The 144,179-nt window shown below is 38.6% G+C and overlaps 1 protein-coding gene and 2 long non-coding RNA genes across 3 annotated transcripts; 2 read left to right on the forward strand and 1 right to left on the reverse strand.

Moving 5' to 3' along the window:
- The first annotated feature begins 848 nt into the window (after nt 1–848).
- Nucleotides 849–48,100, forward strand: antxr2a (ANTXR cell adhesion molecule 2a). Its single transcript, XM_082168772.1, has 17 exons — nt 849–1,340; nt 3,209–3,280; nt 5,268–5,339; nt 5,566–5,647; nt 6,039–6,143; nt 6,231–6,299; nt 6,571–6,651; nt 10,299–10,359; nt 10,499–10,594; nt 11,764–11,833; nt 15,687–15,765; nt 15,922–16,017; nt 18,824–18,874; nt 20,154–20,249; nt 21,636–21,809; nt 21,992–22,072; nt 44,907–48,100. The coding sequence occupies exons 1-17, from the start codon at nt 1,213–1,215 to the stop codon at nt 44,964–44,966; spliced, it is 1,473 nt and encodes a 490-aa protein (XP_082024898.1). The 5' UTR covers nt 849–1,212; the 3' UTR covers nt 44,967–48,100.
- Nucleotides 24,592–35,261, forward strand: LOC309498234. The gene is made up of 2 exons (XR_014205885.1): nt 24,592–30,469; nt 31,155–35,261. It is a non-coding gene; the product is annotated as an uncharacterized lncRNA (long non-coding RNA).
- Nucleotides 48,101–60,897: 12,797 nt separating the features above from the next.
- LOC309498157 lies at nt 60,898–64,102 on the reverse strand. The gene is made up of 3 exons (XR_014205864.1): nt 63,398–64,102; nt 62,049–63,168; nt 60,898–61,099 (listed from the first exon to the last, which is right to left on the reverse strand). It is a non-coding gene; the product is annotated as an uncharacterized lncRNA (long non-coding RNA).
- Nucleotides 64,103–144,179: the final 80,077 nt, after the last annotated feature.

Below are 144,179 nucleotides of genomic sequence, written 5' to 3' on the forward strand. Positions count from 1 at the left end.
GTGGAAAAGCAGACTTGTAAAACAGTTCTTTACCCCACTAACAGACCTCCAAATAAATGTTCTCAGAAGCCTAAATTATTATTATTATTATTATTACATTTATTGATTTAGCAGACACTTTCATTCAAAGCAGTTTGCAAATGAGGAATTCATAAATAGATAATCCAAAGAATTATTATTATTTATAATAATAATAATAATTAGAAGGGAAAAAAAGAAGCTTTTATGACCTGGAGACTTTTCTTAGCAAAGCTATGTTAATAATAGATAATAATTAGTTAATTATAGAGAAACGATGAATACATTTAATTTTTTCTTCATGCAAGGCTAATTTTATGCAAAGCCACAGATCATGTTGTGAAGCAAAAAAAAAAAAAAAAAAAAACCTGCTAGAGTTAAAATTGTGCTACCAACAAATGTGCCAGGAAGTGGTTTTTATGGAAGTGGTTTTCTATTTCAGTATGGTATCAAATCTATTAGCTTATATCTGCTTGGTTTCTTCAAGCACAACCTCTTTTGATAATTTACGAAATTTGGTGTGAATACATTATCTTCAGGGCTTATTTTATTCACATCAAAATTTCCCCACGCAGATCACACAAAACATGACTCAAGGACATATCTTGCCACATACAGGAATAAACAGGGCTCGTCTGCTTACTGCCTGCAATCAACATGCAATCACTGCTAAATAGAGTAGGCCTATCCCTACTAAATACAATCAGTATCCCACAGAAAAGAAAGCAATGTGTCTTTTATAGTCCTATTCAAATACACATCCTGTTTGAGGATCACAGCTGCCAAACAGCATTTTGACCTCAAAACACTGTTGAACATCTGGGCGGACGCGCATGCGCATCTAAAATTAGGTGAAGAACTCGAACTCGCAAGCAACTTTTCAAACAATTACGTTGCTCTGCCTTTTTCCTGTTATAAAAAGGTGACAGCAGCCAGTCAGTTTAGGGGTGGCGTAAAACGGATAAGTGAAGAAATCAGATGTAGTGACGTTGACGTTGCATATGCCATTTCACAGGAAGAAGTTGAACTTTTCTGCAACGCTATAAAGTGGAGTATGTTGCTCCAGACCGGCGGACACAGCGCTTTTGTTTTGAACCTGACATTGCTTGTATGCCTCTTTATCTAAGAAAACGTCATTCAAGTCGGGTTTAGGACCATTCTTATGATTTTTATCCCGCGGATGTATAACTCACCATGACAAAGGCAACTCTCAGGACCGTGGCAACCACGGCGACGCTTTTCTTCTGTTTATGTTTTTCATCTTTTAAAGCCGAGATCCCTTCTTGCCACGGCGCCTACGACCTTTACTTTGTTTTAGACCGGTAAGTAACGTTACTCGGAAATTGAAATGTATTTCAAGACAAAATATATCTACTTATGGTGCTTAGAGTTACTGTTTATAGGGTTGTATTGTTTGCACAATACATAGACTCGTGTTTGTAGGTAAAGGTGTGAATAATGTCCAATAACTGTCCGTGTCAGCTATTTCACAGTTTGACCTAATTTTACATGTGTGTCAGTCACTACTGGCGACCAGCACCATCCAGGGGCCACACAGCAAGACACTTGGCTTACACAGTTATGATTGATACAGGGGAATTGATGATTGTAAAAGCTGTGTGCATAGGAGAAACGCTGTCATCTTCTGTTTCTGAAGTCTTGATTGTGACTATTCATGTCTTTCTGTAAGAGATGTACACTAGTTCAAGAAGTCTATCTATCTATCTATCTATCTATCTATCTATCTATCTATCTATCTATCTATCTATCTATCCATCTGTCTGTCTGTCTCTCTGTCTGTCTATATATCTGTCTATCTATCTGTCTGTATGTTTAATAGATGTACACTAGTTCAAGAAGTCTATCTATCTATCTATCTATCTATCTATCTATCTATCTATCTATCTATCTATCTATCTATCTATCTATCTATCCGTCTGTCTGTCTGTCTATCTATCTGTCTATCTATCTGTCTGTATGTTTAATAGATGTACACAAGTTCAAAAAGACTAACTGGCTATCTGCTTGTCTGTCTGCCTGTCATCTTTATCTGTAATGTTTCATATTAAATTACAGTTACACCCTTTTGAGAATAGTTGTTGGCCTCTGTGCAGTCCACAGGATGATGGCATTGATGTGCTCTTTGCTCTTTTTAAAGAACTGAGAGCAGCACAGAAATAGCCAGGCATTATATGACCAGTCAAAGACCAGCAGATCCGGCCTTTAGTGTCTGTGTCCGGAATGAAACTTGCCCTCACACCTCCAGATCATTCCTAAATATTAAATGTGGTTTGATGTTCTCTGGTGGTCCCATTAAAAGCGTATCTAGATTCTCTGACCTTGGCTTGATACAAGTAAGAAGACAATGCATAAAAAATTATTTTCTAATTACCTATCGCTTGTGTTTTATGTTCTCAGCACTGGACTATAATTATTAGTTCATTACCTTGTAGCTATTACATCAAGGGCACATTTTACATACTTTTTTTCATTAAAGACACTGCATTGCGTTGAGGTTAATGTCGCAGAAGTCCACTTTCATGGATTTTATGTTGTGAAATGTACAGATTTCTCAATAATTATTGAGAAATTATTATGAAAGCATCTCCCTATATCTACAGTTGCATTTTGGCTATGCGTTCATTAATAGCTCTGCTTGATTTTATGTTGATTTGTGTGGTGCTCACTGCTCTGGCTTTTGAGTAGTAGCTTGGCAAAAGTTGTGTGTAAATATTTTTTTAAATATTGAAAATATTTCACAATATTACTGTATTTTTCATAAAATAAATGTAACCTTGGTGAGCATAATAGACTTGTATAATAGCAAATATGTATATTAGCATGGACATCGGCCACTGACTGGTAGCTTGATGTTTGGTGTTGGAATGATGCAGTGGTTTTAGGACTGAGTGCTGCTGGGAACTGAAGTGGTCAGCAGTTGTAATAAAGTGCCGTGACTGAGTTTGTGTTGTGTGTTGGATGTACACAGACTCCATAATTTCTCTGAGATACACAAGGATTAACACTGAAGTGTAGCTGACTCAGCCTCTTTGCCACAGTGTAATCAACAGCACAACTCTTACAGTAACCACATGAAGACATTTGCCTTAAAGATTTAAGTATAATTGCCTCAAAGCTTTTTTTTTGTTCTTTTTTTTGTGCTGACATTGTTTGTCATGCTTCGTTACAGATCTTCGAGCGTGGGGGAACACTGGGGTCAGATCTATGACTTCGTCAAAAATCTTACTGAGAGATTTGTGAGGTAAATATTATTGCTTTATTTTCTTTTATTGTTTTATGTCAGGTCAGTTGTACAATAATGATTCTGAATGTAACTCCCAATCCACCACATCAGAGGAAGTCAGCCATAACAACTTGAATCAAAGCTAAATGCTAACTTGGCTACACAGCAGCTACACATCTGGTTCTGAGATGGCCCTACAGTGGGGGGACTAAATGTATTGGGGAAAAAAATCGCCAGATGAATGTGAACTTATGTAACGTTGACTCAATGTATGTGCCAGTACAGACGGTAGCGACCTAGCCAGAAGAAAGCAGTCTGCTTGAGAAAATAGCAAAGGGAGCAGGTGGGAGTGGGTGGCAAGGAGGCTCAGTCTTCTGGGCTGTGAGAATGGCCATTTGCACTGCAACCATCCAACAGCACACTTATCCCTCACACATGAAAGGAGAAGACGCAGCCAATGTACTTTAAGTCATGAGTGCAGGAAGACCAGTGCAGTCTGCCATAGACTTTGATGGTCTTCTGTTGTGCCATGTGGTCTGTTTTTAAGCGTTGAATGGACCTGGTGAATAATATCTTTAAGAAATTATCTCGAAAAGCTGTGCAAAGGGTTCCCGTGTTGTTTAATGGTGTAATAAGGGACCAACCCGAAAGATGACACAAGTAGTTTACAACACGTCTTTATATCTTCAGGAACATTCAAGGTCAGTTCCTTTTCAGGGCAATTATTTGTTCACGCAGGGCATCGTAATACCATTTGGCGATTCATTGTTATATTTATCACTCAGTCAGCCTGTAAAATGTTCAGTCCTCCTGCCTGTTCTTCATTTGTTTTTTGTTACCAAAATGTGGCTGCTTGAACACATTTGGATGTTCTCCCTGAGTATCTCATGTGGGGGATGGTTGTGGATTGGATGTCATTCTGAGTGAGAAAAAGCAGAACCTCTCCTTATGCTTAGTCCTGAGACCTGACTTCAAATGTAGAGAAACCCAACATGTTCCTATGCTGTATCAGATTTCATGACAGAATGTTGTGAAAAAGACCAACTGCTTCATTGAAATGTACTTGTCATTATCAGCTATACATTTTTTTGTCAGATTATGTATCAGTTCCCTCTGAGAAAAAAAAAATGTTATTCCAATATCATTAAGAAATAAAATCCCTGTTTTTTGTAAACCTGCAGTTTTGTAAATGCATGATAACATCAGTGTTGTTATTGTTAACTAAAACTAAAACTATTGAAATAACTGAAATAAAATAAAATGTTGCTTTGGCAACTAACTGAAATGAAATGCTTAAGTTGAATTGTTAAAATGACTAAAGCTAAAGCTGAAAAAATAAATAAATAGAAAAACAAACAAATACAAAAATGTAAAATAAAAGCAATTTAAAAAATGGAATACATTTTGAATCGCATGAACAAAGAAACATACCATAATTAATGTCATTGTTGTACTTTTTGAAAATTGACAGAGGTCCAAAAAATGCACATCTTTATTGCATCACTGTTTTCAGAAATATTGTGTGGCTACATGTTTGTCCTATTCGTATTGCGAAAGGTAGGAGGAATAAATATAGGACGTGACAGGTATAAATATAATCACCAACAGGATGTATGCATGAATCACACATGACAACCTGTTTCCTGTCTATATATCAATTAATCACTTCCTTGGTCCAAGCAGAAGAGGGGTTTTTTTCCCAGTCACAAGCTTTTATTAGCTTGTCACATTGGCTATCTTACTCATAAACCAACTCTGATGATTGTGAAGGAACATGAGGACAGCAAGACTTTCAACATCACAGGATTTCTCTGATAGCATCATTTGCACCAATGCTTGTATTTAGCTTTATTATTAAAGTATACATATATAAGTCACTTCTGAAGAGCTTTTTTACTGTGGTAAAAAAGAGATGTGTCTAACTAGAATGTGCAGCTGTACTTGATTTTCCATTTGTCACTCATCTACAGCGTTTTTCCATTTTTCTCATATTTTTTCATTCCAGTCCAAATATGCGAGTGTCCTTCATAGTGTTTTCATCAAGAGCAGAGTTTGTGTTACAGCTCACTGGAGACAGGTATGGAATCAGGCTTACATGAATTATTTGCAGTCCCTAGTGTAAGAAAGCTAGTAACACGCCATGTGTTTGTGTTGTATAGTACATTAAAGACGAGTACATATTTATAGTGTAAAGGTTTCCTTCATGTAGATGGGGTTCAATGACTCTTTAACATGACCATGACATCATATTGCATGCACATACACTCACACTCATCAGAATATTTCTTGCTTTTCATTATCAGGGGAAAAATTAATGAAGGCCTGAAGATTTTAAGTGAGGTCAATCCAGCAGGAGAAACCTATATGCATGAAGGAATGAAATTGGTAAATATATGAACAGACTCAAATATATGAACAGTGGAATGAAATGTGCATTTTTACATGTTTTGAGGAGTGAATGAAACACTCAAATCAGATGGCTGACTGTATTTCCTGTACTTCAGTCTTTTACTAGAATAAACAAAATAAAACTGTAAACTGATTGGTTCCCCTCGTGACCATGATAAGGCATAATTACATCTATCTAAATAAACACACCACATTCAGTGTCCTGAATCTGGGCTCAAGTTGAGTTCTGTGTAAGTCTTTATTACAATGATAGATACTTTATATATTTGTATATATTTATATAAATTACTGTGCATTTATATCCCTGCAGTTTTTGAGTAAATTAGGTTTCCACCAATACAACTTTATAACCCCTTCTTCTTTCCAGGCATCTGAACAAATGAAAGAACAACTTAAAAAGTCCTCTAGTATCATTGTGGCCTTAACTGATGGAAAGCTTGAGCCATATATCTATCAACTCACTAAGGAAGAGGTGAGCTGTTATCTAACACTTTACATATTTCTATACTTTTATAGCAACAAATGATTTCGTTATTATGACTGTATGTTGTGTTTATAGGCTGATACAGCAAGGAATCAAGGAGCTCGTGTGTACTGTGTTGGCGTAAAGGACTTTGATGAAGAACAGGTAATGTTGGCATTCCAGCAGATTTTAAAATAATGTGCATACTACATGCATGCACAGAATCTATTTGCAAATAACACTTCAAATGCTCTCTAAAGCTCCACCAAGTGCAGGGGTTTTACAGATTTGCCTGTAATTTCAGGACTGCTGCTCTTTTCCTGTTTCTGTAGCAATGACAAACTGAGTTAAAGGAGAGGAAATGTCAGCACATTTTTTTTTTTCTTGCTTGGCTATCAGCCCTGTTATTATTATCTTTCTATTTGCCTGCCAACAGCTCGCCGATGTGGCTGATAATAAGGAGCAAGTGTTCCCAGTCAAAGGAGGCTTTCATGCTCTCAAAGGCATTGTTAATTCGGTAAGTTCTCCATGCCAGGTGCTCCCATCCCAAAAGGTGTGATAAATGCCTCTGTGGTTTTAGTCCAGGTGTTCTCAAAGTGGGCAAAATGTTTTAGGTCCCTATGATTTCCACAATGCAGAAATGTATAATGCGGAATGTCACATAATTTGGCAAATTTTGGATTAATACATCAAATGTACACTTAAAGGGTTAGTTCACCCAAAAAGGAAAATTCTGTCATTAATTACTCACCCTCATGTCATTCCAAACCCGTAAGATTTAAAAAATCTGTTCTGCGTATAAAGCAATTTTGTCTCATCAGAAAGTTTTGACTAAACAGCTCAATTCATATAAATTAGTTTTACAATCTCTTTATGAACTTTTTGAAGCGTCAAAGTGGTAGTTGCATAGCTGTCAATGGAGGGACAGAAAGCTCTCAGATTTCATCAAAAAGATCTTCATTTGTGTGACAAAGATAAACAAAAGTATTACGGGTTTGGAACAACATGAGGGTAATCAAATGATGACAGAATTTTCATTTTTGTTGAACTAACTCTTTAATTAAATTGTGATATGCATTAGCGTCTGTGAATATTAAAGCTAAAGACTGCTATTTAAATATGAAGTCTGCATGTTCTGTTCTGCTCTGTTCTGCACGTCTTGTTCATGTTCTCTGTGAATGAGCGCCACAGGCAAACATTTTCACATACTCAAGCACGCAAGATGCTCTTGGTGTTTTTAGCGTCTGCCGTCTCACTATATAAGGACATGAACACATGCACTTCATTTCCAGAGCTGTTCTGAGAGTCACTTCAGCATTTCAACATTTCATTTGATAAAACTATCGTCATATCATATGCACACAGAAACTCAGAGGTATTCACGACAACCCGTCAAAATAAAGGTTCGGTTTAACTTGAAGAAATTATATCAGAAATATATTGTTATTGCACCGTATAATGTACTTCTCACAGTAATAATAAATACAAATTAAGGAATAATCAAAATTTCTCGTCCATGTTTTAATTTAATTTAAGAAATGCGGCACTTTGCCACAATATAAAATGAAGTATTACTTTTTCATTTGATTACATTTTTAAAAGATAAAATCTTTGAAATATTAGCCTTCATTTCATTATTGCCTTTTTGACAATAAATTTGTATTAAAATCGCTGTTATAATTATGAGGGGGTCTTTGGAAAATGTTCGCCCGTCTAAGGGGTCCCTGGCCCCAAAAAGTTTGAGAGCCCCTGTTTTAGTCGACTAAGACAGATCCATTCTTAAGCAATCATTTAGCCGACAATTTCTTTAAAGAGACTTGCACTAGACTTATCATGTGAACAGCCCCCTGGAGCAAAAAGGGGTTAAGTGCCTTACTCAAGGGAAAAATGCTGAGAGAAACTACAACAAGCCCATGTTTTAACCCTTAAGCCACCCCAGGTACTGAACTAAAGTAGACCATTTTATCTATATCTTGTGTTCTTTGATATGGACATATTTGCAGTTAAAGTTTTTAAAAATGCTGTTTTGCAAAGCAACTTTATAAAATATAGCTTTTGAAAGCTCTAGCACTAGGTTGTATATTGTTGGTTATAAAGGACTCTGTGAAATAATGTGTTTGTAAAGCGGATTCATCTTACACAAGTCTGTTGACAATTGATTTGTGATACTTTCCATTTGCTTCATGATGCTTTGAAATGTTCCTTGTCATGGCATTTACCGATGATGTGGTTTAACATTGTAAACAGGGTTCGAAGACTGAACATCATCTGCCATCAGTAAACCATCAACAGCTGTGGTCAGTGTTGTTGAACATGGGTGTGTTGTTTTGTGACCACAGGAATCAGTTTCTGGGATATTTTTCAGGTTTAGTCTTGCAAGACAAAAGACAGGACCCCCTTGTAATGTATTGTTTTGTTCAGAAAAGAGAAATGAAAAAAGACCTATCATCTCGTTACTTAGTTAGCTTGTTTGGCCAAATGGAGTTTCAGGCCCAGCAAAACATAGGCATTCTCTAGTGATTAGTAATCTTGGAGGCTGGGCTAGTTGGCCTCATGTTGCTCTCTGCTCAGATTTCCAGGATTTGAGATCATCTGTGCAGCTTTGCAGTCCGGGGCTAAAGTAGACTTAACAGAGATTTTGCAAAAAGCAAAAGCCTAAAGAATAGATTTATTCAGGCCTATTTTAATATTCCAAGAATGTTTTGATTGATGGCAGTTTTTTTTTTATATTTTGTGGCCATATCATAATATTTGCATGATATGGGTGACTGGTGCATATCTACTCTACTGTTCAAACGTTTGGGGTCAGTAAGAATTATTTTATTTTTTTTAAGAAATGTACTATTGCTCAAACAGACAGAAAGAACTAAGCATGTTTTTCTCAGTAAAATAGATAATGTTGACCCAATGGTGATGTGAAAGGGAAAGATTTTGCGGTCAGATGAGGTCAAGAATATTTTCAGCCAAATTTGTAGTGCTAATTCTCACACCGCTGACACCTCGGCTCCTATAACATCATACAGTGAAGTCATGGCAGTATCATGCTGTGGAGCCGTTAGAGAAGAATGTCAAAGCAAAACACTGGAGAATACTGAAGCTTGGAGAAAAAAAAAAAACTCGTTCAGCAGGAGGGTGATACAAACACAAGTCCAAGTGAAAAAAGGTCAATCCATTTGAGAATTTGTGGCACTGCAAGAATGTGATGGATGGATGGATGGATGGATGGATGGATGGATGGATGGATGGATTGGTGCTCTAATGCTTTAAATCTATCTATCTATCTATCTATCGATAGATAGATAGATAGATAGATAGATAGGCATATAGATAGATATATAGATTTGTGTATCTAGATAGATGGATGGATGGATGGATGGATGGATGGATGGATGGATGGATAAATACTCTGATGCTTTAAGTCTATATAGATGGATGGATAGATAGATAGATGGATGCTCTAATGCTTTAAATCTAAATGTCTATCCAAATAGATAGATAGATGGTTGGTTGGATGGATGCTCTGATGCTTTAAGTCTATTCCTGTGTATAGATACCTGTCAGAGAAAATAAGTTGAAACGTCTTGCGATGAACCTCCCTTGTATCGTGCCGTCTCATAACTCATTAAAGAGCCATAAAGACCATCCTGAGTATTTTTCAGCCTTGACGTTTATTCAGTGTTCCTTCTCCCCTTTAATGATAGCAGAGTTTATCAGGTGTCATATTCAATCAGCCTGTTTTATACGTGTCCTCCACTTCAGTCTGAAGCCTCATCTCCGCTGCAGGTGATTCGGAGGACCATATCTTTCTGTTAATGTTGTCTTTTTGCCCATTGTGTACTGAGATTTGCATAGTTTGTCCTCTGTTGATTTATGTGGATGATGGGAGAGGCGATGGTGGCCTCTCACAGGCCTGTTTATATGATAATGTCAGCCTGCAATCTCTAATAGAGCTGAAGAGGGAAAATGGCACCGCATAATTTCCCCATAACGGCTGACACGGGTCTATCCCACACCGCACTGTATGTGATGCTCGTCTCATTGAGCTTGATTTGGCATAGCAAACATCTCCGGCGTGAATGCTAAAGACCCGGACACTGTGATAGCTGATATAGTGATTCAGCAGTGACAAGTACTGATTTGAATAAATATTTTTTTATCGTTCAGATCCTCAAGCAATCATGCACAGAGATCCTAACAGTGGAGCCATCCAGCGTCTGCGTGAACCGTAAGCATTTCAAGGGCTTTTACAGCTATCAGGGTGGATGAAATTGCCTTTGTGTGTGTGTGTGTGTACGTGGTCGTTGATTTGGGTGAACGCCCAGGAGTGCTTCTCATTATGTCCTCATCTGGTTTACATACCACAGAGTCCTTTGACATTGTTTTAAGAGGGAACGGGTTCACACTGGGGAGACAACCAGGAGGAGTTGTCTGCACTTTCATAGTGGATGGGGTTACTTACAGTAAGTATGATTATGCCACATATATTTCCCTTAGTCTTACCCTCAAGCTTGATATGATATTGCATAGATAAAGCCAAATGATGAAAGAGAGATGTTGTGTCTGTGAGAGTCAGTTGTATCATACAGGAACTGACACGCTGGTCACACCTAGGATGCAATCCACCTAAGTTGCAAGACTTTTTGTGGCTTAACTGTCACTTTAGGTTACTAAAGACAGAATAAGATACTCAACTAGACCAACAAATATTTAAAGCAGTGGTTCTTAACCAGGGGTCCACTGGGGACCTTAGCAAACTTCCAAAAGAGCTGCAGGATGACATAAAATTATTTAAATTAATATTAATATAATTGCTATTATTAATACATTCAAACAATCTAACTTAACTAAAATGCTCTGTTTATGATGGAAAGACGAAATCATTGACACTCCCAGTTTCAGTTAAAATATTATAATTTTTATATTATATATAAAAAATGTTGAGAACCTCTCATCTAAAGCAACAATATTTTCGTGCTAAATTTTCTCAAAGGGATTGAAAAATTTTCCCCAAAATTGAAAAATTCTGTCATTTACTCTTTTAACGTTGTTCCAAACCTGTATGACTTTCTTTATTCTATGAAACACAAATGAAGATGTTTTGAAAAATGTTTCTTTGCTTTATTTGTTGTCCATACAGTGAAAGCCAAGGGGGTCCAAAACTATTTTTGACACCACTGACTTTCATTGTATCAAGACATTTTTCAATACATCTTCATTTGTGTTTCACAGAATAAAGAAAGTCATACAGGTTTGGAACGACACAAGGGTGAGTAAATTATCTTCATTTTTGTGTGTGTGAATTGTTCCTTTAAATGTGTATAACAGTCATATATATGGTTTTTCATGAGCAGTCATATGCTATAAGTTCACTATACTCAGCTCTTTAGTGCTGTCCCTATCAGACACGGAATGGTGTTTCCTTTAAGAGTGCAAAACCATTAGAGGACAGATCCCCATATGGGATCCACATGTTTGCTCACTGCTATTGTAACCAGACAGGAAATACATAAACGTTGAATTCTGGGTGCCTTCAGCAGTGATGCGGCAAAGGAATCATTTTCATGTGGGATGAAAAAAACCTAGTTTGGCAACGGATCATAACAAAATCAACTTTCTATTCATTTTGCAGAGGAAAAGCCAAGCAAGGTGAAGGATAACTATGTCCTGTGTCCTGCTCCAGTGCTGTATTCAGTGGAACAGTGAGTATTTATGTTTCATAAAGCAGCAAGTGTCATTAAGATCTCCAAATGTACAGAAAGCATGCATTGAAATCAATTAAATGTATCTTGCATAATTTCAACCCCACTTGAACAGACTGTTACAGCCTATCGTGCATACTTTGAGCTGCAACATTATGACCCATTAAATTATCATGTGATATGCCAGCCTAAAATGTCATGTTACAGCATTATGTTATTGAATTGACTGAGACGAAGCACCCTGTGTAGATCTGGGATTAACTGTGAGCAGCTTGTGTGAAATTATGGTCCGACTTACCCGGGACGTTTGATCCCCTATACGTGGTTGCCGTTCAAAAGGCTTGCTTAATTAACTCTTGGCTGGCAATTGTGACCCATTAAGTAGTTTGCTGCTATGAACGGCTAGTAAACACATCTGGTGGAGGGCTTTAAAAGGATGTGCGACAGATGCACTGATTCCCTTTTCCATGCTCCCATTTAAATAATTCACGATGCATTGACAATAGGCAACCACATAACACCTGCATCATGTCTGAGCACTAGAAATTTCTCACTCTGTCTTTTTCTTCCACTCTCTTTCTACCTATCTGTCCAGTTTGCATTGAGAAAACTGCCAATTTCTAGCATTTCAAGGAATGCCACCTAGAAAACCAGTTGTTAATGCCATTTATATCATATTTGCAGACATACTGTATATGAGCTGTCCTGAACAATCCTTCCTGGAACAGACCACTAGGGAATATCAGATAGTGTCTTTTCTGAGGCATTTTGGGATTCAAAGGGTCTTTGTGATTCAGTGACGTATCGCCAGATATCAGGGTCTCATCTGCAGCGACAGCTGTTGGTTCGTCAAACCAGGATCAAGGGCATCTGTCAGCCTGCCCATTAGCGCTGGCCGGCCCCGTCCCTTCGAGTCATTGGCTGGAGGGGGTGAGGAACTTTTGTCTGGCAGCAGCATGTCCTCACCTGCGTTTTCACAACAACAGCGGAGTGAGAAAAATAACTGAGGGACAGACCTGACACCTGCCTGCAGCGCGAGTGGTGGAACGTGCCTCATCAATAATCAATCTGATCTGTCAGGCCGCCATTTTAGTTCCATCTGTGTAGGGGGTGGGAGATGCAGCCAGTTAACATGGCAGCGCTGCCTCCACAGGAGCTCCTACTCTCACTCTGCTAGTTGATTAAAAGATGGTTACTCTTTCCAAAATGAAAGGCAATGTTGTACTGAATTGGTTTATTTATTTTTGAATCAAAGTGTGATGTTTTCATATCTGGATATGTCACATTGGATTTTTCACTAGTGCTTGGAAGCTACTTGCCAAGCTACAAACCAATCATAATTCGAATGAGCTAATCTAGATTCAGTCCATTCTTTTGGAAAAGTAGTTCTACTACCATTCAAAGTTTGGGGTCGGTAAGACTTTGGAATGTTTTTCACTGAAGTCTCTTATGCTCTTCAAGGCTGCATTTATTTGATCAAAAATACAGTAAAACGGTAATAATGTGAAAAATTGCTGTTTAAAATTTGTATATAATATAAAATTAAAAGCTGCATTTTCAGCAGCCATTACTCCAGTCTTCAGTGCCAAATGATCCTTCAGAAATGCTGATTTAGTGCTCAAGTAACATTTCTTTCTATTATAAAAGTTCAAATCATTTGTGCTGCTTAATATTTTTTTTTATATTTAGTCTGAAATGGAAAATATTCGAACATTATAAATGTATTTACTGTCATTTTTGATCAACTTAATGCATTATTTCTAAATAAAAGTATTAATTTATTTTTGAAAGTCTTACTGAGCCCAATCCTTTGATTGGTAGTGCATGCTACAAGCTACTAACAAATGGCTTACCAAATTGAAGCTAGTTTAGGTGGCAAAATGTTTTTAATTATTGTAACTGATATCAGTTAATATAATTTATTTTTCTAATCAGAGCAGTTTTAATCTGACACAAAAACAATTAGAAAATGAAATGAAAAGTACTAGTAGAAATTGTAGTACAGTATATCGCACACAGACGAATTTAAAACTATGTGAATCTAACAGATTTAACTTCGGAAAGTTAAGTCAGACATGCGTGTTGTCGGTGCTGATGCATGTTAGGCCTTCAATAATGCAGGTTGTTCGCTTTTATTTGAAAGGGAAGTTAGAAAGCTCTTAGTGACACCCGTGTCATCCCATTCAGCTAGCTACGTCACGTTCACTTTCCATCAGCATGTGCTTTGTGACAAGGAATCGAACTCGCACACCACTCTCAGTCTCTTGTGGTGCCATGAGGGGCCTTCTGTGATGGCAAGAGCACTTGTGTCCATGTGCTTTAGTTATTCTGCTGAACTTCTGTCACATTTTCTTCTTCTCTGCATTTCTAGACAAAAGAAAACCATTCAATGAGGCAATCAATTTCAGGAACAGCTTTGTATGTTTAGCACAGGATTCACCTGTTTTCAGTATAAATGTAATCTGGAGGCTTTTGGGAATGCCTTTTAGAGTGTACCACCAAGTTTCCTCCTTTGATATGCGATGTTCTGTCACGCATAGTGGTTTCAGAGTACCTCTGAAGTTAAATAAATCAGCCTTCATTGTTTGTGATGTTTGTTGCCAATTGCGATGTCCAAGAATACCGATTGAATGTTGTCAAGTCTCACAAAGCATCACATAATTATTCCTCCAGAAATGCTTTGTGTCCACTACAAACTGCACAAACGTGATCTGAGGAATTTTAGACCATCCAGTCAAGTGCAAGGAAATAAAATAATTTAGTCTTAGATCACTTTTCATCCTTCACCAAACATACATATATCCAGCTTGATTAACAACCTGCCTGCCATTTGCATGTATTGAGTATGTCAGCTGAATTAGCCTCTCTTTTCATCCATTCAGCACACGGACCTAGTTAACATGCAAAAAACCTTTTACAAGCTTCCTCCTGCCTCAAGACTAGATATTTCTAAAGGTAATGACAGTTCAAGCTAATATAATCTAAAAGTCCTCAAGAGACCAAAAAAGCTACATTACAGTGCAGTAAGAGATTGTGGTTTGCGCTGTAACAGGAAACACCTTTTAGAAAGTTAGTTCTTCAGTTGGTGGTGTTTGTGAAGGAACCTTGCTGGTCTCATTGGTGGGATTACTTTGCGCAAGACCCAAACATTAGTGGAATCTTCGTTGTTTGCTGTTGGTAACTCTTTCTCTCCTGTGTCTCTACTGCATCATCATCGGCTCTGCAGACAGTAGCCTGTCTTTTTTACATATTCTCTCATTTTGGGGGGGATCTCAGGCGTTCAGTCAGTCGATTTCCTGCTTGAGGATTCTCATTAGCCCCATGGTAATTGTCTCCTGCATAATAGACATATGGAAATTACAATGCCGTTCATCATTAGTGCTTTAATTGCGAGCCACCTTCAACTCCCTCCACAGTAAATAAGAGAGAATTTCCAACAAATTTTGTAGGAATTAAACTTCAAATAATTCTCATGACACCAGTGAGCATCACTAGTATGTGTTTTTTTTTTCTTTTTTTTTAGTTTAGCTTCTGTTAGTTTTAATTTTGCATGAATTTTATTGAATTTCTGTTTTTTGAAAATAAGTATTTTTGTTTAGTTTCGATCCAAAACGAGCCATCCTATTTTGACACTTGTTTTATCAGAAATTATACTCCAAATAATCCCTAACTTCCCTATTTTAGCTTCCCAATTTCTGCTGTAACTATCATCACGCTTCCGTATTCATGGACAGATCTCTTCATATATAGCTGAATTTACTGTTGTTTTGTTTTCACCATTTATTCAAAGCCAGTGTGACTCAATATGACCCTAAACACACCATCCCATTCTGTTTATGTTCTCTTCCTACAGACAAATGGAGGTCCTGATCAGTTTGAACAGTGGCACATCGTACCTCGCCACGCCTTACACCATAACTGCCGCCTCATGTGTAAGTCAAACATGAGATCGGAAAGAAAACATCCATAAATGTCTCTTCATCCTATAAAATAATTTAGAACTAAAAAATGTGGAGTATAAGTAAAGTCTTTTGGACTATAATTTATTTTACATGCAGTAATTGTAAATATTCCCTCTCTCTCATTAGTCGGACGGCACAGTGGTGGCCATTGTGTTCTTGGTGCTCTTTCTCCTGTTGGCTTTGGCTCTGATGTGGTGGTTCTGGCCTCTCTGCTGCACTGTCGTAAGTGTCACATGTCTTCCTTCTCTCAGTGCCAAATCTCAAGATTTTGTCCCTTTTCTCACACAGAATCTGGATTGATTGGGTGGATACTGGAATTGAGATTAACATGTTTATCTTCCATATTTATAATTTCCTATATAACATTTTCACTGTAAATCATCTTTTGGTTTACATAATCTGTTTACAGGAAAATAAGAAATCAGTAGTAGGAGCTCTATTGCTGTAATATCCTTGTCTGATCAGTATTTTTTAAAGACAGCCTTCTAAGGAAGCACAGTGCATAGAAACAGACTATACCACATCCTGACTATACAAATATAGTATTTCAAATGTGAAAAAAAATTAAAGAAAAAAAACAGAAGTTATTTTCCTACTTTGTGAAAAAAAAATTTTTTTACCCAAGTTTGGCTGCAGACTAAAAATGAAAAGTTCGCTCTCCTATACTAACAATTAAAAAGCAGCAACACTTCTCAGGCTCTCATGCACTTGAACTGTATATATAGATGCACTAGAAGCTCTAGAGATAAGATCTAGAATTTGTGAAGCTGGCGAGTATCACAATGGCAGTCAGCATCACTCTGCACAACCAAATGATATGCGCCACCTCTCTTTGAGAACCTGGTGGGAGCCATTCCAGGATGAGATGGAAGCATATTTTGGAAAACCAACAAAGGCATTAAAATGTAAACCCCCCGCAGCATGTCTGGACTCGGCCCTGTTTGTCTTGGTGGAGGAGCTGCTGTTCCTCTCCATCAGGGACCCCGGCACAAGAGAAGGGCCATGTGTGCTTTGTTAATATTTAAACTCAGCCTTGCCAGTTTTCAGCAATCAGAGAAATACAGAAGCACCTCACCCCCCCACCCCCCGAAACACACACATTAGTATCCACAGTCACACCAGCATATCCTCCGCAAATATACCAAATATGAGTCAAATTAAAATATACCAAATATGAGTCATATTAAATGCAGACATTTGGAATTCATTTTAGGCCATAAGAAAGTCGAGGGTCAAGTATGAAATTATGTGTTTTTGCGCCTGTATATCACACAACTCTTTATATATATATATATAATTTATAATTTAAGTGCCGTAATATATATATATATAGATACAGTATGTACAGTACATAATATATAATATAAAAAAATCATTACTGTTGGATAAAGGCATCTGTTTAATTATGTTTTGGTAATACATTCTTAGGTCATTAATTTGTTGTTTTACTGCAAACAGGTTAATTTTATGTTAATGAAAATGCACCATTTTAATTTGCAAATATGCTACCTGCTACTTGTCCATGATCATGTTAAGCCTGGAAAACAGCTTGACACAACAGTGTGTTCAGAGGGGTGAAATGGACAGATTATAAACTCCAATTGGACAATTATCCCAAAAGCCATATGGGGATGTTGCACCGCTGGACTGTGATTGGTTGATTCCACAGCTGTGCCACTAGTTCTTAGCCCCTCGTGCGAGTGTCAGATGGCTAAGCACACTGACATTTTGGATTTAATTATCAGCTCTTCATCGCCTGAACCACATTTAAAGGGTTGTCCCGGCTTCACATCTGTCCGTCAGGTAGTTTGAGAACCTAACAGCGCAGCATGTCATTTGTGTAATGCCTTATTTATCCCACAATATGGCTGGCAAATATAAATCTGCTCTTTAATTACTCTGTAAAAAAAGAAGAAGCTAATCCTTTAGCACAAGGTTCTGTCCAAAGTTATGTTAATCATAACAAACTGGGGCCCCACGGACGGATAGGACTGGATTTTCCAACAGTCAGTTATGAGTCAAAGAGCAATTAATTAACTCTAATTGATCATTTTCCATCATTATAATGGTAACAATGGTGAAATGGTATCAGTGCACTTTAATGTGAATGAAACAGCTGTTCTGCCCATGATATGTGATGATTAAAAGGCATTTTTCCCTGAAAACTAATTTAGTAAATGCTTAACCTGCAATGGCACTGTATGCATCTTTCATGTTTAATGAGACAAGGCTTGCTTCCATTTTGGAAAGCAGCTGCAATGGAAGGTGTTACATGGTTGACAAGTGAAACATGGTCACATCCAAGGCGTTTTATCTAGATTGTTGGAGTCTATTCTGTTACAGAGGCTCAAGTTTTCAAATTGCATATGTAGCCATTACATTGCAGTATTTTAACACGACGCCCTTTTAACATGACCCAAACTCACTTTTGTCTATTAACACATTTACCCATCACATCCAAGAGTGGTTAGACGTGTCAGGTCAGTTGATAAGCAGTTTGCTGAGCAGTCACTACTCTGACAACACCAGAGTCAGAGGATGCCAAAGACATTCCCAGTGAGGAAGACATCTTGTCTGTGAGAGAAGTCACCTGCTGAATCCAGCATAGTGTTTCTCATGACAGATAAGCTGTCACAGAAAGTGCTACAGGAAGACATTTCATCCTGTTAATGCTCCTCTCCTTTGCACTGGGGATTGACCTGGAGTGAAGCCCAAGTTTCCCTTCTGCATTTCATTGCAGCTAATTAATTCCTCAGGACTTTATGATTGGGGGAATGCAGGGGATTGAACCTCATCCAATTAATTAAGAGATAAACGGACCACCATGCTCACCCCAAAGACTCCCATGTCAACAAGTTGATTTTTGGGCCTTCTTTATTTTGCACCAGGGGCCTAGAGCGTTAGTTTACAAGCAGACCCTGTAATCAATTGTGGTGGTCTCAGGCTTGTTCTATTGTGAATCACATCCTTAGACAGCGATAACTAACTTTGCTTAATTAACTTTGCATTTTTTCCTCTCTCTTCTCAGGTTATTAAAGACCCACCCCGTCAAATTACTCGTCGATCTCCACCTCCACCTGTAAGATTCTTTTTTGTATAAAATATAAATATTTTTTATTAAAAAAATGTAATCAGTGTTTTTTGAATGTATATACTTTTGATATAAAATGCATATAATTATTTTATAGAATACATACAATGTTTATTTACTGTTCATTTGAAGGTATTATTTAAAAAATATTTTAAATATACATGAAAGTTCAAAAGTTTTGGGTCAGTACTTTTTTAATTCATCAAGGAATCCTGAAAAAATCTGCATATTAGAATGATTTCTGGAAGATCATGTGACACTGAAGACTGGAGTAATGATGCTGAAAATTCAGCTTGGTCATCACTGGAAAAAATGACCATTTTTAAATATATTAATTTGAATTCATATTTGACAGGATTACTGTTTTTAATGTATTTTTTTATCAATAGAGTGGTGCAGGTGTGACGTAACTTAGTAGGCTAACCGGCAGTTAGAATCACATTGTTTCCCTTGACAAAAACCCAATATGATTTTCCCATAGGCTTTTGGATTATCGCTTAAAACAAGCTCTGTGATCAACAAAAGTTTATGATACTTGCGCGTTTTGTCCATCAAGATAATTATCACAGATGAACACAACTTTTATGAATTTTGAAGCCTAAATGTAATCGCCTGAAGTAAAAAGCTAAAGGTAGGCTACAAACGAACTACACCACGGTCCCACAAATTCAACGTCACCATCACTAACCTTCCGACTACTCTTTTTATCTAGATTTTTTTTTCCAGAACGTTTGAGTTAGATAGTTTATAAGATCACAATTATAAACATAATAAGGCTGTAAAAGCGGACTGAGCCAGTTCGGCGTGATGACGTTTAATCTCCTCGACAGCCTCTGTAGTCACATTTAGCAAACAGCTTAAAAAAAATCACGAATTGGGTAATACTGATGTATATTATGTTGCAGAATAAAACATGAAAATGTATTGAGCTTGTGTTCACCACAGACCTTATTCAGCCATTTAACCAAAACCCCATTCAAAAACCCATTGACTCCGGGGTGATGGAACCGGAAGTGCTAAAATGCTAACTCGCTTCCACGTTTTGGCCTACAAAGTAATGTCATAACTGCACCACTCTATTGCAGCCTTGGTGAGCAAAAGTTACTTATTTTAATAACATAAAAAATCTTACCGACCCCAAACTTTTGAAAGGAAGTGTACATAAAGATTGCAATTACGTATCTGCTCTTGTATTTGCAATGCACATATTTCTTTGAGGCTTTAAGTCTCAGTTTTATTTATTTTCTGTCCATATTTATTTTTTCAGAAACCAGAGCCAGACCCACTACCCAAGAAGAAGTGGCCAACTGTGGATGCATCTTACTATGGAGGAAGAGGAGCTGGTGGAATCAGACGCATGGAGGTGAACGTTACATTTTAATGATGCCTGTAATGATGTGCAGCCCCCTGATGACAGAAAAGGTTTTAAGCATTTTCCAGTTGTCTACCACCACCACTTTCTCTCTCTCAGAGTGTTCATGACTCTTCAAGCAAGTGGGTTTTAGGAAACTTGGACCATTCTTGTTTTCTTTGGCTTTCTCTTACCAGTGACTGTGGACTGAGAGTTGAGCAGGAAATTGAAAATCTGGAGTGGACTTTGAGCGGAGTAATTTTAAAGTGCTTTGATTGGGGTCACATGCACAATATATTGAAACCATATCAGTTATCGGCTGACATTAAAGATTTCTGTCATTTTAATATAAGCCATTCATGGGTTATCGGATATAACATGAAATTAAATATCGGTACATCCCTAGTCACCTGCTCTGTTCCATTCTTTGCATTACTTGGATATATTGTTGTAGAAACAAAAATTGAACTAACTAAGAAAGCATATTGTTGTCTTTTGATCCACACAAAGAGCACTTGTTCTTCTGTCCTGTATGAAAGCCATTGTGTCTGTGATGTCAAGCTCAGCACACCTCAAAGTTTCTGATAGAATGTAGCACAGCCCCTGACTGATGGTTTTGACGTGACAGGGCCCTGCCAGTTCGGCCTCAATGATGTCCCGCTGTCTTAAGTCATGTTGACGCTAAAGGATTGAGAACTGCTGTGACGAGATTAATTCCTCTTGCTTACTTCCATTCTGTCATTCAACTTTTGTTCAGCTGAAATGTGCTACTTGGCACTGTATGCATCTCAAAGCTGGTTTTAAAAGGGATATTAGATTCATGCTCAGCCACCCCTCCTCCAGTCTCCCATGTAAAGAAGACATCACTGAAGTTCCTTCTGAAAGCTTTGGAAACCGTTTCTACTAACCTTTCCCATGAGTGTGCAAGGGAATGAGAGGGCTCAGGGCTTACTGAGGCACAACTATCTTTTAATGTTTCGAAAGCTTTCATTCATCCAGACAACCTATCTCCATTTCTGAAGCTATCTCTGGACCTGGGGAGGAGGTTTACCTAAGTATGCCTACTTCCTCTTTACTTAAAACACATGCTGACGTCTGAAGAGGGAAACATGGGATGCAAAGAATGTTTTATTAATTAAGAGTTGTTGCAGATTGGAATGTCCAGGGATTCTATTGAAAAGCTGTTCTATATTGATGTGACTTAATCTACAGCTTGAGAAGTGCACTTTTAATTAAGCCCTTTTCAGTGAGGGCAAACTAAGAAAAAGTACTTTATTGTATATATATATATATATATATATATATATATATATATATATATATATATTATGTATACTTTTTAGTTATACAATGTAATATAATATAATATAATACCTTTTTTTTTATATACCTATGTAGGTCCGTTGGGGAGAGAAAGGGTCCACAGAGGAGGGCGCACGACTAGAGAAAGCCAAGAATGCAGTGATATCAATACAAGAGGAGACCGATGAACCCATGATCAAAAAGCCAACTGCACCCACATACCCACCCACATACCATCAACCTGAATCCAAGTGGTATACTCCAATCAGGGTGAGTCACTTCCTGTTGCAGTTGAGGCCATAACCATCTTTCTGTCTCCTCCCTTTCCTTATTTTGAGTTTGTCTAAGTCCTCCTGAAAGTTCCACTCTATCATTTTTGAAGACTTTGCTTGAGATGAGTGGAAAAAGAAACCAAGCTAAGCCACATATTGGTATTTCTTGTTTCATCATAGGGCCGCCTTGAGGCACTTTGGGCTCTTCTGCGGCGGCAGTATGACCGAGTTTCACTCATGCGCCCAACGACCGCAGATAAGGTAAGCCACAGATGGTTTACCCCAATACAAAATGGAAAAATTACATATTACCAAAGTAGAGCCAATCAATTGTTGTACATAAAGCATGGGTGTCAGTGTGTGGCGTAACCGTTCAGGGGATATTTATGAGTGTGTGAGTTTGTGTGTGTATTAAATGTGTGCAAGTTTCACAAACCTCAGCTGCAAAGACTCATAACAGGATGTGACTGTCATGAGCTGCAGACACTTCCTCTTTTGTAACTTTTGTAGTGCAATAATAAATGTGCACAAAAAGTCCTATGAATGTGCAAAAACAACATTCAGAGGCATTCAATTTTAGAACAGAATGTGCTGTTTTGTTTTCATTGTTGTATAGATTACTCCACCATAGAAAAGTTTCTTATGCTTACCAAGGCTGCATTTATTTCATCAAAAATATAGTAAAATAGTAATATTGTGAAGTTTTATTACAATTACAAATAACTTCTCTATTTAATCATTTATAATGTATTTCTGTGATAGCAAAGCTGAATTTTCAGCTTTTTTCAGCTGATGTAGTAGGAGTAGTAGCACCGTTTAATATTTTTTTAGGAATATTGCTCACGATATTTTGATAAATAAAACTTTCAAATGACTAGAATTTATTGGAAATAGAAATCTTATGCGACATTATAAATGTCTTTACTGTTTACTTTTAATCAATTTAATGCATCCTTGGTGAATAAAAGTATGAATTGACTCCAATATTTTGAACGGTAGTGTATATTAAATATGAAGTGAATTTCAAGTGTATCATCCTCTTGTGAGACAAGAGAAAATTAGCACTGAAGTAAACAGGCTTCAGAAGTCTGTGCACTACAATTGAAAAAAAAAAAATGTCCAAAGTAGTGCACAGTTTGAAGCATTTGTTTGGGTTTGTTTCATCTTGAAAAAGTCCTCACGGCATCCGCGGTGCTAGTGCTCCCATTAGCTGAAATATCCCAGTCACGCTTGAGCCACTTGTTCTGTTTTACTTTCTTCAAAAGAACTGTTAAAACCTTTGTAACTCAATACATCTGAGATGAGGGTCTGGAGCCTCCGAGCGGGACCCTGGCACACTTCAGTGAGGCCACAGCTCGATCGTGCAGACTTTCAAGCCCTTGATCAAGTGCACTGGGTGCAGGCATGAGCTATCAAAGCCCGAGGAGTCCCTCGTCAGAGCCAAGGTGGGCCGCGTACTCTCAGCTAGAGAGAGGGGGGCTTTGATGCCCGACAGGAACCCTCGGGGGTCATGAATTTTTCAGCGTTGGATCCGTGGGGTTACGAGGACTCATACAGGTGTAAGGAAGCAGGTTGTCGCAGACATCTGTTCAGCTCGGAGACCCCTCCCGGCCCCTCCCCCCACTCCGCCCACAGACAGACTGCTGGATTGTCAGCAGATGTAGTTTTTTCAAGACAGCCTGAACACTTTCTGCTCTCCCATTTACCGCCTGAGGGGCTCCAACACCAAAGGTAGAGCGGAGGGTGGACACAGCTGCACTGCCGAACTTGCCTGGGGCACAAATAAAGAGATCTAATGTGGTTTGACTGTGTTGTTAGGGAGACCGGGGAGCCAGAGAGGCACTTCAGAGCCAGCTTAGCGCTGCAACATCTGCCGTCAAGTTTCCGGAAAGAGCGGCAGGGGACAGCAGGTAGAGAAGGTGGCAGCGCGTCAAGGGCTGGCCTATTACTGGCGGGGGCTCTTTTGAACGCACGCCCGCCCGCCCGCCCCTGTGTTTCTCTCTCTTTCTCGCTACCACCTCTAACTAACTGTCTCGGCAGGGCTCGGTATTGTTTTACAAAGCAGCAGTCTGCAAAACACACTAATAAGCACCTTTATAAATGATACATTAACATACATTAACCCCAGAGAGCTGCCACACAAAGGCAAATTCGAGATGGGACCCGCAGAAAAGGCTTTTGTTTCTCCTGCTGCTGTGGGTCTTAAAAGGATTGTTCACTCAAAAATGACAATATTGTCATCATTTACTCTACCATTCAAACGTTTGGGGACAGTAAGATTTTTTAATGTGTTTGAAAGCAGTCTCTTATGTCCACCAAGGCTGCATTTTTTGTTTGATCAAAAATACAATAAAAATACATTCCTATGTAATGTATTAATGTGATGGCAAAACTAAATTTTCAGCAGTCATTTATAATTTTTTCCCCCAGGATTATTTGTTGAATAGAAAGTTAAAAAGAACCGTATTTATTTGAAATACAATCTTATTTTTATCATTTTGGTCAATTAATTGCATCCTTGTTGAAGTATTAATTTATTTTAAAAAAAAAGTATTGACTCCAAACTTTTAAACTGTATGGGTAAATATGAAGTGAACTTTAGTCAAGTGTATCATCCTACAAAATTAGCCCTGAAGTAAACAGACTTCACATGTCCATGCTGTTTACGTGCACACTATGATTGAACTTTTTATCTCCAAAATAGGCCACCATTTTGTTTGGGGTTGTTTTAAAATGAATTGATAGTTCACCCAAAAGTGACAGTTCTATCATAATTACAGTGAAAGTCAGGTGGGGTACAGTGTTGATTTGTACTTCATTGACTTACATTATATGGACAAAAACAGTTAAAATTGTGTTTCTCAAAAGAACGCCATGAGAGAGTAAATGATGACAGAATTTCTTTTTTATTGCATTTTTTGGGGGTGGTATGGGAGTAATGATGATAACTGATGGTGATTATAGATGGGGTGATTTTACAATATTCATTTTCAAGACGTCGTTCCGCAGGATTTTTTATTTTTTGAGGAAATCAATCCTCATTTTCTCTCTGGTTTCAACTCCCACACTCTTTTACTCAGGCTGAGCCGATATTGTCAGATGTTTTGAAGCCAAGGCAAGCTCAATGTGTAATACAGACATGGTGCACACACAAGATTTGCAGATTGCAGCCCCCACACCCCCAGAAAGCATTGTTCAAGACGTATAATGTCACTTTAGCGTTGCCTCTGCATACATTAAACCCTATTAAAATCATCCTCTGTATAACACATACCTTATTAGCCCATGCCGACTGCTTGCCTCCTTAGGGCAGTGCTGTAATGAGGTGGAGTGTATTTTTAAATGGTGTAAATTCCGACCTCAGACAAAGAAAACATGTCAGCTCGCAGTCCCGAGGCATGGTGCTCGTGGCGGAACTTTCCCTGGCAAAAATAAATAAATAAAAATGTACTGTTGCGGCCCAGTGTGACAGCATCTTAATTTAACAGTCATCGGTCACATAAACAGAGCGGTGGGAGCATTTTAATTAAGAGACTGCAAGCGGGCGGCACGGCGGGGCCAGCTCTTGAAGAATGCCATTATAGAAGCAGGAGAGAGGAAGAGAGGGAGGCAACGCTGGCATGGAGAAACAGCGACGGGGTAGAGGACGAAGGAGAGAGTGAGAACAAGAGAGAGAGCTGGGGAAAATTAAGGCTCTAGGCTGGCGGGCCGGGTCCCTCAGGTCGGAGGCACACATGGCCAGGCTTAGCCGCAATAGTGTTTAAGAGCCCAGTCTCATGACTGGATTAGGGCGCAGAGCGGCAGACCGCGAACTGTTTGTGTTTTACCCCGGGAGCCAAGAGAGTGAACAGTGTCCTAATGAACTAGCAAGGCCAGTATGAAGTGGGTCTGGCTGCTGTAGTGAGGGACAACTGCCTAATGAGCAGAACTGAGCTGCGCTGAACAAATCAGCGATGCAACAACTGTCAGAAAATGTGGTTTGCTTGGCACTAGGTAGAAGCAGCCTCATTTAGATATGCAATATGTGTTGCCTTTCATGTTCCTTTATGAGATTTTTTGCAATGTTAAAATACTTTCTCCAATTCTAGAGACTAAGCCATTTCTAGGCTGATTCCCCTAAAATGCGTAAACACTGTTGCTCTTTGGTTATCAAAATATCATTGCAAAAAAAACATTTTGTTATTTTTTTTGCCGTCTATAAAAAAAAATTATATCTAAATGTTCTTCAAGATGTTTTCAAAGAATATATCTTGAATTATTACCCCATTTCCAAATGGTTGTTTTTGTGTTTTAAGCATACATCGAACAACATTTAGCGAGGTCTATGCTTAAAAAAGAAAGACAAGAATGAGGGGAGAAAAACTTCATTCAAAATGAAACATTTTTACATCTTAGAAACAAATTTTACATCTCATATTTTTACTTGATAACAAGACTAAGATACTGAAAATACTGATTTTTATTTGTTATTTTTGCAGTGATTGCACTCATTTTTATTTTCCAGTGATTATTATGTTTTTTAAGCATCCCGACAGGCTCACACAACAACATTGACTCAACCAGTGGTGTTAGTTTGAGGCAGGGGAATCTGTTTATTTTGATTTAACAATTATTACTGCAATTCCAGTTAGTGATGCTGTGTGCAGACATGAATCACTTCAGCTTTAAGGCACTATTGTTTTTGGTTGCATTTAAATGACTTAATTTCTCGCCCAAAAAAATCCTTTTGTCATGAATCCCATTGATATGCAGATTTCGTATAATCAATGTGCTGATTAAACAAGAACACAAATTGTGTACTCACATCTCAAGAAAAATTACAGGAGATAAGAGTGCTTAATAGTATTTAATGATTTAATCTCTCTCTGATTGTGTTATCACATGATGTTATGTGACAAATACAGATTTTTTATTTATTTATTTTTTTGGCTCTAGGAAAAAAACAACAACACTCTCTGTTCTGTGAACAGATACAAGCAAGCGCCGGTTTCCATGAACAAATAAAACCTGGCAAATGTTATTAAGTTGAAACATACCCTAGATCAGAGGGCACAAGATTTCTAATTAATGGTGTAATTGGAATTAAATCAAAGCGTCACAAATAATAAAGCAGAGGAAAGCACTTGTTTATGGAAGCGGAGAGCTGACCGTGTAACAAAACATTATCATATTTATAGAAGTATGAGTCTTTCACCATCTGCTGTAAATCTTCACATCTTCATCATTTTCCTTGAGTAGCTGATTTTTGTAGCCATTACGACACCATTGTGTTTGTTATGACAATCGGTGTGCATCCTTTAAACATGCTTGTGTCTTTTTTCTGGTCCTCATTAGTGCTATCAGCAGACTGGCCTGTTACCCTTAACAAGCATTAAGTAGAAGGCTGACAGTTCAGTTAAAGCGCACCGGCCCCAGAGGAGAAATGACAGCTTTAACAATGACTGGCTTGCCGATTTCATGAAATGGCCCCTTGCTCTTTGAACCAGGTCTCTCTCTTTTTTTTTTTTTTTTTTTTTTTTGGTGGGGGGGTATGTGTAATGCAGAAAGTAGGGCAGATGTCCACGTGGCTGGTTGTAAATTCGACAATGTCTGCCGTGTTAATCTATGAGCCTCCTCAAACAGCCAGTCCTCCTGGTAACAGGATTAGATTGGGGACCCCAATGAGCTGGTTTGGAGGGTGGCACTGGGAACTAGAAAGTGGGGGTGGGGAGTGCCAAAAATCATGACAGAGCTTTTGGGTTGGAGTAGTGTATGCACTAGATGGGTTTGGAGAGGAACTAACATGTCCACAAATGTAGATAAATAGCGTTTTCCTTTTTTGATGAGGCTCTAGCCATTGTCTCCAGTACATTAAGCACTATTAAATTGCCATTAGTGTAATCTTTCAATCCTCAGCAGTGCAAATAAATTTCCATTCACTTCAAAATATATATAAAAAATAAATAAAAATAAAAAACGGTTTGAACTGGAAAATGTAAATTTATGCTAAAATAAAATGTTTTTTAACATGGTTTAAATTGGGAAAAAAACAAACATTTAACAAAAAATTAAACCTTTTTTTTTTGTCATTGTTATGATTTCTCTATATGCTTTCAATCCTTTTTTTATAATCTTATCAGCATGGCTTAATTTGACTTAAAACTTTCTTTCTGGATTGAAGGCTTGATCCGAGTAAAACAAAATGCAATCCATTAACAATTTGATTTTTTTTCCATCCTTTTTGTTTGCATTGTAATTTATTTCCATATTGAGGTCAAGCGTTTTAGCCTACAGAGGTTTTTATATTAGTGATGTATGTGACAGAGGCATGTGCTCAGAAATCCCTTTCCTCCTGTATCGGAGCACATTCTGCTGATTAGCTGGGTGGGCTGGTACCTGCCCCCTTTAGCAGACTGTTTAACACAGGCGCATGCTTCTGTGTACTTCCCCTTAACCCCGATTCTATCCGAGCTGATGTCCTGCCGCGTTTGTCTGTGTGTGTGTGTGTGTGTGTGTGTGTGTGTGTTCTTTTTCCCTTGGCCAGACTGGCTACAAATGTGCTCGCGTCAATGTGCAGGGCCATTTCTTCATCGTCTATTAAAATCAAAGCCTCGTTGCAATGAGAGCTGGAATCTTGGCTTTAATTAAGCAGCATTACTGTTAGTGTCAGACATTCCCTGGGCTGCTTTGTCGCATTGATTTTTCTCCTTAAGTGTGACAGACCTATGGAAATCATACAGGGAATCGGTAATGTATTGTAATTCACTCCTTCCCTCGTCTGATCAATTTGAATATTTAAAGTGATGAATACAGTGCATGACTGTTTGAAAGGCCATTTGTAGACATTTGTTTTAGTGGTTTGTTTTTAAATATGCACATTTTGCAACTATGGTCATATTAAAATACGGTATGATAATAGAAGAGTAATTGAGAACGGTGGCATTCAAATGTGTAATTCAATATATCCACTTATTAAAATGAAAAAGAGACGCTTATAAAATGTTTACACAAATTTAGATTAAATTAATTTAATTTAATATTGAAATAAATTTAATATTTCGATTTTAAAGGTACACCAGCAGTACCAATCCTGTATATTTTATAAACTGTATATTTAAGGCGTATAATACATAATGGACCATTTAAGCTTGTGCTGCACATTTTTAGCTCTCTGAATACCATGCATGGGATTTCAGCGGCTTGATTATGCTAATTAGTTTTAATATGCAAATGTGGGAGCCCTCTTTATTTTAAACCGTTGGCCCAAGCAATATTAAATGCAGTTCTAATCTTTATTAGACAGTAATTAATTGTGCTCATAAAAGCATGACTTTAATAGTGTTAAAACGCAGGACTTTGACGCTATGGCTTGATTTTTGTTACCACTGAAACTCAGTGTTTGGCTAGACACTGTGAAACAGCACCCCGGGATCTCCCCCTAGATCTTGTATCACATCATATTATAGATAAGACTCATGGTCCCTCAATTTGGGCAAAAAGTCACTTTCTTACAGGTCTAATGCAATGCAGCATGTAATTTTGAGCAGATGTATTTTTAAGATGGCAAGTTTGGCATCCCTATATCACTTTGTGTTTGGAGTGTCTTTAACATTTCATCACTAGAGCCTGAATTGCCCATAAATAAATTACAACTTGTGGTTCATTATTGATTGGAAGAAAGGACACAGATGTGACAATTATAGTGCAGCTGTTGAAAAAATTGGTTTATTCATTTATGTATTTGTTCCGTCTTGTCAGTCAAACATTCTCTCAGAGGAGGAAAGCTAGTGCCCTCAAAAAAGGAAATCAAAAAGTCATACTTCTGTTCTCTAGAGTCACTCCAAAACTTCTGTTCGCTGATCTCACGGTTTATCAAAATTAAAGAAATGTGAATCACAATCCATATGACATTCATCATCATAATAGATCATCATAATAGTTTATAATCTAACATAGTAACTTTAATGATGATGTCAACCTTAATGAGTTATAGGTCATTCTGTCCCATACATCATATATCATCAAATCAAGTAGAAACGAAGGTCTCTGGGTTTGTTGCAGCAGAGAGATTTTGACATAAAGAGAGCAGATCTATGAGAAATGGCTTGTTTACTTTGTTTTGATCACAATAATCTGGATATGTATCTGTGGGTCTCAAAACAAATGCATTTAAGTAGTTCTGAATCCTGATTTTTGTGTGCACAGATGCAGAACTGCTCTTGTGGTCTTAATAGTTTTAACCCATCAGATGGCCCAAACCCTTCCGAAGTGGCAGTCGCATAAATTTCCTACCCCAAGAAGTTTTGCATATTTTACCCATCTATCTGTCCAACACGAATGCTTTACACAGTATAAATTTCAGAATGCTGCTCATTTTGTTCCAATGCATACAATTTGATATACTTATATAAATTCTTAATTCTATATATTTATATTATTCTATAGTCTAGAATCACTATGAAGAAGGAATTCGCAGTCACAAGCTGTCTTTTTTATTTTTATTTTTAGTAGCGACATTAGGACTTAAAAGACATAAACTGTGGTCAGCAGGATAGTTAGGAAAGTGAGGAACTATCAAGCCACTGATGACATGTGATGATCTCTAGAGGTCTGATGTGAAGATCTAATGAAAGGCAGGGATTCAGGATGAAGTGTGTGTGTGTGTGTGTGTGTGTGTGTGTGTGTGTGTGTGGGGGGGGGGGGGGGGTGGGGGGTGGGGGGGGGGGGGGGGGGGGGGGGGGGGGGGGGGTGGGGGGGGGGGGTGTGGGTGGGTGTGTGGGTGGGTGTGTGTGTGTGTGTGTGTGTGTGTGGGTGTGGGTGTGGGTGTGGGTGTGGGTGTGGGTGGGTGGGTGTGTGTGTGTGTGTGTGTGTGTGTGTGTGTGTGTGTGTGTGTGTGTGTGTGTGTGTGTGTGTGTGTGTGTGTGTGTGTATTTGGCTATACTTGTGAGGGTCTAATTTCCTTACTTGTATAGTTAAATATTATGACAACCAGCTAGTGAGGACATTTTATTGATCCTCATTCCTCACTAGTTAAAAAGGCTTATAAATCAGCCAAAACATGTTTGGCTACACATGGGGGGGTTGCAATATCCTAGATCCTTGTCAATGTGGGTACATTTTTTGGCCCCCATGAGGAAAACAGCTTATGATTATGAATGTTTTTTCACTTATGACTAAGTGATGTTTTTTGAAAATGTAAAAAGGCAGAACGTTTTCTGTGATGGGTAGGTTTAGGGGTAGATTTAGGATTAGGTGATAGAATATACATTTTGTACTGTATAAAAATCATTGTCTATGAAAAATTCTCATAAAACATGAAATCCCAACATATGCGTGTTTGGCCTCCACTGGTCGTCCTGATTAGAAGCAGAAAGTCTTGTGTGTTTCTAGTTTTGGACCCATTGGAATCATGGGTCATTCATGGAGCATTTTTTTGGTATAATGGATGTTCACTTTGGCATGCATGCGAGTAAAAACGTCATTGTCTCATATTGACACATTTGTCTTACGACATTTAAGGACTGAGGGATTTTCCCGTAATGTTTAATAATACATTGTGAAACAACTCTGATTCATGCAGGAAGTCTGACTTTAGGTTTGATCTAGGTATTATTTGTTGGTGAATTTATGTGAAGTGGTTCTCAACTGGTTTTGCTTCAGTATTCAGATCTTTTGAACAAAACAAGTGGTGACCCAACAAAGAAGCAGACTTGTGTAATGTATGTTACCACATACATGTAGCGTTAAGCAAAAATATCCTTAAAATAAAGCATTTGCATTTCATTTAATCTATTCTTGTTGGGACCTGTAGAGATTGATTGGCGTTACAGGATTTGACGTCAACAAAAAAAACAAAAACAATGTCAACAATGAATCTACACTCCTGATAGGCCAATATTTTGATATTCTAACTTTGCACGATATTATGGTTATATAATATTGTATGCATTTCATTATTTGCTTTTAGCATTGTTTTTCCCTGCTACAATTCTGTCAGAGCAGGCCTATGACCCTTTTTTTGGGTCACGACCCACCAGCTGAGAAGACCTGCGTCTGACTCTGAAAACTGAAAACAGAACAGAAATTCAGGATTTAAGTGAAAGATTTTTTAGGATTTTTCTAACACAAAATGGTTTGAAAATAAAATCATGCAAAAATATTCTACCCAGATCCTTCTTTCATAAACATGTTGCTTTACATTGATAAGCTCAAATTTAAAGAATATGGAGAAGAGCAGAAGCATTAACATTTTCTGTGAACATTTCATTTTCTGTTTTCATCTCTGTCTGTGGGATGTTGCGGTCTCATTTTGGTTAGTTTAACACTGTTTTGCCTTCGTAGGTCTTCTCTGTGAACTTTGCTCTAAGGTACATATGCACAGATTCATGACTTTTCATAAGTAAGGCCATCGGGTATGGGTTGATATGATCCTCTGTAACATAAGGATATGGAAAGTTCTGCTCTTTGTTATGGTTGCATATATTAGCACTAATTCTGTCTTTGCCATCCAAGGCTTGGCTCGGGGGCACTGACTCTCCAGAATCAGAACATATGCAAATAAATCATATTCATATATATGTATACTGTACACAGTTACGTGTGTTGTCACAGACTGGATCTTTATTTTGTCTAATACCTAGGTTGTTGCTTACATTTAAAAAAAAAAAAAAGAAAAAAAGAAGAGTATGGATTTTTTCATTGTTAACATTGTTTCAGATGAGACAACAATAGATTTAATCTTTTCTTACTGTAAGATAGTTGACATGAAATACTTTTGGAAAATTGACTTCCTGTGGTATGAGATTCTATGCTACGTCTAAAACAATTTTAAACAGCATTTTGATTAAATGTTTTTAAATGATTATGCTGGCAGCTTTTATTACCTCATTTACAGCAATAACAAAACAAAAAAAAAAGCATTTTATTGCCTTTTTGAAATGGCATTTTTACAAATTATAATATATTATAATAAAATCATATTATATTATAATATAATTACATTATATTATATTATATTATTCCAGCAAAACATTAAACATAACTTTAAACATAACTTTTAATGACAAAATAAACAACAAAATGAAAGTAAAACGACAGCCCCTTACGGAAGACTGCTGCATATAAACACAACATAAAGTCCAGGCCTGGTCCTCTCTCGTCCTTCACTGTCGTCACTCCTCCTTTTATCCTTACTAAACTCCTCCGTGGGACTCGAGACCGGTGTGGCGAGCAGGCAACGCTCATTATATTATATTATATTATATTAAACAAGTGCTAAATGCACTGAAATAGCACTGCATTTTAATTATTTATATTAAGTCAAAATAATCATAATCTATATCAATTAGGCTTATTACAGACTGCAGAATGTAGAATGTAAATTGAAGAAAATTACATGTTTGTGTACATTTTTTGGCAGTAATGGCAGAGCAATGATGGATATGATCCAATGACAGAGAAGAGAGTTATAATCAGACTTCTATCCAGATATGCAGTGGAGTCCTTACTCCTTAACCTAGTACTTGGTCTGCAAACTGGGGAAATGCACTGTGCAAATTGCTTTTTTGGGTGTATTTGTACCGCTACTGGATTTGAATAATTGACTGAAACAGCCGTAAAAGACAGCGTGTGCAAATGAACGCTGCTATCATTTTTGATGAATTTCCTTATTAGTTTTCTTTGACTTACATTTTGGGGGGTTTCAATGTAGCGTAAAACTGTTTTGTTCTGCTCTGGGATATGGGATGACTTATTCCAGGTTCGTTTGGCAAAACAACAAAAATGAATAATAATTTTATTTTACTGACTTTTCTCTTTATCTTTTTGACCTGCTAGGAATTGAAATTCTTTCTACTAATGTTTTCCCCCTCTGAAGAGACAGAAAGTTAACGAGTGTTAGGGCAGTACAATTGAAGAGGTTGTGTTCATTAGCCAGGGTACAACATGGCTGCTACCAGGACTGGACTAACCGGTTCTAGAGGCGCCCTGATGTTGGCCGGTTAGCGCGGTGGCAGCGGTGTGGGTCAGCCCACCTGGGAGGGAGACAGCTGTCTCGTCGCTATCCAGCGCATGTCAGGCCTAATGACTCGCAGCTGACACCTTAACCCAGCCACACTGCAAAGTAGCGCATTAGAATAATTACTCCCTGTCATCCTCCATTTAATAGCCAGTCCCACCCCCCGTCCAAATATACCCACACTCATCCACAGGGCCTAACACACATACTCAGCCTTAAATGCTGTCACTGGTTGGACCATCAAAGTGAAGAGCGCACACACTCCCCCCCAACCCCTTGTCTTTTGCTTCTAGGCAATTCAATAGTATTTGCAAACTTCATTTAAAGACAATGACTGGGAAACCGGCTGACGCCACTGCCCAAGACATGTTTGGTTTTAGTGGGAGAAAAACATGCTCTCGCACACAGATAGAGACATACAGTCACAATACGTCCAGCCTGAGCATGCAGCTCATTATCATGACATCTGCATAGTTGAAAAGAGACTCCTCCTCCTAAAACAGTGGGAACAGAGCTGTGGTACAGCCTCTTTCTCTCAGGGCACAAGACCTTTTCTTCCTGAATCTCACTTGTTGGTTATGATTTGATAAGATATTGATATGATTTGTCATGATACCTGATCCATTTTGGATCTGTACAGACAACAATCTTGCAGTTGTTTTTGAAATTATAGATAATCTATACTGTTGTATATTGATTTGAGCAGATAATTAAGGCTATTCACATCCTTGAGGTAGTTTATTCTGAAGCTTATCTCAGCTTCTGCACTTAAAATATATATAATACTTTTCAAAAGTTTGGGGTCAGTACAATTTTTAAATGTAAAAAAAAAATAAAAAAAATCTCATATACATGTATGATTTTGATACGATACCCGACTAAAATATCTCTGAACCGGTACCACGATAAATATCAATCCAGATACCAATACCACAGCAAAAACCTGAAACAACAGGAAAAGTAATTGAATAATAGATGACAGAACATGGGGAATTTTGTTTATTAATTTAAACAAGATGAGCTAGAGATGTTTGCAACATTGATAAAAGGATAGTATTCTTTGATGAATAGAAACTTCAAAAGAACAGCATTTATTTGAAATAGAAATCTTTTGTTACATAATTGTCTTTACTGTCACTTTTGATCAATTGAATGCATCCTTGCTAAATAAAAGTATTGATCTCTTTAAATAAGTCGTACTAGAATCAATTAATTATTAATTACTAACTCTCATTGTGAGAATAGCATGTAATCAATAAAAATGTCTGATCAATAGTCTGATTACAAGTATTTTAAAATGGAATATAATTTTATTACAAGTACTTATTTTTTGGGAATCTGATTATATAATCCAGATTACATGTAATCAGTTACTACACCGCACTCCATAACATTTCCTTTGTAAAATATCCCATTGGCAGGCCTAGCTCGAAAAAAAGAAAAAAAAAGTAATAATTATGGAATAGGTTTCAACATATTACAGTCAGTGTAATTAATGCTGGAAATCTGTGCATGCACAATTCATAGGGGCCTGATTTTTTATAGTCACTGAATAGTGAATTCAAAATAATTACATTTAAAAACAAAAATTCTTGAGCTTAGTGGTCAGTGAGTATTATCAGAGATTTTGCGGTGATTGTTTTCTTGCCAGTTTAGTCCAGGTACATTTTTAAAAGATGTTTATTGGCCATTCCCTGCTGATCACAGTAAACTATTTTGAAATGGAAGAATCTGCTATAGAAATGCAGCTGTGAGTTCATGGAACCTGAAGAGGAGATGAACAAAATGTCTGAAGAGAAGTAGATGTAAGGTGTGACGTAGTGATTGGTGTCTGGTCTCCATGGGAGGCTGGGGCAGACGCTAGAGGAAAGGTCACGGGTTGTCTTGTGTGGAGTCCTGAACAATAGTGATCAAGAGGCTGACGCAATGGGATTAAGTCTAGCTATTCATTGTGATTATTGGCTTGAATCATTGTGTTACACCTGTACTGCAATTGTCTTGTCTTTGGATAAGTGCTTGCACTGTGGAATCTTTCAGATAGTATGTATACATTGAAAAATGATCTTCTGTTAAAGTACTAGTGTTGTGTTTTGTGTGTGTGTGTGTGTGTGTGTGTTCTCCTCTTGACCAGTTGTTGTCTGACCAACTCAGGTCACATTAACCCAGTTCTCACAGTTATGGTCTAGAAGGGAAAAAACACGCACACATTCAGCTCTCCTTAGTAATGTAGTGTGGCCTGAAGCTGCTTCATGCTGTTAGATTTCCACTGTTGCTGTGAAATGATCAAGTTATTTACTGCTTACATTACCATGTGGCTTGATAAGCATATTTTCCCCAGTAGACATAACAAGATGGTTTATCACCAGGGTTACTACTGAATATAGCAGGGTGTGCATCCAGTGTGTATTTACACTCCTGTGCTTTATAGCACCACATAAATAAACCTTTTCTCTACTGTAATTTAAAGCTGAATTTTTTGCGTTAAATAATGAGGGGAACTTGCTCGTAAAAGCATCATGAGGTCATAAATCAAAATAAAAGAGAATATGTGCAGACTCAACTCTTTGGAAACTTTTTTGAGTAAATTATTAAGTGTATACAAAAAAAAATTGTATATGAAACTTTTATTTTATTTCAATATTATTGTTTTAATTTCATATCTTAACCCACAGGATGTAGAAAGACTATTTGAAGACTATTTTAATTAAAATAGCTGTATTTAAAAAACAACAACAACTGTATATCAGTTTAGTTATGTTTTCTCCTTATTCAAAGGAATAGTGTATAGAGATATATGATTATTATAAACGCATAAATAGTCATTGATCTTTTTTATCACTGGCAAGAAAATAAAATAAAAATAACAAGCTGCATTTAGAGTTAGCCAGATTGTAAGAGTCCAAGACCCCTTAAAATGTAGTATTTTAAATTGTTGTATATGTTCCTTTTCATTGCAGTTTCTCTAACAGGTCACCCATTGACCCCTTTGTGGGCTGGGTGCCAAAAGCGATTCCACACACATTAGCCTCATCACTAGCTTTAATGCATGCCACCCCACGGGATGGTAGGCGCCCTGGCACGTGTGTGTGGTCCTATCCAAATGGCAGGAATCTCACATGGATGCAACACTGCTCCATCCTGACAGCTCCCTCCAATTACCGCCACTCCTGTCGCATACCTCCCATCTCTCTCTGGCCCAGATCGCATGTGACCCCGCCCGCTGCCACGCTGGTGGAAGCGAAAGGGGAGACAGAGGAGTCCAAGGGGAAAGGGAGGCTCACACAAACATACACTCAGATACTACTTCTGCTTTTTGCACATTCCTCTTCTCAGGAACTACTCCGTGGGGTTTATTTTCTTTTTCTGTGGTAGGGTTGTAAATCCATTCAAATATTTAATTTTGATTAATGATTCATTTCTTTTGAAGTTAATGCGTTAACACATTTAGTAGATTTAACAAAAACAAATTTTTTTTTTAAAGGCGTAACGTGAACTAAAATATTGATTAAATGTTTATAAAGAAACATGTTTTTTAATAGGGCTTTGTTTTTACATTTATATTTGCAGAATATTGATAATATTACCGTTTCTGTTGACAGAAGTAATTTTAGCCTATATTTCGTTTTAGCCTATATATATAGTTTCATCCTATATACTGTATAAATGTAGGGTTAATTCAGGATACTTGGGACATTTTTTCCTAATCATCTCAAAAGTCCCAATTCACCCCTATATATAAGCTGAGTTTATGGTAAACAAAAAGCAAGTTTAGTGTCAGATTGAAGATACGAATTAACAGACTTTTTCAACATATTCACTTTTTAACTCATATTTAATCGCATGTGTTAACATGCTAATTTTAACAGCCCTACTTTTAAATTGTAGTTAGTGTGTTTTCTCTTGGACTGTGAGCTTGTATGCAAGCTTATGGTTTTTGTGCAGCTGAATGTTTATCGTGTCTAGGGGCCTGACTGCAGGCCAGTTGAAGCTGCAGAGACAGGCCAGAAATGAAAAAGTACAGATGAGCCCAACAGCTTTGTTTGGATGCTCATTTGCAGTGTCGTGAGATTTCTCTGAGGAGGGGAAGAAGGGAAATAGTCGCATACAAGCATGGAAGTGAGAAAGTGGAGTTTTAAGTGGCTTGAGGGGTTTCAGTGATTAAACACAAGAACTACAAGCGCATTACAGCTCTCACAATTTGCATCGGTCTCTTTTGTAAAATACAGTTAAAAAAAATAATGTTCATGTACTTTGCGGCATAGACTTTCAAAACAAAAGTACTTTCACAGAGAGGGAAGCGTTTTAGTTTCTAATATATAACCAATTTATATATATATATTTTTTTTAATGAAATTCCTAAGCAACGTGATTCTAATGCCATGCAGTAAACACGAGGGGGGAACATGAAGGGGCTCTTTTGCAGACTTTTCAGTTGCATTTTTTTATCTTTATTTAAAAATGATCATGAACAGTAAATGAATCACTAAAATGAACATCATTTTAAGCGTGCAACCTTGGAAGCATAAAACATTCACAAAAAACAATTCCTACTCGTCAACTGGCAAGCTGAAGCATATACCTGCTGTCTCAAGTTTTGCAACACTGGAACATGTAATTATAGGAACAATCTCCTCCCATCTGATCCACTGGCATCCGGCCAAACAGATTTCTGCACCCTTATGATTATTTTATCACTTTAAATTCTTTATGATGAAACGCTGCAGTGGTAACCTTGCTAAAGCTGATCAGGGCCTGGCTTTCACTGCTGCTATTTGGAATAGCTCTCCTCGGTGGCTCGTTCCTGCTCCCTCTGTTGGATTCTGCTTGTCCATTAGTGCCATCTGTGCCCGCCTGTGCCGTCTGTGAGCGCCTGCGCTCCGCCAAAATGACTGGCATTTTCTCTCAAACAACCAGGGGATGGTGCCCAGAGCTGCGAGCTGGCAATGATGTGCCCTTTTTCTGACAAACCCGGGAAAAGAAAGACAGGATGGGGAGCAGAAAACATCTGCACATGTAGTGCAGCTTTGCTTAAGCTACTTTCACAGGGAAAGACATTTCTGGTGACCATGCAGCTAAACCAAGCTTTGTAAACTTGAGCTCTTCCAACACACTGGTTCCTCAGAGCAAGTCATCTCCAGATATCAGATGATCAGCAACCTTTGCAATAAGTCTTCATTGGTACCGAATTTACATTGGATTTTAGTATAATCAAGAACAAGTTTTTGAAAGATGCACATTTGATAGAAATTCGTTCTTTATTAGAAAAGTTCTGTCATCATTTACTAATGCTGTTTAATACAATTCTAAATATCTTTGGAGGTCTACACAAGAAATAAAGTCATACAGGTTTGGAACGAAATTAGGGTAAATGATGACAGAATTTATTGAACTAATTGATTAGTCAAAACTGAATCATTAGATTTCCCATCCCTAGACTAAAGATAGCCTAGCACCTGCTTGTAATATAGTGTGTCTTAATTTTTTTCTGCATCTCTGAATGAGGCAATTACTGTAAATAATTAGATTCTATGTGTCACATATAGGGATAGTTGAATAAAAAAAATAAAAAAATGTATTGTGTCCTCATTTACTCAGCCTGTGTCATTTAAAACATGAATTACTTTCTTTCTTTTGTGGAACACAAAACAGATTTTTAATAATGTTGGCGAACAAACCAACACATTTTGGTGACTTCTATTGTACAGACAAAAAAAAATAAAACACTAAAACATTTCTAAAAATTCTTTTGTGTTCTGCAAAAGAAAGAGAGAAATTCAGGTTTGCAACAACACAAGGGGTGGCACAAAATTTTATTTTTGGTTGAACCATCAACAATATTTAATAACAACTAAATAGTGATTGCTAAGTCCTGACCAATTTAGGTATCACTCTACGGATGTAATGTAGTCTGTGGGTCAAATGATTAGGTGCACAAAACCACTGTTCCAGCCACCCCGACTGTTTTTCTATTTTTTATTTTTTCAATAAATAATTTTTGCTAGCATTTTTATTATGTTGTTCCATTTTGCGACTGACAACAAAGGCAAACACTCTACTAACACTTGTCTTTAAAATGTTATTGTATAGAGCCAGCTCGGTAAATAGACCTACAGTGAACATAAGTAAACATAACTAGATTCAGCCATGTTTAATATACTATATACTATATACTACTATACAGCAGTATACACTGATGAGCCAAAACATAATGTGACCAGTCACAGGTGAAGCGAATATCGTTGACCATCTCCTAACAAGGCTATGTATTAAGGTCTGAGTAGATTACATGGTAAACAAACAATCAGTGTTCATAATCAACATGTTGGATGCAGAAGAGATGGGCAGGAATTAAAGTCTGAGCAACTTTGACACGGGCAAAATTTTACAGCAAGACCCCTGGGTCCGAGTATCTCTGAAAAGGCAAGGCTTGATGTGAATTTACCAACAGTGGTCCAGGAGGAACAAACCACAAACTGGCAAAAGGGTGTTGGGTATCCAAGGCTCATCGATGCACAAGAGCAATGAAGGCATCACATGGACGGCCGTGTACGTGTGCGCGATTTACCTGGGCAAGTGATGGCACCAGAATGCACTATGGGACGACGACAAGCTGGTGGAGAGAGTGGGATGCGTTGGGCAATACCCTTGCTGGGAAACCCTGGGTCTGGCTATTCATGTTGACGTAAATTTGACACGTCCTACGGTGCTACCTACCTAAACATTGTTGAAGACCAGGTACAACCCTTCATGACAATGGTGTTCCCTGGTGGAAGTGGCCTGCCACACTGCAAACATTGTTCAGAAATGGTTTGAGAATCTTGAGATCACGGTGTTGCCCTGGCCTCCAAGTTCTCAATCTGATTGAGCATCTGTAGGATGTGCTGAACCAACAAGTCCGATCCAATGCAGCTCCACCTCACAACCTACAGGACTTGAAGGATTTCAAAGCCTGCAAGGATTTTCTGGAACTGTAAATGTAAAGGCTGTCCTGAGGTAGATAGTAGAGGTTAATGGCTTGGAGGTATTTTTTTTTATTAATTTGTGTTGTTGTTTTTTTTTACCATCAACTTTGCCTCTAATGTTATGCTAAAAATGTGAGCCAGTAATGACCAATTTGTAAACATCATGACACCTAATGTCAGTCTTGGGTTTTTTACCGGTGTCTCGAGATTAAAAACCATCATTCTCCTTCTGTCTCGTGGGTCAATCCGGTAGTCATCAGCTCTTGATTGCTGATCATATGCCACTTTATTTACCCAGAAGACTTGATTTGAGCCAGCAGGACTTGCTGTAAATATTGTGTCAGCAGGAGAGGGTATTTTATACCCTTGTAATTTATGGTGTCTATGTGCTTGCTTCCAAAAGACATTGTGGCTGTGGACTTAAATTACAGGGATCACCATCATGCTGTCAACTCTCACTTTCAAAGCAAGCTGCGGGTAGAGCATTATTAGGCCCTCCAGAGCCTCATGAGACTCATGCTGACATGATTTTTTCTAAATTTAATGCTTGTCAGAGAATCCGTTTTGATTCACCCGTGACAGCTACAGTTTCAGAACCGTAAAATTGAGAGCTTCTTCACTTTTTTTGTATCACTTTTTTTGGCTTTTAATGTATTCACTGTTTCAGTGCCTATATCACTTTTTAATAACTGGAATATTTATCCAAGTTGTCAGCAGGCATTAGATTTTAGGCTCTCTTGGCTTGGTTCTGAATCTCCACCAGACCAGATGGCGGTGCTATGTGGGCCGTATGTGGACCATGGGTGTGGAAATAGTGGGGGCCAGCTCTAGAGTGCAGGATTGCTCACATTCTGGCATTTCCCAGGCCTGTTTGCAGCTGCACTTCCTGTCCCATTTTGATCTTCTAAAATTTTCAATATGCAGATAGGGTTTAGAAGACAGAGCTTAATCTGTGTAATGTCACAGTCATTTTTACAAATAAGGCGTAATTGACAGAAAAAGATTTGAAAAAGAAAATAGAAATGTTTTTGCAAACCCTTTAAAATGCAGTAATATTGTGAAATATTATTACAATTTAAAAAAACTGTTTTGTATTTGAATATATATTTTCAAATGTAATTTACTCCTGTGATGGCAAAGCTGAATTTTCAGCATCATTACTCCAGTCTTCAGTGTCACATGATCCTTCAGATATCATTCTGATATACTGATTTGCAGCTTAAGAAACTTTTTTTTCTTTATTATCAACAAAACGGAAAAAAATCTGTTGTGCTGCTTAATATTTTAGTTTTTCAGGATTCTTTGATGAATAGAAAGTTTAAAAGAGCAGCATTTATTTGAAATATATATTTTTAACAAGTTTTAGTGTTACCTTTGATTAATTTAATGCATTCTTGCTTAATAAAAGTATGTATAAATGTATATTATTTAAATTATACAGTTACATTATATATAATTTAAATTATACATATTATTTAACAAGTTTTAGTGTAACCTTTGATTAATTAGCGCATTTTTGCGTAATAAAAGTATGTATATACAGTACTGTATGCATGTATGTACATTATTTAAATTATACATATTTATTCGTTTTTTGTAATATAATTTTGCTTTTACTTTTTAAGAGAATCAGCTATGTGAACTAGTAACGAAAAGGCCATTTTGACAAACAGCCACAATGATTCACGTCTGTACGTAGTATTGGGAGGAATATGGGATGAAATGGGATGGTCCTGAGAAGGACATGGGCTACTTTCCAAGTTCCACCTTTCTCAATTCCTGGATCTCACTCCTTCAAAGAACAGAAAGTGCAAGACGTCTCCTCTGGGAGTTCCAGGGTTGGGGGAATCAAGCTGTTCCAGACAGTGGCTAGCAGAAGATGAGATGCAAAAACACATGCAGACTCTTTTGGACAGGTGCCCAAGCACACGGCTAATCAGAGCAGCAGACATCTTTCTGTAAAGTCTGGTGGCCGTTAGAATGGTGCGGCTCGGAGAGCGCTCCAAAGAGCAGAGATGGAGGGGTAATGATGCCCCCCCCCAACAGGCTGGCTGTGTTTGACTGATCTGTATAGGTGTAGCATATGTGTGGGGTCACAGAGGTGAAGCTCTTGATGAACTGAGCCTTGTGTGATCTCTTAAAGATGGCATGAAACCATGAGAAATCTCTGATCAGTCCAATCAAGTGCCTTTCCAGTTTTTAACAAACACTGAGTGGTGTAATTATTTCAGCTTTTATGCATTCAACAACTTTCAGCTGAACTTGTTTGATATTTGTCTCTTCATGGTATCATTCGTGATAATTGAGCTGCATAATTGACCAATTTAGCACAAAGACTACACACAGAGACTCTGAAGCTTGGAGTCAGGATCATTCTGTAAAGATAAACCAAAATTCAGAGTGATTTGTATAAAACACAATATTATTTATACAATATAAAAATATCAAACACAAGAGGAATGTTATATTTTAATGACATTTTGCATGTCTCGAGTGAGAAAAACACGTAAAAATGTCTCTTCAGCATACTCTTTTACCCACAACACCCTATCCAATAATATCACCTTAATATCTAGCCCATGGTCCTTCTATTCTCATGGCACAGGTGGGCTCTGTCTGTCTCAGTGTGACATTGCTTACATATATCCAACCCCAAGTGCTCTTGCCCGTGAGCGATGGAGTTAAAATGGGTCTGACCGTGGGTTTGGATATGACCGTATTGCTCTGCACCTGGTCGAATCTTACAGCAGAGCCCCTTCACAGCTATTGTGGTGGAGGCGGACAGCTTTTCAGAGTTCCTGCTTCAAAGCCTGCAAAATCCAGTAAACTTAGCCACACAATCGGCTGTGGCCAAAACAGCATCTGATGCGCCTTATTTGTTGACGGAGTGAGATCTATCGCAGAGGGTGCGCCTCACATGGCTTACAATGCAGGGACAACGTAAAGCCCTTCATTCGTGGTTAGTCTATGAAGACGCTGGTTTTCTTCCAATATCTAATGCCAATTGCGACTTGAAACTAGGGCAGGCGACTGTGATGCTAGTTTTTCATTGTTGGTTGTTACACACTAGTTATCAATCATACATGATGGGGAAAATATATGAACTCTCAATGATAAAAGTGCCTGGGTTCAGTAGAGCATTAATAAATCCTGCACCACACATAGTTGTGTGTGTGTGTGTGGGAGTGAGTGCTTGGGAGTGTGTATGGTGGTTATACGCTATGCGAGAGCTCCCTCTTGGTGCCATTGCACCCAGTTTCTCTAGCTGATGAAACACAAACTATAGAGCAGATACACTGACACTTTGTGCTATAGTGAAAACGGGATCGAACACCACATTTTTATGATTAATTTAATCACTGAACAGAAATACTCAAGATGTATACTTTTGGAAAGTAAAAAATAGAGAATTTTTTATTCTGAAGTGTGTTGTTTTTATATTTGTTTGTGTCTGGGTACAGGGTGTGATTCACTTGTTATTTGTAAGGAAAAATTCCTCAGTAATTTTATCAAGAATTTTTTTTTAATATTTTTGTTTCCAATCTTGATGTGTTATTATTTAAATAATTTAATATGATATACATATACATTTAAATTTTTTATTATTTATGTATTATAATAGTTTACTTTTTTAAGGGAATCAGATATATATATATATGGAAAAGTAATATGAGGGCCATTTTGAAAAAAGAAGAAGAAAAAAGCCATGATGAGTAATGTCTGTACATAGTGTTATACTTTGGGGGGTATATATTGTTATATATTGTTGTATATATATTTATTGTTGTAACAATAAATATATTGTTATATTATATTTGGGGGGTAATAAAGAAGCTTTTCATTCCATAGTATAAGATGGTCCTGAGAAGGAATTGGAATACTTTCCAAGTTCCAGCTTTCTCAATTCCCTGATCTCACTCATGAATCCAGTTATTTTATTAAGGATTTATATTCACATTTTATGTTTTATATTATATATTTTATTTTATAATTTTACCACCCTGACATGATGTCTTAAATAGGCACAAAAACATATGTTAATAACAATTATTGTGAATACATGAATTACTAAAAATACATGAATTAATCAGTCAAATAATTAATTAAATCTTCTCCTGACCTTTTCTTTTTCTTCTAGGGACGCTGTATAAATTTCAATCGGATGCAGCATCAACAGACGACAGTCTCCAGTCTCTGAAATACTTTGACTTCCAAGTATATCAGATGGGACAACAGAAAAAAAGCATAATTTCCTCGAGATGACATAGCTTCTTTGGCCACTTAAGAGTATCTTGGTTCAATGCTTGCGTATTGGCTTTCAAAAACTTATAATTCTGGTATCTTTCAAGCTACTGAATGGCAAGCAGATGACTAAATAGATTAACCCCAAAAAAGTGTCTGATTTTGCAGCCGATCTGGTTAGCTTTAATGCACAGCAAAGGCTTTTTCATGTTTTGACCATATTGTGCCTTCTGAGGAAAAAAACTAATCTTATGGACACAGACGGAGGCTATTTCAGAAAAAAAAAAAAAAAACAGAATGAGATGAGGCTCTTTGCCGTTGGCTGGGAAGTAGAACTAATCCCAGTAGGCTCATGGAGTGCAGAAGTACTTTGCCTCTTGGCAATGTCTCTTCACAAAAATCTCTCCAAGCCCACTATCGTCGGATGCCTAGCGGGGCTTCTTTGACTGGAGATCTTGTCATTTTAACACTGAGAAGTGCACACGCATGACAAATTGTAGACAGAATGCCCTAAGGTATTGGACGCAGTAAGACTTTGCCCTTTAGTTTGTGAAGACACCTTTCTATCAATGCGAGGACAGCACAGAGAAATTAATAGAGCGTTATTGCACCGCAAGACACCCTGTGACCAAAGCTCTCCGGCAAGGTTTTGAGGGACAGATTTAACTCTGGTGGTTGGTGCTTCCTCCCCACTTATTTGGCAGTCTGTTCTGTGCTCACTAATGCATAGACCGTCACAATTCAGAAACATGCCCCTCAGTTAAAGGGTTTAAAGCATCAATACAACTGTCCATCCATCCGATCTCCAAAAAATGTGTGCTCAAGTTTTCTTGGGACAGGAATATCAAACTTTGATTAATGTATAGGCAACTTTAGAGATTTATCTTTTGTATGAGGTCTGACCACTCTAGATTTTTTTTTGTAAAATTAAGGAGTTCCTTAGCTGTGCTAACATGACACCCTCATCCAATATACTCGGAAGATCAAACCGAAAGGGGCGACGGACGGATAAGTATTGTTCATTTCCAGAAATTATCCACGTCGCACTCCCCCCTCCACTTGCACACAGAAAAGCGAGCAATATATATTTATTTTAGATTTCTTTAACGCGCTGTCATGACGACGATCGTGAATGATGTCAGTGTCAGTGGAAACACTGTGGGGGAGGAAGGGGGCGGCAGCTGAAGAAAAAGGCTCGAACGATCCAGTCACTTTCGATACGCTACTTCAGATGCAAAATGGATATTCGAGTCGAAATCTGACAAAGCGTGCCGGCTTTGACGGGAAGTGGTATAGACAATGACCAGTGGCTGGGTCAGTGGGATGTCTCAGTGCAAGCAGGGAAGCTTATCAAATGACACTAAAAATAAGTTCAACAACCATCAAGTTTGAGGGGGGAACAGAATGGGGCGCAGTCGCTCACATTCGGTGGGCATGCAAGTGTGCAAGATGGCAGGACCATTGGGGGAAAAAGCCCTCTTAATTATTTCTTTGTTTCTATCGTCATAATTGTAGGGACGTTCATTATTGTTCCCCTCCACCCCCTCCCAAAAAAAGAAACAGCAGAATAAATACAGAAAAGTTGAAACATTTGGAATCATTCTCAGAGGCACTTACTGTACAAGTTTAGCTAATGCACTTCATGGATAGATAGGTGAGTGTAATTCAGCTTTTATTTCTTTTTATACGTCACAGATCACAGAATGTCAATTAAGTTTTATAAAAAATTTGGTTAGGTATTTACATACTATTTGCAACATGGCTTGATATGTTTACCGGCTCCTTACATGCTATTTTTCCACCTCAACCTCACCAGAGCTTCTGCTTTGTTTTCTCTTATTTGTTGTTTTTGCTTGTTTTATTTCCCTTTTATTTTTACGTCTTCTTTAATGCATTTTGTATTGTTATATTTATATTTTCATATTGATTGTGGTTCCTGTGTGTGTATTTTTAACTATTTTTTTTAAATATATAATTTTTTTATATACGTTTTGGGACCCATTAATGCCTGTGGAAAGAGAAACTGATTGTAAACCTTTTGTATTTGCGTAGCAAATTGGATTTATTCTTTTAAATGTTGAATTAAGCTCCAGCAAAAAAAAAAAAGCAAAAAAGAAAGAAATATATATATATATATATATATATATATATATATATATATATATATATATATATATATATATATGTTATTAATAACTTAAAAAAATAGGAATAATTTAAAATAGGATAATTACTCCTGTTTTAGGTGATTTTTTTATTGGATTTAAAAAAATTATAATTAAGCAACTCAGTGATGACAACTGTGCACTATTTTTAAAATGTAAAGAAACAATGTATTAGTAATGATCCTTTTTTATTTGAACTTAAAACCAGGTCAGGTTTTTTTTTATATTAGTACTTGCAGCCCTTGTGAATATAGTGCCTCATGTCCAACTGCAGTCCGGCCAATGAATGTAATTTCAATAGTAACTTATTTATTTTTTCCTAGTATACACAAGGCCAATTATCATTGTGTTTTTGTTTGAGATCCTTTTTTTTTTTTTTTTTTTTTTTGACAATGTAATATTTCATGATTCTTTTTTCCCTGAAAACAATGGGTCTGCAGATATAAACTTCACTAGTGCACTGGTTAAAAACTACTTTTAGAACAGTAGTAGTGTACAGAAATAATTTGAGTAAAATGTACAGAAATAAAAAGAAACAGACAAGGAAAAGAAGTGGGCAGAAAGTTTGCCCTCACAATTGGCAGCAAATTTTTTTTATTTTATTTTTTATTTTTTTACCAAATTCACATTGACTTGCTGATTTGTTTCTTCCCCATATAAAATGCTACTAAAAATAGTTTGATCCATTGCAGAAAGCTGGAGACACTCAGATTCACCATAAACAATTAGACTACCGGTATGTTCACAATGTTAGTCATCTGTTTTTCTGCAGTTGTTGTCTTGCGCTGAAGTAATACACACCATACACACAAAAGCATTTAGCACATCTCATGTTCTCATTTTCCTTATTCAGCCATTATTGAAGTTTCAAACATTTTTGTATTTGCTTTTTGTATCAAATAAATGGCACGTTGTTTTTAAATGATCCTGTGTCCATTCTAAGCACTTTAATGATTCATCAGGCATCACACTTAAGCAGATTACTGTAAATGATTCTGCACAGCTTACACTCAGTAATAGTGAATTATTAAAAGCCATATTTTCATATGATAAACTGCTCTAAACCAAAACATCTGCTTATCTGTCTTATCTGACTATTAGCGGACTGACTTGATGTGTTGAACTCTTTTAAATACACATCTCTTCTGTAGCTAACATTATTCTGAATACACGGTTTACTTAGTTTGGTTCATTACACATGCTCTCATATAGGTCTATATCTTAATTTTAGGGTGTGATAGGTTACACACTTAACTCATTGTTCTCAATCCTGCTAGTTGCACAAGGCCCTTGTTAAGCATACACTCAACCGTCATTAAACCTACAGGATTCCCACCTAACCCTGCTCTCATACCCCAGTAATGCGTGACCAAAAGCTTTATAGTGTTCAGTGCTGCTCATAATTTCCCCTTGAAATGAGTCGTAAGAGACGTTTCATGCACCTGGTTATGACCATAAAACCACTTCTTTTAGAGTCAAAACTTGTGCCTTTAACACAGCATTAGGTCTCAAAAGGAGATGTTCCACTTAAGCTAAGAAAACGCTTTGAGTTGAGTGGCATGGCTCATTATCACAGGTTCACACTGTCTGAAAGATGTTTTATGGGCTGTAAATGCTGAATTATCTTTTTTTTTTAATTCATCTTCCAAGTTTGATGACGTGTAACTTCAAACTTCCTTCAAAGACTTGTTGGAATTGGAATTAAAGGGATAGTTCACCCAAAAATGAAAATTCTGTCATTAATTATTTACCTTCATGATGTTCCAAACCCGTAAGACCTTCGTTGAACAAATGACATTTTTGGGTGAACTAACCGTTTAAATGGATTGTATGAATCTTTTTTTTTTTTTTTTTTGCCAAATAATTTGCTGTTTGGTTATTTTATGCCCTCTTGTTATATTATAAAACTTGTTATATTATTACATTTTCTGGAAAATGTTTGTGTTTTCAAACACAGAAATATAATGTTTATATTGTTCTAAAAGAGCAGGATGTGCTTTGTGAACAAAATCAGACCGCATTTTCTCACCTAACAATGGCCATAAAACAGAATCCTCACTTCCTCGATTTTTTTCCCTTATGGAAAAGAGCAGATTAATGCAGCTGTTCTCTGTTTAAGCTGGTCTGAGTTTATAGTTATACCAGTTTTCACAGTTATCAAAGAATTGTGGGTTACGGTAATTAAACCCTGCAGAAATACTAACCTTTCAAAGAGAGGCCGCTGGAATCAGCTGGTTTCTTTTAAGACAGTCTTGTTAGACTTGACACTTGATTTTATGCAATGCATTTCAAAGTGAATAAAACCAAATCCCGCTCATGCAGTGAAGAGTTGAACTGCACAATGCATCATGTGGAAAGTGCAGGTGGGGGATTAGTGTGTTATGATATTTTACTCAATGTTAAAACAATTACATAAAACAATTACATGGAGTTTTAGTGATTTTTCCCCCCTTATAAATGATGTTATGCAGCGTAGCTCAAAAAAGCAAAGCAATCCAACCATGAGGCATTTGCTGACACTGACGCCTGCACACTCACCTCAGTGCTGGGAGGGTTAGGGGTGGGCGAATCGCTCCGTCTGTTAATGCTAAAAACCAACATACGAGTGTCACTTCACTTTTGACTCCAGCATGAGAGCGAAAATATTGCTCTCTGCACAGCTTGCTACAAGAAATGACTGGCATGTCTTTTACCCAATCCAAAATGAGAAACAAACGAATGAGGGCGGAGCCTGTAGCAGCTAACAGAAGTCACCTTGCCACTGGTCAGAAAAGTTCAGTTAATGGACATGGAAAGAAACAATGACCGGAGGTGATTTTTCTGCTGTTTTCAGAACCTTTGTGTCATCTGAAGCCCAGAACAGCTTTTCAAATTTTACAGCAGATGTTTGAGCAATTTGCAATAATATTTCAGGCTGCAACAGAAAAATGCTAGAGTAGTTAAAGATTTCCTTTTATTTCCCATTTGCAGGATGTTACTAAACATTAGCAGTGTGTTAGGGATCAAAAGATGATTCGCTGTCAAATCAGCTGTAAAGCGGTCAGCGACACATGTCGGACAATGCTCTAATTGTCATTTATTAGGGCCGTTGGAAGAACGCAGACCATTCCAGTTGGGCCCAGCTCAGCCAACACCGCCCATAATCCAGCCTGCCCACCGCAGAGATGCACTGAGAGGAGGCGCTTTACTACCTCAGATGCTCCAAGTTCTCTAAGCACAAACACGGGCCGCCCACGCTCCCAGCAGCACCTCTCCCAGTCGCTGGCATCATTTAACATTACGATATTTTCCCTGTGTTTTTTTGACGGATGATGGGGCCTCATTGCTATGCAAGTGCCAGATGAATCATAAACCTATACCATATGCCATCGCAATTTGCTGATGGGACCAAGCTGTTTTGGTGGATATAAAATCCAGGGATTATAAATGCCTGATCCTCAGTGAATGGTAGAGGCACAAGGTGGGGTGAACGCGAGCCATCTTATCTAATGAATTGGGTCAGTGAGCAGCGGGGAAAAGATATAGCAGTATCAACCTGCTACCTTTACTTTGGTTAATCCTCAAAACAGCAGAAATGTTGTGCAGAAATGAAAACAAACAAACGGTTCAGTGATAACATGTTTATCACCTTCGTTCAATGTCAAAGCTTTAGGACAAACAAACAAAAGAATAATCTGAATTATGATTTATTTTTTCAGTAATTACATTTTAATTCTTTGTGGACACATACACTATAGGTGTGATCTGCATATATGCTTAATAGTAAGAAATTATGATTATTCATCAAGGGTGCATTAAATAGTCAAAAATATTATGATTTTAAATAAATGCTATTCTTTTGAAATGTCTATTCATCCAGCAAACATTTAAAAATCTAACAGACCCCAAGTTTTTTAATGTGAATGTCCAAAAAAGACAAAAGGCACTATGAAAGTATAGCACTTAATTTCTACATACGATGTATTTATTACAGTAATTACAATAACTTGGTAAGAAGACCATGTACCTACACCTAATGCTAAACGTAACCCCTGTAGTTACCTTATATTACCCAGTACACTGTAAGTACACTTACTGTAAAAGTAAGTGCAACCGAAAGTACTGTAACAGCAATCTATGACACTTGCAGCCTTGCTCTGTATTCCAGTTTATAAAGCATACAAGTTTTTTTAAACAAAGTTGTCAAATATGGACTAATTTTATGGTGTTTTTGTTCCTTTTGGGGGCTTGACAGCCTCATTCACTTTTATTGTATGTAAAAGAGCAGTATGAAGAAATTACCCATAACTGTAGAAATATTTTCAAAAGTGATGCCTTAACCCTTAACCCTTATCTATTGTTTAGTCACAAGCACTACTGAAGAAATCCTGAACAACTGTAAAAACCTAACAATCATTTATTTACCCTACAAATCTGTTTCATTTATTATGACAAAATGCTGGTGAAATGAAAATACGCTAATCCCCCGGCTAACGTCACCTTCGCCATAATCCTTAACAGCCAACAGCTGCAATGTGTTATGTGATTATGATGTTCACAAAAACAGCCTTTGAAGCAGCCGCACCAGCAAACTGTTTGTTTGTTTGTGTGTGTGTGTGTGTGTGTGTGTGTGTGTGTGTGTGTGTGTGTGTGTGTGTGTGTGTGTGTGTGTGTGTGTGTGTGTGTGTGTGGATTAGTCATACCCCAGGTGGTCAGTGTTTCTCCAAACTAGGCGAGATAAGCTTGCTGCACAACGTATACAGTATATAGCTACAGTATCACAGATCTCCTTCTTTGGTATGTTTTTCTTTATCTAACTTGAATTTGTTAAAGCAGCACTCCGCTATATTAAGAATCTTTGATAGTAACATTTAGATATATGTTATAATAACTAATATTATGTAACATGTTTGTAACAAGCTCAAATAACTTGTTGCCTTCATTGATCTGGTTTCCTGAACTACTTCAACTCCGTTGCTCCACAAAGCTGCACTGGCATCCATAACTCATGTCCCGAGCGGCAGAAGGCTGACCACTACCCTCCCAGTTTTAATTGAGCAGGTCTGAAGCAGACTTTATGTCTTACCTTTTACGAGCCAAAGATCCATTAAAGGCCGAACCGCTGTAATTCAATCATTTTCATTGTGGAAAATGTTCACGATCAATGTGATAGATTTCTTCATCAATCAATATTACATACTGTAGGTTCACAGACTCCAAGCCCTGAATAGAAGTGATCAAGCCATGAATTTCAGTTTTATGAACCACATCTCTTCTAAAAGTTCATTAGTAAAGCCAGCTATGTGCTGATCTACGGCTGCATCAGGAAAATTAAATTAAAAACTGGACAGACCGCTTTTAGCAGCTCTATTTGTCACTATATCATTTTAGACCACTACATTTATTTTTACTAAACCTGTTTATAGTGTCAGCTTCTCAAAAATAAAGCACACTTGTTTTCAATGTCACCTTCATCTCATGTGATAATGCATTTAATAAATCCTTTTGTGTTTTGCATTTAGATCCTATTTTTGTCAGAATCAAATAATCTGTTATTTATTAATCTAGTCTAAGCCTATCCATATTATCTTCTATAATTCAATATTAATCAAAAGCTGTAAAACCCTACAAATCATAATTAAACCACAATTATATTTTCCCTAAATTGTATTATGAAAAACAATCAATCAGATAGACAAACAGATAGATAGATAGATAGATAGATAGATAGACAGACAGACAGACAGACAGACAGACAGACAGACAGACAGACAGACAGATAGATAGATAGACAGACAGACAGACAGACAGACAGACAGACAGACAGACAGACAGACAGACAGACAGACAGATAGATAGATAGATAGATAGATAGATAGATAGATAGATAGATAGATAGATAGATAGATAGATAGATAGATAGATAGATAGATAGATAGATAGATAGATAGATACTGTAAAGTAATATTACGTTTTTTGATTATCCTGAGATTGCACTCATAACATAAGCCAAGATTAGGAAAAAAATATATTTTTTAAATCCTCAGATATGTACAATGAGATTATATCAGCAATAATATCCTACATACTTTATATGAAGCAGAGAGAATCCCTTGATACCTGTAGTTTCAAGCTGTCTGTTCTTATATAGGGCCGAGTCCAGTATGTTGTGTTTTTTATGCACTCTGTTGTTTGCTGTTGAAGATAGACAGGGGCTGGAGGTTGGGGGTAGAGATCACTGACGGTCGCTCTCACCCTCTACCCCAGGGCACACCAGGTGAGAGGTGGAGAGAAAGAGAGAGTGAAAAGGGGAGAAAGAGAGACACACAGCTGTGGAGTGCTTTACAGGCAGGCGAGAGGGCCCTGCAGGCACATCTCATTATTTGAAGGTCATCCTTTTTCATACGACGAAAACCCAGTGACATGTTAAAGTCTGTCCCAACCAATCTGCTGGACCCCATTTGATGGTCAAGAGGAGTAAACAGCAGTCAGGAAACCAAAAGAGAATTACATGATGCCAATATTATTGTGTTGATCATCATTTTAGTATATTTTTCTACAAGAAGTCGTAAAAAAAAATGTTTCCCATTTTTTCAACTAAATGACACAAACAAACTGAAACATCATGCATTTGAGCACTGTCGCATGCTCAAACATCCAATGTAAACAATAAATGAGGGCAACACGCAGGGTCTGTACATCATAAACTAAAGAGGACAGTGGTATCTTTATTCTTCAGTGACTGCTCCTCAGGATCTAGGCATGTAACCTAATTACATTCTAATTGATGCACTGTGACAATTAATTAACTTTAAAACCAAAGGCTGCTTAATTAACTGTCTACATACTGCATTTAGAACAAGAGCGCTGTTATTGACTAAAGCACTATTACTGTTCACTACTGCCACCAGTGAAGTCATATGTCAGCACCGTACACTGTGTTTTTAGGTGTGTATATGCTGCATATGATTTGCATGATGACCAACAATATCAGAAGCTCCCCAGATTGTGCAATACACTTCAAGTATTTATCCTGCTTTTAGAAGACATAACTACACAAGTTACAGGTTCATGTTTTAGAAAAATCAACAGCTGTATTTTACATTATCCACTTTTACAAGTTCCGAAATAACAAGGCATATATTTACAGACTGCCCATAACACAGACTGCCCAATACAGTGTTTACTGGCAATGATTGTTTTATTGGCAACCACTATGTGATGCATAATTTAGAGTCATAATTTTGAATATGCTCTTTTCTGCCTCAGCATGTATATTTCATCCTTGTGTCTCTCAGGCCATAAAACGCATCCATCCACCAGATCTGCGTTGGGTCACGACTCACTGCAGGCGCAGCGTGGATCTCTGCAAACAGATGCTCAGAATTAGCAATAAAAACAAATGCAGGGCTTACATATACTGCAAAAGAAGGCTTCAGTAGATATATTCATACTTCTGAAATGTGTAGAATCAAGGGAATTATAAATCTCCACGCCATACACTTCTACGATGTACAAATTTGAAGATATATTTTTAGATAGTTTTATGTGTATATACAGTAAGCTTAAACAATCTCAATTTTTTTTCATTACAAATATGATTAACTGCATTTTAAATAGTCAACCTATAATTAGATGCCTAATGAGCATCTACTGTAGAAACACTGTAAAAAATAAATAAAATATGTACACCGCTAATCAATATTTTTCTGCTATCTACTGTCCTTATATCTGCAAACAAGCTTTTTCATTTGTTATATAAGCAAAACATGATATAGGCAATGAAAAAAAAAAAGATTGTAGGACAGGATTATGTTTTTAGATATTTAGGAATCATCCTACTAAATACTTATACTACTTACTAAAATGCTGTAAATTGTGTAGTAAAATACTTTACATTGCTGAACTGAATCTGCAAAACTGAATACTGTAAAAAGTGTTCGGTTCACTTACTTTAAAAAAATTGTAAACCCGTTGCTTTAAAATTAAGTAAACGTAATGCTTAATTGAAAAAAATTCAGTTATGTGAACTGGACAATTCCACATTACTTATTTTTTTTCGATTAAGCATGAAGTTTATTTACTTATTATTTTAAGGCAATGGGTTTCCTCAACTTTAATAAGTCAACTGATCATTTTTTTCAAAATTACAAAATTTAGAATAAACCTGTATGATTAAATGCATTCATATTTTGCTGAAAACGTATTGCGTTAATACTATCTGCTTAAATGACAAGTATTAATATTTTCTTAAATTCTTTGTGAGGCACCATGTTTAAATGATTTCTTAATCAATAAATCACTAATATATTAACCAAAAAATTATGCTGTCATTTACAATGCTTCTCCTTACATTATTAGATATATATGATCTGCTGACATTTATTTTAGGTTCTAAAAATGCCTTTTGTCAATTTTTTTGGACACTTCTGAAATGCTGCTGAGAGAAGAATAAATGAGTGCTTGACGTTGCCGGACAGGAAACTAGCAGTGAAAGAAATGTTTCTCCTTGAGATTGGCCATATGGGGCATGCAGCGGGAAGACATTCCCACACAAGACAAATTGTTCTCTGAAACACAACGACCGTCTGGCTTTGCAAAAAAAAAAAAAAAAAAAGAGTGAAAAACAATAATTTATGCACGGTGAAACCACAGAGCTCATTGTATGAGCTGCTTGAAGTCCTCTTTAATAGAAATCCATTGTGTTAGTGGTAGAAAAACGTCGCTGCAAATGAATATTCCATGACTTTTGGTTTGGACTTTTAGAGACTGAGATGATATACATTGATTTGTGAATGTTTTAGGTGGTCATATAGAATATGACTTGCAAGGAGTGAGAGGTGACTATTATTTGTAACAATATTAACAAGATTCCCTATAAAAATGTCCCTTATTTAGTCAGTTTAGTCTTTTTATCTTCTTTTTTATCATAACACATCTGTAGAAATTCAAAGCAATATTTATCCTGACAAACAAACATCCTGTATTTCTCATCACAACATCTGAACGAGAAACACAACAGCTTCTGATGCCTGGCAACGGCCACAGCAGTGTGTGTGCGATGGCGTTGTGTGTCCGTGCCATCTTACAGATGTCTTTGTCAAAGCATCGCTGTGGTGACTCTACAGGCTGAGATGGCTACTCTCTTTCCCCCTGATAGATAGCATGAGACACACTGGGTGTTTGGGAGAGTTCAGCATCTGTTTTTCTTATGCAGCTGCACCAACGTGGATGGAACACTTCCAGTTATACACACCCACTCACTGTGTGTATGTTTGTGTGTATAGCATGCTTAACTACTCAAGTGGTGAGACAAAACATTCTAAAATACATCAAACATAAAAATAAGAAATATAAAATTAAACTATTTAATATACACTACCATCCAAAACTGTGGAGTTAGTCATATATATATTTTTTTAATAATGCTTTTATTGAGCAAAGTTGAGCATTAAATTGATCAAATTTGACTGTATACTTTGTTCACAAGTTTGTGTGGCCATATAATCTAAGCGTAAGTGGTAGACGGATTTGGCTTGCTGTCTGCTATAGAGGGGCTCAGAGAGGATATTCTACTCGAGCTCCGATTGCCCCTGATTACGCAGGAAATTACCTTAATAACTTCACATATTGTTACAAAAAATTATATTTCAAATAAATGCTGTGTTTTTTTTCACTGTCTATTCATCAAAGAATCCTGAAAAGATAAATGTATCATTGTTTCCACATAAATATTAAGCAGTACAACTCTTTTCAACATTATTGATAATAATAATAGGATCTTGTGACACTGAAAACTAGTGATGATGCTGAAAATTCAGCCTTGCCATTACAGGAATAAATTACTTTTTATGTAAAAAGAGAAAATGGTTATTTTAAATTATAATATTATTTCAAAGTGTGTGTGTGTGTGTGCAAATATTTATATCTGTTATGTAGACTCTGCATAATTCAAAATGTGATGTTACATTCCACGGAGCACTGCAGTAAAACAAAAGAGAGCACGCTTGGAATTTTTTTAGATTCCAAAATGTCAATTCGAAACATTTAAACGGTATGTTTCGCTTTCATGTCGATGAGCATGTGCAATCAGAACTGGTTTAATTGTTGTCCAATAGACCAGCAAGGTTCACTGCGTGCAAACATATTAAAATGATCTCTAGAACTGCGTCTAATAGTGTACTTTTACCAAGCACCATTGTGGCACAGCTGTTTGTTGTGCGGCCCATCAGCCAGAAGGCATATTTTCACTTCACACAAACACTGAAGCTGACCAGTAGATGCAAAGAAGCCTATGTCAGCAGTCTGCATATTTTCCGGGCCTATTCTTTTTCTTCCTCTGGAGGACAACATTCACACTCACTCTGTCTCCTAGACCAGATCGGAGAGGACAGACAGACTCCTTGACTGTCTCCCAGAGATGGAGGGAAAGAGAGGGAGAGAAGTGTCCTCTCAGCCAGTGTCATAGGGAGAGGGGCTGACACTCAGTGTATGTGACAAGGCCAGTCCGGAGTGGAAGGGCCCCCTGCAATATTAACTCTCATTTGGAGCAGCTGTGGCTGAGAGCATGAAACATTGAACAAAACAGCTGCCATGGATCCACTGCCGTCCTGCCAGCTTGCACTGTCTGTTAGTGCGGAGCGAAAACACGCACGCATACACAAACAGACACAAACACACACACTGGACCAAGCTCACTTAGAAAGCTGAATTGGAAAAGGTCAGTGTCACAGTCGAGAATACTGAAAGGTCTAGAAGGTTCCGGTAATACCCTCTGACTCTGCAGAAAGGTCTACGACGGCATGGTGTTTAAATCTGAGAGATGGCATATAATAAAAGTGCATTCAGTGGAGATATGTTTTATGGCATATCTTCACTTTGTTATATTTTAGTATCATTTATATACTTTTATAGTTTTTGTTAATATTTTGAATTAGATTTTATTTTTATATTTTCAGTTTTTTCAGTTTAATTTTTTCACTTAATGTTTATTTCAAGTCACACATTTTTTTATGGTTTTAGTTTTAGTGAACAAGTCATCACCTTTATATAGCTTTATACAATACAGATTGTTTTAAAGCAGCTTTACAGTGATAACAGGAAATTATGGATTTCGGCTGTTGTTCAGCTGAAGTCACTTTAGTGTTGATTCAGTTCCGTTGTAAAGGTCAACAGTTATTAAATTAGTTAATTTCATCTATAAAGCTGTTCTGCAAAAAAAAAAAAAAAAGTCATCGTCCAGCTCAGTTCAGTTATCATACAACAACATCAGTGCAGTCAGATCAATAACACTGTTGAATATTAAATGTCCCCTAGCCAGAGGCGACAGTTGCAAGAAACTCAAACTCCATCAGGTGACAGAATGGAGAAAAAAAACCTTGGGAGAAACCAAACTCAGTCGGGGGGGCCAGTTCTTCTCTGGCCAAAGAACAAACACGGTGTGATTATGATTCAGGCTGCATCACAAGTCAGAATTCAGATCAGGATCAGTAGCATTTAAATATTCACCCAGTTCCTTTTCAACCCAGTATGGCACAAAAATAAATAAACCTGCAGAAGGTATAGAAAAGGCATTGGCAAAAAAACATTATTGAAGCACTTTGACCAATGTCCAAATCTGTTTCTAAGTTTATGGTGATTGAATCAGAGCTTTTCTTTGTCATGCTAATGAGCCAAAAATATGATGATCCCCTTCCTGATATATAAAGGCAGCTACTGTATATAATCTATACAGAACCATATGAGATACAGATACAGATAACAACCCATTTTTTAAAATGTATTATTATATTGAAGCTTGTAATAAATGTAGAAACCTGTAGAAAATGTTGAAGTGTACTGCAGGATTTCTTTCTTTATGTCGTCCCTCATCCTCATCATAGGTAGCCTACTCGGGCATCTTCCAACCACCAAGAACACCTTAGCAACCACATAACAACATGTTAAAAACTACTCAGATCACCTTTCTAACTGCATACAAACACCTTGGCAACCACTCATCTGAACTGTAAACTGTAAACTGAATCAACTAGTTCGCTAGAAGAAAATGACCTTTCATGTAGGGTGTAACACAGGCACGGCGTTATGGATGAAAACTTTTCTTCAATTTTTATTTATTTATTTATATATTCTAATTTTGTCAAGAATTATAAAAGAAATCGGCAATACGCTCATAATTTGTGCTAAAATAGTCTAAATGTTTCGTTTTAAAAACAATTTTAAAAAGCTGGTTATGTCTATTTTTATGTTTCTGCACAAGTTCAGCAGACAGTGAGGTTCGGGTTTGTTCCGATCAGAGCATGAGCTGAGAGAGCATTTCTGAATATTCCGCTCCGGTATGATGCGTAATGGAGATTCCAAAGCGCTCTTCTTTGGTCAGAACCAAGGAGAGCGATCGCGGATAGGTCCGTCCTATGCACCAAAACTTTTTAACAATGCAACAAAATATTTAAAGAGCATCAAGCTATTAAAATGTATATTATGTATACGCACAGATAATATAACAGTATATTAGTCAGTAATTTTTATAAGGTTAAATGTATTTTTAATTTAACCCAGCTAACATGAGTCCAGCGGGCCAGTGGCGGACCACCGGTGGCAAAGTTGGCGGCCCACCGGCGGACGCCGCCGGCGGATCACTGGCGTTTTGCTCATCGTTATTCTAGCGGACCTCCAGCGGCAGCCGCCGCTTTCCCGACGGTGGTCCGCTATCGTGCCGCTGGTTTATAATAAGTGTTTTCTGGCGGACCACGGTCGGTCCACGGTTTATAATCAGTTACTCATGCTAACCAAAATTCACTATAATGGATAAAAAAAGCAATGTACACCAGTCTCAATAGCAGTTGCAAATTAATTTTTATTAAATTAATTTTCAGTGAACAGATGAAATGGATACATTTGCATTACATTTATCAGATTCTTTTATCCAATGTGACTATTAGTCAAGGACATTATAGGATAAGTTGTACCCTTATGAAAATTAACCATGGTTTTACCACAGCATTTGCAGTAAAACCATAGTTGCTAACAAAATGAACCATGCTTTCACAACAACCAAGGTTTAAAAACATACGTTTATAGTCATGATTACCATAATTTTACAGCAATTATTACAGCAATATTACTAGTTGAACCATGGTTTGAAAAATAAATAAATAAATAAATAAATAACATGGTTGGTACAGTTGTACCATAGTAAAACCATATAGTGCTTTTCACAATACAAATTGTTTCATAGCAGCTTTACAAAAAATGCATGTTCAAGGTTATACAATCGCGAAATATCCTTTAATCAGCCAGAGGCGACAGCTACTCACTGGAGAGCATCTTTTGGCAACAAAGTAATGTCCATAAGATAATCCAAGTCATGAGTTTAAAGTCCTAATTGCTATCCTTCAAAGGGTTGCAGATTTTTAACCCGCTATTCTTACAATGTTGGTAATATGTTAGAACAATGTTTACTCTTTCTCTTAGTTACGTGTACTGAGATATTCCTGTTTATTTGTCAGCAAAACTGTCATGCAAACCTTCCCTTCCCTTCCCCGGTTCCACAGAAAAGGCTTAAGATAGTCCCTGACTAAAATGCATTTTTGAACTGTCTTAACTGGAAGCAACTTGCACTGACATATCTTAAAATATTTCAGGGCCATTGTTTTGTCTCAATATGCACACCAGTAATGTTTTTTTTTCCTTCTTTTTTTCTGAAGTACATTTAAAAAAGCTACTTAAATATCCTAATTAACTAAGGCCTAATCCTGGCTTAATCTAAGCCCTGTGTGTGAAACTGGGCCAATGCAATGTAAGGATAATATCTGGCAGTTTTGTGTCCATCGATAGTTGTCACCATCTGAAGTCTTTTTGAGTCTTGGTGTCATTTGAAGTCTTCACGAGTGAGGCTGGATCCACACTAGAGCTGCTGTAATCTCTAGTGAACTTGCTGAGCATCCTGAGATAGAAACAGGGAAGCAACAGGAGAAAGATTAGCATTGCTGCTGTCATTTTATTTTAGGCAAAAGATGATCATGTGCACTTTTTATTATTTCATCACATATAACTGTAGTGCAAGATTATGAGATGTGTAAATTGAATGCTTGGCTACAGAGATGTGTCTTTAATCTAGATTTAAATTAGGATCATGTTTCTGGGCCCGAAACATATCAGGAAGGATATTCTAGAGTTATTCCCTTACATTCTATTGAATTAATAGGAAATCGTCAGATTTTAATGAGAAAACATGACCTAACGAGTCAGCATTTTTATATTTGAATACTATACATTCTCACAATGCAAACGTCCTAAACATTTCTGAGTATTTGTAATGTTGAAAATAGTTGTGCTGATTAATATTTTTTTTGTAAACCAGTGTAACATTTTAATCCACTTTCTTTTTTCTCTCTCCAGGATTGTTAAATATAGACCCAACATATATAAATGGTAGTTTACACTACTATTCAAAAGTTTGGGTTCAATAGAATGATTATTTTTATAAGAATAGAAAATAAATATTTTTATTCAGCAAGGATGCATTAAATTGACCAAGAGAGAGAGAGTAAAGATTTTTCAAAAAAATGCTTTTTTTCCCTTTCTATTCATCAAATAATCCTGAAAAACACAAAAATGTGAAGCAGCACAACTGATTTCAAAACTGATAATAATCATAAACGTTTCATCAATTCATTTTCCATAGAAAACAGTTATTTAAATGTTTGAATATTATTTCACAATATTATTGTTTTTACTGTATTTTTTATTAAATAAATGCAGTCTTGGTGAGCATAAGAGACTTCTTTCAAAATATTTTTTTTTACCAACAACATTAGTGTATGTTTGAAGTTTTAGTTTAGTTCCTTTATTGTCCACAAGTGGAAATTTGTCTTTGGCTTGGTTTTACTTACTAGTCATATGGGTGATAGCGCCTCAGAGATGATGATCAGCTCAACTCTGCAATGGTGCAGGGCATCTGCATGGAAGGATCTAGGAACACAACTAACCATTTGCCACAGAGCCAACAATATTATTATACAATGACAGGTTTATTAAAAGGACAGAAGCTACAACAGAAGTGAAATGCAGAAAAGAGAAAGAACAGACAATGATTTCTTAATTAGGATAACAAAATGTATGTTTTTAGGTTTACTTTTTCATTGTGTTGTGTTCAAAACCCTATAACACTTGTGGTGTTCCCGGTCAAAAATAACTGGTCTACAAAAAATAGCTTATAAATCACTTGTTATGCTATATTATCACCCAATTCTGGATTCAATATTTTTGTCAACTTGTTTTCTTTCAGTTACGACTGTTTTTATATTTCTATTTGCATCTGATTAATCGTGGGCCTAATTTTTCTGAGAGTAGGCATTTATGAATAATTTTGAAAATATTAAGTAAAATATGAACATGTTCATTATGTTCATGTACACATATGTGCATGTGTGCTTGCAAACATCGAGCCCTTGGACCTGAGCATGTGTGGATACATGCATACACACGCTACCCAAACACACACACACACACACACACACACACACACACACATTAAAACACAGAAACTATTTTGAATATTACACACATTCTTTTTCACAGAGAGAAACTTGATCCTACCCTGAACTGCATCTAATATTCATTTATCCATCTGACATTGATAAACACAAAACAAATCAAACTTCCTTTTGAAACATTAAAGTAGACTAGTTTGATCAACAGTGCAATGTTTTTCATATTTTATTTAATATTTCCAAAATTATTCATAAATGCCTACTCTCAGTTAAATGAGGCCCACGATTAATCAGATGGAAATAGAAATATAAAACCAGTCCTAATTGAAAGAGAACAAGTTGACAAAAAACCAATGAGATAACATTAACTAATATTTTCGGGAAAAAGAAAATCTTCTCTGTTATTTAATGAGCTTCCTCACCTCACCATGTGTTTCCCACTTCTCTGGCAGCAGCTTTCTTCAAAAATGTCGACATTTTGGAGCTTTCCTCTGTTGTAGAGGGATTATTTGTGTTGCTGCTGAAATCACAGAACAATTTTTATCAATATTTGTTAACCGTTGAGCTAGTTTCAGCAATTTTTAAGTACTCCATGTAAGTGACGTCACCGATTAACAGTACGTTTACGTTAAATTAGCTTACGTCCAAGCAAAATCTTTACAAAACTATCAAAACCTCTCATCTACACATAAGATGTGATTAAAGGCCCAAACTTTCATAAACAAAAGCTCAAGCTATAGTTAGCCTACCTCTTCTGAAAACGGTTGAGATGCTAACGGACTTTTTCGAAGACACTAAACCATTTCTATGAAGTAAATATTCAACAGAAGCGTGTCAATTACAAGTAAGATAAGTGTCAAGAACAGTTGTGTGTATTATTTGTGTGATTTTAGAGGCTAAACTCACCTGAAAGCAGTGAAAACAACAGCGAGAGACGGAGTTTTGCTGACAGTTGCAGTAGTGCGGTGCGGTCCCGCGCCGTTTCCTTGGCAACTCATCTCCGCTCCAGTGTTTGAACCCGGCTCGAGTGTTCACGCGCACGCACATTAAAACGCGTCACAGTCACACACACAGCATTTACAAACATAAACATCTAGAATAAGAACCTTACTTGAATAAAAATCTCTTCATAAAATTATGAATTTAAAACTCATTTTGAAGTTATATGACCCATGCATAGGTGCAATTACCACTACTGCTCGTGATAGTGGGACAATTGTGGCTTTTTAAAAATAATTTAAATATTTTTGTTGTTGTTTTTACGAACACTCAAGCCCCATATTTCATTTGAACGCGTGCTAAAAATGCTCATAGGCAATATTTTTTATATCACCAACATTTTGCTTTTGATATTGCTGCAGCTATTAGGTCAGTTTCACCATTTTTTTATTCTGTGCTTTCAGATTCTTTTTAACTGTTAAATAAATAAATAAATATATATATATATATATATATATATATATATATATATATACATTTATAAATTAAAGACGTCCTGTAAGCGCTCAGAAACACGTGGACCGACTATCGGCTTGCCCCTGGTGTGCCGACGGTGGCCCAGCCGCGGAAAACCGCTGGTGGCGTGCCACCCAAAAAACGCTGGCAGACCGACGGGGTTTTCAGATTGGTCGGGTTGCCGATGGTGTGCCGCCGGAGGTCCGACCGTGTCAAACCGCTGACTTCGTGCCGCCCAAAAAACGCTGGTGGACCGCCAGGTCATTGTTAGCTGGGAACGTTTTTAATTTAAAGCCTTTGGATGGGTCTGGCCCATCCAAAACTGGAATCCTGGCGCCATGCCTGGTGTAACAGCTCTTAGTGAATGAGAACATCCTGCGAAGTTTTAAATCTGAAAGTGCACCGTATATAAAGTTATTGTCTTTCAAAAGTAAGAGTCGACTCTGAGTCAATTAAATGAATCATTTTTCAAACGAGTCATAAGCCGTTTCGTTGTGACATCAAGACGAAACATTAGCATATTGCGCACGCGGACACCAGGGAAAACTTGAACCTCAAACCGGCAGCTGATTCCTGTGGATACTGGAGAGCATCATGTCGAGAAGACGCTGTGCTCTACAATGTGAAGGTAAAGCCCGTTTCTTTTCACTGCCCAAGCAAGGACGAGCATGTGAAGAATCAGTGGTTAAAGTTCACTTTACCATGATATCACAGCAGTATAATCCTAAACTTTTGCTGTGTTCCCTTTATTTCACTGACGACTGCTTCTCAAATCAAGTTCAATGCAGGATTCACAAACCGCTTGCTCTTGAAAGATAGTGTTCAAAATACTTAGTTTTGAGTTGTATGTTGTGTAGGTCTCCTGCTAACTGGCTAACTCACGTTATCACTGTCTGAAATACTTCTGCTGATCAGTTGTGGGCCACTATTACCTATAACTGTGTCTATTAATGCAGATCGTCTGTCATTCTCACTACTTTGAGGAAAGATTAAGCATGAGGCAAGATTTGTTTTACCAACGTTTTGTTACATCAGTCATTCATGCCAGAGCTCGGCTAATGTAGCCTATGCACTGTTATTGATACAGTTTCCACATGTTCACCGCAATAAACTAGAAAAATATTCGGTAAATAAATAAGTAGGCCTATAAGTAAAATAATCGGTTTGCTGATGGACATGCACATGTTAATGCTGATGGTGAGGAATTACAGTTGCAACATCTCATAATGTACCTCAAACTGAGTAAATTAGTGTTCATCACTGAGAAACGTCCTGCTCGAGTCGTGCTTGCGATGGAGGTTCGGGTTGAATAACTAGTTCTTCCAGTGTTTCATCATCAGACTCGCGCTCACATTGATATGGTAAAATCGACCTCATTGTTCGTTACTGTATTTAGTTTACGGTGCAGGAAGCCTCAGGACAGCTTACGTTGTAATGGCAATGGACGTTTTTGTTTTCTACCATAGACTGTAAACAAATATGGACGACGCCCCTTCGCTCTCTTCCATTGGTGAGAACTGAAGCCGCCAGTGTCCCGATATGGCGCTGACATCTTGGGGCTTGAGTTTGCGCAGTAGCGATTTCAGGACCAGACCTGCGCAGTAGTGAGGAAGTAAAGCCGCGAAATCAAGGCCCCACCCTCACTCTCGGTGTGAAGTAATTAATTATAGAAATTTAGACATTAAATTTAAAGCTCCAATCTCCTCAGTCCTCCGAAGATCTCGAAAAAAAGTCTGTTGGTGCTTCAGTGACTACTTCGCTCAGATAACCTGTCAATCACAGCTGTCAATCATGGCGTCACACCACCGTTTTTATAGCATCAAATAACTAACTAAAAACAAACTTATTTTAAAAACAAACACTTGAATTTACATCAGCGTGATAAAAACAACAGTAAATGACAGAAACCACCTTCGGAAAAAAGATATTTGAAGTGTAATTAAATTGTTTAGTTGGTCTCAAGTCCCGTTGAATAGCACGGGGAGGCGGGGCTTATGACCTATACTAGGACCAGTCACCGGGGGGTGATCGAGATGTTTTGGCTTCACTTTTCAGGGCTTGTGCGGTAGGCTTGTTTTCTACACACACGCTGTACGCAGTAAACCAATCACAACAGACTGAGCTGTCTGGCCAATCAGAGCAGAGAACCTCGCGGAAAGGAGGGATTTAGAGAGACTGATTCATCTGACGAGTCGTTTGAGGATCATTGAAAATGTGGTGATGTGCAAATGTATACTATGAGAAAATTAAACCGTTTTTTGACCTTTGATACATGTAAATCTGTCGTAGGAGTCTCCAAAACAACATTAGGAAACTTTAAAATAGCATAACAGGGGCACTTTAACAAATCGTATTGATCCGATACTTCAGTTCAGTTGAAAACCTCTGGATTTGAGAAGGAGAGTAAAGTACTTAACACTTTTAGTCCTTGTGTTGATTGGCTTGCTCAAAGGCACAATGGCGATAGCTCTCTTCTGACTGGGATCAAACCAGCAATCATTTACCCATCCTGAGCTTTAGCCAGTATGCCACACCACACTCAAATGAGCGGTAAAATGTTCTATATTCAGAGCTGTTCAGAAAAGGTCACCCAAAAAAAAGTGGACTGGAACCTACCAGAAATATTTGCCAGGATTCTCTCAGACCTCATGACATTTTTCTGTTTATGAGATTTTTACGCAAAGTTAATTATGTTGTTGCTACTGGTAAAAATTACCTGACTAATATAGTATATACTCAGTTTTTTATGTTTTCTCAAAGGGATAGTTCACCCAAAAATGAAAAATGTATCTATAATTTTTCATGTCATTCCAAATCCGTAAGACTTTCTTTCTTCTGCAAAACAGAAAAACAAGTTTGAAGAATGTTGGTAAAAAAAAAAAGTTTTGCTCAATGCATTCTATAGAAAAAAACAAAACAAAAAACACCACACCACACTGAGACATTTCGAAAAATATCTTATTTTAAGTTCCACAGAAGTAAGAAAGTCATACAGGTTTGGAATGATATTAGGCTGAGTAAATGTTTAACATAATTTTTATTTTGGGGTCAACTATCCCTTTAATACTTCATATTAAACTGGGCAGCGTTTCCCAAAAGCATTGTAAGCCTAAGTACAATTGCCAACCAATGGTCTGTACGCACCACTGGCCATTTACAGGTACACAATATTTAAAATGTCCTTGTGTTTATGCTAGAAAACATGTTGACCACGGACCAACCTTGAGTGATACGGTAAATAGACGAACAATGGTTGCCCTGGTTTTATTTAGAAAAAAAAGAGATATAACCTGCCTGAATGTAGTCAGATGGAATGCTTAAAAAACATTGAACTTTCTTTTTCTATTGAGTCTCAGCTATAGTGTGTCACTATATAATCTCCAAACTGCTTTTGTATTTCACATGCCGCCTGCAGTCAGACAAAGTTGTATTTTAAAAGACCTGTGGGTGTAATATGATTTCAACAGATATGCGTTTATTTATTTAAGACAAGGGAACATGGACTCGCTGAAGAGGTTCCTCCTGATTTGAAGTGACATGTCAAAAGTAGCGCTGTACAGGAAATAGGCTTCTAGAAAGTAGCTCTCTCGGGGGGGCCGCCCCTGTCTACCATGTATCCAAGTGCTGCTACAAGCTAGCGCCCACAATATAAAGTGTCAGTGACAGATTCAAAGGCAAATGGGCCTGAATAATTGATCGGGTGGGGGCTAGCGGAAGCGGTAGCGCAGCGACTTGCTAATGACGGGGAGTGCATCAATTTTACAAGAACAATTAGCAACAGGAGTAATTACACTTATCACCATTTTATAAAATCACCTCCCCTGCACACCCCCACACACTCATCATGTAAAGGAGTTTAATCAGAGGAGTCAGGCTTAAAATGGATATAGAGGGATTCATCAGAATGGGATTCAGTGAAGGGGATCGCCAACAAATGACGGTTACACCACACCACATACCATAGCTTTTATTTTCGTGGCTACTAGCTGGATTTAACAAAGCATTCAGAACATATTAACAAGTCTTTACATATTATGATTGACAATTTCCTCAATCAGGCTTTGACCTGCCTGCTTCTTTTGTTCCAGGAGTTTTGCTGTTAAAAATCAGTACATTCAGTTTATAAGGACCCTCAAATAATTGAGCATCAACTATGATAATGTATACAGCATTTAAAATAAATCAACCTCAATGATAGGTCATCTTGCAATTTCAATCTTTTCACTAAATATTGCATAAGTATCCCACAAACAACAACTTCATCACCAGAAGGGTCAATCACGTGACTTGTTGAAAAGTTTCAACGTCGTTGCATTCTGTGCAGTATGAGCCCGTCTGATGCTAAAAGAGGAAATCAAGACCTCTCTCGCAGTCAGATTGGACACTGGAAAGTGGTCAAAGGCAGCAATTTGCATCTATCATCTGCAATTTGAAACCAGTCCATCACATCTGCTGTTTGCCCAGCCAATGGCCGCCGCTAAAAGACTCCAGAAATGAACTATTAGTTCACTCCTTCTCTCCAGCTCACTCGAATGACTGGATATTTAAACGATTCAGAAATAGTGCCGCAAACAAAGAATTGAACTTGGCATCACCTAAATTATGTTAATTTGTAAACACTGACTGTGGTTTACCAGTGGAGACACTTGTTAGGTGAAGGTTAAAAAGCTTTAGGTCTCACGCTGCCTTCACAATTTAGATATATATTGAAGTTGCATTTTCAAAGAAAAGTATGCATTTATGATTATTTGATTTAACAACATTCCATTAATGTGTAATGTTTTGTTGTGTTTTTCAAACACCTGACCTCCCTAACACCACTATTATAAGCCAAGAAGACACTGGAACCAGAGTGGCTTCTGTGAGAGCTGGAGTGAATACAAGTTTACTATATTAGTTATTAGTGAGCTTATACGATTACAATCAATATATTGTCAAATGAGAGTACTTTGTTATGAAATACAGCTGGACCAAACATTAAAAATACACAATTAAGTAATTAAGTAATATATTCATCTTTCTTTCCCTCTCTCTCTCTCTCTCTCTCTCTGGATATGTTAAAAAGGACTGGACACCTGATGTTTCCGTTTTGAGCAGGCAAAGCTTTAGTTTTATACAAATGTCGAGATGGAGAGTAAAAGGAGTACAGCAGTCTACAGATTAAACAGACTAAATCAAATACAGTATTGTACAAAGTGTATTTCCACAAAGTGCAGAAGTATATATATATTTGTATTTATATATTGTATGGAGTCCCTAAAATGGGCCATGGTGAAGGAAAAAAATATGAGATGGGAGGAAAAATTATTTGTCAATGGTTTTACGTTTTCTTGCAAACATTTTGTGAGCGAACGCAACGTTTCTCGGGGGAACGCAAAACATTTGTGACTTATTGTTTTTCCTTCCAACTCATATTTTTGCCACCATGTCCCTTTAGGGCTCCGTAATATTGAAAGCATTCTACTTAAGTTCTGTCATGACAACTTTCGGGAGATTGGTATGGTTATAGATTGGCATGGTAATGGATATGACAATGTGAATGTTTTGGTCTTTGTGGAATATATCTGCTGCTACTGCAGAGCAAGTACTGAGACTTGCTACTGTCAATACATTCACAGACATGCTGCTGTGAGCTTGTAAGACATACTGCCGCAGCAGCAGCACATTTAACATAAATGAAATAACCCTCATAGCAGATTTATACAGGTGGAGCTGGGGAAGGTGCAGGGTTTCTGAAAGCGCGCTGCAGACTGCTAACAACAACACTATCGTTGTTTGTTTGAATATTGAGCCGCAGCTCAACAACCAGTCAGCTGTGCCATAATGACGGGATCGCTATCAAATGAGTTAGACCTATCAGCCTGCGCCATCTAGAGTTTCATGCCAGAACTAGGTAATTAGGAATATTTTAATATGACTACTACGAATATGATTTTAAATAATAAATGCCTGTAGTGTACCTCGGCCTCCTGGTTAAGACGTTTTTCTTGCCACTGTCACCTTTGACTTGCTTGCTGTGGATTTTAAAGCACCGAAGCTCGTTTGGTATGATTTGATCTGTTAAAAACATTTATCAATTTGAATTGAATAACCCGATGGCTCAAAACCCTTGGGGAAATGTATACTCCTTTGTCAGACTCTATAAAAATCACTTAAATAAGCATCTTAGCAGACATGTTTGGACTGGTCAAGTGTTGTGTGGGATGGCTGTTATCAGCGATTTTGCACTTCGTACCAGAATAAGGCAGCCCGTCCTGGGATTCACACTCAACTGTGGGTAGCTTGCTGACGTCCTGATGCAATTCTTTGCATGGCCTAAAGGTATGATAATGCTTGGTAATATTTGATAACAACTCAGTTAAAATCATCTAATTATCAGTGTTAAATAATTATGGGGATTATGGCCTAATATGATTAGCTAAATCTTCTTATTTGACAATTATGGCGCTTTTCCATTACCAGTACCAGCTCAACTCGACTCGACTCGACTCAGCTCGGCTCGGCTCGGCTCGCTTTTCGCTCCGTTTTCCATTGCAGATAGTACCTCCACAATAGTACCTGGTCGTCATAGCGACGCCGCAGGAAACTGCCGTGACTTAATCTTTTACGCGAGACGCGCGAGACACACCCGCTACCCAAACACACAGGACAATGGAGGAAATCGAGTGTATGCTGTTTTTGGATGTTTTTGTTTTTGTTTTTGCTGTTTTTATTCAGGATACTCCGTCTGGCGCGTGCAATGATGACGCAGGGAATAGTGACGATTCTCTCTGACCAATCAGCAGTCTGCTGTGTTTTCACGTCACATTTTAGTATCGCCTCAGCTCGCTCAGAACCGCGCCGGAGGTGGTACGAAAAAAAGTACCTGGAAGCAGGTACAGGTACAACTTTTACACAGTGGAAAACCAAACAGAGCCGAGTCGAGTCGAGCCGAGCCGAGCCGAGGCGAGCTGGTACTGTGTAGTGGAAAAGCGCCATTAGTGCCTAAAATTACATTCTATACCAATGTCACAGTAAAAACTAGCTCTTGCTGCTAACCAGTTCAGCTCCTTTACTAATCCATTATTCAGATTGTGGGAAAACAAGGGGCCAGTGCTCTTCTTTCTTACTTTGTTTCAAAGTTCTAGCCTATCTTTCCTCGTGTTCACGACTAGGATCTTCCCGTCCGACAATTAGCATGATGTTTCACAGAACAATGACTTGTTCCCCCTCATCCCATCCAAGCCCAACATTTCTAGGCCACATCTTTAACCCCATTGTCATAGGCTGACAGCATAACATTTAGCTTGCCTGACATGTCCAGTTAGCTACAAGCAGGGAGTTTACCTGACACAGGGTGGCATTACTAATCACTCTCCACTTCAGCCCGTTCTCCGCTTCTCCCTGCCCTTTATCGTTCTTCTCATCCCCACACATCTTATTTGAGAGAATTAGGAAGGAATCAATCATTTGTCACGTCTATGTGTTGTTGCGGGCCTCTCCACCCGGATTTTTGTCTCCAGGCTAGCGGGGAATGGGGAGGATCATGTAGCGTGTGGAGGAATCCAAAGTGACGCAGGTTGAGGCTCTGGTACTTTCTCTGACAAACAGACTCCCGTTTCCCCTCAAGGCTTTTCTCTTCCAGCCTTCACTACTCTGATGCACAGCAATATTTCTTGAGCAGACTCAGAGGAGTACTGAAGCCCTGTTAAGAGCATGCAGTCCATAGAGTTTCAACTCTGATTGCACAATACAGGACAAAGTAAGACATCCATTCAACTCTGAGTTACGTGAGCTAGAATCTTTATGGGTACAAGGATGATGGATAAGATTCACAAGTTGCTGTGGCATTTGTTTGAACAGTCATTGTTTATGCTATAATGTCACGATTTATTACATCCTATAAGTTGTCAAAGTCCCCATATTTTATGATTTTCAATTCCTATATTACATTAAAATGTTTCATATAAAATACGGGAATATTTCTTTAGCGTGAATATGTGATCAAATGATATGTACGTTGTGTATGAAAATTAGCCGTAAAATTCTGCTTTTCTAATTCCTTAGCCTGAGCAAAGACGAACACTTTTTTGTATATTGAACAAATATAAACAAGTAAACTGTCTGTTTAGAATTGTATTATATGTTTGGGTTCGATTCCCAGTTCGATTCCCAGGGAAAGCAAGAACTGACAAAAATGTAAAATGTGTACCTTGAATGCAATGTAAGTCGCTTTGGATAAAAGCGTCTGCCAAATGCATAAATGTAAAAATGTAAATATGTTTGCATATGATGATGCACCACATTTGCAGACATTTTTCTATTACTTTGAATGAATCCTACCTATAAAACTAAATTTCATAACAGGTTTACATAAAACGTGAGCATTATTTTAATTCAAAAATTAATGCTGTGAAGGAAATTGACATGTTCAAAAACAGAATCAGTTTGTGTGTTGTGATTGCCATTAAACCTTTATTTGAAAGAAAAAGTACAAGTTACCTGTGTTACTCGTAATACTATAGTCCTTCTAACTACAAATGGTTTCTGTCTTAACATGTAAGAAAACTTTTTTAAAATGCTTATTTCATTGTTAATTTTTTATTCATTAAATATATAATTATATAAATATAATCATTAGGCCTATATATATATATATATATATATATATATATATATTATCGTTACTATATATTTAGTAGTAGTAGTTCTTGAAACATGTATGTTCTAAATGTATTAAAATGCCACTGGCCTCACATCTTCTAAACATAGACCGGCAATGGTTTTCAGAGTATTTTTTTAATAATCATTCAAAACATTAAGTCCGCAATTTTCCTGTGTCCCTATATTTAAAGATAGGCCTCTCAAAGGAATATGATCCACTTCTTACCATCATGACCTCAATATAGTAATTGTTCCATTTTCATTCAGCTGCCTGAATGAAAGCAGCTTAGAGAAGAGGTTCATATTCATCCTCTTTAGGTGTTTTATTTTTTATTTTTTTTAGATTATGAAGGGAATATGTTGCAGATTAATATGATGCATGTTATTCCAAGAGCTCTTGTTAATACAAGTGCACTACACAGGGCAGAGTCAAATGGATACAAAAAAATGCTGGTGTAATACCAACTCCATTCAGTAGATGGCTTCATAAACTACTGCAGTCTGAGGGAGACACTACAACTGCGAGTCATTCAATGGAAGGGCCGGCGTGGATGCCTCCACACAGTTGGCACAGTGAATATGATAAATGTAGTGCCTTTGTTGACAGTCTAAACTCTCTGTCATGCTGAATATTTCCCTTGTAGACATAATGTCAATCTAGGATAAGACACTGACATTACAAGATATCAAGATCAATTCAACTTATTCAAAAGAGTAACATTTAACATGCTTTGCTGTATTCTGTTTCTTTTTTCTTTACCACAATAGCTAAAACAGCCTAGCCTAAACACTGACAAAAATTATATGTTTTGTTTGTGACAGAAAACACAATTAAATGTCGCCTTGTGCTAATGTCATAGTTTAACCTATAATTTTACAGAACCCAAATATGTTCTGTTAAATCTGAATTTAACCCTCTCACAGCATTGTTATGGTGGCCGTTTAATCATCAGAAAACAAACTAACTAGCATGTCACATTGTTATTCAGCATTTTCTCAGCCCACAGTTCTCAGATTTTCTGCTTGTTAAAATGTTTACATGCACATTTAGGTTCATCAGGGGATGGCTAATGCGTTATATGGAGTTATTTTTCATTTCCTAGATGTTTCATCCAAAACAATGTACTCAAGTTCCTCCTCACAGCATGCACTCAAGAGATGTTTCATTTCGTGCATATAATCCTTATTTTTCATATAAATACATTAAACTTTCATCTAAATCCGTATTTTACATATAAATGTGTTTTAGCAAAGAAAAACACAACATTTGCATATAAATATAAACTTATGAATACTGGAAGACTTAGATATACTGTAACACTATGTGTATGTATCTCATTTTGTGCACTCTTCTTTGTAGTTAAAGTTGTTGCCCACTAACACAAGTCTCAATTTCAGTTATTCATTTTCTCTGGAGCAACAAGGACCAAATGGCAAGACTGTTATTTCAGTAAATCATACTTACATTTACACATAGCCTATTCAAATGTCCACACAACCTCAATAAATTTACAAATGCTACAAATATCAGTGGAAAGATAACTTACATTTTCTACTTTACTTTTGCTGAGAAAATGCTAACCTCGCAGCTGTGGTCGCGCTATTCGTTTAATGAGGTGAAATTTAGGCTAAATGTCCGCTATAGGCTACGAGATGACACAAAGTAAAGCTTGAATATTGCATAAAAACATAAAGCATGACTCATGAGATTGTCATTTAATGAACTGGAACAGACATACAGCCTACTGATACAAGTTTTCTTCCCACAGATTCACAGAGGCTATTGCCTCTTCCTAGAACGATTTCTAAATGTTTTTGATTATTATTATTTAAATTAATAACCACTATCAGGTTGTTTGACCCAGCACTGTCAAAAAACAACCCAACCCAACCCAACCCAACCCAACCCAACCCAACCCAACAAGTTCAGTGAAAATAAGCAACCCGATTTCCCGTACGTATTTTATGAGGTGGCTAATTCGTACGACCTCACTCTTACGAATTCGTATGATTTTTGCACAATCTTACATATTTTACGAGTTGACCAATTCGTAGGAATTCATACGGATGACCTATGCCTGACCCCGCCCCTAAACCTACCCTTCAATGGGGTTTTTAGACAAATCGCAATTCGTACGGAATTAGCCACCTCGTAAAATACATACGAATTGGTCGTGAGATAGCGTTGCAAATGCAAATAACCCAGCATGTGTTCTGTCTAATATTTACCCATGCATCACTGAATTGCCAAATAACCCTCCAATGGTCGTTTTTAACCCAGCATTTTTTAGAGTGTAATATTACAAATTGTACTGATCCACTTAATGGATATAGCTCTTTTATAATCTACATGCACCTCTAAGTAGAGATCTAGCTGTCTAACAATAATGTGAATTAAAACTACAGGCTTAGGGTTCACTTTTGTAATCTCCATAATAGCAAGTGTTAGTGTTTGCTCTGTTAGTCAATGAGAGGATATTGGTGCTGTTTCCATTATCAGAGTGGGCAGCTTGGACACGGTTCATGCTAGAGCGCCGCTGAAAGCATGTAAGGCTTCAAAGCGTATCGGCCACAGTGAGATATTAGAGCTGCGTGGCAATCTGTGACACCAAAGCTTCTTTGCCAGATCTGAACGCCACATAAGTCCATTGTCACTCAGCATGCTAAGAAGTGTAAGCCTCAGGCCGGCACAATAGACTTGCATTACAGTGAGATATCGGGTTGAAAAGGATCCTTAAGAACCTATATGGGTATTTACACATTTGAGGCAGGATTAAAAAGGGAAATGTAGGTTATCCCTCAATATATGTGACAAATGCTCTTCATTGTCACCTTTTATAAGTCTTATGTATGCTCTATGTAGATGGTTAAAATACTATTACAAAACCCTTTTGTTTCTAAGTTAGTTTGTTTGGGGACAAATTTGCATATGCCCTTGTTCTCACAAATGTCTTGTAATGGGAGCAATTAAAATTGTCATGTGCATCATCCATTACGTTATATAATATAATAGTTATTAATCAGAAGATGTATAAAATACATATTTTGTAAAATGTGTTTAATCAATTTTGTTCAAAATAGACACATTTTTCCTGTTCTGTATCCGTTTTGTCATCAAAACGAAGAAAACAAAATCCTGCAAATAGATAAAACTGAAGTCTGGAAAATATTCAGATTTGCAACCGTGATGAGATAATTAAGATATTTATCATTCAAATGGGAAGTCATAAACGCCTAACAAGCATTTGTTTTGATGACAGTTAAATGTAAGCAGCACCTATTTATATTTGTTAGCGCTTATGGGTCATTATGCTGCTGTCATTTGTCAGCACGGGGGTGTTTACTCCTCGGGATCTCCAGAGAGGCAATGCTCACTACAACAGGGTCTCCATTATGAACAACCATCTATTCTGCTTAAGCACTTGTCTTTGGCCTCCTTATGAATCGCCAAGTCGCCAAAAAATCTGGAAATTAAAGTTTGATCCTTAACACCTTAATATCAGAGTTGAAATAGTAAATGGTAACAAATGGTAAGGAAATATGACACTTACATGATGTCACATAATGAAAAGCTATAAGTGAACTTGACCTTAATGCAAATTCCAAAGATGCACAGGTAAATATTAATGAATAGGTATCACCATTCTTCCACGGTTGATTAATCACAGTACATTTGAATTGTAAGTTTTCTGTAATGTTGTTTAACTATGCAAAGAGCCATTATCTATTTAAATGTGCACTATATTTATCAAAATCATTGTCTCATTTTGTTGACATCATACAGTTGTGGTTGCATAGTGAAGTGACAATGGTGATGGTCAAGCTTCAACTGACAGAAGGAACATAATACGTTTTCTGTCATTTACAATATCTGTTTGAATTCAGTTGGATGTAAAGCGAGTAAGAAATATATCTTATCACAGTTGAATAACATTCATACCTGAGAATTTCCCCTCTCTGCAACAGACGTCTTATCAAACGTGACTGATTACCGTAATCTGTACTCTGGGCAGCCATTAAGCAAATTACCTGAATCATTGCAAGGATTAGTCTCATTAACACATGATTAGCATCAAATTAAAATAATGAGTGTTTAACTTGTGATGTCTTCCAGTTGTTAGAACGGCTTGATCAGCCACACTGGGCTTCACTGAGAGACCATTTGAGAAGCAATAGAGCAGCAGTGATGAAACACACACACACACACACACCAAATGATACTTCAAGCACTGTGGATGATTTTTGTAATGTAAAGTTATGCTGTTCAACCCTTGTGCTAGCTACTTCCAGGGTTACATTTAGATGTTTTTTTTTTATTTAGAAGTTCTTGGAACTCTACTTTCATAGAATGTCACTTTTGCAGGTTTTATAGTGCAATACATTGTATTATATGAAATAGACTATGGGCCAAGTAAGGTCATGTTCTGAATTAATACATTTAATCAATAAAACATAACCAAAAGTTTACTTTCATCTTAATAGTTAGAGACGTAATCTTGATGAATGAAAAATTCTAATGGCAACTATTATCTTCCTCACATTGAGTGATGTTTGCAGATGTCAGAAATGCATTTTGTGAAATTAAAACAACGGCATTACTTTTAAATAAAAGCAACTGCAATTTAACACAAGAGTCTTAGTCATAGTAATAAATAAAAGTTATTCCATTATCATACTGAGAGCTGACAAATTGCTGTTATGTGTTAAGAGTGTTATGTATAATGTTCCTTCTGCTTTTAGATTAATGTAACAGAAGCTTTATTTTAATACCAAAAATGCATATTATTTTCCACCATTAAGTGAAGTGTAGTTAAAAATCATAATACTAACATGTTGTTGAGAGATTAAAGCTGGAATAAAATTGCGTTTCAGCGAGATGCTGTGGATGACAACAGTCTCGTTCGGTATTATGAGGCGGGGAACAATATCTTTAGTGCTGATGAAAACAATAGCTTGAGATAAATACTCAGAGCTTACATTTAATTTAATCTACAAGGGATTATGGGTCTCCTAATGTCAGTGAGTAGGATCCCCACTGAATATTAAATACATTTCTCTGCAGATGGTTCTACGACATTATCGGGTAATGTTCACAGATTTTTTTTTCCATTCCTAATACTGCCATGTGGTTGGAGCATCTTGGTATCAGCATTAGTGGGGCAGGTTTTCTCGCTGAGTGATGCACTTGTGTGCGGAGCCATGACAGAAAACATATAGGGCTTTCCAGTGCAAGCTGTGTCAGTGGATGAAACACACTATGTTGGGGACAAAGCCTTATTTAATACGTTACTTTAGGAGGATTTGACACAGAAGCACAGTTGCGATATTAGTCGGTCACTACATTAAAGACTTGAATATGGGTTACTTGGAGGATTATGATAGTTTTTCACACTAACACCCATATTGCAATTTGAAACATTCAACCTTTGTCAAATTTTAATCTATAAAAATGACTGGTCCAAAGTGAGTCCTGTATGTAGCTGTACTGTACTTTATCCTACTGTAAGAAATGTAATCTTCAGGAGCAGAATTTTCCAGAAGAGACCGTTGTCCTGAAATTAAAATTGTTCAGGTTTGATGAGTTAATGAACTTTAGATAGGAGGACGAAAAAGGTCCCTCTCCTACTACAGCAAATAGCCAAGGGCAACAGCCGATAACTAATGTGAATAATATTGCAATTAGCATAGCAAAGTACTTACAGGGAGCAAATTAAAAAATTCATTAACGCACGTACTTAATTAAGAAACAGTTTTCGGATTTACGTGATAAATTATGACACCTATTAAATCTTCAACTACATGCTGTAATGGCTTTTTTACTCCTGGGCAAAGGAGTGTTTCCTTTTGGTTTCCAAGACGCCTCAGAGGACCTGCGATATGTCACAGCATTGTTAGGAAAGATGTCCCTGCTGTTTTCTGCTCCAAAATCAACCATTCTGTCTTGAACTTCAGTAAAACACAGTACTGGATTGTCATTTGAGTGAATGGAGGATGTCGAATGGATTGCTGCCTTCAAAAGTAGGGCTAATGTGGGCTGAATGAGTTACTTGTCACAAGGAATTAAGTAATTATAGGAAAAATACAGCTACATTTTAATGTCTGACAACATAGCTGCATTTCATCAATGGAAATGGAAAGTCAGCACTTCATTTAGTGAGCAAAACTCAATTCTAATAACTATTTCTCAATACAGTATGATGACAAAATTCAGTTCACGTAATGGCCAACTAGGTAACACTATTCTGTATGCATGATGCAAGTACTGTTTGACAAACTATGTTTCAGAAATGACAAACCACAAAAAAAAAAAAAAAAGTATTGGTCCAGCTAATGCATTAACCAGGGATGCCTCAATCAAAAACAGCATATTGACTGTTGCATTGTCATGTGGAATAAGAAAGTTTTCAGTTGCAATCAAACAAATAAAAACATGTTTCGCAATCCAGATGCAACTTCTTCACATGCAGGTGATAAAAGTTGACCCCAGGTTGCATCATGTGACATGACCTGTGTCACTTCCCATCCATTGCCTGAACTACTACTAACTTCCTAGTTCATTTCAATGGTTTTTTTTTTCACATGCTGCTGCTATCAGATCTGCTGTTTACATCATAATATTTACCAGACATGACCTCCCTACATCTGTTTAGCTAAGTAATAAAATAGCCGGAAGAGCCAATAGCACTGAACACTGAGGTTAATTCAGGCATCAAGATGGGCACCTTCACTCATTTCATATTCTTTAAACAAGTGGCCAGAGTCGGAAGCATGACTGAATTATTAACTGTGTATTTCATAACGTTAGAGACAATATGTTAACGTGTTTTTTTCTCCCTGTACCCCTGCTGGGAACAGATGGCTCCTTTTACTTTATTTTCCACATCAAGTATGATTATTTCTTTGTGCCAAAAGCCACCTGCCGTTCCTTGGTCTCTGCACTAATTATTTATGTTGGTAACACGCAGCAGGACTTGTTATCAGTTGGATGGTGTCTTAATAAAGGCAGGCACATCAACATATTGACATCATGTTCAAGGGGAAAATTTATCATGGGCCGGAGCGATGGCCGCTGTAACGGTGCTTGGGTGTAGGCTGCTTGCCAACACTGCCAAAGATGACCTCCTTTTGTGTCTCCTCTCTCTTCCCCTGCTCTGGACCATGTGATGATAATTAGGTAAAAGCCTATTAAAAAGTCAAATAAGGGGGAATACATTAACATTGAGACCAGAATCGGATGATTCTCCCTTTTGCCGCATGACAGAGAAGGACAGAGAGTCCAACTGCTCAGTGCGACATGCAATACCAGACATGAATCCAGCTGAAAAGGGTCCGCCTGTCAAAAGCAGGCTAAATGTTACATCATCCCTCCCCGACTCTCTGCGTACGTATGGACATGCGCGCACAGCCGAGCGACAAGGGCCAGAAAACACAAGTACCAATTAACTTAAGTATTCACCGAATTTCAAAGCAATTTGTCTGAGGGATAGGTCAGTTTTAATCACAGATACAGCCCTGCTCAAAATGTAGAGCACTTAATAATTACATATCCTCAGTACTTTAATCCTCCAGGGGTGCAAAGCGACTATCCAGTAATTAAAGCCTCATATACACATATTCTACATTTTGACTTTCTATAATGTGACTGGAGACAGGTTCACAGATATGTCATTTGCTATAGACGCTAAGTATTGTGAATAATTACACTCTTCAGGGTGGAGAGATAAGCTCTATCCTCTTTGGACCAAATACAAAACCGAAGGCCGGCACCCAAGCTCTCGTCTATTTAAAACTCTTTATCCACCCATTTAACTGCACAGAGGTTTGTCGTGAGCATGGAAAGAATAAAAAAAAAAAAAGCTATTGTAGGGTCAGACAATGTCCCAGCCTAAGTAAATCTATAATAGCCTTCAGGATTAGAAATATGCTGCCTGAGTTTAATTACATATTGCTGTAGAGAGGTTTAATGTTATGCTACTGAGAAACATGCAGTTGCAGATATAGAGCAGGAGGCTTGAACCATGAACAGATGTATTCCTCATATTAAACAAGAAGATTGCTGGTTCGCTTAAGACGGTGCATCTGCTACAATCAAAGGACATTTCTGTCTTGCTTTTTTTTTTTTTCGTTGGTTGTTTCCACATCGTCCTAACAGTCTTATCAGATACATACTCCAGATAACATAGGCTAGACTGACCATATGAAGTGGCTTGCACAAGATTAAGGACTCGAAATCTTGGTGGTGACAATTTACTGAACTTCACATGATTATTAGGCAGGTTTTGAATTTTATTTAGTGGCATGTCATCGCAATATTTTTTTTCATTATCATTAGGTCAAGGAAAAAAATGAAGAATGCGCAATGTCTTACTGAAGTTCTGATTAAAAGTTAATGCATCGTTCCACAAAATTAGTGCAGAATGAAGTGCCTGAGCTCCACATTAAAGTGAGTTATGAAGCACAATTCAGCACAACTTTAAAAGTCAAAAAGTACTTTGCTGAAAACATGTGCATGTTAACATCAAACCACACAGTCCTGGCTAAATTATTATATCATTCTTCAATAAATTACCCCAATGCCTTTTCTTAGACATGTTTAAAGAATATTGGCAAATGTATTACGCTGGGTTAATTAGTATGCAAATGTATCCTTTTATGATCACCTTCTTCATTATATTTAATCTCTCTATTTATCTGATAGATTGAATTCTTGTACGTACAAGTGTGATGTAATTTATCGCCAGTCAATTAATTTCATCTGCATTTCTGGTTAATTGTACAGTTCTGTACAGTTGTATATGACTCTACTTTTAAATCTACAATGGTTTTAATGTTCTAATGTGTGCACCTGTCACAATGTATTTTTTTATATAATGGCATAAAAATTTATCAGGAACTTCTTTAACCTTGAAGTCAATGATTCAGTGAAGATTCCAGTCTATCTGTGTCAGATGGCCAGTGAATGTAGGCCAGTGCCTCTCTTAGGCTCCATGACACCTTGATATGCCATGGCCCGCTGCCTGTGGAGCTGGGGGGTTTCCCTCTCATCCAAAGGAGTCATTATTGAGAGGGATCAGTAGACTCTTAATCCTGGAATATCTGTCTATGCATGGTCTCTGCTATCTCTATTATCATTTAGATACTGTCTAATGCTCATAATCCTGCATGGAAGCCCTACTCTGAATTAATGTAAGCCCCTAACTCCTACTGAAGGCCTAACCAGCTAACAATACCCACCTGGGTTGTTGTCAGATAAAATTTATGCCAGCACATTACATATAAAACAATGATCGAAATTCCAGACACTGCTTCCCACCACGTCAGACACCAAAGCTTCATCTTTAATCACACCCCGACTAATAAGACCCCAGAGAGTAATCTTGCCGCAATTTCCGCCTATAAACAAGATCATATTGTGGCGGGTCACCTGCGCTAACCTTCTGTCGAATTACGGCCCAGCGATCCACTCTGATTGCTTCAATCACGGCAGCAGATTTGAATAGCCACAAGAACTTTCCAGTAAAACCCTCAGCCTCCTGATTTATCCCCACATTGAGGAAATTACATTCACTCGCTGTCCTCTCTGTTTGGAATCCATTATAGTTTATTATTATCCCTGCCACACACGCACACACACAGCCAGCCATACAAAAATAAAGGCAAAGAAAAGCAGAAGTTCCAGCCGAGATTGAAGCATAAATTATGGCCACCATGCTGTTGCAAAACAGTGATCTGAATTTGATTAGACTTGCTTTTACTCCAAGCATGTGTGTGCGGTCTCTCATATTTAATCATGATCCACTTGATGATTATCAGTTGTGTTGTTAAAACAATAGTATTTTAGTATTATTTATGTGCCATTATTGTTTTTATTCATACTTTGAATGTTTAACTTATTATTTTTATTTTAATTTTAAATATTGCTATTTAGGATCCACTTAAAAAAATTATGTTTGTTTAATGTTTTTATTCAATAATTATATTTTGTTTCAGCTTAATTTCAAGTAACAACAATGTTTTTAAATTGTTTATCACTTTTCAGTATAACACAAAAATCAAAACAATAAAGATAAACTACATTTAACAGTATCAGAGAAAATATACACCTATGAAAACATATATATCATCAGATCCAGTTTATATAATAACAAATAAAAATGTAAATAAATTAACAGCACATAGGTGGTCAGTGTGATAGTGTGTAATGGTTTAAATAGACATGGATCAAGGGGTTCATGACATGTCACCGACTTTGAGTGGGATTCGAACCGGGGTCTCCAGCGGGGTAGGCGAGCGCACTAACAAGGACGTTTGTGTCTCTTGAGGCCAGGGGAGTGAGGTTTACACACAGCTCTTACTGGCCTACGTCCTTTACACTCACCCCCCTAAACCGCACTTCCATCCAGGGGACGGCACCAAATTAACCGGGATTCGAACCAGGGTCTCTGGCGTGGGAGGCGGGCGCGTTAACAAAGAACGCTAAAGATCACAGCCGCTTGCGTCAGTCCCTAGCGCACCTCTTGAGGCCAGGGGAGTGAGGTTTACACGCACACCTCTTACTGGACTACATCCATTACACTTGCCAGATCGAGGAAGTGCTGTACATATTATTGGTGGTTCTGAGACTTAGACTACCAATTCATTCAACTGTCTTCAGTACCTTCTGCACTCAAGTTTCACACCTCTGTTTATTCATCATTTTGAGCTGCAGCCCCTACACAGACACGCAACAAGGTTCCCTTCAACAGCTGTCCCACATTTCTCTGAAACCTTAAGCCACTCTGTTCCCAGTAATCAGGAGGTCCTCCAGATCAAATAAAAGCAGAGGTAGTGCCATTGTAATATGAATTAAACCCTTTAAGCCCTATGTAATGCCTGTGGTTAGACAGAAGTGCAATCCTTGCACAGTCCTCTCTCTCTCCGTGCTGCCGCATGGCCATTCCCTTGAGGGACAGATACTAAACGTGTGTTTGGGGTCATCTGCCTCAGACAAACATCTGTGTCTCAGGAAGCAGGTGAAGACAGGAGGCCGTGAAGGAGAGGTGACACTCCCCCAGCCACCAGGGGGAGAGGGAGGTCTTCATAAATAATCTTCAAACAATCTGCCTCTCTTGACTCCCCTTATTAATTACTTTTACGGCCAAAATTAAACATCTGTCACTGCGGAACATACAAATTAATTATGCGGCTTCTTCCCTGAAGAATGATAGCGCTCAGTCTGTGAGTTTTTTTGGCCAGTGGGGAAAAAATGGCACGAGACAGCCTGATAAAGATTGTGGATTTTATACTGAGAGAATAATATGATATTATACAGTCATTCTCATTCAGGCAAACAAAACTTTTAAGCTTTGAAACATCATTTATGTGCCTGCTTTGCTCTAATGTCTAGCTATTACAGAATATTTTCTTAATTTTATCCAAACCAGTCACCTGTACAAATATAAAAAGCCTTAAGGATGAGGGGGTTGGAACCCTTCAACGTGTTCATAAAAGTTTGTCTGGGTCTTGAACGAAGTCAAACCCCCCCTTTTATTCCCGGAAGTTTCCTGACTGTTAGCAGGGTGGTGGGGGATCTTCAGCTGGAGCTGGCTGACAGAAGACAGCTGTCTGCCTGTCCTCCAGCTCTGCAGTGAGGTGCCCTGGGACTTTGCCTGCTCAAGGGTCAACACCTTTGTTAGAAGGCAACATTTGGTACCAGTTATTGAGCGGCAGGGGTTCGCCTCGCCCTCTCCCACCATCTTTCAAGGCAGAGAGGCCAGGCTGAGGCAGACTCTGGGCTTGCCCATCATCCTTCAAAGCTGAAGGAGGAAGTGACCTTGAGATGGTGTGGGGTGGTGCGCCGTGCTGGGTGTAGCTGTGCTCTGCTGCAAGAATGATGGTGAGTATAGAGGGCTACACTTTGTCTTATGAGAAAAAAGGGCTGTACAAGCTGTGATATTTACTGTAGGATTTACACATCTGAACTGGACAGTTTTTTCATATGAGCTGCTTGTATTGCTATTTCAAAAGATTACCATGAATCTACATTTAATACAGCTCAAAATGACTAAATTACATTGCTGAAGCTCAAACAGGATAGCATACCTTAAACGCTGATGTTACAAGTACCTAGATCATGCAAAATGGTTACAAAACTCAAACTCTCTTACAGCACTAGACGTGGCACAAAATCTGACGCATGAAGACTTTGCTGAGAAATTCAAATTCACTGTTCTGAAGTTCTTCCGAAAGTTGCTAATGTAAACAGCCAATAACTGCTAAGCGTGGCATGGCATATTATGACAAACAACACATGCTCCATTATGCCAGCTGGTGTAATGATGTGATAATGTCAGACTCATTAACTTCAGCACACAGTTTACGGTGGCCTTTTACGACACAATTAATTGACTCACAGATACATTAAAACAAAAATAACTTGAATAAAATGCAGTTGCAGCCTCACATCTGATCTGTCATAAACACTTCTGATGGTACATTGAAAGTGGAGATCATTCATGCTATGCAAGTAGTGGGACAAAGCATAAACAATTCCAAAACAAGCATGTGACTTAACTTCTCATCTGTAACTATTAGCAAATGAGTTTTCACTATGTATTATATATCTGATTCTGAATGTACTCTTAGGCAACTCAGATGCTGTTGCAAATCATCAAACTCAGGGAGATCCATTTGCCTGGATCTTCAAATTTGCATTTGAAGTGATGTGTGGAAGTGGCTTTTATGTGTGTGTGTGTGTGTGTGTGAATGAGGTGCAGGTGTGTTGCGCAATCAGTCCCGGGTGAGAGGCATGATGGGAATTTGAGTTCGGTAAGGATGATTCATATTCCAGAGACGGATCCCTCCGGTGGTGCGGAGGAGGCGGTACGGGAGCCTCCTCTGTAACAGAGCCTTCCGGGCCGGTTTCTCCAGGTGCGTCCGGTGAAACTCCTCAGTGAGTGTGGGGTCAAGGACATCGAGCAACTCGTGCACACAAATACGCCTCCTCGCCATCAACCAGGATGAGGTGGCGGCAATGGAGTTAAGAGACCGGCAAGTAGTTGTCTGAGAGATTTGGAGGTGTTGCAGTTGGCGCAGTTCTGAACGTGCTTGATGGTATCGGTCAGCAGGGTTGGCCACCAGAAGCGGTTTCTGAGTAGATGGGTCGTAGCTGTGATTCCAGGATGACCTGAACTGGTTGAAATAATAAAATAAAATAGTTCAACTCAAGTCAATATTTCGCTTCGTAGTGGGGTCCTGATCACCCTGTCAGGGTTTATTCTGCGATAACAACTGGCTGGATGTGTATTGTCTCTTACATATTTTTTTTATTTTATTGGGTATTTGTTTTGTCTTCTGTTAATGCAGTGACATTTGTTTGCATAAAAAAAAAAAAACCTTTTACAGATGGTTTAAAAGTGGTATTCTTTCAGATCAACTACTGTCAAGGTAGAGAGTTAAACTTACCTGAATAACAACACATCCGGTAATGGCACAGGCAATTGTAACCAAAGAAATGCTTTGAACAGCACCACTTGGTTTGAACATCATAGAAATTCAGTGGAGAAAAGCCCCAGCCAGCACGTTGACTGGATTTGTTTAAATGTTTGTGACGGCAGGAAATGGGCAGTTTCAAACCATGTTTTTGATACTGTCTTTGGTACACTTCAGTTTTAAAGAGAAAATACTCAGCAATTGTGTTGACTGATGAATTTGCGCATATTAAAAACACCACAAAGGCATATAAACAACATTAAAAACTTGATTTTCTCCACAGGGGGTCTTTAAAATATACATTTATAAAATAGAAACATTTTATATAAAATCCACTTAAAGAATATAAAAAATTCTCAATATCATTCATGGGGATTACATGAAAAATGTGCCATGATTTAGTGGAAAATTGCTGCCATCTACTGAAAAACAAACACTTTTTAAATTAAAATTACTATAGGCACTCTGGCTGCAGAATGGCTCATTTGCCATTTCTACACAGGTATACATCTTTTCACAAGTTTTTCATTTAGATTTATGCTTTGACATTAAAAAAAAACATTATGAAGACAATAAAAATAATGACTGATATTTGACTGTCATTTTGAGCATTTTTTCATGTACTGAAGATTTTTTTTTTTTTTTATGTCACAATTTTACAGTCAAACCGGAACATGTTGTTATGTGTATTAGACTTGCACGATTAATCATTAAATGTTGAATATCAAATGTACCGTTGTACTGTATGTTTAGAATTGAATACTTTTTTTGTGTGTGCATATTTATATCATGTTTCATGTTTATATAGATATTATGCCCTACTAGTAAGATGCAATACGACACGTTTAACAAGAGATAATGCAGTTTATCATGTGCTTGTATTACAATCTTCAATCTAAGTGAAAGGAATACATTATGTAGTCTCAAAGGGGCAGATTTGTATTGTTTTCATAAGTTTGAGCTTCATTAAAAGAAATTCCCAAGGGGCTCGATACTTTTCTCAAACACAGGATTGTAAAAATCTGACATTTAATCATGTATGAAGACAGCTTGAAAAGAAAAGGAAGAAAAAATAAAAATGATGCAAGCTGGTGTGTTAATCTGAATGACTTATGTTACCAGGTTATTGCCAGTAATTTAGGGCCATATGTTTAAGCATTTTGTTCAGATCTCCAAGATGAAATGAAGAAAGGATTATAGCTAAGAGATAATATCTGAGCCTCTCAGATGAAGGTTGAATCAAAGTATTCCAGCATTTCGTATTTAGTTTTTTTTTTTTTTTTACCTCCCAGTCTGATTTATCTGTAATTGTATACAAGCTGTCCACTGCTGCAAAGCTGAAATGAATTTTCTTAATCTCAAACTGGCTGTTATGAGCTATGCAGTTATATCCCGAAATAAATAATCCATCTTGTGAGACCTCATTGATATTGGCTTTAGTAAAGGATAACATGTACAAACAAACAGCTTATGACAGCTCATGCTAGAAAAAGGTCTTATTGACAACTGCATCAAATTAGCTCTATTACATTTATCATCATAAATGTATGACAGGTCAACTGCATAATCAAACTGAATTGGTCAAGTATTTCATATTTTACAGAAAATAATAAAGAACGGATTCTGTTCACAATGTCATTTCTATGCCCATTTATGTTTTCCAAAAAGTCTGAGCTTTGTTACAAACCCCTTCTAAATTAAGACGTATCAAGCTCTCCTTTTTTTGTAAATAAATAAATCTGTTTGGCTATTCAAGTCTTGGCCATCATGTGTTTGCAGGCCACAGACAGATGTCAGCAAAATCAGTGACAGCCGATCATGCTGATCCTTCTGTAATTATGTCCAATGATCCTGCCGTGACATTGCATGGAATAAATCCGTCAGTACCTCCTCAGTGTTCATTTAAGCCCTTGTAAGTCCCGCCTCCATTTGCACCTGTCTTTTGTTGGCACATCCTCCTACTTAAGGGGCGATCACTACACTTTTCGTACTATTGACTTCATTCAAACATATGAAAATATGGGCGCTCATGCAAAGAAGTTTTTGCTGCGTTCCAAAGTTCAGTTTTAGTGACCTCTGACCTACAAATTTGCACTAAGTGAAGATGTGTGACCAATTTAAGACTGATACATCATAATGTGACCTCTTTAAAAGAACACCAACTTTAAAGTCTGCTGCAAGAGATTTTGCGCTCTCCCAAGTGTAGTGTGACTGTGACTGTGGCCTTTGCATCAATAAGTTTTAGATTTAGGGGTGGTGGCGCAATGGATAAGACACATGCCTTTGGTGTGAGAGACCCGGGTTCGAATCCACTGTGAAACACCAATGTGTGTCCCTGAGCAAGACACTTAACCCCTAGTTGCTCCAGAGGCGTGCGACCTCTGACATATATAGCAATTGTAAGTCGCTTTGGATAAAAGCGTCAGATAAATGTAAATGTAAAATGTAAATTTAGTTGTGAGGCAAAGTCAGTACTAACATTTCTTGCAATAGTTACAGTACATTTTACATAACAATAGTTACAAGAATTACATCACTGATACAACGGTGGCAATAAAAAGTGAAAATGTTTTTGTCATTGATTTTTTCCCCAGATGTATCCATCCACTTGGCATTGTTGTGATATCTTTTAGTATCAGACTGTATAAGGCATCTGGACTATGAGTCACAGATGATTCTGTTTTGCACTGCTGTTTGTTTTTTCTGTGTCCTCAATGACATCACTATAAAAGGACACTAAAAACAATACTGTTCTGCATATTTTGCAGATTTTGGCATATGCTCCACTAAAACAGAGGCATCAAACATTTTTGCAAAGCTAAGCAGTCTGCGACACTGCCCAGTGATGCCCCTAAGAGGCAAAAGGTTTTCAAACAATTTCCTGATTTTGTTTTGAAAGCCTGCATGAAGAACAAGAGAGCTTTGCATATTCACAGCTCGGTGCTGGCGGGCGAAACACTGTTTGCGGTTTGCTGCTAGTTTTTTCCTCACTGCCAGCAAAGCCCTTGACTAAGGTCACAAACTCTTTGTCTTATTCTATTATTCAAATATAGATGGAAAGTCATGATGATCACTGTGCCCAGCAGCTACCTCCATCATCTGTAGCTGTTTCAGCATATGCTCCCAAGTTAATAAAAAATGTAGCATTAAATATGGTGGTGAATTGAATTTTGTTCCAGAGTACATGCAGCAAACTAACTCGTTTTTCACAGAACCTGTTAAGCGAAGACTGTTAATGCCATCCCTGATGATGATGTTTTTTGCATAATATAATTTATAGTGGATGGAGGTCCATAAAGGGAAAGCATTGTAAAATATTTCCATTATGCCAGAATGTCAGTAGGTAGTAAAGGCTTTATACAGCTTTTATGAGTCTCAATCTGTTGTTGTTCATGGCAATTTTGGAATCTGTTAAAATTTCACCGATTACTTTAATGCCTCTCTTCAGAATGCCGGTAGCTTCTTTTTCTCTGAGGATGTGCGCTTACACCTTTGACCCAACATAAAAGCGGTGGCAAGCCAGCTAAAGAAAAGTTACGCGATTTATGTTATCATAGATGGTCTTTCTTTTATAGAAGTTATATATCTTTCTTTAACAGGGCTGTAAAGGTTACACAGTCGTTTAAGCAGCAGTTGAGACAGATTGATGTTTATGTCATTATGGTTACAAATGAAATGTGCCTGACTTGCTGGCCCCCACATAAAGCAGAAATGAGCTTCATCTATCATTAAAGCTGCTGATAAACTTACTGTTTGCTTTGCCCTTTGTTTATAGTTTACTGCTTTGGGACTTTCAGAAAGAATGGACTTATTTTAGCAATATTACACCCCTATCAGCAAGCAGGTTGTTAGTCAATATTCATATTCACTCTTGAAGATGAGTATTTATCGCAATTGTTGAGATTTGGTGTAAGTAAGCTCAGTCGACAGCATTGGTGGCATAATGTTGATTACAACTAAAATAATATAATAACTATATTATTATTAACAATAACAACAATAAAGGAATTAAATAATGAAATGGTAAACTAAAATTTATCGGAAAGTAATTTTGTATTACTAAGAAATTTTGTAAATAGCAAATATTTACATATGCACACATATTACATATGCATATACAATATGCACACATTAATCATATGCCAAAGGGGCAAAAACGTCTCTGTTCATGTTTCTTTTCTCATCGCATTCAATTACGAATTACATGTTTCACTTTAAAAATAGCTTTTCAATTCAAAACAACATATTTGACAAAAAGTTGAGTAGTTTGAATCTCTGGATATTACTATCAAACAGTTGTCCAATATTACATGTTTAGCTACTTACATATTACCTCGTACTCTTTCAATGTTAAAACCTAAGCATCTCGGCTTCTGAGAACAGTAAAGCCCACCTTCTTTAATTTGATTAATCATCTTTAACATTTTGACACTGAAGCATCCTATTTTATTTATTTTTACTTTTAACCGGTTTTGTCATCCCAATAACAAACAGAGCAGTGGGAAATGAAGCATTTATGATGGTTACGGCCCTGACAAAGATGTAAAATTGGATATAACTTTACACAGAAAAAGGAAATGATTTTTTTATACTCAACTCATGTTAACACACATATTGTTTACATCGTGTGTCTATACTGTTAAAACAGAGTATTTTAACTTGTACAGATTGGCCCCATTCCCATCTTTGTAACTTTGTCAGTGCTTCACTGTCACACAGATATTTGCTCTTTGTTTTTAAGAAAAAGAGGGACAAGATGAAATTATTTTTGTAATAATCAAGATTATGCCGCATACACTGTTGATTGAGCTTCACTTGCACTGCACCAGAAATATTCCTTTAATGTAATATGACTTGAACTATATATAAAGCGGCAGAAAGAAAGGGCATTATAACACCATATTGCAACATCAGGCTTTAAAGTAGATATACATACTCAGTCCTTGTTTGGATTTGCTGGCATCTGCCAGAGCAGAATATTCCACACCCATGTATTTAAAAGCCCATTCTGTGAATAAGGGAAAGTTAACCTAAATAAACATTTTTACATTAGGAAGAGATAAGAGCTTAAACAGTACTGGTTAAATAAAGCACCACACATTGCGCTTAATACAAAGCTTCCGCAGGGAATATCCTAAAGCGCCCTGCACCATATGCTGCAGAAATAATGCTGCCCCAAGATGCACCTTATCTGATTATGCATAATTCAGAAAGTCTATGAGAGTCTCATATATTTTCACTTGATTATCATACACGTACACTTGCTGATGAGGCCTCTCCTCTCCTACGATCTAATCTCCTTTTCACCGACAGCCTCAGGGCCCTTCAGGAAAATCCCCCATTACCACACACCATGTGTTGGTCTGTTTATTTATATATTTTTTTAAATATTATGAAGCCCTGTAAACATCTGTCTACTCTGTGTATAATCTGTCCAATGAAAATGTTCGTGTTTTCTTGAGCCCCTTTTCAATATGTCGCACTCTTATGAGCTTAATGTCGGAACAGTGGAGAGTCAAAGCCCGTGAGGACGTCCTCTCCGAATCACATTGCTCTCAGTTAGTCTTCACTGACCTCCTCATCATGCTCCCGATGTGGGAGAGAACAGACATGACAGATTGGGAGAGTAGGAGAGCTGTTGTGGTTCTTTACTCTGGTCAGATCACGGAACAGACGTTTGAACGAAATGCTAGCCACATTTGAGATCAGTTCAGGAATTTAATGATGATGCTAAATATGAGATGCAATTAAAAATGTATGTATGAGCTATAAACCTAGTCCTAGCTTTTGCAGGCCTCACAGGTGGATTACCAGTTATGGTCTGTTGGTTTATTTGTTTTATAAAAACAAAATCACTGTGGACTGTCATCTAAAATCGCAAGCAATAAACAACTGAGAATGATACTCATGTGTAACTGAATTTCACTGTAAATTTGGAAAGATCATAAAAAGTGTGGTTTTCATTTTTTGTGCTGATAATTAAAAAATATATTGGATAATTAATGGAATCATCCATGCTAAACAATTTAACTGTATGTTTCTCTCTAGGTATTGTTAGCTGTTCTGGTGCATTTTCACAGAAATTCTTAATTATAAAAACTATATGATAAAAACAAAACTGCTGATTTATCTATACTATCATGTGCTTTTAGAATTTCTTTTAGTGTCACTGTGAGTCAAATTAATTTAGATACCTTAAAGATCAAGACATTATTTTTGGCAAAACTGATGAACTGAGTTGTATAAAAAAATTATCTTAAAGTGATAGTTCACCCAAAAAAGAAAATTTTCATAATTTACTCATGTTGTCCCAAACCTGTATGAATTTCTTTCCTCTGTTGAACACAAAATAAGATATTTTGAAGAATGTTGGTAACCAAACAGTTTTGGGGAACCATTGACTTCCATAGTATTTTTATTATCTACTATGGAAGTCAATGGGGACCAGAAACTGTTTGGTTACCAACATTCTTCAAAATATCTAATTTTGTGTTTAACAGAGGAAAGAAATTCATACAGGGTTGGAACAACATGAGGGTGAGTAAATGATGACAGAATTTTCATTTTTGGGGGAACTATTTTTATTTTTGTGTGTGATGTCATAACTCTAAAGTAAAGAAAAAACTATTATTGGTTATATTACGATTTTTGGCCTATTATTGACAGCATTTTTGTTTTGCACCAGAATCAAAACAAAAATATGTTATTGAACAAAACAACCAACTAGATATTAGATCAGCAGAAGTCCTGTAGATTGACATAACTGAAGCATGGAACATGATTTAATCCACTCTAAACGCCAGTTCAGATCAGGACTAGATTGAAACAGAATTGAACTGAAACAAGATTGAAGAAATCTGGGGGGAATAATGACGTCCTTACTTAAACACCAACATGAACATATTTCTAAAATAAATACATGATAGGGTTTTGTTTTTTTTGCCTCAGAACTGTAAATACATTTAGAAGATGGATCTTGTGAGGTCAATTCCACAGGCTTAAAGTCTGTCCTGAAACTATATTATATATATTTAATTCCAACTAAATGGATATGGAATGTCATAAGTTTAAGAGAGTCATAAAGTATTTTGAAGACCATCAACAACATACTAAACAAGACTCATATACTGTTTTGTAACATGGTACAATTGGACATTTGGGACATGTTTGAATCCAAAAGAGGGTAATTTTAGCTTTGCAGTCAGCACTGTCCTTTTCACTTTGCTAATAGCGATAACTTAGCAGGCTATTTCTCCATTTGGGACTGCGGTTTCTGCCAGGCTATTTTCAGACTCAGCTTTTTGCCATTGGTCCACGGATCAGCATAGACCACAGCCAGAGCGCATGCTACTGTTTCAGGCCTCCCAACTATTAAGGGAAATTAGGTTCAGCAAGAAATGTGGTATTTTACACCAACTATAACTATACACAAATTAATTTACTATAAAACAAAAAGACAATTCACACAATGTGTTCACATAGTGTATTTTCTTCACATAACACTTTGTCGAGTGGTGTTCCAAAGGCTTGGAGCAATTTTAATACATTCTGTATGATAAGAATCTAGTTGGGTAATTAAAATATCTGTAAGATTTATATCAGCAGACAGTGAAGGTCTAAAGCTCAGAGTGCCTTGTGATCCGTCTTTCCATCAAAGAGTGAGAGAATGACTGTGCGTAAAGCTATTGAAATGAAATAGAAGGCCATGTTATCTTTTCTAAGGGTGATTTAATGCCCTGCTTCCTTGACTTTGCCCTAAGCTACACAAGGTTTTCATTTACCTGCTTAGTATATATTTTATCATATATTTTGTTTCTTGAATAATTGAAAGCCATGATTCTGATCTGTCTGTCTATCTTTTCCTCTGTCCGTCCGTTGTTCGTCTGTCTGTCTGCCTGTCCATCCGCTCATCAATTGATCGGTCTGTCTGACTATCATATACTCTCCCCTGTCTTTCTGTTTGTCCATCCGTCCATCAGCCAGACTGTCCATCTGTCTGCCCATTTGTATCTATAAACCTTCAAACTTTAAATTTTTTCATTGGTTTCAAATAGGTATTGACAAACTAAATTTTTTACAAATGTAACAAACACAAAGTTCTGGCATGAAACTCTAGATGTTGCAGGCTAATAGGTCCTTTTACTCACCAGCTCATAATCACATCATTATCTATAGGTCGCAGCTGATTGGTTCCTGCTGTATCGGTAGCGAATGAGATCGCTGCTCAACCTTCAAATACTTGGGAAGCATTTGCCTTAGCAGTGCAGTGCGCTTTCAGAAACCCTCCACCTTCCCCAGCTCCACCTGTAAAGATATTCTATGGGTAATTCACGTACGCTATACTGTACAGCAGCAGCATGTCTTACTTGTTCACAGCAGCGTGTCGTGTATGTATTGGCAGAAACAAATCCCGTACTTGCTCTGCCGCAGCAGCAGCAATAACCTACAGCAGCAGCAGCAATAAGTCAAGTTTATTTGTATAGCGCTTTTCACAATACAGATTGTATCAAAGCAGCTTCACAGTATTAAATTAAAATAATGCAACAAAGTTTGTTTCAAGAGGAATTTATTGATTGATAAAATTAAATTAAATATCCCCAAAATATCCCCAACTGAGCAAGCCAAAGGCAACAGTGGCAAGGAACCGAAAAACTCCATCAAGTGACCTAATGGTGTCCTAAAACTCCATCAGGTGACCTAATGGAGAAAAAAAACCTTGGGAGAACCCAGGCTCAGTCGGGGGCCAGTTCTCCTCTGGCATTTATGGGATAGAGGCCGGATTGTAGTTTGAACTGTAGGATTATATGAATGCCTGGCTGAAGAGATGCGACTTTAATCTAGTTTTAAACTGGGAGAGCGAGTCTGAGCAACGAACAGTATCAGGAAGACTATTCCAGAGTTTTGGAGCCAAATGTGAAAATGCTCTCCCTCCTTTGGTGGTTCTGGATATCCTAGGTATGACCAAAAGCCTTGAATTTAGTGATCTTAAAGATCGCGATGGATTATAGGGCGATAGAAGATCCGTTAAATAGACTGGAGCTAAGCCGTTTAGGGCTTTATAAGTCAGTAGCAATACCTTGTAATTAATACGGAACTTTATAGGTAACCAATGCAGTGATGATAAAATCGGTGTTATATGATCATATTTTCTTGATCTCGTAAGAACTCTAGCGGCGGCATTTTGGACTAACTGTAGCTTGTTTATTGAGGATGCAGGACAACCAGCTAATAAAGCATTCATTACAGTAATCCAGTCTCGAGGTCATGAATGCATGAACTAACTTTTCTGCATCAGAAACTGATAGCATATTACGTAGCTTAGCAATGTTTCTAAGGTGGAAAAAGGCTGTTTTTGTAACATATGAAATATGATTTTCAAAAGACAGGTTGCAGTCGAGTGTAACACCCAGGTCTTTTACTGTAGAGGATAAAGTAACAGGACATCCTATGATGTTAAAGTTGTATTGTGCGAGGTTTTGTGGGCGTTTTTTTGAACCGATAAGTATTACCTCTGTCTTGTCTGGATTTAATAAAAGAAAATTACGCGTCATCCAATCTTTTATATCTTTAACACACTCTGTCAATTTGGAAAATTTTGCGTTTTCGTCCGGCCGTGATGAAATATATATTTGAGTGTCATCAGCATTACAATGGAAACTAATTCCATGTTTCCTTATAGTATTTCCAAGTGGCATCATATATATTGAGAATAACAGAGGGCCCAACACAGATCCCTGCGGCACTCCATAGTTTACTGGAGTTATGATCGATTTTTCTCCATTTAAATAGACAAAATGGTAGCGGTCAGATAGGTATGATTTGAACCAGCTTAGTGCTTGTCCTTGAACACCAGTATAATTTTGTAGTCGGTCTAAGAGTAATGTATGATCTATAGTATCGAACGCAGCACTAAGATCAAGTAAAACTAGTATTGAGATACAGCCTTGGTCAGGCTATGATGCGGTCTGAATCCAGACTGAAACTTTTCATAGATATCATTTTGTTGCAAGAAAGAGCCCAGTTGAGCGGACACCACTTTTTCTAATATTTTAGACATAAATGGAAGATTTGAAATGGGTCTATAATTTGCTAGATTTTTATGATCTAATTGTGGTTTCTTAATGAGTGGTTTTATAACTGCCAGTTTAAATGTTCTTGGAACATGACCTAAAGATAAAGACGAGTTAATAATATTGAGGAGAGGCTCTTCCACTACAGGTAACACTTCTTTCAGTAGTTTAGTTGGTATAGGATCTAATAAACATGTTGTTGTTTTAGATGAAGTAATAAGTTTATTTAACTCTTTTTGTTCTATAGTTGTAAAGCACTGTAATTGTTCTTGCGGGGTGATAATTGAAGCTGAATTATAAGGTGTGATTGAAGATTGAACGTTTACAATTGTGGTTCTGATGCTTTCTATTTTCTCAGTGAAGAAGTTCATGAAATCATTACTACTGAACTGTAACGGGATATTTTGTTCGGGTGACGTCTGTTTATTTGTTAGTCTAGCCATGGTGTTAAATAAAAACCTTGGATTGTTTTGGTTGTTTTCTATTAGTTTGCGGAGGTGCTCAGCCCTGGCCGCTTTTAGGGCCTTTTTATAACGTGACATACTGTCTTTCCACGCGATTCTAAAGACCTCTAAATTAGTTTGTTTCCATTTACGCTCTAAAATACGGGTTTCTCTCTTTAAAACATGCGTAGTATTGTTATACCATGGTGCTTTATTTTTCTCTCTGACCTTTTTTAATTTAATAGGTGCAACCACATCCAATGTTCTAGAGAGAATGGTGCTCATAGTGCTAGTTAGTTCTTCTAGTTCATCTGTTTGTTTGGGTTCAGGCGGCAGCTGAGACAGATTAGATAAGCAATTTGAGAAATGATCTATGGTGGATGGGAGGATTGTTCTGCCTGGTTGATAACGCAACGCCGCATGACATATTACAGCAGTACGTAATATGCAAGTTACCATGTAGTGATCAGTGACTTCATCACTTTGTGGAATGATATCTATGTCGGTTGGATCGGTTCCATGTGATATAATTAAATCAAGTGTATGATGAAGACGATGTGTTGGTCCGGTGACGTTTTGCTTGACCCCAAATTAATTTAATAAATCTGTAAACGCAGCTCCTAACGCATCATTTGGATTATCTACGTGTATGTTAAAATCTCCAACAATTAATGCTTTATCGACATTGACTAATAGGTCTGAGAGAAAATCTGCAAACTCTTTTAGGAAATCAGCGTAAGGCCCTGGCGGTCTATATACGGTAGCCAAGGCTAGAGATAATAGGGATGTTTTTCTAACATCTAAGAGCGTAACATTTAGTACAAGTACTTCAAATGAAATAAACTTATAACCCGTTTTCTGAGTAACATTTAGAATATCTCTATAAATGGTTGCAACACCTCCGCCACGACCAATCAGACGGGGCTCATGCTTATAACAGTATCCAGGAGGAGTAGACTCAATAATACCGAAATAATCATTTGGTTTAAGCCAGGTTTCAGTAAGGCAAAGTACATCGAAGCTATTATCTGTGACTATTTAATTTACAATAACTGCCTTAGGTGTGAGTGATCTAATGTTTAGAAGACCTAGCTTTAGAAATAGTTTTTGTTTACTAATAGCAACATTTTCTGTTTTAATAACAATTAGATTTTTCCTAGATCCTGCATTAGATTTATTATTTGATCTCACTAAACGAGGAATAGACACGGTTTCTATGCAATGTTCTACACTAGTATTTATATCAGTTAAATTGGTGCAGCAGAGACTATGATTTGGACTTTTGGTTACTAGTCAAAGGGTATTTAACATTTTGGCGATGTTATCTGACAGAAGATCCGCTCCGAATCTGCTTGGGTGTAAGCCATCAGCACGGAAAAGCCTAGGACGCTCCCAAAACAGATTCCAATTATTTACAAAGAGCAGTTTCTGCTCATTGCACCATGACATTAACCATTCATTTAGCGCAAATAATCTGCTGAACTTTTCATGCCCTAGTCGGTACGTGGGAAGCGGTCCTGACACAATGATCGTTGTTTCAGGCGATGTGCTGCATACCGTATCGATTAGATTCCTGAAGTCTTTCTTCAGAATCTCCGTCTAGCGCAGCCTGATGTCGTTTACTCCCGCGTGCAGGACCACAGTTCCGACGCGCTCGTCACCGTTCAGGATCTCGGGAACGCGAGCAGCGATTTCAGAAACACGAGCACCAGGGAAGCAGTGACTGTGCACCTTACTTTTACCTAACGTAGCGTGTACGTGCCGAACGATGGAATCGCCGATGATCACAGCATCGCGTTCTGTTTCGCGTAGAGGGGAGAAGCGGTTTTGTGTGGATAACTTGAAAACCGGGAGGGTCGGAGAAAGTCTTGGTCTAAACCTGACTCGCGTCTTCCGCTGCGGAACCACCCAGGCTTCATGGTGGCGTGTTGGAGCCGGAGTGAACGAGACCATGGCTGATTGCGACCGATGCTGAGGAACGCACGGAGTAGACGCGGTCGGAGTCAGCGGGTTAGTAGCGTTAAACACTGATTTGTGTGCATCGGCGCGTGATGTTTCAAGAGCTAAACAAGCTAAGCCTGTCTCAATAAAAGGTCGTGGATCTGTTTCTCAACAGCTTCCAGCTCAGACTGCAGTGCGTGCAGCTCAAATGTGTCCTCACCTGCACCAAAAGGTAGACTACTTACATCTGATATATTCGCCATTTTAACAGATGGACAGTGAGTTAGCAACGAAGCTACCAGTGATGCTATCAATATTAATACTAATTTATGACTGAAGTCTTGGATATAATCTGTTTTTAAATTATAATTTTTTATTTTTTTTATTTTTTTTATTTTTTTTGTGGTAGGGGTGTAGATGAGCTGGATACTCTTAAAAAGAGCTGGATACTCTTAAAGGTTACGTCCGTGGATCACGGCTGAACGCGTCTTCTCCACACTCACTTACAAACAAAAATTATTTTATTTTTTATTTTTTTTTATTTTTTTTGCCTATCGTGCGTCTACTACGCACGATAGGCAAAAAAAAAAAAAAAAAAAACTTTTTGTTTGTAAGTGAGTGTGGAGAAGACGCGTTCAGCCGTGATCCACGGACGTAACCTTTAAGAGTATCCAGCGTTGGATCACTAATAGGCTTGAGACGCGTCTGCTCAACAGTCCGCGTTGTAACTATGAGGTTTGAGCAGTAGTGCTTCTCAGTGAGGAAAAGTAGAAAATGTTCGTTGTAAGCGAGTTTAAAGAGAACAATCAAGAATTATAAATCAAATCGATAGAGCTCCAAAAACAACAACGCATTCAGACGCGGCGCATGATAATAACAGGACAAGACATTACTCACCGTGTTTGTTTAGTGTTTCTTAACGTTACTCACCTGAGCTTTTATGAATTCAAAGGCGCGAGCGCGCGAGAGAAAATAAATAAATAAATAAAAATAGCTGAGCGCACGGGTGGCGTGTTAACAGGCTAGCGAATTACTAGCGTGTTGTGCTAGTAGTAACGGAAGCTAGCGATGTTGGGTAAGCTGTATTTAGTAGTAGTATAAACAACTAGAAATTGTAGAAAATGATGGTTCAAAACAAGGAAATACGAGGCTAAGACGGAGCTTACAGCACCGAAGCAAACACAGCAGGCAGCGAGGCAGACAGGAGCAATGTCTGTAACCGACAGCAGCAGCAATAACCTACAGCAGCAGCAATAAAAGCAGCAGCAGCGTAGCAGATCTATTCTGGCAAGACCAAAAATACAACATTGTCATACTCATTACCATGTCAATCACTCTGAGAGTTGTCATGACAAAATTACATTTATACATTTGTTAAAAAAATTCAATTTATTTGAATTCTGCTTCCTTGTTAAATTTGAATTGTAAGTGCAGTTATTCATTCCATTTCTTACCATTCAAATACAGGTATTAAATTGGCATTTAAAAGGTATTCACAGATCACTTCTAAAATCCCATAGTAATGTGCTGAAAAACACTCCAAACATCTTAGAGACTAGGTGCATAGCAACACCCTGGCAATCATCCACAACACGCTAGCATTGTGATGGCCAATTTTGCGTAAGCTACCACCCTATTACATTTTTATAAATGTAGTTAATATACTGATCTTCATCTCAGTGTACGTAAAATTCAGTCTACATAAAATCTGTCACCTCTTTATTCTTTATTATATACAGTGGTATGTGGTAAACGTGCACAGAAAAATGAAGCCCTGGAGGCCAGCCTGCTTGTTCAGCCTTCGTTTCTTTTTAGTAGAGATTGCACTTTGTCATAATATTTCATTTTGTCAAGCAGAGTACATCACATTAAACTATATTACTGTAAGACAAAATAGACATTGTTTAGACTGCACACTTTGACAGCGTAGAAATGTGCAGTGAACTCTTCCCTCACAGCAGGCAAATAGGGACATGCAAGATGTCACTGATATAGACATGTTATACATAAGCTATTAGTTTACCCATTAATGTCCCTCATAGTGTTCAAAAGACAAGAGCTTTATAATTAAATCAGCGCTAAGCGAGGCTATGGTCGCCATAAGGACCTTTGTGTTATGTGTTTCGCTAGCAGTCATGCCACTAAATTACACATATAGCAATAAGTTGCAGGGCATATTTTCGCATTAGTCTTGGGGAGAGAAACATCTCTTGCTCTTCACAAGGGATCTGGCTCCTGTGATTCAGATGCGTGTGATTCGCTTTGAGAGGTCAAGCCCGGAGATGCCTGTTTTTTTGTTGCTCTGTTGAGGCTGTTCTAGTCGGGCATCGCATGGCAGTATTCCCTGTAGACTCAGGTGCCAGATACTGGGTAATGGGAGGCCGGTGGGCGAGGGTGAGGGGGAGACGAAGGACCATCTGCCAAGTTTGAGGAAACCAATACAACATGCAGGTGCTGCAATATTTTGCACAGCATGCAATGTAAATGGAGCTATAATGGAGCTAAATACATATATAGTCAGTATTTTTTAAACTAATACTTTTATTCAGCAAGGATGCTTTAAATTGATAGAACGTGACAGTAAAGACTTGTACATTGTTCCAAAAAATGTCTAATCTATCTATCCGTCCGTCCATCCGTCCATCCATCCATCCATCCATCCATCCATCCATCCATCCATCCATCCATCCATCCATCCATCCATCTATCTATCTATCTATCTATCTATCTATCTATCTATCTATCTATCTATCTATCTATCTATCTATCTATCTATCTATCTATCTATCTATCTATCTATCTATCTATCTGTCTGTCTGTCTGTCTGTCTGTCTGTCTATGAAGTACATATTGGATATGTTGGACACGCCATGATTCCTTGGATTAAAATTTCATTCCGATGGACATGCAGGCCTGGTTTTGTAACATATTACATCTACCTGACTCACATATGGGCTATAAATGTATGATGTTCAAACATAAAATTACATCTGATGCAGATGTATAAATTCTTATGCAGATGTTTGGCTGTGTGTCTGCATTGACAATCAACTGTTTCTGTGTAATCCTGTGATCAAAGAGAATGAAATTAAACAGATATGCTTATCTAACGTATTTATGAGAAAGATGGAGGCCAGAACTGAGATATAAAATCTAAGCCGTAATCCTAATATGTTATCAAGGGGTAGGGATTGTGATGCAGTCGTTCAGGTGTACCAGACCCAAAGTCAGGGGATTAGTGGAAAGGTTATTGTAATTTTTTAAATAACACAGAAGCAGATTTTATTATTAAAAGGCTGAATGTACCATCTGTGCTGGAATACTTTTTTTGCTTGTAATGCATTACATCCCAACAACTCGCAATTCTGCTTTTCATCAAATCAGATGTTCTGCTACAGGGGAATTGTGAAGTGGTCAAATGAATTATGTCTGATACACTCTGAACATGTGTATAAAAAGATAAACAGTAGCCTCAAGTAATTACATCAGACCATTGGAATTAAAGTAATATTATTTTTTGTGTAACTCTGAGAAAAAACTGAATGAGTTGTGCAATCACTTTCTGCCTTTTTTTTGCTCTCCACAGTTGAAGACAGTACAGGATGTTCTGAAGATAGATACACTTTCAAGCCCCTTTCACACAGCGCTTTGAACCCGGCAAATTGCCGGCAAATTGCCAGAGCGCCTTCTGTGTGAACGCAAACTCGACCCGGGATTTATGCCGGGATCGATGCCGGGTCGGGACCTAGTAACATTGCCGTGTTCAGTCCCGGAAGGCGCGCTGTGTGAACAAAAGCCGTAATAATGCCGTGTCGTAGTGATGACGCTGAAGCGCGGGATCGTTCGCAGCTGTGAAATGGTACGTAAAGCGCAATTTTATGATCGAATCAGATCACTTTATCCGTGTATTTTCCAGAATCTCTAGCCCCTTTCACACAGAGATTCCGGAAAATACACGGATAAAGTGACCCGGGATTTGACCCGGGTTCGTTTGATTTTGGTTATTCACACTGCCAGTGATTTTCCGGAATCAGAGAGTGCGTTCACACACAACCCGTAAAAATGCCGTAAAGACACGTGACATCGATGTGACTTGTAATCTCAGCAGCGTCTTAAGTTTGCTTATGAGCTGCGATCTCTCTCTCGAGAAACCACGCCTGTGCATTTGTTTCTCTGATTCGATCATAAACTTGCGCATTACGTACCGTTTCACAGCTGGAGAACGAGCCCGGCTTCAGCGTCATCACTACGACACGGCATTATTATGGCTTTTGTTCACACAGCGCGCGTTCCGGGACTGAACACGGCAATGTTACTAGGTCCCGACCCGGCATCGAACCCGGCATAAATCCCGGGTCGAGTTTGCGTTCACACAGAAGGCGCTCTGGCAATTTGCCGGCAATTTCCCGGGTTCAAAGTGCTGTGTGAAAGGGGCTTCTGTGTGAAAGGGGCTTCACACAGCGCGATGATCTCGGCAAATTGCCGGGAAATTGCCAGAACGCCTTCTGTGTGAACGCAAACACGACCCGGGATTGATGCCGGCATCGATGCCGGGTTGGGGACCTAGTAACATTGCCGTGTTCAGTCCCGGAACGCGCGCTGTGTGAACAAAAGCCGTAATAATGCCGTGTCGTAGTGAAACGGTACGTAATGCGCAAGTTTACATCTTTCTCATAAATCAGAGAAAAAAATGCACAAGCGTGGTTTCTCGAGAGAGAAATCGCAGCTCACAAGCAAACTTAAGACGCTGCTGAGACATTACAAGTCGCATCGATGTCACATGTCTTTACGGGATTTTTACGGGTTGTGTGTGAACGCACTCTCTGATTCCGGAAAATCACTGGCAGTGTGAATGAACCAAAATCAAACGAAACCAAAATCACTTTATCCGTGTATTTTCCGGAATCTCTGTGTGAAAAGATGACCGAATGTCCCCACTTAACTTATTTACTACACATCTACTATGCCACAAACAAAATGCTGAAAAGCTGACCTGGACAGTCAGCCATTCAAAACTATTGCGTGCGTGCGTGCATGTGTGTGTGTGTGTGTGTGTGTATGTGCACGCTCTTCACCATGTCACCATATGGCCTCATGTGGCACTAGCCTCCTCATTTTTGAACTGCAGCTGCAACTTTCCATGACAGGTATGCCAGCCAAAATCAACACATCCAGCCTGGGTGTCTCATCAGGCTTCCTCTGGACTCATCTGTCCTGACGGACATTTTCTGCTTGTTGCCTGAGGGATTACAGTGTGGATAGAACAAAGTAACAAGCATAATGTTTAGTGCTACAGCAGTTTGTATCTCCTGTCCAAAGGCATAGAGAGGTAGAGACAATGGAATTGCCATTACAGTACAGTAAATCCTTTTTTATTTTTTTTAATGAATCTTTGCTAATTCTTTGTTAGATATCACAGGACAGTCAGCATTTACTTATTATTTTACGTAAATTACACAAAAGTTGTTTGTGTGCTTGTAAACATATATAACATACATTAGATACATTCACTACCATTCAAAAGTTTGATGTTGGTAAAGTTTCTTAATGTTTTTGAAAGAAGTCTCTTATTCTCACCAATGCATTTTTTTAATCATTAATACAGTAAAAAATGTATTATTGTGAAACATAGCTTTAAATAACTGTTTTCTAATTTAATATATTTTAAAATGGACAGAAGTGGACAGTACATTTACTTGAGTACTGTACTTAAGTACACTTTTTGAGTATTTTACTTGAGTATTATTTTTTCCGGAAACTTTTTACTTTAAATTCACTTCATTTGAAAGACAAAACGTTGGATAGACATTGGATTTTGGTTGGAAAATAAAGTCAGTATGACGTCAGAAACCGACGTCAGATGATGTTAGATTGACGATGTCGGACTGACGTCAGCATCCAAATTCGGACAGACGGGTTAACGTCAGAACCTGACTGATGTTGGTTTCTGACGTCAACCCGATTTTCATTTTCAACCACAATACAAAGTCTGTCCAACGTTGGAGATTACTGTCAATCTGGCGTTGGATTCTGACATCAACCTGATTTTCATTTTCAACATTGGTTTGTTCTTCTAAATGTGAATTTTGTCATTGTTTTGGAGCACACTAGCTTATAGATAACATTAAGGCTATATTCATACTAAAAGCCAAAAAACGTAAAATAGGGCACTATTTGAGGGAACGGCCATTTGGGTGTCCGATATTGTGGACGTTATTGAGTGCATTTATTCAATCTCACATTCAATCCCACTACTGGAACTGTGTTCTAGAAATAAATTTGATATTGAAATGAGGGTAGGTAGGCAGGCCTAGAGTCAGAGGCATAAGGTACTGTAAGTATTACATACAACAATGCAACAATAATAAAACAATGCATTGACATTTACTTTTTATTTTTGATACTTAAGTACTTTTAAAAACAAGTACTTCTGTACTTTTACTTAAGTAAAAAATTGTCTTTACAACTTTTACTTGTAATGGAGTAATATTTGACCAGTAGTATCTGTACTTTCCAGGGGGGCAGGGTTTTATATTATTTTGAAGTTTCCCCGGGCGCCGCCATTGGCTAGCGGACCATCACCTGCTGTTAGCATCCCATTGACTCCCATTCATTTTGGTGTCACTTTGACAGCGAATAACTTTACATCTAAGGCGTTTAAAGACTCCATTTGTCCGTTATTTATTTCTAAAGAAACAAGAAAAATTTATAAAAGGCTCCATTACCTTGTATCTTACGTTTTGGCCCCGTAGATGCAGTGTTTGTAAAAATAGGCTAACGATTGCGTCATAACCACGCGACTCTCTGTCGCACAGTAGAGAGATTACCGTATGGACAGGAGGAGAAGCTTGCGGGCAATCGGGGGGACGTGGAGGCAAAATGACAAAGTAATCTACGTCGTCAAGCTCAGTTTGAGTCTGCGCAGTACGCTCGACCATCAGGAAGTTAGTTGTTGTTCTAATTGACTTAATTTTTTTCCGTTGAATCCAACGGGGTCGCTGTGTCCAGTTTATATACTGTCTATGGTACTTTCACTCAAGTAAGGAAGTTTTGTACTTTGTCCACCTTTATATTAGCCTAGAAATCTAGACGCACCCTAGCGGCAGCAAAATGTATTTTGCAGCCAGGGCAGTCTAGCAACTCTCCATAGACTTTCGAGCTGCAAAAACCTAAATTGGGTCAGGCCAATCACGTCGTGTATAGAGTAGGCGGGGCGGGCTTAACATATGACGACAGATTTGCGATGGTTCCCTGGCTGCTACTTGAAAACAAAGAATGACGTCTGCTGCTGGCGAACATCTTTCGAATCGGCGTCGTCCGCGACTCTGGAGGACTTGGAGTTAAGTTTTTCTTTGAGAAAAGAGCAAAGAACGGCACTTAAGTCATTCTTAAAAAAAGGAAGATGTGTTCGTCGTTTTGCCGGCCAGATATGGCAAAAGTTGAATCTATCACTAGCTCCGCTGTTGGGAAAACGCTCTGGTTGGTTGAAGCGCTGTCCTATTGCGTGCAGAGGGAATTTGAAAGACAGCCGTTTATCCCGCCCCTCGGATTGAGCGTGTCTATATGGTGAGTTTCCAGACCAAACATCTTGATGTAGGTCTGGCTTGCCAGGCTACCTTTATATGGCAATTAAGCTGAATTTTCAGCATCATTACTCCAGTCCTCAGTGTCACATGATCCTTCAGAAATCATTCTAATATGCTGATTTGGTAAACATTTCTTATTATTATCAATGTTGAAAACAGCAGTGCTGCTTAATATGTTTGTGGAAACCCTGAACGATTTTTTTCAGGATTCTTTGATTACTATAAAGTTCAAAAGAACCAAATTTATTTGAAATTAAATACTTTTATAATATTACAAAAACAAAATCATCAATTTAATGTGCTTTTGCTGAATAAAAGTATTAATTAAACTTTTTTCAAAATCTTACTGACCCCAAACTTTTAAACAGTACAGTAAAGTTTATGCATAAGGCAATGTGGCAGCCTGCACAAAATCCATACAAATTTATTTCAATGCAAATAGTGCTCTCTCACACTCCCTATTCAACATACCCAGATCATGAAAAGCAAGCAGACGTTTCCCTGCTACCAAAACAGCCGTGTCTGTGTCTCCTGAACTGTGACCCTCCAGAACGCCGTCTTCTGGCTCTCTCCAGGGTGGCAGAGACTGATGGTATTTACAGCTGAGGAGAGCTCTCAATGGGGGGCTGCTGATAATATCCAGGGGAAGCCAAAAGCGTGCATCAGTAAGAGTAATTCAACAGACTCCACGCAGTGGGGTCCTCCTATCACTGAGGTGAGGGGGCTGTGTGTAAAGGTCAATGACACAGCCCTCCCTTACCTGAGCTTCAAGAACACAAAAGGTATTTATTAAAGTGGAGGCTGAGACAAGACATAAACAAAGATTTGAAATTCCTTTGAAATTCCAAGGAAAATTTCCTCCCAGAATTAAAATGCTGTGACCATTTACTCACCGACATTTTATTTCAAAGCAAGTCTTTCTTTATTCCGTTCTTCACTTGTGAGCTGTTAATTGCTGCAACCAGATCTTTGAGTCATTGAGAATTAGTCTGATTCATTAAAGAATCAATCTGATTTGATCAACTGATTCATTTAAAAAATCCTACTCAAATAAACAATTAATTTAAAAATAGGATATTTCTTCTTTTCTCACAAAAAAAAATGTCTCGCCAAAGAAGTGCACGGGCAAGATTTAAGTGAACAATCAATTCAAATTCAATCTCGAAGAAGACTTGGAATATAGCGCAGAGTGTCACATGGACTACTTTTTATGGTGTTTTTGCCTTCTTTCTTTAAAAGCCTTAGTCCCAACTCATTGTAATTGCATTGAAACGAATTTCTCATGTTGTGTTCCAAGTTTGGGGTGACATGAGTGTGAGTAAATAATGGCAGAATTAAAATTTTGGGGTGAACAGTCTCTTTAAGTACAAAGGTAATAATTATTAATTTGTATTACTGTAAAATATTATAACAATTGTAGTTGTAAACAAAATCATATTAAATAAATGTTTGACTGAAGTCATTGAAAGAAGGGGAGCTGAATTTGTGGCTGTCCTCTTCTCTGCCTTTCTCCTGTACTCATTTAGCATGGGAGGGGCTGCATTCATGTTCTTCACAGATCAGTACCAGTCCTGGAGGCCCGGTGCTGTTCTGATGATGTAATTATTTCCCAGTGGCACCTGGGAACAGGACAGCTTAGGAAGGCATCGCTCACCGCCAAGTGTGCAGATGTTTCTAATTGCTTTCCATTACCAAGAATAACAGCTGTTTATATCTATCAGCAAATAATTCAGCGGAGTTCCAGACTGTTAGGATAACATATCCCACCTGGTGACCATCACCAGTTGTCAGCTTTAGGAGAAGGACACTTTGCCATGCCTTTGTTAGAAAGTGCTGCTGATGAGCTATTGGTAGTGTCACCTTCAGCCATTTTATTCCACTTATTTCGAAATGTTTTTAGGTCGTAGTAGCAGCTCTTAAAGGGACACTTCATCCAAAACTGAAAATTCTGTCATCATTTACTCTCCCCTATTAAAAACCTATATGACTTATTTCTTCAGTGAAACACAAATGAAGGTATTTGGAAGAATGCACTCGTTTCCATTCAACTATGTAACGAAAGGAGACTTAAGATTTAAAGCCATTAAAAAGTAAATGCGTCATTAAATGTCTATATGACTAAACGCCTCGGTTACAACTGTAACCTCGGTTCCCTGAAGAAGGAACGAGACGCTGCGTCAATTGACACTAAGGGAATGCTTCACATGATGATGTCTTGAAGCACATGTAAAATCAGTCCAATGGTGGGCGGTTTGGACGACAACACACATGCATTATATAATTGCATTGCATATAATGTGTGCTGGTTAACTAGTCTAAAATTAAGAAACCCCTAGAACGCAGTAAAAAAAAATATTACAAAATATAAAAACATAGGAACATTGTGTACAATTAAGATAGGCTAATTAATTTAATTTCCAATATCCAAATATGATACTAAATACCACAGGGAAAAGGGCTTCTATTTGTGACGTGCTGTCTTTGCATTTGAACATTGCACATTTTAAACAGGACACGCATTAGCTGAATAAATGTTAGCCAATACAAACATATTTATATAAAACATTTGACAATGAATAGACAGGAGTCCAATAATAGCATAACGAATCACTTATTCTAAAAATAATATAAAGTATAAGTTCCGAATCCGACATATAATGAGGGCTGTGTTAACAGTAAAACGCCCGTCATTTAACGGATTTTAAAAGCAGGGATGGATAATACAAAATGCTTTTTGACAGAAAAAAAACAAGCAAGAACAAAATTTAAACTTAGCCCGTCAATTTTCATTTTACAATGTCTGTGTGCACGCGTCCGTGTTTGTGAGAGAGCTCGCGCAGCACTGATACAACGGTACTTTTTAATCCATAAGTAACTAACGCGCTAGTTTTCATACAAAATAAATATGTAACATAATTAGGTACTTTAGTTATAATTAACACAATAACGTAACACATACGTTTCTCAACACTGAGAATGAATGAATAAATAAACGCCTGTTTCTCCAGACTCGCGCTTATTAGTAGGCTAACCCACAAATCACAGCACTTTCATAATCACTAAGCCTGATGGCGATTTCAAGATTTATAGTTCAGCATTACTTGAGCATTTTATTATTTGCATGACTGAATGATGTCTTCCTCTTTTCTGAGTGACCATGAATAACTTAACGGAGTATTTTAAGATAATCCATGCGATCTGTGTGATCATCGAATCCATAAGATTAAGTTAACTCAACAATCAACTTTCCACATCGACCCCAGGCCGTTTACCTTCAGGAGTCAGAAGTACCGTACTGTACTGTCCTCGCTTATGACATCAGTCAGACGGCGGCCGCGGGAGTGGAAGGGGGATCGAGCGGGAATCTTTATTGGTGTCGATTTTCAGTCTCTTTCTAATGATAGGCCTACGCATCTGTCAATCATCCCCGCTTGCTATTTGGGGAATGAACCCAGTGCTATGATTGGTCGAACTCTTCTTCTTTTGCTGTAGCTTGATTTGAGGACAGCGCGTGCACAGAGGTGTCACCAGGTTTTTGCGTAGTTTTGAGTGAAAAATGCCTCAAAATGCGTATCCGCTACGCAAAATGCGTACAGGTTGGATCTGGATCTGCGAGGAAATTCTTTAGAGCAAGAAATACAGCCAAAATCCAGACGGTTGATGTGCCATGAGAGATGGTGGTCCCTCCACAGACCCAGAGTCGAGCATCCTTCTAGGATCGCTCCCCAGCCCGTGAGAGAGGCATCTGTCGTTAGCATCTTGCAACGACAAGAAGCTCCCAACACAGGACCCTGGGACAGGAACCAAGGTTTCTTCCACATAGCCAGGGCACGTAAGCATCGCCGCGTAACCCTGATCATGCAAAAGGGGTTGCCCCTCTGGGAAAACCCTTTGGTCCTGAGCCACCACTGCAGGGGTCTCATGTACAACAGTCCAAAAGGTATCACGTTGGACGCTGCTGCCATCAGACCCAACAGCCTCTGAAACTGTTTGACAGTGAGTGACTGGTCTAGCTTTATTCTTTTCACAGCTGAAAGGATGGACTCTATGCGTGCCAGTGACAGGCGTGGCTGCATCAACATTGAGGCCCATACCACGCCTAGAAAAGTGGTCCTCTGTAGTGGAAAAAGCACACTCTTTTTGGCGTTTAGCCGTAACCCCAACTCTTTTATGTGGGCAAGAACGGCATCTCGATGCCGAACCGCCAACTGATGCGAGCCAGAATCAACCAATCGTCGATGTAGTTCATGATGCGAATACTCTGCAGGCGCAGAGGCACCAGAGCTGCATCTACACATTTCGTGAAAGTGCGGGGTGATAGTGCTTGACCGAATGGAAGAACTCGATATTGGTAAGCTTTGCCCTGAAAGCGAACCTCAGGAGCTTCCTGTGATATGGAAGGATGGATATATGGAAGTATGCATCCTTGAGATCTATCGTGACAAACCAGTCCTCGGATCTGATCTGTGGCACGATTTGTCTCAGTGTTAACATTTTGAACTTTAACTCAGCCTCTCGTGACTGGCTTCTGGTTTTTGTTGTGCAATGAGCCCGACGCCCTGCAACCAGCAGGGAACGACCAAACTGACTGCTCTGGAGCTCTCCTCAGAGGGGGCGGGTATCCCAAGGCCACTACGTTTCCAGGTGGTCCTTGAAATATGTGCTCGCTGGAGACCACTGCGCCCTGAAGCACACGAGGTGGCAGGGTTGGCAGAACGGTCCCCTGAGGGCACCATATAATGAGGTGTTGACTGCTCCACTTCGGAGGGACTGCCCTCAATAGCCTGAGCCCTCAGGCATCAGGACCTCTTCCCTGCCTCTTCCCGGTCCTCAGATCCGTCTTACCCTTCGAAGACTGCGGGTGAGAGCACCCTCCCTGTCCCCAGCCTTTCTGTGGGGGAGCACGGGAGGCAACGCTCTGCTTCTGGGTGGCACGGTGTGAAGAGCTGACTTTTGAAGTTTAGGGCTACTCCCGCTCAGCAGGCCCAGAGACATGACATGAGAGCGATGGGGGAGGAGCTTCTGGAAAGCGGCTGCTTGCTTGGCTGCCTCCTGGAACCTCTCGATGACTGAATTTACAGCGTCGCCGAAGAGGCCAGAAGGTGACAGGGGCGCATCCATAAGAAAATTCTTGTCCTTTTCTTTTAAATTACTCAGATTGAGCCACAGATGCCTCTCAGTGGCCCTGAGAGATAAATCTGTGGCTCGACGTAGTACGCAAATTCCCCCGCCCTCATCCATGTCTCTTAACAATTCAGCTTGGAAGGCCTGCAGCAGCGACATTGTGTGAAGGCATGCTGCAGCCTGACCAGCGGCTGAATAAGCTTTACCCACTAGTGATGATGTGGTTATGACTGGCTTAGTGGGTAATGACGGGGCCTTTAGGGAAGATGCCGCTTCGGGGGAGAGATAGCTCGCAAGCGTCTCTTCCACTTTTGGCTTCTCCCCATAACCGTGCTCTTTATAGTTAGATATAGAGGAATAATTGGATGTTTGTGCACTATACACTCTATATGAAACCGGTTTCGGTTTCCGGAAAAACGGTAGGACCCGGCGTTCAGGTTGTGACCGTGATGGTAGGAAGCGTTCGCCCAGTTTACTTTTGAAACAAACGTCCTGTTTATCTTTCAACCACTCTTGTCAAAACCTCTTCAAATGCATGTGACTGAGGTGGCGAATCCTCAGAATCTCTTGCATCGACACTGACAACGTCCAGTTCCTCAGAAGTAGATAGTTGCAGTTTCTGTGCCTCAATCGGGGCGGAAGGAACCGCAGCGCTTGCTTCCAAACCCTGAGAGAAGGCATTGGATCTATCAGGTGAAGGCAGAGGGCTGGGCTAACCCCGCTCATACATTTGCAAACCCCATGTCTGTGATCGCCGCTGTGCCTCGGCAGCAGCGGGACCAGAGCCTTAGGGAATGCGAGCCTGAGCATCCTCGCAAAAGAACGCCGCATTGGAAGCACATCACAGTGCTCACAGCCAGAACCCTCGAGCGCTGACTGTGCATGGTCCTCACCCAAACAAGCTACACAAAGAATGTGTGTGTCCCCACCCGTTAAATAACGCGGGCAGAGGTGCACACACATCCTGAACTGCTGCTTGTTCACCATGACTTTATATAAAGATATAAAGACAAAACAACACCAAATAGACAAGGACAGATTCACAATGAGCGCTACTGAAGACACTGAAGCTAGCGCGGCTCTGTTTTGGGCAGGCTTTATAGTTTCCTGGTTCATGACGTCACCCGCCTCTGACGTTCCGTCACACCATTGGACTGATTTTACATATGCTTAAAGACGTCATCACGCGAAGTGTTCCCTTAGAGTCAATCGACGCAGCGTTTGATTCCACATTTTCTGAAGTGATATGATAGCTTAAGGTGAGAAATAGCCAAAACTTTATTACACTGTGTTCATGAAAATGCCTGTATTCATAATTTTTCAGTCAAGTTAATATTGCCATGCCTATTCTTTATCATTTCTTGATTAAGTCCAACTACTGTAAATCTGAAATTCTTGACATACTGTATCAGATAATAATTCAGATCTCTTTTAAAGGCATGAAACCTCCTTCAGAGGATAAAGCCCTGATAGCAGGCAGCTGGTCAAGTTCCTTGCAAGTAAGGACCATGTTCTGCTGAGCTAGGCAGGAGTGGACAGGACAGACTTTCATTGTCCACAGACTGTTTTATTTCACAGCGAATGACTCTGTCCTACAGCCTTTTGGAAGTTATTGGCTTCGCTCTTCCTCATACATTTCTTTTCATGGGGCATCAACCTTAATTTCTTCCATCGCTGACAGCCTGATGCTTATGAAGCTGTTTTTCCTCACTATCGCTTTTTTCTTTCACAGAGATGAAGTCAGTTCTCCTACTTCATGTTCACAATACTGCAGTGAGATGTCTTCTTCCATTACCGTGAAGCCGAGGCCTTAGGCTTAAAGCTGAGCATGCTGCAATGACTGAACCACAGTGGGTGCCAACACATCTGTGCTGTGTGGTGCTAACAATGCATTGTGGGCACAGTAACAAAATCCCCAACGTTCCCAAATAAAAATATTTTCTTAAATAATAATAATAATGATAGAAATGTTAATAATGAAATGATTAATTTATTATTGTAATAATAAATTATTGTTATTGTTAAGTAAATATTTTAATTTTGGCACTTTTATTGAAAGGTAAGTTAAGATGGGAAGGGGGAGTGTTGCAAGCCAGGTTCAAACTACCATTGCCCAAATGAGCACCACTGTTCAGTGTCCACATGTGTCCAAATGACTTAGGACACAGCTGTGACTAGAATATTATTATTTTCTCTCAAATAAAACGGGTAGCAGCACTAGGAAAATGTTAATAACTTTCCTGTTTTACAGACAGATAAGCTCTTCACTGTATTCAGTGGTGCATTGTCTGTCACTCAGATGGTTTAGAGTGAGCTATCTGCACAGGAGCCCTGCCAGAGAGAGCAGAATGTCATTATGTGTGCAGGCTGCAGCGAACTGTGCCACCATCACAGGGAATTCATCACCAGAAGTGATGATGATAATGGACTTTGCTGCAAATGACTTTGGATGAGCTGCGCTTCTGGCAAGCTCTGCAGAATCGGCAGCAATATTTATAAATAAAAAAAGATGGAGGGAGGGATATATATATATTTTTGTCTTTTTCTCTATTGGCTGGATCAGATTTGAACCACTTACTGGACCTGATGGGTAAAGAAGTGATGAAGGCCTAGAATGTTCTGGGATGGAGATGACAAACAGCTTCAACAGCATTCATGATTCTGTTTATATTAGAAAAGTGTTTTTCCACAGTGAAATTTGTCTTATATTCAGCTTTGTCTTTTCTTTTTTCTTTTTTGCTGTTTTAATGGTCTTTATATGTCCTATAGGCATGTGAAATCAAGTAAAATCAAGGTAAATTGCAACCATTTTACCTTCACAATTTAATCTATTTCCAGTTGAAAAGGCTATTTGTCCTGAGTGAATAGAATTGGTTTGTAATAAAAGGCTGTTGTGTACCAGAATAGACCCAGATTGAATTGCTAAAACAAGGCCTAAAAAGCTATTTGGCTATTGGTAAGCATTAGAACTCTTGACCTAAGTGATGTCAGCGGAAAAGAAAAGTTGTTTCTGAGGAAGTTATTCGATTAAATTTGTAGTATTTTACACTTCAGCAGATAAACTCCTGTATTTAAATGTTTTTCAATGTTCATGCATTTGAAATAATTGGTAAAAATTCAGAAGCATGCTAGAAGCCATATCATATTATAGTAAAATTAGAATTAGAATTGTGCATAAGATAACATGGCTATGGGGTGATAGCTAGACAATAATGACCTACTCAATTAATAGAAATATAGAAATAAAGGCATGCTAGTTTGCTCATTATGAAAGAATAACAAATAATGCTGAAAAAAATGGTGCTGTGTAAATTCCCCAATGCTCTTCTAGCCCAGAGAACAACTCCAAACGTTCTGTACCTCATTAAAACAATGCACTTGAAAGCCTAAGGTTTTCACTGCAAGATCAAAAACGCATGTTGCCATCATAAAGGCGAGGTTTTATGTGCAAATTAAACGGAAGGTACAATGGCATCATGGCAGACTGTTGACCACATAATTAGCCGTAGTATTTTTCCCCCTCCTAATCTGCCATTCTGTCATGCATATTAAAATATGCACTCTGCTCTGCCATTTTAATTGGTTAAAGAGTTCAAACAGACAACAGAATGCCGATTTGTCCCCCACCCCCCCACCACCTCTCAGTCCTGGCCTCGCCTGAAAGCGTTAGTGATTTTCTGTCATGCAAAACATCTTTCGGCTTACTAGATATTTTCTTCCTTTTATTTCCTCCAATTTGTGTTTACAGCTCAGAGCTGTGGAACACATTTCCTTGGCTTGTAATGTGACAGTTGCACTCTGGCGCTCAGTTGAGTGGAGATGTTGTTTTGGAAAGATAGCAGGAGGATGCTGCCCAACTTATCTGATTACCACCGATGTACATCACACGTCCCGGGGTGCAACTTTCAAAGAGACACATATCAGTGGGATCAGAAAGAGGGTAGAGCGCAGGAAAGTCAGAGAAAACGGAAGATCTGGGTTTTGGAGTAAACAAGACTGTCGGTGAGTGACAGCAGACCATACGATGCGTGAGGCCTAGCTGAAGATCCATGCCAACCACATCCCACTGTCCATGCAAGGAAATCAGAGAGGACGTGAACATGCAGTGAGCAAACCTTCTTGGACAATGATCACTTGGGTAACTCTCTCTGTTTTAGTGCCTCTAAACTAAAAGCAAACTGTGCCCCAAATCCCACATGTGGCGTATATTTAGCTTTTTCTCTCTTTTTGTTTAAATATACTGCAAAATATAATGCAATATATTACATAATACATTTCCTTATATGGGAAACTAGTGCTTATATTTTTCAATATACATCAATATATGCATTGACCATGTATGGCTATATACATATAAAATATTTATAAATGAAGACAAAAATAGCATTACATGTAATATTCACAAAGTTTTATCCTTTATTGAGTACATATATTCCACATACACGTTCCTCTATAAATGTGAATGTATTTTCACACATACTGTATATATACACACACACACACACACACACACACACACACACACACACACACACACACACACACACACACACACACACACACACATTAACGGAATGAGTTACAACAGATTTCTAGTTCCCAGCATGCTTTGCTTCTGACTGTTAAAAGAGTGCAAATGCTAAAATTAAGTGTTATTTAATGTGTTTTTCTCAATATTAATATAGGGGGAGATCTCTTAGTGTTTACTGTTCTATTATTTTGGAATTTAAAAGGTTTTCTGGTATGTCTGAGTTTTTTTGGGTTCCCATTGTGCCAAAGAGTAGAGCCTGTGGTTAGTTTGACGATTGGCCAAACATCATTAAGACTATAATTACTATATTTTTATATATATTGTGCTCCTCAGCACAGTGATAATCTCTTGGCTAAATACTATAGTACATGCAGGTGTGCTTGAGCTTTTGTTAACTAGCTTGAAAATATTAAACATTTATAATGTAAATAATAAAAATATATAATAAATATATTACGTTATATATTTATCTATATATGTGTTTATGCTGCATGAGTAAATATATCTGCAATATATTACACATGTAGTAGCATATCTGATCACATATACATCTATATATTATGAAGTGTATTACTGAATATAAAATTACATACATTATGATATATTATTCAAAATATTGTAATATATTAACACAATATATTATTCATTTATTATAATTTTTTCAAATATACTGTTAAACCATTAAATATATTGATCATTCATATATATAGGGAAATATATTTTCTTTTCATAAGGGGACTAAGGCAGGTGGCTTTAGCTTTTGACTTGGTCGCCCTAGTTTTAATACGCCTTTTACCAAACTCATTCTTCTCCCTTATATTAACTTGGAGTAGTGATTATGTTAAATAAAATACGAAAATATTTAAAAAGTGGAAATAAAGTGCCTAATAGGTATTTAATAGTGGGAATTGTGTTTTGTAGGGTTAAGTGCAAGTAATGTCCCAATTAAGTAAATATAAATAGCATTTAACAACTATTTACACTTAGTGCAAAGAAAATATGTGTTGCTATTTACACTTAGTGTAAAAAATAATCTGTCTGTATTTGCACTTAGTGCAAATATCTCTATTTAGTTCAAAGAACAGCATTTAGTAGTTCAAAAGAACAGCATTTATTTAAAATAGAGATGCCTTTACTGTCACTTAATGCATCCTTGCTGAATAAAAATATTACTGATCCCAAACTTATGTTTGTTGGGTTTTAAATTATATTAAAAAAATTAGATAGTATTTGGATATTTGTCACATTTTTGCTTAGTTTAGTCTGTTTTGGTTTAGTTATTAAGGACTTTTAGTATGTGTCCTTTGTTCTTGTTTCATTTGATCTATGTTCCTGCTTGTTCCTTGGTTGCCATGACAATTCATTATATGATTAATTTGATCACACGTGTCTGCATTTAGTTCTTATGTGTACTATCTTATGTATTGAAGCACCAGTTCATTCTGTTCATGGTCTGGTATTGTTTGTCTATCGTCCACACTGTTATGATACCTTCTCGTTGGATTACTGCTTTTGTTTGGTTTTATTAAAGTTAAAAACATTATTTGCACGCAGTCTTCTTTGTCTTCAATCTTTGTGGAGCAACTCGTGACAATACTAATAATATTTGAAACCCTCATGGTTTTCAAACATGTGGAATCACACACATACACACCTGTGTAAACATGTTGAACATCCTCTAAACATTAGTGAAGAAACCAGCTGGTTAAAAGCAATTGCAAAAAATGCACTGAAAAAGTAGACCTATATTTGGCCACCAGCATATGAATGCTACAGGTATCTAGCACTAATCTCAATTTACAATGCATATGTTTTCAGAACCAGTCCACAGTTAATTCATCCCAAGCCTCTAGGGCCATAATTCAGGGGATAGCCTCCTGCGTGATTGTGTGCAAGAGAGGAAAAAGGCCCATTAATATGCATGGCTTTGCTAAAAGCTTTAAACTGACCTACATGACAAGGTTCAGTATACACTCATACTGTGTGCCAGCTCTTGAGGGACTCTGTCATCCATGTTCCCCACCCTAATTAGTGTCTTCTTTCAGCCGGCCAGCTTTTCGGAGTGGCTGTTGAACTTAGCTGAGCACTCATGTGTTGGGGTAGATGTAGGCCACATAGGTCACTCCATGAGTCCCAGCCCTTCACAGCCCGGGCGGCTCTCAAGCGCTTTGTGATAGATGCATTAAGTGGCTGAAGAAGACTCTGGATTGGCCATACACAGCACTTTCGACTCTCAGAAGGTGTCCTGGTGCCTGTTGATGACTCTTCAGGCCCTTTCAGATAATCCTCAAAGCCCTTTTTAGCCAGAATGTATTAATTAACAGATTTATTTTCTTTTCTCTCCTCATGCCTCATCTGCATTGTTTCCCATTCTCTCTTCCTCTCGTGCGCTGATCAAGATCAAGAGGAATATTGATGCAGAGGAAAAAAAATATTTATTAGCATACATATGAGTGCACTGTGGCTTTTGTTGATTTAAAGTATCAGCCTGAAGTGGTCGTAGATATGAAAAGTTAGAAGATGTTAGCCATGACTGTTGGTAAATCGTTGTTGACACAGATGATCCTTTTTTGTTTTTGTCAAAAGGGAAGTTAGCATCTATGATGCTAAAGGACAGCTGTTGCTAGAGGGATAAGCCCAATGGCTCAGACTAAACAGTAAGAGGGAATGTAAGCTGTCAGTGCTGGCTAGCCTAGCCTCAATCTGAGTCTTTGGGTGACTGGGGAATGTGTAGCTCTGGGCACTACGCATAGTAATGAGACTAAACAGATGTAGAGCTCCAGAGTGTGCCGGTCACTGGCTAGCTCATAGTGTTTGCCAGAAAATATATGCTGGGTGCAGGATTACACAGGGAAAATATATATTCAATATGAATGGTTCCCTTTTGACATAAAAAAAAAATAAAATACATAAGAACATATGTAGAAATTTGGAGGAGGAGCTCACTGTACCTGTGGTTTGTCACGGTATGAAAATAGTTTATAGATTTGAGAGAAAAAATCTGGTGAACAATGCATGTATTTCAATAAAAAATAACAAAATGTCATAGACCTCCACAGATAAATAAGATGTTAATTCTTAAACTATTTGGCTGAAAATATTTTCTGATATAATTGACAGCATATTTATTGTGTATGTAGCATGGATCCCTTTATGGATTAAATGAATAGTTTGACCTGGACCTGTGTAGACAGACTTTGAATATATGTAAAGGAGCATATTGTGTTTTATTATGGCCAAGAACCGCCCACTTAGGAAGAGACCATCTGCTTAACATGTGAAATGACCAGCCAGAGTCCAGTTTGTTTTTAGACGGTCAGTGAATGGTTCGTGGGTATGTTGTCTGAGGCTGAGACCAGGAATTGGTGTGTTAGCATCATCTGATTAGCAACCTGCTGGTTGATGTTGGAACTACACCATTATGATAGCAAAAAGTGTTTCCCCTATTGGCCATAAGTAACCATGAATACATTTTTCCCAAGCAACCAAGCTATCCTATTGTAGATGTTTTACCTGTGACAGTTTTTGAGTGATGAGTGATCAGTCACATTACAAAAGTAGCAAAACTGAGCACACATGAGCAAAGATTTTTTTCTTTTCTTGATAAAATAATAAAAATCCAGTTGGAGCGGACAAATTATTATACTCCTAAACAAGATTAACCCACTAGCTTTAACAGGTTTCATTGTCAAAACATGGTGCCTCTTGATCATTTTGAAATGTCCCTACAAGCTTTAAAACAAAATCTATATCCTTGATTCACAGGCAATTTTTTGATGATCAGTTCTTTTAAGATAATGTTAACCATGCTTTTTAATTTAATGTGCACAACTATTTATTTTTGCTGAAAGCTTTTCTCACATTGTAACTTACCAAATAAGATGTAGAAAGTAAAATGATTTGTTTTAGGCTAAACAAGAATGGCAAAAGAAAAACTGGCATCAACATGAAAAACACACAGAAGACATAAATGTGAGGTAAAAAGATGATTAAATATAATCAAAATATTTTATGGGAATAATTTTATGACATTTATTAGCATTTATTTTATAAATGCTCCAAACTAAATTGCTCAAAAAGGGCTTTAGTTCTGTTGTTGATATGCTTCATATACAGTAAGCAAAAATGTTACTTTAAATAAACAACAATGGTGCCTTCAAGCCATGTGCTGTTGCATGAAAATTGCTAATACAGCAAAAGTTTTCTAACACCCCTTTTAAAGAGGTGAGATGTCAGTTTAAATTATTACTATTGTCTTGTCCACATTTTAAAGTGTCAACAATTTTTAATGCAGCATTATTTGCAGATGTATTTTTTTTTACATCTATGTTTGATCATTTTCTATGAGTATAATTTTCAATATATATTCAAAAAGTGAACAAACTGTAGTTTCTGAACTTCAACGATCTTCTCCATGTTTCCTCAGTTTTCTTAGACCATCCATCTCAAACAAAGACAGAGCGCATTGGCAGAGCTGCCAGTCACACAAAGCCCACTCATTCTCCACTGAACTCATCTCCATCTGCTGATGTGTGACCATGTCCACACATCCGTATTGCCTCTACTCGAGCTTATAACGAGCACATGAGCTGTGACTTATGAACCGGAAGCCTGTAGGTTGAAGAACATTTATGACATGCGTAATGCTAACAGGAGACTCTTTGACAGTTCCATGTGTTTAGTATGTTGCCATTGCCCTACTAATAACACGAGACATGCAGACATGAAAAAACAGACATGCAGTATGTGATTAATGGTTTGAGCTGTGGTTTGGATTGTGTTAATGTCACAAAATTGTCTCTTCCATTGCTGTTATTTATGTCTTGTATTAAACCATATACTCACTATACATAATAGCATGGTCTGCACTCCTATAAAGTCATATCACTCCTATAAACCATACTATTACATGGCTTGGTTGAATTCCAATGTAGAATGCGGTCTGTTATTTCTTGATTACACACCGTTGCCATGAAAAACAGAGCGTTGCTATGGACGCAGGATTCTAACCGTAGAGACGGAACGGACTATTTTCTTTAGCGGAAGCAATACAATCGTTTTTAAATCAATAAACTCCTATTTAAATCAGTATTTTGTGTCAAATTATTGATTTATTTGGTGGGTAGCCATGTAATAAGCGGGATAATGTAGACCTCGCTTCGCGTCGGAGTCCAGATCAGCCTGTCGGGGATGTATTTGCTAAAACAACCGCCTCGCGCTACATTATCCCTTACTTATAAACCATTTTGATGGATTCTTCCTTTATTGTTACTGCTGTATATATGTATTTAGACCAGTTATTTTAACTTGTTGATTCCAAGTAGTGCCCCAAATATGATGATCTCCTATCAATGGACCACCTTCCTTAAAATATAAAAAGTAATATATTTTCATGTGTATTTTCAAGAGCCTTTTTGAGAAAAACAAAAGTGTGGTATTGTGTATCTAACATGTTGTTTCCGAGATTAAATAATTAAATTTTATAATGCCATTAAAGAAAAAATATATATATTTGAAAAATATTTAATTTTCAACCAATCTAATGATTTATCACCAGTTTTAAAAAAGCAGAACGAATAAATACTAATGACTATTTATTTTGCATAATTTTTTTAAACACTATTTTTTTCTTGTCCATAATTATTATTATTAAAATTAGGATTATATTATAAATATTAGAATAACAATACAGTACTCAAGAATAGTTACAATAATTATGATTAAATATAAAGTGATTAAGAAAAAGAATCGTAGTGTGTTAATGTGATGCACATACTTTAAGCTTTAAATTTACTGGACCTTCATCCTAATAATGTGTTTCCTATTGTTATAGTATATCAAGACGGTAGCGGACAAACAATAATATATCTTTAAATGTTGGCCGCCTTTTTTCCTTAACATGATTCTCTCTAAACCTAATGAGCCAGCAGAATGAAGTGGTTTGTTGTCTCAACAATGTAGGCAATGATTAGGAGCAATTTCTTCGCCCCTAGAACTAAATAACTCTCTATCATTAATGTACATATTTTACACCTCATTAGAACTAACATGATTGGACGGGGAGGGGAAACACATTTGCATTTCAAATTAACAATACGTTTCCTATGAAAAAAAGAATGAAATGGAAAGAAAGAAGCGCAGCAAGTGAGTTTGCCACAGTGAAGGGAAGACAGAAATCTAGAGAGTGGGTTAAATAATTCTGGACCACATCTGTGCTTACTGAATTAGCTTTAGGTGGCAACACATGATTTCTCCTAATTAACGATACACATTCTCCCGCTAAATTTTTGTAATGTAAATGGCAGCTGCAATCAGTTCTTGCACCCTGAAATGTGCATCGCAGGGTGAAATGGGCAAGATGTTAACTAATTTTATTTTTAATCTTCCTCTTTTTGCCGCCGAGCGTGTCGTTCGGGTAAGCGTCATGTCTTCTGAAAATTCCTCGCCTCTTTCATAGAAACATATTGGGGCAGCATTTGCCAGATGTCCGCTTCCTCTGCCTTCTGCTGCCATTATCCTCAGGCACCACCCCACCTTATGGCTGGCCAGCCTGCCAGGAGAATGGGAGAAAGGGAGGGCAAGAGAACAACAGAGAAAAAGAGAGAAAAAGAGTGAAGGAGGACGAGTAAGAGAGATGAAGGGTCCTTCCAAAATAAGAGGGTGTCTCTCCAAACAAGGCCATCCTGATGGAGTACATTTCATCTCTGTTGCATTGTGACTGGAAAGAGTTGTCACATCTGTGTAATGTCAACTTTAAATGTTACTGCCAGGTTTATGTCTTGGTTTTTTGCTAAATATTTCAAATTGTTTCCATGGACATGTATTCACACCTATACTGGATGCTGAAACATGTTCCCTGGCAAATCATTTTAAAGCCCAGTTTTATATACATAAGCTGTGCTTATATGATTGTCATGTCCAGTGTTCCTCTTCAGCTTCCTGTTGATCTTATTGGCTCCCAAAACCGCCTTTGACCTTTATTACCTTATGTACCTGTCACTTAAAGGTATAGTTCACTCAAAAATGAAAATTCTGTCATCATTTACTGTCTCAGTGGTTTTTCTCCATACAAAGAAAGTCTGAGGGATTCCATTGTATGGACAAAAACAAGTAAAACATACTTAACAATTTCTTCATTTGTGTTCCACAGAAGAAAGTTATATGGCTTTGTTCCTATGTACTGTAGGGTCAGGGGATGCTGGGGAGGGTGAGTAAATGATGACATAATTTTCATTTTTGGGCAACTTTCACTTTCATTTTTGGGTTTGTTGGATTATTCACAACCTCACACCCTTCCGTGATGAAACCAACTGAGCAGCTCTGTGTACAGAGTCCCATTAAATGGATTATTGCAGATGGGAGGGCACATGTACCCTCTCAGCACACACATGCACAAATGGAGGTGTGTTGCTGGCACATCCTCATTAGACTGTTTGTTAGCCTCATTTCGCCACTGTCACAGGCAATCTCGGCTCTTCTACTCCATAAACAAACACAGATAGAGTCACGTAGGAGCATCTGGGGGGAGAGGTCCCAGCTGCTTTACCCCCTGAAACGTGACCAAGCCCAGGGGACCAGTTAAAAGAGCATCACACACATTTTTCTGAGTTTAGATTGTCAGTATATGGATTGCACTGAACTGGAGAAGAACTTTTTTTTAAATGTAAATTTAAATTACATAGAAATGGCAAGTAACACATTAAGGTAAACATGAAATTAAGTTAAAATATTATTTTACATATTCGAATAATCTTAATTACAGTAGTGTAGTTTTAATGACAAAATTTTATACAAAATAAAGTTAAAAAAATGTCAAAGCAAAACAACGTCTCAGGTTATGACTGTTACCATGGTTCCCTGAGAAGGGTCAATTGCCAGACGCTGTCTGATGTAGACGCTATGGTTTGTGTCTTGAAGCATGTGTGAAATCAGTCCAATGGCATGGCAGGACGTCATCCTGTAGCCTGTTACATCATGACCAAGCTATTAAGTGCACCTGGACCAAACAATGTCAGCATCTGATTGGCGGAAGCAAGTCGGTCACAGGCATGCAGGAAGTATGGCAGGGCGACACAGCATCTCTTTCTCTTCTCATGGAACCATGGTTGCAGTCATAACCTGAGATGTTCCCTTTTGAGGCACTGCGTATGATGTAGATGCTATGGGAACGTTAATACCCACTAAGCAATATTGACCAGTGCCTATCCTAGTGTGAATCATGGTGACAACAAATCTAGGACATCAGCACCTGAGACCCCGGAGTGGAGTCCAAGTCCAGGTTGTAAAACCTCACAAATGTGTGCGAAGAGGACCAGCCCACATCACATACTACTTATAGGGACACCCCTGACAATAAGGCTTTTGAAGCCGCCATACTCCTTATAGAGTGTGCTCTGACAGCCATAGGTTAAGGCTGACCACACGTTTCATAGGCAAGAGAAATAGCCTTGACTATTCACTTTGTAACAGACAAAACGTTACTTTTTGTAATTCTGTATTTTTATTCTTTAAGTATTTTTGTTAAGACCCTGTTGTGATGTATTGGAGTCATGGGCAGTAACAACAGGAACAGTTAGAGGGCGCTATTACCTGGAGGTAACTGGGTATATAAACACTGACACCATAGAGTAAGTCAGTTCGTTTGGTAGAGGGAAATCTGAGGATTGATCTTGTGCTACCTTCTTTCTCATCCAAAGCCCTGTGTTGAGAACTCTTTGAGTTTCTGCTCAACTGTGAGTATGGTTTGGTTTATATTTGATGTTGTGTTTGTTTGAGATCACTGATGTTAGTTTCTTTTCTAGAAATGACTTTTAATTACCACATGTTCTTTTGTGAGCATGGATTGGATTCTAGAGACAGTGAATCCAAGAGCGGTCCACACCAGCATAAAGGCTACAGCACATGGCCTTGCACATGGTCAGCTATGTGGTGCTGAGGACAGCTATTCACTGAGCATCTTCATCTCAAGCGATCTTTTCTCGTATGGAGGATTATAGGATTACTATCATTGCATCGCACTCAATCTTTGCATCACACTCAAATAACCTTAGGGATCTGTGACTCATTTCATCTTCATCTTCATCTTCATCTTCATCATCACTTCATCATCACACACCTTATCAAAGACAGGATATGCCAAGAGATAAGTTTTCTTCATCTCATTGACTCTTTATTGAAGAGACAAAGACCTCCAAGATCTGACTTTATTTCTATTGTCTTTTTGGCACATTTATTAAGCACTGGTGAAGAAAATAAAATTTCAGCAAATGATCATTTGTTTTGTGAAGAGTTATTTTTATCAGTACATGTCAAAATTCAGTTGAACCCCCTCAGAGTAACATCTTTAAAAAAAAAAAGATACAGAATGGCGCCCGAACAGGGACTATAATTGAACTTTGTGGAGTCCCTTTTAAAAAATGTACTGATTAATCTTCACAAACAAATAATATAAATCATCAGCTGCAATGGCAGAGAGTGCAGCTGTCACTGATTTCTCAGATGAACCTTTTGTTCAGCACAGAGACCCTGTAGCTAATCTCATTGATACATTAAGTGAGTTATATTTAGACTCTGAAGAAGAGAGAGAATTTAGAGATGTGTCCACTGATCAGATAGGTGACCTTATTTCTATACCCATTGACTTGCCATTACCTCCTCCACCACCTGAGTTTCATGAAGACAGACTACAATTTGAAAATGGAGAGGCTGCCCAGCGCATGTGTAGCATTGAGGAGCATCTTGCTGATCTCGAGCATCGTATCAGTGGACTGGTTACCATCGAAACTATGAATGCAGAGTTACAAGCATGTGAAGACAAAATGAACTATGGTTCTTATTGTTTGCTTAGTTTCTGGGGAACTTTTCTTGGGTGACCCAAAACAGACAAACAGTTGATCAGATATGTGCCGCAGGGCAGCTCTGTTGATAAAATAATGGGTACTTTTGGTTAATGGGTACTTTTTGGCACATAACCCAGTCTAGTCTGCAAAAAAAGCTTTTACCATGCCGGGGGCAAATCGTAGACCTAAAGGGGATATCGACAGAGTCTGAACATCTTCTACTCTCTTAAGAGATGTAATAGCCAGCAAGAAAGCTATTTATAGAGTCAGAAACTTTTCTGCGACAGACTCAATAGGCTCAAACGGCTCCATAGACAGACCCTCTAGTACTTCAGCCAAATACCAAGCCGGAACTCCTCCATGGTTTGCAGGCCTCAGTCTCATAGCACCACGAAGGAAACTAGACCAGTTGGTTTCTCCCCAATGACTAACCGCCCCAAAGGTGCGTGGCAAGCTGCTTTGGCCGCCATGTACACCTTCAGAGTGGAGGGGAATAGCCCTGTAGAAAATCAATCCTGAAGAAACTCCACCACTTAACCAGCCGGGCAGATAACTCGGTCCAACCGGTGATTTCTGCACCATGAAGTTGTGGCGATATGGAAGAAATCCATACCAGCTTTTTCATTTTTCCAAATGGGTGGAATCCAATGAGGAAGTTAAGAGGAAATTTAATATAAAAGAGAGAGAGAAACGGAAGAAGAGGAGCGGAAAAAACAAACAAACGTGTAGGTTATCTGAGTGGGACACATGCTACCGGAAGGCAGTCGTTGCTATTTGTTGCTGGAGTCTCTGTGCATGCGCTGACTGGGTGTGATCGCCAAAGTGACAGAGAAATGCATGGTTCGCCTGCCTGGTGCAACATAATCCAGCCTGGTTCGCCTGCCTCAGGTATTAGTCTTTGTGTCAATCACCTTTTAACCCCACACCAAGTCTCCAAACTCTTTCCCCGGCCCTGAATTTGCGGCTGCTACACAGACTGCTTCACAGGCACTCACCCACACACCAAACGCTTGTTTGATTACTTAAAAAAAAAAACGTTTTACCCTTCTTTCTTTTGGTTGAAATTGAACACGAAAAACTCTCCACTTCAAGGCATATAGTTCCCTCATGGAGGGAGCTCTAGAGTTAAGGATGGTCTCAACAACCTCATTTGAGAGAACAGAGTTCAGGAGTTGGTTCCCCTCAGGTGCCAAACCCACAGTTTCTGCAGGTCTGGACGGGGTTGAAAGATTGTGCCCCCTGCCTGAGACAGAAGATCACTCCTGATGGGAATCTCCCATGGAGAGCTATCGAGGAGCGACATCAGGTCCAAGAACCACACTCGGGCCGGTCAGAATGGGGCTACTAATAATAGACTAACCACGTCCAGGGGGAACCCTTTTTAGAAATGCATACAGGGGTAGCCTCGGGTCTGAACCAAAGGGGAAAGTGGGTAATTTCTTAAGACACAAATAGGTCCTCTTCCACCTGGCCAAACTTTCTCGAAATGAACTCCACCACCTCGGAGTGGAGTTTCCATTCCCCAGGCCTCAGCCTCTGCCTCGACAGGATGTCCACTCCTTGATCCAGGATTGCCTGATTTCCAGACAATTTATGTGCCAATTTATGTGCCAAGAGAGTTGATGACCCCTCTACAACTCTTCCCAGTCCGTGAATAAGTCATAAGCGGCCTGCGACGACAAGGCGCCCCAACACAAGAACCTAGGACAAGAACGAAGGGTTCTTCCACATCACCAGGGTATGAAGACACTTGTATGTAACCCTGATCATGCGAAATGGTTTGCCCCTTGGGGAAAACGGCTTGGCCTTGAGCCACCACTGCAATGGTCAGACCATTTCGTCAGATGCAGCGTGGAGTTCCCTTGAAAGGGAACAGTCTTAAGGGGATTGTCCACCCAAAAATAAAAGTTCAGTCATAATTTATCCACCCTCATGTCATTTTCAACCTGTATGCATTTCTTTTTTCGGCAGAATATAAAAGAAAATATTTTAAAGAAGGTTGGTAAACAAAAATACAATAATTTAGAAAAAAAAAGCCTCATTAAAATATATATTTTTTCTATGCACATTACAATTGTTCGCAATTGTAGATTTCAAAAAGACAGATTTACAGTTATATTAATGAACATAATATATAAACCGCATTTCACATTATATGTATGAAATAGATGGAATAAAACTTCCTTTTCTTCCTAGATAATAAATGGTGTGGATGCTGTATTGGATGGGGATGGGGGGGGTCTTTGTGTAATGCAGCTAATTTTGACTAAAGCAAAGGGCTCGTTAGTCGCAATCAGTTGTCTAACTGTGCCCTGTTCTGTCAGAGCTTGACCTTTCCTCGTGCACTGCCTGTAAAATCTCCTGCTAGGGTTTCACCGTTTCATGCCTCGCTTAATTGGATATGATTTGCGTTTTGTGCTTCTGCTTTTGTTCGTTTGTCCAATTCAGCATGGAGCTAATGGCTAAATGTCACTGCGAATCGCAAGCTACGTTAGCCTGGAGAGAGCTTAATTTTCCTGACAATGTACACAACTAACAAGACCCAACGTCAACATCTCCTCATTACCGATGTTGTCGCAAGCAACAGCAACAGTTGTGAACATGCAGCAGGAAAAAAAGCAAAGGAGAAGATAAACAATATTATTCAGGCCTCGGTGGTTGCTGTCATTAACCTATGGCCCTAACATCTTAAACTTGGCTAATGAACAGCAGTGATGGGGTGCGCGATTGGCACGCAAAGATGAGACGGCGGCAAAACTGTGGAGTTTAATTATGCTTGTACACCTCAAACTGGGTGGCATTTGATGGAAAGGTCAAGAGAACTCCCTCGACTTAATCTGTGGAACCTGTGTCTTCAAGCCCTCTGGTGACGGCTGAGCAGATACACAGACACATCGAAGCTACATACAACAACATAATTTTAATCCAAAATTAGGGTTTTAGATTAATGTGTCATAAATGTAGTTTTAGACAGTAAACTGACTTTTTAATTGTTTTCTTGCTACTCTATTTTTCATACTCCAGCTTTTAGGTTTAATTTGTAATGGTAAATATATATTAAATAAATCAGTTTGCAGCCAACAGGCAAGGAAACTAGCAATGAGGTGTTCTTTTTGTCACCAATTCCTGGTAGATTTTGGCTGCAGTCTCAATAGTTGTTTCCCTTAATATCATGTGGCCTGAATCTGAGAACTTTAATTGGGTTAGTTAAAAAACACACATCCTTTGTTTGATCTGTAAGCTTTGCTCATTTGTACACAAAACATAATGTAGCCAACCATATGATGTTACCAAAAATTCACTGAGCTGGAACCTTTTGCTGGAGAAAACATATCACTCGATTTACTGCTCAATCTGCACTCCCAATAAAGACATAGAGTATGCATGTTGGGTTCAGAGAGCAGAAATCTTGCATTAAACGATTCCTTGGTTTCCCCTCATGAGAGTATCTTACCATTTTAACATATATTGAAGACCTCTCACTAAGAGCTTTTACATGGTCTATTGAGTTTTGCTTTGAATGCTCAATTTTTCAAATATCTACCTAACCCATCACCCATAAAGTATATAATCTGTCAGAAAACTGATTATATTTCTGCAGTTAATTTGAGTTGTAGGGAAAAACAGAGTGAGCGCTGCTGAGATGAGGAGGATGGGGTGGGAGAATGGAAAGGACGTTCTTGATTAAAGTAAGATGCATGTGCCTCTGTGAGTGGGAGAGTACTCACTAAATCAAAAGTCAGTGTGGTGCTGTGAACATCTGTAAGACAAGAGTAAACAGATCATTAAATTTCCCCATTTATATCATCATGCTTTGAGCTTTTTCAAAATATGTTTTTTAAACTTTTAATTGCTTTACAGACTTTGTTGCACTGTAAAGTATTATTGTCTTCATATTCACATAATCTCAGTTTTCTTGAATTTTTGCCGGTTCAATTTACAAAATTAAAATGAGCTAATGCAACAAAATTCTTATTAAATTAAAATTTTATTACATTCAGTCTACTTAAATTTGTAAACTGAAACTGGTCAGGGACATTTTTAGTTCCCAGCATGCTTTGCATGGGACTTGATGGAAAATTATTTATTTTTTTAATTATTTATTTATGAGTTTTTTTTTAACAAGTTGAGAAAAGGGAGAGACTTGATTACTGTTTAATATTCAGTTATTTTGAGAACAGTTTCTGTTTTGTTTATATTATTTCCATTGTGGTGGAGAATGGAGATTTTGTTTAGGTTGAGGTTGCTATATAATCAGTCAGCAATTGCTATTAAGCAAGTCAATCATTCTATAGTGGTTGCAGAGTAGAGGCGTAAATGAAATTCAAAAAGGTTATGTAAATATGAAGACCTGAATCATGTTGTATATGTATGTGTATGTACAGGCCTACATATATTTGTGTGTGTTTGTATAATATATATAATTATGAAGCAAGGAATGAGGGAAGGAAGCAGTACAACACCTCAACTTTAGTCTTCTATTTGTCTCTGACCAGAAAGCTGAAGTTCTGCTATGGTGGTCAAAGATCTCACATTGAGAAAATCAGCAAGACACAGTTCTCTAGCTTCAGGTCTGACATCACCAGAGGACTTAAGTCACTCAGGATCTTGTTACTGCGCTGACAAGACAGATCCCAGTCTGAGACAGATCTTGTAGGCTGAGCCAAGGCCTGAGGATTAAAGATACACTTTCTCGCTAGCTATCTTCATCATCATGGCAAGAGGTGCCATGATCCCTAGGTGTTTCCAGGAGGCTGAAGTGTCAATCACGGCTGGTCGAAACGGTCAGGTGTGAGACCAACGCAAGGCCGATGGATGGGAAGAAAATCATCATGACAGCTTTACAGTGTCAGCAGTCACATTTTGCCAAAAGCAACATTCATAGAGCATGTTTTTGTGTGGCATTTAGAAAGGGTTTGCTATGGCGAGTAATATAGTGTAGGACTAGTTCTGATGACAGTTTTTGAAGCTATTTGTTTAATAGATCTATTCGCAAATCAAGTATACACAGAACTGAATCCCTTCTCTTCTCTGTGTTAGCAGAAGTAATAGTATTTCTGCAGCCTTCTGTCTGCAAATAAAACAATACTGACCAGGGGTAGCACCTAATATAATCATTATATTTTAAAGATGTTTTATTTCACTGAAGGAAAACAAATTAGTTGGCCATGTATGATGTCAACCGCAATCAAAAGTTTCTGCAAACCAGCTGCAAATGAACACTCAAGAAGTAAGTAGTAACCTCATTTCTGTCAGGACCACTATCGACAAATACGATTGACAATTAGCATACAGTTTGGATTGGCGGTATGGCATGGATAAGAGCAGGGAGAGCAGGAATGACCCCCCTTAGGGTAAACAGAACAGAACCAACATGAATGTATGCAGATCATTAATTCAAGATTTTAAAGTACAACATAATTCGAGAATTCATTCTGATTCAAGGGGAATCAGAATGCCAAATCCTGACTGATGAGAGGAGGAGCTGGGGATGGAGGAGGGTAATTAGCTCCTGAGAAACGTGATAGCTGCTACTGAAGGAGCTTATATGTATACAGTGATAGGTGTTGTATTCCTATAGGTAGAAGTGGATCAGCTGAGAGTCAGCTGATGCGAGCTTGACTAACGTGACCTGCCAGAACTGACACAACGCTTGATTATTGCAAGTACTCATCTACCAATGTCTGCCTATCAGCAGATCATTTAGGACGAATGTCATATACAGTTGTGGTCAGAATTATTGGCACCCCTGGTAAATATGATCAAAGATGGTTGTAAAAATAAATCTGCATTGTTTATCCTCTTGATCTTTCATTTTAAAAAAAAGTTTTTAAAAAAAATGTAACTTTTCATTGAAGAAAAATGTTTGAAAGTGGGGGGGAAACTTTTAATAATTTTTTTTAATTTTTTTTTTTTTTAATTTTTAATAAATCACAAAACATAAACGTATATTTATAAGTGGCCAAAGACTCTCTAAGGATCACATATGGAGAATTGCAGAGATTAGTTGAGTCTTGGGGTGGCTTTATCAAACAGCATCTACATTACCACACGTTGTTTGGGAGGATTTCAAGAGAAATCATTTTAAAGACATTTAAAGAATGTGTACCTTGAATGCAATAAGTCGCTTTGGAGAAAAGCATTTTCCAAATGTATAAATGAGAAAGGAAGGTCTTCTGATACAATTCTCCTCAAATTAATCTTTTGGAAAGGAGGCCTGAATCCCTATCAACTCTAACTGTAACATGTTCTGTAAGACTGACAGCAGTACATGTGGTGCTGACTATAAAGAGGGCGCCAGACAAATGCACAGAAATAGAGAAGGGAGGAAGAAAGTGATGAGAACTTTAGATGGAAAAAGAGAGGTTATAGAGATGTCAGCAGATCCAGAGTCCAAAAAAAACAAAACAAAAAAAAAACTGTGAAAGAGATATTACACTGTAACCAGCTGTATAGTGTTCAGACCAACAGACAGGGTATTTTTACACAGCAACGATGTACTTAAAACAGATGACAACATTGTCAAAATGATCCCTGCTCATAGGGATCTGCGAAAATGACAAAAAAAGACTGTTTTATGCATTGGTGATGTCACTTTGTCAAGAAACACCCCACAAACACATAATACACATGCAAGAGCATGTAATACGCATGCGCATGAAGTCACCATTTTTCGCAAATTCACGTTTTTGTTGTTTACATTACTTGTTGTTTAAAGGCATTGCTTCCAAAACCTTGCACTTTGAAACCCGTTTTCAAAAGCTTGAGTTTTAAGACCCCCAAAACGCAGTTGATGTGTAAATGAATGGCCAAAACACAGTTGAAAACAGTTCTGTGTAAACATACCCAAAGTGTGAATATATTAAAATCAATAAAACGCAATATATATTAAATAATTCCCTCGTTTTAGTAAATCATGGCCACACTGTAATAATTAGTTCTGTAATGGTGATTTGCCTACAGTGGTTCAGGCTGCAGGGTTGCCAAATGATTAAAGAAACGTTATCAGCAAGATGGTAGAAAACGCCTCGGTCACGACTGTAACCTCGGTTCCCTGAAGAGGGAACGAGCGTTGCGTCGAAATTGACGCTATGGGGAACGCTTTGCGTGATGACGTCTTGAAGCACATGTAAAATCAGTCCAATGGTGTGGCGGAACGTCAGAGGCGGGTGACGTCACGTACCAGGAAGCTATAAAAGCCAGCCCGAAACAGAAAACGAAAGCTTCGTAGAGTTTGAAGTCGTGCTGACAGGCATGAAGGAGATATGGCAAGGTGACGCAACGCTCGTTCCCTCTTCAGGGAACCGAGGTTACAGTCGTAACCGAGGCGTTCCCTTTCAAGGGAACTCGCGTTGCGTCGAAATTGACGCTATGGGGAACGTCTATACCAACGCCACCATAGCTACAAATGTCTGTCCTGTGTGAAACCAAGTGAGCAGCACTAGGAAGACAAAACCTGAGACCCTGGAGTAGAGTCTAGGTCTAAAGAGTAGAACCTGACGAAGGTGTGCGGTGAGGACCAGCCTGCCGCATCACAAACATCCTGTAAAGATACTCCTGATAAAAGGGCCTTAGAGGCCGCCATACTCCTAGTAGAGTGCGACCGGACAGCCAAAGGAGAAGGCTGCCCAGCCGCCTCATAAGCAAGTGAGATAGCCTCAACCACCCACTTGCTCATCCTTTGCTTAGACACTGGACCTCCCTTGTTAGGGGACCCAAAGCATACAAACAATTGATCGCTTTTACGCCACAGGGCAGCTCTGTGGACATAAGCGTCTAACGCCCGAACAGGGCAAAGCAAATTATTCGCCTCCTGGTCCGCATTTTGAAAAGGAGGAGGACAGAAGGCCTGCAGAACAATAGGTCTAGCCACATTAGTGGGGACTAGGGATGGGACGGTATGAAAATTTCATATCACGATTATAGTGACCAAAATTATCGTGATTATCAATATTATCACGGTTTTGTTAAAACGAGATGAAAGTGTTCAAAAAGAACTGATGCTCACACTAAAAACAAATATTTGAAAATCAACAAACAACAAATAAAACAAGCAGCTCTATACACTTTTTTAAGCAAGATTATTCTGTGGCATTTCCTTCCTTATAATGACCGTCGTCAATAGCAACGCATTATAACAGCGCACATCCATGTATCGCAACGGACGCGCACGCGCTCTCTCGTTTCATTCAAATACAACTTGCCGTCTTGTGTCTCCGTTCTTGGGCAATTGTTTTGTACGCTGTACAAAATGGATTTATAAACAGGTAAGATTTAAAACATTAATCTCAATTCAATATGTCCCCGTAATTGTGTGGTAAAAAAAAAAAAAAAAAATCGGTGTAATAAGTGTACAATGATAGTCTTGTTTGAACTTGTTCGTTCGTCTTTGGCTCAAAGCCACTTGCTGCGAACTTTTCTTCACGGAAGCTTCACGTTTATTTCAAGTGAGTGAGATAAAATATTTCAACTCAAAACAACATTTTGTGCCCAATTATTTCCCAGACGTAGTTTTTGGTAAGTTAACTTGCCTTGCGTTCGCTATAAACAGTGGGTGATGGTCACACAAGAGGACTTGGCAGATTTGAAGTGTTTCCCCCCTATTGTAGTGACCATCCTCGATTAAGTTTCACTCAACACTTTTGTAAAAGCCAAAATATGACCACACCTCAGATTTGGTCCTCTTAAAACGCTGAAAAATCTCCCGAGTACGGTCACTGCCTTTCGCCATTCCTTCTCAAATAGAAAAAACAACATTGCGCGCTGCGCCTGCGTCAGACTGTTGCTGGCTGTACAGGATTTACAGTGAGTTATTAAAATCGCGATAATCAAACACGGTTTTAATGATAATTCAATTTTGAACGATAATACTAACCGTCAGTACATTTTATCGTGGTTTATAGTGAAACCGGTAATCGTCCCATCCCTAGTGGGGACCTTGGGGATATAACCCGGTCTAGGATGAAGAAAAGCTTTAACCATACCCGGAGCAAACTCCAAGCATGACGGAGCAACCGACAATGTTTGGAGATCCCCTATTCTCTTGAGAGAAGAAATGGTGAGAAGGAACAGAGCTTTCAGAGTTAGGAATTTCTCAGGAACCTCCTCAATGGGCTCAAAGGGGGCCAGGGAAAGGCCTTGCAGCGCAATGGACAAATCCCAAGGTGGCACCCTAGAGCGAACTGCAGGCCTCAGCCTCCAAGTGCCACGAAGGAAACGAGATACCAGAGGGTCTTTCCCCACAGACATTCCACCCAAAGGAATGTGGTAAGCACCTATAGCCGCCACATAAACCTTTAAAGTGGACGGGGTCAGACCTGCAGTGAACCGGTCCTGCAGGAACTCCAGAACTGTACCAATTGGGCAGTTGACTGGATCCAACCGACGGTCACTACACCAAGAAGTGAATACTCTCCACTTCAGGGCATAAAGTTTCCTCGTGGAGGGAGCTCTGGACTGTAGAATGGTCTCAACAACCTCAGTTGAGAGACCTGACTCTATGAGCTGGGCCCCCTCAGAGGCCAAGCCCACAGGTTCCACAGTTCCGGTCGGGGGTGAAAAATCGAGCCCCCTGCTTGGGACAGAAGGTCCCTCCTGACAGGAAGCTCCAGAGGATGCCCGTCGAGGAGGGACACAAGATCGGGAAACCATACTCTGCCCGGCCAGCGCGGGGCTATAAGAAGCAGGCAAACCCGGTCCCTGCGAACTCTCTCCAGAACTCCCGGGAGCAGAGCAACTGGGGGAAAGGCGTACAGACGTAGCCTCGGCCACGTCTGTACCATAGCATCCAGTCCCAGAGGAGCTGGATGCGTGAGGGAGAACCAAAGTGGACAGTGAGACGTCTCTCGAGACGCAAACAGATCCACTTGTGCTTGGCCAAACTCCCTCCATATCAGCTCCACCACCTCGGGGTGGAGCCTCCATTCCCCGGGCCTCGGCCCCTGTCTCGACAGAGTGTCTGCTCCTATATTCTGGACCAGTAGTGTGCAGTAGTCCAAAAGGTATCACGTTGGAAGCTGCTGCCATGAGACCCAACAGTCTCTGGAACTGTTTGACAGTGAGTAGCTGGCCTAGCTTTACACTTTTCACAGCTGCAAGGATGGAATCTATCCGTGGCGGTGACAGGCGCGCCTGCATCGACACTGAATCCCAAACCACGCCTAAAAAAGTGGCCCTCTGAAGTGGAGAAAGCACACTCTTCTTGGCGTTCAGCCGTAACCCCAGCTCTTTCATATGGGCGAGGACGACATCTCGATGCCGAATCGCCAACTGATGCGACTGAGCTAAAATCAACCAATCGTCGATGTAGTTCAATATGCGAATACCCTGAAGGCGCAAGGGCGCCAGAGCTGCATCCACGCATTTGGTGAAAGTGCGGGGTGATAAAGCCAGGCCGAATGGAAGAACTTGATATTGGTATGCTTTGCCCCCGAAAGCAAACCTCAGGAACTTCCAATGACACGGACGGATGGAAATATGGAAATATGCGTCCTTGAGATCTATCGTGACAAACCAGTCCTCGGACCTGATCTGTGGCACGATTTGTTTCAATGTTAACATTTTGAACTTGAGCTGCATGACTGACTCGTTCAGAACTCGAAGATCTAAAATGGGACGCAATCCCCCGTCCTTCTTTGGAACTATGAAGTACCGGCTGTAAAACCCGGTTTCCCTGTTGGAGGGAGGTACATATTCTATGGCCCCATTCTCTAACAGAGTGTTTACTTCCTGTTCCATAACCAGAACCTGCTCGGGGCCCACCACTGTGGGCAGGACCCCCATAAACCAAGGTGGGCGTTTCTTGAATTGTATCTGATACCCTTTTTCCACGGTCTGCAGGACCCAACGAGAAACATTTGACAGTAGCTTCCACGCTGTCAAAGATTCTACTAGAGGTACCAGCCTCTCGAGACTGGTTTCTGGATTTTGTTGCTGTTGAGTAGTCGGTTCGTCGCCCTGTAACGGCGCACCGGCAGGGAACGACCGAACAGACTGCTCTAGCACCCTCCTCAGAGGGGGCGGGCATCCCGAGGCCACTACGTTTCCGGGTGGACCTTGAGATATGTGCTCGCCGGAGACCGCTGCTCCCTGAAACTCCGGAGGCGGCAGGGTTGGCAGACCGGTCCCCTGAGGGCACTGAAGAGAGACGGGCACCGTAAAACGAGGTGTTGACCGCTCTGCTTCGGGGGGGACTACCCTCATTTGTCCTGCGCCCTCGGACGTCAGGACTTTTTCCCAGCAGCCTTCTTGGCGGTAATAACGGTCCGCAGATCCGTTTTACCCCTCGAAGACTGCTGGGTTTGAGAGCACCCTCCGTGTCCCCGAGATTTTTGTGGGGGAGCACGGGAGGAAATGCTCTGTTTCTGAGTGGCACGGTGCTCAGCGCTCTTTTTAGAGGAGTGAGGCTGCTCCCACTCAGCAGCCTCATAGAAAGAACGGCGGGGGAGAAGTTTCTGAAGTGCAGCTGCCTGTTTTGAAGCTTCTTGAGATTTAGCTACAGCACTATTAACTGCATCTCCAAATAAACCTTCAGTGGAAACCGGTGCATCCAAAAGAACATGTTTTTCTTTGTTCTTTATATCACTTAGGTTGAGCCACAGATGCCTCTCAGTGAGAGACAAATCTGTGGCTCTACGCAGTTCGGACACAGTATCGGGACCAATACCCCCGCCCTCTACAAAATCACCCAATAATTCTGCCTGGTATGCTTGCATTAGTGACATAGTGTGCAAACATGCTGCAGCTTGGCCGGCGGCGGCATAAGCTTTATGAACTAGGGAAGATGTAAATTTTACTGGCTTGGATGGAAGTGCAGGAGCCTTCAGAGAAGATGCCGTTGCTGGAGAGAGATAGCTCGCGAGCGTCTCTTCCACCTTCGGCATCTCCCCATAACCATGCTCTTTATAATTGTGAATGGATGAATAGTGAGATGTTTGTGCAGTATAGACTCTATATGACACTGGTTTCCCCCACGATCTCGACACCTCGGTGTGGAGATCGGGGAAAAACGGAAGGCTCCTGCGCTGAGGCTGTGCACGAGATGGCAGGAAACGTTCGTCGAGCTTGCTTTTCGAACGAACGCCCTGCCTATCTTCTGGCCACTCAATAGATAATCGCTCGACAGCTCTTGTTACAACATCAAGCAATTCCTCAAACGCATGAAACTGAGGTGGCGAATCCTCAGACTCAGCGTCAACACTAACAACATCCAACTCCTCAGAGCTGGACAATTGCAGTGTTGGTGCCTCCATCGGGGCGGAAGAAACCGCAGCGCGTGCTTCCGAACCCTGATGAGAGGCACTGGGTCTATCAGAAGGAGACTGAGATAAGGCAGAGCCCGTCTCAGCATCCACTGATAGATCCATTTGCGAACCCCAGGTCTGTGATCGACGTCGTGCCTCGGCAGCGGCGGGACCAGAGCCCTGGGGAACGCGATCCTGAGCGCTCTGGAAGAACGCCAGGCGGGATCGGAGCGTACGCAAAGGCAGCGCATCACAATGCTCACAGCCAGCACCCTCGAGTGCTGACTGGGCATGCTCCTCTCCCAAACAAACAACACAAAGGATGTGAGTGTCCCCACCCGTTAAATAACGCGGGCAGGGGTGCACACACAACCTATACTGCTGCTTGCTCGCCATACTGAATATATATATATATATGATATAGACAGACAACACCAAATATACAGAGACAGATTTCACACAGAGCGCAACTGAAGACTCAGAAAGCTTTCGTTTTCTGTTTCGGGCTGGCTTTTATAGCTTCCTGGTACGTGACGTCACCCGCCTCTGACGTTCCGCCACACCATTGGACTGATTTTACATGTGCTTCAAGACGTCATCACGCAAAGCGTTCCCAATCCCCATAGCGTCAATTTCGACGCAACGCGAGTTCCCTTGAAAGGGAACTGTACATTTCTTGTCTATTACCACCCACTTATATTTATACCAACAACAGACATAAGCGCAATTACAATAGCAAAATATGTGAGAGAGCATTGTTATAGTGTGACGATATTGTATTGCAACATTATTGTTAATACCAAATCAAAACTAGCACATCCTTTGTAAGCACATCCTTTGAGGGGGTTTAATGACAATATCTGGTTATGGTTATACTTCAACTAGTTACAAAATAGATGTATGAGTTGATGATCAAAACTTATACCATTAATTGTATCCAGCATATATGTAGAATGTTACCTGAGAGATTGGAAGAGAGAGAGAGAGAGAGAGAGAGAGAGAGAGAGAGAGAGAGAGAGAGAATGTTTGGAAAATGGAAGAGAGAAAGAGCCAGAGAAAAGAAGAGCCAGCAAAAAAGGAGAGAGAGAAAAAACCCAAGAACAACAGTTCAATCTTCTTTTATCCCTTCCTTGACCATGTGACTGAAACCTAAAATGAGACATTCAAACTGACCAATCAGATAATTACAGCACTTTGAGCACTATCAACACCTCTTTGTCTCTCTGAATTGCAAATGGCCCTTGTAGTAAGGAGTGCTCTCTATCTCCTAGGATGTTGAAACAGTAAAGCAAATGTCTTTGTTCATTTTCAAATATCTTATTGTTATGATTATTAGCCACCTTATGATTATTTTCAACCCCACAGTTCCGATTATAATAATATCGTAAACACAATTTGTCAGGGTTTGGTAAGGGATGAGGTGAGGACAATGGAGAACAATGGGCTTTTTATTAATAATAAAAATATAACAAAAACTACCCCGTGGGGGTAAAGTCGGACTTGAAATGATTAGGACATATGAGGGTACCTTAGATGACGAACTCAAACAGCAAACACAAGGAGAATAAATAGGGAGAGCAAACAAAGCGGGTAACGAGAGAGGACATGTGGGGCAAATAAACCAATAATCAGATAACAAGAAGGGTGGGGTTAGACAATAGACTGGACAGCACATGTCACTTACTGTAGGCTACTTTCAGACTGTCCTGTCCAATTATTTGTGTATCCGATTGGAATCTGATCTAAAATTATTGATGTCCACACTGTGTAGCCTATTGTAACTGTTCAATTTGTGTGTCCATGCTGCTCTTTCTTTTTCCAGAATATCTGCATTGGTTTTATGGCAATGGCGTTGCGTAGGCATTTGGCAAACACAACAACAAAAAACACAACATGGACGGGTTTGCAATAGAGATTTGTGGTCTTATTTACATATTACAACATGGAAATGTGTGGACTACTGTGTCTTCTAAGGCAGCGGCAGAAACATAGGAAGCTAGTATGAGAGGCTTTCTTCCATGCTGTCGTCTCTGCCAGTTTCAAAACATGACTCCTATATATTGTAATTTCCTACTCGTCCGGCACTTTGCAACAACACAGCATTGTTTCTGCAGCGACTTTCAGCATGTTTCCTATAACAAGGACTGACGTTCTACGTTTTACATGGCGTGAGAAAGTCACATAAACCATGTGAAATCTGATCTGAGCAGTCAGACTGATACAGATTTCCAGAAATGCGAATCGGATTTCAAACCACATATATATGTAGCTTCAATCACAATCACAAGCCATGTGCTCAAACAAAACAAGACACTAACATGCAGCTCTGGAGTGTGAGTGACACTGACATGGAACTGAATCTAAACTGGACATGAGTGCCGGGTTCTGAACACCACGCTCCGAACAAGAAACAAGGCACGCTGACAAGAGGTGGACAGTAACAAAGTACATTTACTCACTTTTACTGTACATAAGTAAACTTTTTGAGTATCTGTACTTAACTTGAGTATTATTTTTCTGGAAACTTTTTACTTTAACTTCACTACATTTGAAGGACGAATATCATACTTTTTACTCCACTACATTTCTGTCAAGGTCCTTGAGTAGAAAGTAGTAATGTCAGTCAGGGGATGATTTTGGTTGCAGGGGTTGCATTTTGGTTGGAAATGAAAGTCGAGTTGACGTCAGAACCTGACTGATGTTGGTTTCTGACATCAAACGATTTTCATTTTCAACCACAATACAACGTCTGTCCAACGTTGGAGATTAAAGTCAATCTGATGTTGGATTCTGACATCAGTCTGATTTTCATTTTCAACATTGGGTTTGGTCTTCTAAATGTGAATTTTTGTTATTGTTTTGGAGCACACTAGCTTATAGATAACATTAAGGCTAACATATTCATACTAAAAGCCAAAAAACTTTAAATAGGGCGCTATTTTAGGGAACAGCCATTTGGGTGTCCGAAACCATTGTGGACGTTATTGAGTGCACTTATTCAATCTCACATTCAATCCCACTACTGGAACTGTGTTCTAGAAATAAATGTGATATTGATATGAGGGTAGGTAGGCAGGCATAGATTCAGAGGCATAAGGTACTGTAAGTATTACATACAACAATGCAACAATAAAACAATGCATTGACATTTACTTTTTACTTTTGATACTTAAGTACTTTTAAAAACAAGTACTTCTGTACTTTTACTTAAGTAAAAGTCAGTCTTTACAACATTTACTTGAAACGGAGTAATATTTGACAGTAGTATCTGTACTTTCACTCAAGTAAGGAAGTTGTGTACTTTGTCCACCTCTGCACAAAACCAAGAATAAACCAGACTGAAGTGACAGAACCCTGACATGATTTAGTAAAACGGGGGAACAAATTATTATATAGTGCACACGGTTTACTTAAAACGAGAGAACTAATTTTTAATTTGTGGCCACGGCACACACACACACACACACACACACACACACACACACACACACACACACACACACACACACACATACACACACACACACACACACACACACACACACACACAAACACACACACACACACACACACTTATATATATTTGTCCGCATGTCATGTGCAGGGCTCCGTAGTAAGTAGATCCATTTGATTGATGCAAATTTGCAAACAAGCACTTCAACATGCATAATTACCTAACCTGTTTAATAAATACTATAGCTTTAACAGTGTTTATGTTCATAATATGGCCACGATTCGGAAACTGGTCCCTATCTGCATTGAGTGGCAATTCCAATTCTAAAAAAAATTTGGTTAAATCTCCAGCAACACAACATATAGTGGCATTTTGTCCTGATTGATTCTGTGTTTTGAACAAATTAGGTGAATGAATAATTCAATGACTCATTAACTCATAAAGACAGTCACTTGTTTCATCCCTCAGTGCAATGCTGTTTTTGAACAAATCGGTTGAGTGAATGAATGAATGCCTCATTTACAAAGACACTTGTCGCCTCCTACTGGCTTATCGATGTAACCTGCAGAAAGAGTTACTGAAAAATCCTCACCACTAATGCACAGACTAACAGTCTGTGTGGATTGCACAAACACAGACAAATGGAGTGATACAAACAGTCCCAGTGCTATTGGATTAAATAACAGTTCTCCTGGAACACTGCTCAGCCAATCAAATTAGAGAAACAGACTAACTTTTGTATGACATTAGGCACATGTTTATCACCAAGCTTTTATCAAGTAAATAGTCAGAGCTATATAGCTTTGTGGATGATTATCCGTTGGGTGGGTTTCCGAGTAGCTGGGTCCCATCACTTCTCAATGTGGGCCTCAGAGAGACAGAGCTGACAGAGTGATGCAGAGAGCCTGTCCCTGCTAATGGCTGCTCCATTCTCCATCATTATCCCCATCATTAGGAAATTAGGGGGACAGAAGGTATTTACTGTAAACCTGCCACCTCCCCAGAAGAGATAAATAGAAACTGATAAATGTGACTCTACCAACGCTGCCCGTCGATTAACCTTCCAATTACCCAACTCCAACATATGCACATTTAATAATCATTAATACTTGATTATTGGTACTGATCTCTGAATGTCGCTGGTGGGTGTACATGTACAGTTTAGCTTAGAGGCACAATACAGTTCATCTTATTGTGTTGCTTTCTGGTTTTTCATCTGGAAGATTCAGTGAGGCTGGTGTGTGTGTTGGTCCATGGTGAGTGGTGATTCAGTACAAGGGCAAAGATCTTCCCTGCACCCAGAGACCTTGTCAGTTTTAGTGGGAGAATTACACCAATGTGCAGTCTCAGCATTTGTTTTACCTTTGTATTTTATATTTGACCTCTTAATGAGACAGAGCTTGGGGCAAAGAGAAAAACTGGCCACACACACATATACATACAGAAATCACACTAACTTGTCCTTGAATGAATGGATTTATATACAGCGCTAGATATTCAATCATTCCCACATCATTCAACGTATCGCAACAATGCAAAAATAATGAGATGTTTCATTGCACGTGAGAATAAGTTGATGATTACGCCTCTATTGAATTTGCAATCGAATAATCAGGAAACAGATCAAGATGCTCTCAATGGATCCATTTGATTGATGCAAATTGGCAAACAAACACTTTAAGATGCATAATCACTGCACCTGTTTAATGAAATAATGCTTAGCGGTGATTATGTTCATATTATGGCTACGATTCGTAAAGCGGTCTCTGTCTGGATTTACCATAGAGTGCCAAATCCAAATTCTAATTCGTTCCTGTATCAAAGGAAGGGAAGATATGCCCGAACAAATTAAATAACAGAAGAGTCATTTTATAATAACAAACAAAAACAGGCTTTGCATGGGATGCCGCAATTAGGAGAGCCCTAATGATGGTAATTTAAGTTTTCATTCTGATCCACAGACAGAGTCTATCAATTACTGCATTAAACCACAGAGCAGCTGCAGCTGCAGTCACCCAAATTGTTGTCTAAACTGCTGTCGTCTCCTTCCCTTCCTTCTGCCTTAATTGCAGTTCAAGCAGTTCATCATAATCTATTTGCACACAGCTAGTTATTCCTCTTTCTAGGAAGGGGAGGTCGGAGGTTTCAGTCATTAGCGTGCTAGCCGTCAGGTAAGCATGACACTTCCTGGGACAGTTGATCTCTACAAGAAGAATCTGAAATAAAAGTCAAATGATTTGCTAATAAGATTCTGTTTAGCATTAGCCTGTGTAAGGTGCATTGTTTAACATCTTTTCCAGGGCTACGTTCACCATGCCGACTAGGGCTAAATCGCGTGAAATCTCCAACCACAGTCTGACTGCGACAGACAAAAACACAGGCGCTAGCTGCCAAACACTGCTTAAACGTGGCCTTTTCCCTCATTTCAAGCCACAGCTTCTGCCTTTTGCACAAGCACTGATCTGTTGTAGCAGGGTTATCAAGTAACAGATTTCTGAAGCCTGTATTTGACTCAAGGGCTTTCTCCCCACAACTTCCTTCCCGAAACGCTCCGGCCCAGTAGACCATGAAGCTCTCAAAAATTCATGCATGTCCAAAAGTTTCCAAAGGAGCAGATGAAGGTAGCCGGGGAGAGGATCAGCTGGCCTGCGGTTTTCTTCAGCGTGCCAGACCGTGGGATTGGCTGCAGGGCTGGGGGCCATCTTGACTGGCTGGCAGGCAAGAGGCTCGAAC

This window comes from Leuciscus leuciscus, assembly GCF_965113295.1.
Source record: "Leuciscus leuciscus genome assembly, chromosome: 5".
In the NCBI taxonomy this organism is placed as follows: domain Eukaryota; kingdom Metazoa; phylum Chordata; class Actinopteri; order Cypriniformes; family Leuciscidae; genus Leuciscus; species Leuciscus leuciscus.

What these genes read in the sequence shown, in the direction of transcription:
- antxr2a (XM_082168772.1), top strand. Translation starts at nt 1,213, where the DNA reads ATGACAAAGGCAACTCTCAGGACCGTGGCAACCACGGCGACGCTTTTC. An exon ending in GGCCTCTCTGCTGCACTGTC is followed by an intron (nt 16,018 to 18,823) that starts GTAAGTGTCACA and finishes CTCTCTTCTCAG; the next exon opens with GTTATTAAAGACCCACCCCG. An exon ending in GTGGAATCAGACGCATGGAG is followed by an intron (nt 20,250 to 21,635) that starts GTGAACGTTACA and finishes ATACCTATGTAG; the next exon opens with GTCCGTTGGGGAGAGAAAGG.